The 117,935-nt window shown below is 34.0% G+C and overlaps 19 protein-coding genes, 1 non-coding gene and 1 pseudogene across 29 annotated transcripts; 11 read left to right on the top strand and 10 right to left on the bottom strand.

Annotated features, from left to right (window-relative positions):
• The first annotated feature begins 96 nt into the window (after positions 1-96).
• On the top strand, positions 97-6,381 carry LOC108480671 (peroxisome biogenesis protein 5-like). The gene is made up of 3 exons (XM_053025333.1): positions 97-252; positions 334-558; positions 6,037-6,381. Exons 2-3 carry the CDS (start codon positions 382-384, stop codon positions 6,145-6,147), a joined length of 288 nt encoding a protein of 95 aa, XP_052881293.1. The 5' UTR covers positions 97-252; positions 334-381; the 3' UTR covers positions 6,148-6,381.
• Positions 6,382-10,755: 4,374 nt separating this feature from the next.
• Positions 10,756-13,978, bottom strand: LOC108480265 (uncharacterized). Of its 2 annotated transcripts, none has more exons than XM_017783192.2 (2): positions 13,795-13,978; positions 10,756-12,918 (listed from the first exon to the last, which is right to left on the bottom strand). In XM_017783192.2, exon 2 carries the CDS (start codon positions 12,737-12,739, stop codon positions 10,955-10,957), a length of 1,785 nt encoding a protein of 594 aa, XP_017638681.1. In that variant the 5' UTR covers positions 12,740-12,918; positions 13,795-13,978; the 3' UTR covers positions 10,756-10,954. The 2 variants fall into 2 exon arrangements, with proteins under 2 accessions (XP_017638681.1, XP_017638682.1); XM_017783193.2 differs by having other exon boundaries at positions 10,756-12,905.
• Positions 13,979-16,679: 2,701 nt separating this feature from the next.
• LOC108482120 (uncharacterized) lies at positions 16,680-17,792 on the bottom strand. Its single transcript, XM_017785227.2, has 3 exons — positions 17,276-17,792; positions 17,070-17,174; positions 16,680-16,983 (listed from the first exon to the last, which is right to left on the bottom strand). Exons 1-3 carry the CDS (start codon positions 17,318-17,320, stop codon positions 16,888-16,890), a joined length of 246 nt encoding a protein of 81 aa, XP_017640716.1. The 5' UTR covers positions 17,321-17,792; the 3' UTR covers positions 16,680-16,887.
• Positions 17,793-21,252: 3,460 nt separating this feature from the next.
• On the bottom strand, positions 21,253-22,178 carry LOC108481974 (uncharacterized). The gene has a single exon (XM_017785075.2). It carries the CDS (start codon positions 21,839-21,841, stop codon positions 21,398-21,400), a length of 444 nt encoding a protein of 147 aa, XP_017640564.1. The 5' UTR covers positions 21,842-22,178; the 3' UTR covers positions 21,253-21,397.
• A 15,822-nt stretch (positions 22,179-38,000) lies between these two features.
• On the top strand, positions 38,001-39,214 carry LOC108481019 (uncharacterized). The gene has a single exon (XM_017784180.2). The coding sequence runs from the start codon at positions 38,170-38,172 to the stop codon at positions 39,025-39,027; it is 858 nt and encodes a 285-aa protein (XP_017639669.1). The 5' UTR covers positions 38,001-38,169; the 3' UTR covers positions 39,028-39,214.
• A 3,924-nt stretch (positions 39,215-43,138) lies between these two features.
• Positions 43,139-44,545, top strand: LOC108481020 (uncharacterized; annotated as a pseudogene). The gene has a single exon (XR_008279802.1). The product of XR_008279802.1 is annotated as an uncharacterized LOC108481020 (transcript).
• A 2,503-nt stretch (positions 44,546-47,048) lies between these two features.
• On the top strand, positions 47,049-51,105 carry LOC108480691 (uncharacterized). Of its 2 annotated transcripts, XM_053018080.1 has the most exons (8): positions 47,049-47,128; positions 47,408-47,760; positions 48,233-48,376; positions 48,988-49,060; positions 49,555-49,660; positions 49,739-49,835; positions 50,414-50,509; positions 50,588-51,105. In XM_053018080.1, exons 2-8 carry the CDS (start codon positions 47,587-47,589, stop codon positions 50,741-50,743), a joined length of 846 nt encoding a protein of 281 aa, XP_052874040.1. In that variant the 5' UTR covers positions 47,049-47,128; positions 47,408-47,586; the 3' UTR covers positions 50,744-51,105. The 2 variants fall into 2 exon arrangements, with proteins under 2 accessions (XP_052874040.1, XP_017639255.1); XM_017783766.2 differs by having other exon boundaries at positions 47,053-47,760.
• Positions 51,106-52,753: 1,648 nt separating this feature from the next.
• Positions 52,754-56,284, top strand: LOC108483810 (uncharacterized). The gene is made up of 10 exons (XM_017787401.2): positions 52,754-52,955; positions 53,057-53,167; positions 53,254-53,319; positions 53,438-53,596; positions 53,694-53,807; positions 54,266-54,337; positions 54,586-54,669; positions 54,764-54,864; positions 55,190-55,274; positions 55,668-56,284. Exons 1-10 carry the CDS (start codon positions 52,878-52,880, stop codon positions 56,061-56,063), a joined length of 1,266 nt encoding a protein of 421 aa, XP_017642890.1. The 5' UTR covers positions 52,754-52,877; the 3' UTR covers positions 56,064-56,284.
• LOC128281786 (small nucleolar RNA snoR135) lies at positions 55,433-55,582 on the top strand. Its single transcript, XR_008272055.1, has one exon. It is a non-coding gene; the product is annotated as a small nucleolar RNA snoR135 (small nucleolar RNA).
• A 132-nt stretch (positions 56,285-56,416) lies between the features above and the next one.
• On the top strand, positions 56,417-59,558 carry LOC108480784 (uncharacterized). The gene is made up of 2 exons (XM_017783884.2): positions 56,417-57,584; positions 58,873-59,558. Exons 1-2 carry the CDS (start codon positions 56,928-56,930, stop codon positions 58,957-58,959), a joined length of 744 nt encoding a protein of 247 aa, XP_017639373.1. The 5' UTR covers positions 56,417-56,927; the 3' UTR covers positions 58,960-59,558.
• Positions 59,559-59,774: 216 nt separating this feature from the next.
• Positions 59,775-62,256, bottom strand: LOC108483278 (actin-7-like). 4 transcript variants are annotated; one of them, XM_017786570.2, is made up of 6 exons: positions 61,980-62,256; positions 61,787-61,859; positions 61,445-61,512; positions 60,945-61,338; positions 60,249-60,862; positions 59,775-60,133 (listed from the first exon to the last, which is right to left on the bottom strand). In XM_017786570.2, exons 3-6 carry the CDS (start codon positions 61,499-61,501, stop codon positions 60,068-60,070), a joined length of 1,131 nt encoding a protein of 376 aa, XP_017642059.1. In that variant the 5' UTR covers positions 61,502-61,512; positions 61,787-61,859; positions 61,980-62,256; the 3' UTR covers positions 59,775-60,067. The 4 variants fall into 4 exon arrangements, with proteins under 4 accessions (XP_017642059.1, XP_017642058.1, XP_017642060.1 ...); XM_017786569.2 differs by having other exon boundaries at positions 62,062-62,256; XM_017786571.2 differs by lacking the exon at positions 61,787-61,859 and having other exon boundaries at positions 62,062-62,256.
• Positions 62,257-63,617: 1,361 nt separating this feature from the next.
• LOC108483212 (cytochrome b-c1 complex subunit 6-1, mitochondrial) lies at positions 63,618-65,416 on the top strand. 2 transcript variants are annotated; one of them, XM_017786484.2, is made up of 5 exons: positions 63,618-63,714; positions 64,040-64,093; positions 64,251-64,335; positions 64,969-65,058; positions 65,142-65,416. In XM_017786484.2, coding segments are annotated over exons 2-5 (210 nt in total). In that variant the 5' UTR covers positions 63,618-63,714; positions 64,040-64,091; the 3' UTR covers positions 65,175-65,416. The 2 variants fall into 2 exon arrangements, with proteins under 2 accessions (XP_017641973.1, XP_052874021.1); XM_053018061.1 differs by having other exon boundaries at positions 63,620-63,714; positions 64,044-64,093.
• Positions 65,165-71,347, bottom strand: LOC108483210 (protein LAZ1-like). 2 transcript variants are annotated; one of them, XM_017786480.2, is made up of 11 exons: positions 70,932-71,335; positions 70,790-70,846; positions 69,932-70,040; positions 68,946-69,130; positions 68,766-68,854; positions 68,204-68,465; positions 67,862-68,062; positions 66,622-67,581; positions 66,517-66,545; positions 66,187-66,367; positions 65,165-65,685 (listed from the first exon to the last, which is right to left on the bottom strand). In XM_017786480.2, the coding sequence occupies exons 1-8, from the start codon at positions 71,067-71,069 to the stop codon at positions 67,222-67,224; spliced, it is 1,401 nt and encodes a 466-aa protein (XP_017641969.1). In that variant the 5' UTR covers positions 71,070-71,335; the 3' UTR covers positions 65,165-65,685; positions 66,187-66,367; positions 66,517-66,545; positions 66,622-67,221. The 2 variants fall into 2 exon arrangements, with proteins under 2 accessions (XP_017641969.1, XP_017641971.1); XM_017786482.2 differs by lacking the exons at positions 65,165-65,685; positions 66,187-66,367; positions 66,517-66,545; positions 66,622-67,581 and having other exon boundaries at positions 67,862-68,067; positions 70,932-71,347.
• An 843-nt stretch (positions 71,348-72,190) lies between these two features.
• Positions 72,191-73,114, top strand: LOC108481326 (uncharacterized). Its single transcript, XM_017784473.1, has one exon. It carries the CDS (start codon positions 72,191-72,193, stop codon positions 73,112-73,114), a length of 924 nt encoding a protein of 307 aa, XP_017639962.1.
• Positions 73,115-75,283: 2,169 nt separating this feature from the next.
• Positions 75,284-76,612, bottom strand: LOC108483211 (NAC domain-containing protein 6-like). The gene is made up of 3 exons (XM_017786483.2): positions 76,258-76,612; positions 75,914-76,179; positions 75,284-75,755 (listed from the first exon to the last, which is right to left on the bottom strand). Exons 1-3 carry the CDS (start codon positions 76,424-76,426, stop codon positions 75,351-75,353), a joined length of 840 nt encoding a protein of 279 aa, XP_017641972.1. The 5' UTR covers positions 76,427-76,612; the 3' UTR covers positions 75,284-75,350.
• A 2,491-nt stretch (positions 76,613-79,103) lies between these two features.
• LOC108482489 (cytokinin riboside 5'-monophosphate phosphoribohydrolase LOG5-like) lies at positions 79,104-80,982 on the bottom strand. Its single transcript, XM_017785625.2, has 7 exons — positions 80,692-80,982; positions 80,481-80,578; positions 80,347-80,377; positions 80,137-80,236; positions 79,973-80,043; positions 79,734-79,877; positions 79,104-79,603 (listed from the first exon to the last, which is right to left on the bottom strand). The coding sequence occupies exons 1-7, from the start codon at positions 80,803-80,805 to the stop codon at positions 79,487-79,489; spliced, it is 675 nt and encodes a 224-aa protein (XP_017641114.1). The 5' UTR covers positions 80,806-80,982; the 3' UTR covers positions 79,104-79,486.
• Positions 80,983-89,181: 8,199 nt separating this feature from the next.
• On the top strand, positions 89,182-95,211 carry LOC108483584 (serine/threonine-protein kinase STY46-like). Its single transcript, XM_017787061.2, has 16 exons — positions 89,182-89,618; positions 90,073-90,187; positions 90,337-90,413; positions 90,621-90,719; positions 91,104-91,158; positions 91,514-91,624; positions 91,975-92,025; positions 92,591-92,763; positions 92,846-92,953; positions 93,269-93,342; positions 93,455-93,630; positions 93,719-93,814; positions 94,121-94,201; positions 94,332-94,385; positions 94,705-94,839; positions 94,930-95,211. Exons 1-16 carry the CDS (start codon positions 89,425-89,427, stop codon positions 94,990-94,992), a joined length of 1,662 nt encoding a protein of 553 aa, XP_017642550.1. The 5' UTR covers positions 89,182-89,424; the 3' UTR covers positions 94,993-95,211.
• Positions 95,212-95,465: 254 nt separating this feature from the next.
• LOC108483582 (transportin-1-like) lies at positions 95,466-105,389 on the bottom strand. 2 transcript variants are annotated; one of them, XM_017787058.2, is made up of 29 exons: positions 104,933-105,389; positions 104,446-104,733; positions 103,783-103,872; positions 103,613-103,690; positions 103,453-103,533; positions 103,029-103,079; positions 102,852-102,937; positions 102,380-102,446; positions 102,213-102,269; positions 102,096-102,125; positions 101,926-101,985; positions 101,702-101,815; positions 100,703-100,816; positions 100,446-100,544; positions 100,219-100,344; positions 99,982-100,056; positions 99,742-99,813; positions 99,460-99,570; positions 99,014-99,097; positions 98,143-98,250; positions 97,922-98,023; positions 97,759-97,821; positions 97,610-97,684; positions 97,447-97,518; positions 96,811-96,938; positions 96,654-96,705; positions 96,507-96,575; positions 96,362-96,421; positions 95,466-96,056 (listed from the first exon to the last, which is right to left on the bottom strand). In XM_017787058.2, exons 1-29 carry the CDS (start codon positions 105,119-105,121, stop codon positions 95,973-95,975), a joined length of 2,685 nt encoding a protein of 894 aa, XP_017642547.1. In that variant the 5' UTR covers positions 105,122-105,389; the 3' UTR covers positions 95,466-95,972. The 2 variants fall into 2 exon arrangements, with proteins under 2 accessions (XP_017642547.1, XP_017642548.1); XM_017787059.2 differs by having other exon boundaries at positions 103,465-103,533.
• A 1,792-nt stretch (positions 105,390-107,181) lies between these two features.
• Positions 107,182-114,422, top strand: LOC108482896 (uncharacterized). Its single transcript, XM_017785994.2, has 14 exons — positions 107,182-107,336; positions 107,654-108,215; positions 109,704-109,785; positions 109,886-109,942; positions 110,379-110,434; positions 110,638-110,863; positions 111,712-111,795; positions 112,019-112,093; positions 112,371-112,460; positions 112,726-112,790; positions 112,867-113,113; positions 113,192-113,280; positions 113,608-113,722; positions 114,154-114,422. The coding sequence occupies exons 2-14, from the start codon at positions 107,671-107,673 to the stop codon at positions 114,196-114,198; spliced, it is 1,776 nt and encodes a 591-aa protein (XP_017641483.1). The 5' UTR covers positions 107,182-107,336; positions 107,654-107,670; the 3' UTR covers positions 114,199-114,422.
• Positions 114,423-114,653: 231 nt separating this feature from the next.
• Positions 114,654-115,385, bottom strand: LOC108482898 (uncharacterized). Its single transcript, XM_017785997.2, has one exon. The coding sequence runs from the start codon at positions 115,193-115,195 to the stop codon at positions 114,788-114,790; it is 408 nt and encodes a 135-aa protein (XP_017641486.1). The 5' UTR covers positions 115,196-115,385; the 3' UTR covers positions 114,654-114,787.
• A 1,090-nt stretch (positions 115,386-116,475) lies between these two features.
• Positions 116,476-117,709, bottom strand: LOC108482897 (probable aquaporin PIP2-8). Its single transcript, XM_017785996.2, has 3 exons — positions 117,331-117,709; positions 116,808-117,244; positions 116,476-116,723 (listed from the first exon to the last, which is right to left on the bottom strand). Exons 1-3 carry the CDS (start codon positions 117,608-117,610, stop codon positions 116,604-116,606), a joined length of 837 nt encoding a protein of 278 aa, XP_017641485.1. The 5' UTR covers positions 117,611-117,709; the 3' UTR covers positions 116,476-116,603.
• Positions 117,710-117,935: the final 226 nt, after the last annotated feature.

Below are 117,935 nucleotides of genomic sequence, written 5' to 3'. Positions count from 1 at the left end.
AGAAATCATATATAATTATTTTACTAGTTAACCATTATTTATAAAAATGTTAAGTATTATTTCAACAAATAAAAATATTATATTTTTGAAGGAAAAAAAACACTACTTAAATTATATTGAGTATTAAAATATGCTAAAGATAATTTGACATTAAATAAAACTTTTAATTATATTTATATAATTTGGTCGTCAAGTTGGTGAGGGGGCTTTGGGAGATAGTTCGTCTGATAACTGGGCAAATTCATATGATGAGTAAGTCTGGTAGCCTTGAAGAAGTTCACTTTATAACCTCCCTTAATTCTACATGAATGTTTTGGATGTGAAAACTTGTAGGTTCCTCAGCGGTCGGACGCTTCCAGGGGTGTCTTTGTATTTTCTGATATGAATCCATATGTTGGTCATCAAAATCCTTTAAAAGAAGGTCAAGAGCTATTGAGGAAAGGACTTTTGAGTGAAGCAGTGCTTGCCCTAGAGGCTGAAGTTATGAAAAATCCTGAGAATGCTGAAGGTTGGAGATTGCTAGGAATAACCCATGCTGAAAATGATGATGACCAGCAGGTAATCCACTTTGCTCTAGTTTGTCAGAGTTGGATAGTTCGTGTGTATTCTTACACCAAAAGACATTGTTTTTGTGTTCTTTAATACTACAAGAATTTCTATTAAGAGATGTGACTGCTTGTCTAGCTCAGCCATCTGTTCAGCATCTTTGGTTATGATTCTTTGCCTGGCATGGTTGACCATTTACCTTTCTATTCCACCTAAATCTAAATCATTTTTAATCTTGTCTAATGCCCTGTGAATACCATCATATTTTAGGAAACAGAACAACCTATTGATTAAGCAAGCAAAAAAACCTTTTGAACACAAAGGATCTATTTTCTTGTACCGCTACATTTTGTTTTTTTTTTTTTGCTGGCTTGATATAGCCATGTTGGTGTACCATGCAATGTTCATTTCTTATATATGAAAACTTCTACTGGAAAGGGATAGAAGGAGCTATTTTTCGTTTAAACATTGAAATTTGCAATATGATTGAAATTTGCAACATTGAAATTAGCCTACTCTCTGTTTACTGGTAAGTTTAATCTTGAGTGTTAAATGAGGTTGATATTCTTTAATCTACAGTTTATATAAATTTAAGGTCAGGGAATAGCTGTTTCCAATTTCTTGAACACTTGGCTGTTTTCATTTAATTACGGTGAATAAATATTTAAGGCCACTTTCCTTATACAAGTGCTGTTTGATTTCCTTTTTCAAGGAAAAATGTTGTTTGTATGGCATTATTGTGTGTTTTCTAATAGAATCGAAAGTAAGAAACTTTGGGATCATTAACATCAATTTTAACTAGAAGAACATGGTCATATTTGGAGTGAAAAGTCTTGCATTTTATCTGGTGCTAAGGTGGTGCATATTAGTCTGTCCATGGATCAATGCATATTTAGTTTTCTTTTCACATTGCTAGGTGCTTGCACTCGTCAGTAAGGATCGGGGTAGATTTTCTTTAAAATAGTTGAGTGGAGCTTATCGATGAACTTAGTTGGAATTGTTTGTGTGCTGGTAGATTTTCACATTGCAGGCTTGTTTGAGCTCACTTATTCTAATGAGCTTACAGCTTTGCATGTTGAGTTCGCCATTGCATGAATGGTCATTTCGGAACAGTAAGTGACTATTGATTTCAACATATTCATGTATCCTAGTTAAATACATGCATGACTACTAGATACATCTTCTCCAAGTACATTCATTAAACTAGATATATCTACCCTAATACATACATTAAATATAAATACTTGCAAGTAATGAGTATATATATTCTAGAATGTTACAAATTATATCCAACATGTTCTTCCTAGCATTCATTGGATTGTCATCATGGATGCATTGTTATGCCCTTTTGTTTTTGTTTTTCTGTTTAAGGGGCATATTCCAATAAATTTCTTTTTCTTGATGATTATCCTCCATTACTCCTTTCTTGTCATCTTTGTATAGTTCTTTTGTGCATGTGATCAACTTTAGGGGAATAACCAGTTACCACTACAATTATGAACTCTTGACAAAGAAATGGAGAATTGAAGATAGTATTTTACAAATCTTTCCTTAGATAAGGAAAGCAGTAGGTTCTAGGCTAATTTAAACAAACATATAGTCGTTATCCTAAGTCAGGAAATAGGTTGGTTGGTATTTGTTGGTACATAACCATCTGTGGTCGAATGGTATTAGGGTACAAAGGAAAACATGAACAGACCGATCCTAGAAGTCTAAGGTGAAGCAAAACCATAAGAAAAACATGATTAGACATAGCTAGAGGTGTGCAAGGGCGGGCGGGCGGGCCTGAACAAAATTTTAGGCTGTTTTTAGGGCCAGCCCACTGACCAAATATGGGCCTAAAAATTTGTCTAAGCCCTGCCCGAAATAAAATTGTTAAGCCCGAACTCAGCCCGGCCCATATTAAAATTTTTTTTAGCTTATTTCATTAAATAAAAAATTTTAAAATATAATAAATCAAATACATTTAAAAACATAAAAATAAATATTAAAACAAGAAATAAATAAAAAAATGAAACTAAAACAATTCTTAAAACAATACACAAATTGAAAATATAATAAAAAAGTTGTTATATTAAAATTGAAAATAAAATGTAAATATGATTAAAAATAAAAAATATATATTTTTAGTATATAATTTGGGCTGGGCCAGGCCCGGGCAAAATAAGTTTTACTCGAGGCTCATCTCATTTTTTAAACGGGCCTCATTTTTTGCCCAAACTCATATTTCTGGCTTATATTTTTATCCTAACCCTCTCATTTTTCTAAGGGCCTTGGGCCGAGTCAGTAGTTCGGCCCATGCACACCTCTAGTCATAGCTGGTCGACTTGTCACGTGCGGTGCAGATGACCCTAAAGTGACCCTAGTCCAAAGCGGTTTGGGACCGCTAAACCGAGTCACCAAATTATTTGGATGTGATATTTATGGTCTAAAATATGTGAATATGAATGTGTGAAAATTTCAAGCTTCGATTTAGTCAATTGCATGTGAATTCAGTTATTAGGACTTATGTGACACTTTTGAAATGTGATAGGCTAATCTATAAGGACCTAATAGTGCATGTAAGCACAAGGGGGGACTTGCATGTCAAATTTCCCCCCTAATAGCTAGTGGCCGGCCATGACAAGGGATTATGGGTAAAAACATGTCATAAAACATGTTGGGACAATGGTGTATGTAAGAAAAAAATAAAATAATGAGCATGGAAATTTAATAATGAAAGGGAACAAAAAAAAAAAGAAAAGAGAATGGTGAGTGTTCCCCCCCTTTGCCGTGAGTTGAAGGAAAGAGAAGAAAAAAATTTGTTGTTCATCTTTTTTTTCATTTCTTTGAGCTGAAATTCTAAGGAAGAAGGAAGGGGTTCTTGCTTCATGCTTGGTTTGGAAGAGGATTAGGAAGAGGTTTGGCCATACTTGTGTCTAGATTAAGGTATGTTTGAGGTTGTGCCATGAGATTCATGCATGTTCTTAGTTGCTAGCTTGAGTTCTAATTAGTCCATGGTTCAAAACTTTACTATATCATGGGGATGATATTCGGCCAAGGTAGATTTTGTGTTAATGTCATTGCATGCTAAATATGAAGTTTGTTAATGATACATATGATGGTGGATTGATGACTCTTGGATTTTCTTTTTAGCATTTTTGAGTAAGACATTAAGTTTTGGAATTGATGGAATGGAGAGTATGCTTAAGTTGTGTTATGAACAACTATGTGTTAAATCGAGGTTTGCTAAGCTAGCTATTAAGATGAATGTGTTATGGAAAGAAATCGGTCTTCCTAAGAATATGATTTGTGAATGTTTATATTAGTAATAGCCGAAATTAAAGAGGTTTGATGTCTTGAACAAATGTTGATTATATGATTCAAAATGAGATATGTTAATGATGAAGTATAATCGGCCATGGAGGTAGCTCATTTTGGAAGTGTGATTGTGGTATATTTTTCTTTGTGATTGATTATAAAATTTGGCTTAAGTGAGGTAATTGGTAAAAGATGTGTTTATGATGTAATACATATGTTCTTGTAAGCTAAGTTATGTATATGTGATATCTTGCATATTGGTTGTTATGGTAAGGTTTGAGATATTGACGTATGAATATGTTTTGTTTGTGGTTCGGCAACTAATGGTTAAGTTGTTAAGTTACATGCTTGAGTAGTAAATATGTTAAGAATGGTTCTAAAATGTATATGGATGCCGTGTGATTGTGTTTGATTGGGAAGTAAATTGTTTGATTTAGTTCAAGAGCCTAGAGGATCAAAGTCGGATAAAGGAAAAGAGAAAGTAAATGAATAGCCGTGGGTATCTAGTCGTCAACCACTTCCGAGGTAAGTTTTAAGCGATTAATCGTTGAGTAAATTCAATCATAATAGGACATAATGAGTTCATTTAATAAGATATGATGTGGTCATGATATGTCTTAAACCCAAATGGTAAGTTCATAAGTGTTTGGACTTAGAAATTTAAGAGCAAATTGTGATAATTTCACAATTTGCTTGGACAGCAGCAGTAATGTGATTTTAGAAAATCACTATAAATTGTTGGTGTGGAATTATAGGCTGAATAAAATATGTAATCAAAGCTTAGTTGGTCTAATTTCTTATAAAAGAGACCGTGGAAGCAAAGAAATTTCCTATAAAGAGATATTTAAAGTTGTGTGGGACGGTGTCAGAATGACTCCGAAATCCTCTGTTCTGTTTTTGGAAAATCATTATAATTTGTACAAAAATGGTTATAAGATAAGATTTATATACTTAGACTCCTTAATGAGTCTAGTTTTAAATGAAATCAAATAGAACACATTTTGAATTCTGTACAATGAGAAATTTGATTTGTAGTGAAGAGTGGTCAGATTAGTCAAACAGTGAAACAGGGGAAACTTTAAGAAAAATCTGGTATTGATTGGCCACACCTAAAATTCTGAAAATTTTATGGATGAAAGATACGTGAGTCTACATTCGAGGAAAATTAACGGCAATTGATTTTGAGTTTTGTAGCTCCAGTTATAAACAATTTAGTGACTGTTGCTCAGGAAAACTGCATGTAGTGAATATGTGATTTTGTTGTAAACTTTGATAAAACTATTTGAGTTGCTTATAAGCTATTGCTGAAATTGATGTACAAGAAAAATATGAAATATGTATGAGATATATATATGTGATAAGGCCTAATGGCCAATGTGATGAATGTGAAAGTGTGTATATATGTGATAAGGCCTAATGGCCGATGTGATGAATGTGAAAGTGTGTATATATGTTATATATGTGATAAGGCCTAATGGCCGATGTGATGAATGAAAAAGTGTGTATATATGTGATAAGGCCTAATGGCCGATGTGATGAATGTGAAAGTGTATATATATGTGATAAGGCCTAATGGCCAATGTGATAAATGTGAAAGTGTATATATGTGATAAGGCCTAATGGCCGATGTGATGAATGTGAAATATATGTGTGATATGTATATATGGTAAAGCCGAATGGCTAATGTGAATGTTGTAACATGTGATTAAATGTACATAAAACTTGAAATATGTTAGGGTGAGACCCGATGACTACGTGTGGAGATTATGTCCGGTAAGACCCGATGACTACGTGTGGAGATTATGTCGGGTAAGACTTCGTAATAAGAATTGCTTATAAATATACGCAATGCGAAAGGTTAAACAGTATGTACTCCAAGTTTATATATGATGCACACGAGAGCAATCTATGGGACTATTCCTATGATTATGTGACATCGGTTTAGTGTGAGAGGTTATGTGAAATCATATGATATATCTATGTCACATGAGCTCACTTTTATGTGAGAGTTTATCCGCCTATTGTATATGATGAGATGTGCATATTCGGAAAAGGGATAGTATGCCGAAAGAAGAGTGAAATAAAAAACGAACAACTATGTTATAATTTGGTTGTTATCTGTTGACACCGCTTAAAACTTACTAAGTATTGTAATGCTTACTCGTTTACTTTGTTTCCTCTGTTTTATAGATCTCATTGGAAGCTACTGTGCTCGGGGATCGTCAAGAACTAGTCACACTATCACTACCCATTGTTTGGTATCGCTACGTTTTGGAATATCTTATGGCATGTATAGAATAGACTAGTAGCGGAGGATATTTTGGTTAATGTATATAAGCCATGCGAAAATAGCTTTAAGTATACTTTGATCATAGCATTGTAATCATTTTGTATGTCGTCCATCGAGAGGTATGGAAATGTTGGTAACAGTTAGTCATGGGAATGGTTATTCATGATCACTTTTGGTATATGTATGACAAACTCTAGTTGATCCATGGAGGATCATGAAATAGGTAAAGTTTACCTTAAAATAAATCTTGGCAAAGAAGAAGTGATGTGGATGTGAAAAATCTCTAAAAATAGTAGGAATGGAATTAAATAGCGAATAAATTTGTAATCGAACCTTGATGAATCTATTTTCATAGGAAAGTAACAAACGTTCATATAAACATTATATTATGAGATGTTAAAGTTTTAGTGAGACAGGGCGTAACGGTTTCGGATCCCCGATCCGACTTTAGAAATTCATTATAAATTAACTAGAGACATTTAGAAGTCATGCCATATATGTATAGATTCCTTTTGAGTCTAGTTTCTATAGAAACAAACAAGATCGAGATTGAATCCTCTGCGGGGAGATATCCGATTCGTAATGCATGAAGGTCGGTGTAGTCAAACCACGGAATAGGGAGACTTTAACTAATAAACTGTACTAATTGGCCCGACCAAAATTCTAAGAAAAATATGCAGATGGACATATGAGTCTAGTTTCGGGAAAAATCACGAATCTGATTTTCGAGTTGTGGAACTCAAGTTATGATTTTTAAGGTGACAGTGATGCAGTTAGCCAATCGTCTGGAAAATTTTTAATTGGACTGTGAGAGTAAATGAATTAGTCGGTTAGCACCTCGTGTTCGACTCTGGTAACGGCCTCGGGTACGGGGTGTTACACCGGTAAATCAAGGTGCTTTGATTGGGAAACAAGCAGGTAGTTTGACAAGCAAGCACATCGAGGAAACACTGATTCCATGGCTCGAAGGCCTTTCGAGCAAACAAGGTTCCAGACATTCCTAAGGCATGTGCAAGTTACAAGGGTCAAGGGATGAGTTTGGAAAGCCAAGGGAATAGCTAGGCAGCTTACACGATCTTCTAAATCAATTAGGTGCAAGAAAGCCTAGGACAAGGTGGCAAAGGGGCATGCCTGATACATGGCCACCAGACAGCATGTCAACAATAGCTTGCCACCCCGGACAAGTGACAAGTGGTACCAAAGCTTCGGTTGCAAAGTCATTGAGATGATAACGAAAACTCTAGAAGAAACAACGAGCATGGAGGTCAAGAAGATGGTTGAGACCCTAAGTACTGTGAGCAAAGGCAAGGAAGTGGTTCTGAAGGGCAAGCCAATGGTGAGTCGGTTAAAGGCAATCGAGAGCCATATGGATGGCGTTGTTGCAACCATAGAAGTGCCTTGGTGGCCTTGGTGGAGGCCCTATGCAGCGAAATCGTGGAACTCAAGGGAAAGCTTTTGAGGGTTAAAGCTACGTTGACTTGCTCACCTTGGGGAATACGCGAGTATGTGAGAGAGTTTCTAAGCTCATTTTACGTAATTCTAAACCTAGAGTAAATGAGTGCCTTCTTTTGTTTCAAGGATAAACTCACAACTTCGGTGAAACTTGAGTTGGAGATTCATAACGTCAAGGACGTGGCTGATGTATAACACCCAAAATGCCTAGTGTTGAACTTCGTGTCATCTCGATGACCGAGTGAATTAAAATTATAATACGAGTGTCATTTTAGATGTCATTTAATTATTTCTTAATTATGATACGGAGTAAACATCAAAGCCGGATTGTATTCTGAATTATGAAAGTGACATAAAGACTTATTTGAAGGGGAATTAATGATGAAGGACTTGTTGAATAATTAATCGAGGCTTTGAATATAACTATGCCATACTAAATTTAAGTTAGTGGACAATGCCACACTTAACCGTGGACTTCAAGTTTTTTATTTTTCTTTTTTTAATCATAGAAGAAGAATCGCATAAATTAAATAGATACATTTATTAGGTTTCCTCCAACTAATCAACTTCACACTCCTCGAGCGAATGCTTATGATACTATTATTAACATTGCCTATCACACTAATACATTGTTGTTGCAGCCGCAAACTCCTTTCTAATATTCAAGCTCTACGCTTCCATAGGTTCCAACATAATACTCCAAAGAGAATCTCCCACCTAGTACTATCTCAAGCAAAGTAAGGATTAGAAAGAATCTAGTTAGTCCATTTTGGAATCTACATAATCATGAATTCAACAAATTTATCCTCCCAAACTAACCGCTTCCAAATGACCGACACTACGATACATCTACAAAGCACATGGTCCAAAGTTTCATCCTCAACTCCGCATACTTCAAACCTTGGACCAATGGTCATATGTCTTCTCTTCCTTTCATTGTTTGTTAATAATTTACCCAAACACATTAACCATAGGAAAACTTAAATTTTTTTGGGTCCTCTAAAACGCCATAGTGGTTTCCACCATTCTTGAACCTCTCCATTTAAATTATTTGATGCCACTGAATAGGCCGATTTGACAGTGAATCTCCTATTAGCATCCTATCTCCAAGCCAAAGAATCCACATTGCCCTCTTTGCTCGGCGGAAGCATTGCTGCCAATTTAAGCAAAATATTGTATGGTAAAACATCTTCCAATAAACTCTAATTCCAATCACCATTTGGTGTAAACATTCAAGCAATCGACCCATATATGATTTTGTCACTATTCCTCTAATTCCAATCTTCCAATCAGTGATCCAATGTCAGACAGCCACACATCTCTCCAAAAATCAACATTTCCACTATTTCCAATATTCCAAACCATTCCTTGACGAATCTCCCATACTTGGCATACTCCTTTCTAAAGTCTCGAGCAATTATTTCACTTGTTAGAAAGAGGCAGCATCTCATTCCATCTATATTTCGTACGCAGGACTTGCACTCATAGTTTTTTCACATGTATCGCCATTTGGAACCCAATTTTCATAATAAAAAAAATTCATTTTGTTTTTGGGTACATTTTATGCCAAGCCCCCTTTCCAATGTAGGCTTGCAAACCTGCTCTCAAATACAAAATACTAGTATCGAAATTCATGGCATCTCGGTGACTAAGCAAATTAAATTTTTGAATACTAGAGTTGTATTAGGTGTATACTTTAATATGAGAAATTAGGTTCTTTTCTATACTTATATAGCTTGTAATCAGACATTTTTATGTTATTTTAGTCATTTTACGAATTATATATTAGTTATCTATGATTGAATAAAATGATTCTTTTTATGATGTTCCTTAACCAATTAGGCCAATTCCAACCTAATGAAATCTAATGAGTTGATGCAGTGCGCAAGAAATGACTTGAACCGAATCAGCTAAAGAGCTAGTGGATTGGCCAGCAAGTCGGGACATTGATGCTGCACCCTGGTCTATAATCTTTCCTCAAAATGTTCATCTACAACACCACACTTGAAATGTGTGGCCCCTAAATATTGGATTCTCTCACTGTAGCTTTTCCGGTTTTTCGAAGTTGAATAGCTGATTGACTGATTCACAGGTCTGCACATCATTCCTCTAAATTCACTATACAATTTGGGCATAGAATATACCATAACAAAGACGGTCATGGCATGGGGTTTGAGCTTTGGGTTTTGCTCTAGTGGGATGTCTGAATCCCTCTTCCTCAAAAATCCTGTAATTTTGACTGTGGATCCATTTATTATGAAAATCATTATGAGTGGATGGACAGATGGATACGAATTAAAAAAAAGAAAGAAAAAAAGGTAGAAGTGGGAGGTAATTGACCTCTAGAAGAATTTAAGACCCAGTTCACCAGCATTTTTCTTCATGGAATTCCATCATTTGACGACCAAAGCTTGTTGTTCTTCATTTGAATTCTCCATGTCTCTTCACGCCTTTTCGTATAGAAAGATAGCAATATATACAAAATTATGGAGGGCTAGTATTTTGGCAAATAAGTATCCTTATGAGTGATTTTGGAGCTCCTGCTCTGCAAACAAGATCCATCAATGACCCAGGACAACTCCCGTGATTGATGATGCAAACAACAAAATTTGGAGCCATGACCCGCGGTTCAGTGCAAGTGATGACTAGGATGAACAAACTTTGTAATGAAACAAGGGAAGAGTAAAGCATGGGAATAGCTCTTGAAGCAGGGGATTCATATTCATATCTGTCAATTAAGGTTTAAACCCACCACCTCTTCTTCACCTCCATCTCCATCTGCAACTTCTTAAAATATAGGATTAGGTGGCTGTACAGTACAAGGAAATACAAACTTGACCTACAACTCAACAAAAAGTTTCAAGAGCTACTCCCATGCTTTACTCTTCCAGCCACTGCCTACTTCACGTAATGAAACGTAGCAATTTTTGGTGACTTTTTCAGTTAATTGACAGTTTTGGTTAAAAAAAAAAGTCATTTGGTTGTATTTTTTTTCATAAAAACTCAATTGACTTTTTGCTAAAAGCATTTTTAACCTTTAAGTTCATATTTTTATTTTTAACTTTTTATCTTTAAATATGCAGTGGTGATAGTTCAAAATATATAAAAGTTTTAAATTTTGTTAATAAATTCAACAAGGATCCAGAAGACACCTTCTACTGGATGTATTTGAGTGCAATAAAAGGCCCAACTGAATTTCTCATCAAGAGCAAAAGTTGCAAAACTAAAGCCAGAGCCATACGAACTTGAATCCAGTTATACATACATACATACATACATACTGAGAGATACAATGGAGATTTCCTATTTCACATTGGGTGCAGAATTAAATATGGCCACCCTAGTACCATATTCATAATCTACAACCTACTTAAGTACAAAATTAGATCCTACAAGGCTAGAATCAATAACCTTCATAATATCTGCTTTGCAAGTTGTTTTATAGTGACCGGTCTGGTTACATCTGCTACAATGCACCGTGTGTTTCTCACGATTAAGCTCCCCTACGCATATCCGTTTCTTTTCAGGGCGTCCTGGAGGCCGACGAAACTTGGGCGGTCGCACGACTTGAGCATCCTCATTCAAAGTACTAGGCGCCTCATCGAACTTGTTCCAGTCAATCTTCTGAGGAATGGGGTATATCTCTTCTGAATATGCCTCATGATAACTGGCAACTGTAAAGCATTTCTCTGCGAAAGCATATACATCTTTTCGACATGACATGATTGCTGCCGCAGCATGTGCACAAGGTATTCCATAAAGTTGCCAATCACGACATGAACAAGAGTGTTTCCCAATATTCACAATGTCTGATCGTTCAGCTGATATAACCTCAAATTCTACTTCATCTGACCGCAGAACTTGATATGTTGATGCACGGCTGATAACTTCTTGCATGCGTGTCTCAGCACTAGGGGCTAGTACAGAAAACCAAGAATGACTTCTAGTTCGACGGTCCTCAAACTCAGACATCAATTTGTTGTGAATTTGCTCAACCACCTGTATTATGGGTAACTCTAAAGCATCAAGAATCCAACGATTAAATTCCTCAATGTTTGATGAGAGGTGCCCATAACGTGTCCCTTCGAAATACAACAATGCCCAGCGGGAAGGAGGAAATTGCTGTATCCACTTTGCAGCTTCAGGAGAAGCCTCCTCTATTTCAGCCATTTTCTCTTTAAAAACAGTCGTAGTTGTAGCATATGCAGCTTTCCAGAGAAGATGGAAAAGCCTTGAGTTCTTGAACTCTTTGCTAATGCTTTCACTAAGATAGCTCATGCAAAAGGCATGACAAGAATTTGGGAACTTTCTCCTTATTGCATCTAAAGTGCCTTTTTGACCATCTGATAGAAAAGTGAGCTGTGGCATTTTCTCAGAATTCATCTCCAAAGCCTTATGCAACTCTGATAAGAACCAGATCCAGCTATCATCATTTTCTGTATCAACAACGCCAAATGCAAGAGGAAATAAACCACCATCAGCATCAAAAGCAGTTGCTGAAAGCAAAGTACCGAGGTATTTGCTTTTAAGCTGGATTCCACCAAGCCCAACAATAGGCAAGCATCCACTCAAGAATCCACATATGGATGCATGAAAGGAAACAAATAGCCGCTGGAAACGGTTATCTGCACCAGTGGTGAATAACTCTGCAATACTTCCAGGGTTTGTTTTCTTTATTTCCTCACAAAATGTGGGAAGCATGCAGTATCCTTCTTCTGAAGAGCCATAAATAGCAGCAAGTCCCCGTTCCTTTGCACGCCAAGCTTGCTTGTATGGTATGATGATCCCATATTGTTTATGAATGTCATGCAATATATCCTTTGGTTTGTAATTGATGTTATCCCGTAGTCGTTCCTCTATAAAACTCACAATCCAATCCACAGAAGCTTGATGGTGCCCATTTTGTGCATTTTTCCCACAAGTATGTGTTCCTTCAAGACTTCTAATTGTGAAAGTTGGAGAATTGGGAAGCTTAACTGCACGAATACGCCATGGACATCCTTCTGTGGCGCACTTGGCAAAGTAACGGACAAGGTCACTCTTTATAACACGCAGCTCAAAGTGCTGTGCAATGGCAGCTTCCTTAATAGCATTACGGAAGGCCTTGACATCAGGGAACTCCTGACCAACAACAAAAGTGTGGTCTTCCATGGGGCAACCAATACAAATTATGACTTCATTCCATGCAATGACCAACTTACCATTGTCTTACCCAAGAAGGCAAGAGAGCTAACTTTTTTCAGTCAGGTAAAGAAGTTAAGAGGGCCAACAATTTTGAAGCCAATGAACAAACCATTCAGGGAGCTCCAAATGAGCACTGTGAAGAATAACTATAACAAAATGAACATTTGACATTAACAGAAGTAAACTAATACCGTCAACTGCTTAAAGTGAAATTTCATGAATAGTGAAAATTGAGAAGATATGATTCAAATGGTTCACATCTGACCATATGTACAAACAACCAAAGCATGAAATAAGCAATACCTAATTCATTGGAAACATACATAACAGTATAACTGTATTGCTAGGAGACAAAGGAGTATCCTAGATATACTTCAAATTATTATCTTAACTGAATAAACGAAACTATGCCATCCTTCCTAAAGATAAGCTAATTGCTAAACACCCAATCTTCATATTTGCAAGCAGCAATTTACTTCTAAACAAGAAACAAGTACTAGTAATAATCTATTAAAACCAGGTTCTAAACTCATCTACCAAAATAAAATGCTTATATAATGTAAAAATTCAAACTTTTGAACAGCTTACATTTTACTACAGTGATCACAATGGAAATTGTCCTCATAATTTCAAATAATAATTTTTATTTTATTTTATTTCGCATGTATCCTTTTGAGCTCAAATTCACTCTACGAAAGTTTATAAGAGGAAAATCCAGAAAGAAAATAAGAGAAAAAAACTACCAGGCCACTTTGATAGCTACTTTCAAGCACCAAGAAAAAATAAGAACTTTTGAAAATGTAAAGAAAAATTGAAATAAGGAAATCATTCTAACCTTTTCCCGTTATTAAGACTCCCATGCCAATAACAACAAAACCAAAACAAAATTACGTCCAAAGAAAGGAACTTTCAACCAAAAAGAAAAAACAGGGGAAATAAAGATGAAAAAGATAAAGCTAATGACCAATCATTTAGCAACAAGAATATCAAAATCTTTTCTCATAGAATGATTTTTAACTGACCTTAAATAGATTTGAAGAAGGTTAGTGGAAAGGTCCAAAGAGAAGAAAGTAATCTTCTTCAATTCGTTTTGGGGAAAGATTTGGGGGTAAAAGTTTAGTAATCGGGAGAAGATTAGGGTTGATAAGGTCACGTTAAGGATATTATTGTCTTTTTCAAATCTATACATGAGTGTGTTCCGGTTATACCGTTATTTATTTTGTACTTGTATCTTTTACCTTTTTAAGTTGGACGGAATTTTTCTAATTTTCTTTTTGATTGAATTTAGTATTTGAGTTTTTCTTTTATCTCAATGTCAAATATTTATTAGACCACATAATATTTAATTTAGATATTAAATTAGTTGAAATTACCATAAAATAGAAGAAAAAACAATGCAAAATACATCTAGAAGAAATACTAAATAAAATAAAACATCTACCTTAACTTTGTTAAGAGTTTTATTAATTTTATAAACAGTTGATTTTATATTAGATATCAATTTTTTTCGTTTGTTTAGAAAGGGGAAGTCAACAATTACCATCCTGTAGAAACATTACAGTCATTGAACAACAAAGTAAGAAGGCTCCTATATAACTAATTCTATTTATATAAATTAATGGTGCACATAAAAACCTTATAACTTACAAAAGCACAGTGAACTTTGTGTTGGGCAAAACCAGGGGCTATGGGTTAGATAATCCTTATTTTTGTTTTGTAGTATAATTATGCGTTAACAATAAATTAATTTAATTGATAAAATTTAGTCACTCTCATGACTTATATATTTGTAGCAAAGAGAAGGAAATATTCTTGCTTCTTTTGAAGAGGTGTTATATTTTACAAGAATTATTACTCATATTTTTAATTTTTATTTTAAAATTTTACTAATTATTCTTTATTTTATGTCTAACTATTGTAATACATATATAATAAATAAGTTTTTCCCTCGAGGCATTAGGATGTATTCATTTGCATTGGTATAATATAATTGCTCGCAAAACTTATCTTAAATCTTAAATTATGAAATCTTAAATTATGACATTTGGTAATGGTAAAATTGAGTATGTAGTTGAATCACAAAGTCTGGGGGTGAAAAGAGATGAGGGGTTGTTGAAGGTGGCATTTCTTTCTTCAGACAGAGTTGGCTTGATAATACCAACAAATCATCAAGGTAAGAGAGATTGGTCCATTTGAAACTCAAAACATGCATTTCCTTGTATTTCATCAACAATGCATTTGTATCTTTCCTTCCAAAATTCAAAACTTAGTACAACAATATGAAACAGTGCACGCTTCCAATCCAGTTAAAGGATACTAACACTGCTTCTTATGATCCCCTTATCCATTGCACGGTGTACAGTCGCATAGCAAAATCAGTCAAAACAATCTTAATTGAAATTAATAAACCGGTTGGGGAATGGATGGCAGAGTCCATTGTTCTAATTGGAGTGGCTCTTCAAGTAAAATTGAATTGATTGATCAAGTAGAGTTGGGTAAGATTTGGGAACATCCCATCTTTTGCTCTCCAATTGACTTATGTTATAGGATAAGTTGGTTTTTGCTCCCATAAACTTTTCTTTAAATCCTTCAGTCCTTCGCTCCACCCAATACCCAGTTCAAATTCATTTTCCTTTTTCCTCTCTTTAGTACCAAAAGTTCAAATCTTAGAATTGATATAACATACACTTTTTTTCCATGCACTTCATTTTAAGCATCAGTCATGGTCTTCCAAACTCTATTAATGGTATGATCCAATCCCTTTTCATACTAATGTGTAAAAGACATGAAGATTCTTCATTTTCTGCTTTCTGGTAACCATTACTTCACATATAATCTTAGAGCAGCAACTGACTAACTAAAAACCAGTTTCTGTATGTTTTTCTATGAAATTTATTCAAAATAATCCATAATATTGGTTTTCATTCAATTATGTTTGTTTCTGACCGTGTTTTATCGATGTTTACACACTCATCTTTTCTTGGGTAGTCCGCAAGCCTTAAGCAATAAAAGAACCAGGGGGACTATTGAAACAGTGTAATAAAGGATCAAACCATGCCAGAAGCAATCAAATGCCTTTTTCATGAACATCTGGATTCAGTTTTTGATTCTGAGAAGAAAATGAGGCACTTTATCAAAGATTTCAACAGCAGAAAAAGCCTTACAACATATCACAGCAGCCTCAAGTACAAAGAAGAATATAGCACCTATGTTAAGGACTTTAAGAATCAGAAGCAAACATAAATTGACAGAAAAAGGAAAAAGCTTGAATTAATGGAGTTCATACTTGTATTTAGTACTTAGAAACACAGAACTAGCTCTGCTATTGGGATCGAACTTCAAGCTTTTCTTAGTTATACTTTTTCGGTTTTGCTATTAAATTATTTTGATTTTTAAGAGAATTTGCAGATAAGAAGACTGTAGCTACTGAGGAAAACTTGCTGTTAAATACTAGATAAAGCTAATTCAAACACATTGATTCCATCACTGTTAAACAAAGCCCTATTGCTTGGGACACTCACATCAAACTAGCAGGATCAGAGTTTTATATACAGAAAACTAGCAAGATTTGGTCATATTTCTTCCTCTTTTTTGTTTCATTAATAAACCCTTTCTTCTATCACTAATGATAAAAATCATTGTTTTGGCAACCTAGTCGTCCTCCATTTGCTTGATCGCCCATTACCTCGTGCAGAAAACAAGTGGTTCTAGCTTTTGAGGTGTGAACCTAGATGAGAGGAGACTAGTAAGGGAAGTATTTAGAGAAAACTTAATATTAGCAAAGATTTCAGTTTAAACACAACGGCGACTACCTTAAAGGTTTTTATTGTCATCTAAGAGGATCACCATTAGAGGTCAAACATTTAAAAAACTTCAGGTTATGATAATTGAGCTCGATGCGGAAAAATAAAGTTAAGGGAATTGTTATTTAAGATTTTCAGCAGTCCAAGTACATAGGTATATAATCAAAGTTTCTTTATGTAAAATCAAGAAGGAACCACAATCTTTGTTCATCATATATCATTCTCAAGTAGGCAACGGAAACAATTAAACAATTTTTTGTAGCACCAAGCAAATAACTGTGGCCCAACCAACCACAGCATCGTAAAACAGATTCATGAATCGCTTTCAGCAGTTTCCTTCCTTAACGCCTGAAGTCTTTCTTTCAGTTTCTTACTCTGTTCAAAATTGGCCTTCCTCTTCAAAGCTTTCTGCCAAATAAAAACATCGTGTTTCAAACAGAGTCACGGCAATGATATTAGAAACTGAATTCCACCTAGAGCTGAGAATAACTCACTTCCTGTCGGAAACAGCGATCGAGCTTTATCTTTAATTCTGTACATTCACCGAAGAATTTAGCTATTGGATGCTCTAAATGACACTTTTGGAACTCCTCGATGATCTGCCAAAAGATAAAGTCATATGATTAATTTAACAAGAACCAAACTTTCCTTCCAATCCAACAGCTAAAAATATTAGATTCAACACCAAGTTCGTACTTACTTCAGCACACATTGGATGCCTGTGTAAAGTAAGAGGAGGGTGCATTTTTCCAGCAGAATATATTCAACGATCTGTATTATGAAATTTAAACAATCAACAGATTTCAAATGAACCGATTAATAAATTTGCAGAAACCTCAGGGTGTGAGACGGAGGCGACGAGCTTGCTGCTTGCGAGCTGCGCAATTGACTACCGATCGCACTGCTTGCGAGCTGCGCGACTGACTACCGATTGCACTGCTTGCGAGTTGCGCGACTGACTACCGATTGCAAGGGCTGAGTTGAGCGACGGAAAGAGGCTGTGAGGGGTGGGTTGTAGAGGCTGCCGGCTGTGAATCGAGTGGAGAGAGTGAGTTCTGCCTGAACGGCGCCGGTTGAGGTCAGAGATAAGATGAACCGACAGTGAAGGGTGATCTGTCTAGGAGGAGGGTGAGGGACCGACTAAGCGTGTTTTCATTTTAGGAATTTAGGGATTAAGAATAGGCTTAATTTAATTTTTTTTAATTTGTATCGTTAAATGTTTTTGGTTTAACTACAAAAATAATTACTTAATCATGTCTTTTGGTCACTCAATTTTTCTTTTAATTTTTCAAATTAAATATTTTAGTTACTCTCCCATTAATAATTACATATTCTATTAATTTAATTTTTAATTTAAAATTCAATAAATTTTGTCATTTATATTTACAAAATTTATCATTTTAGTTTGAATTCTAAATTCAATAATTTAACTCTCAAATTTACAAATTTTACCACTTTAATTCTATTTCTAAGAAAAGTTAAAAATTTAATTTTTATTTAAATATTCCTTAACATACCTCTAAAACCCACTAAACAAAAAATAGTATTTAACACCATTCGTATTTTGCTCATTTGAACTAATGTCACCTTCGTGATGATGATAAAAAAATTAAGTTGACATAAATTCAACTAAGTGTTGTAATTTAAATTAATATAATATTTTCATTTAAATTTCTCTCAAAATTAATATTTTTAAACTATTACTTGAATAATTATTTTAAATTTTTTATTTTAAAATATATAGAAACTTAATCTTGAATAGAGAAAATAATATAATGTGAAATTTTGATAGAATGAAAAATCTTGAAAAACTTTTTTTTCGCTTTTTTTTCTTGACTTGAACATGACATCAATAATTTCCTAACATAGGTGGCCTAAGTATATCAATCAAATGACCAAAGTCCTAGGAAGTTTAGTCCAAGAATTGAATACAATCTATTGTCGATTTTATGTCTCATGGAGATGTTTAACTTTATCTCTCTCTAATACTTTTAAAATCTTGAGAATACTTTAAATTTTGTCTCATAAAATGCACCCATATCATACTACCTAAATCATCAATGAATAAACACCTATTTTGAGCATGAGAAAAAGTTTTCTTAGGACCACACACATCAGTGTAAGCCAATTCTAGCACTTCTTTGCCTCTCCTTGCTCCTTCCTTTGGAAGTGGTTGATGGTGTTGTTTGCTAAGCATATAACCTTCAAACACCTGATTTTTCTTTAACTGTTGGCAGCCCGTGCACAGTATTCTTTTGAGCAAGTAACTTGAGACCTTTGTAGTTCAAGTGCCCAAGTCTCTTGTGCCACAAACAAGAGTCATTTTCTTCTTTGACTATCAAGTTGATACTTTTCTGGTATTGAAAAAAAATAAGTGAAAGCTTTTATTATTGGTCATTTTGATTATAACAACAATTTTTCCTTTTGAAACAAGGATTTTGCACTCTTGATTCTCAAAGGATAGAGAATAATCATGCTCCAAAAGTTGCCCAATGCTCAACAAATTTTCATCTAATGCTGGCACATAAAGTGTATTATGGATTACCTTGCTTCATTGCCTCGTTTCGACCCCAATGTTGTCTTTGCCTTGAACTTCAACATATTTACCATTGTCCAATTTGACTTTTGAGCGAAATGTGGAGTTTATGTCGAGAAAAACTTCTTTATCTCTTGTCATATTGTTGCTACAACCACTTTCCAAATACCATATGTTCTTTTGCTCTTCAAATGCCTTATGGCAAGCAAAGAACAGATTCTTATCATTCTTTCCTTCTTCGGTAAATGTTGCTGTTGATTACTAAGACAAACGGTCTTTTTGCACATGTCCGAACTTCTTGCAATAGTAGCATTGTGGTTTGCCTCTATTCCAATAATCCTTCTCTTCATGGCTATTTTTTTTTTTATAAATTCCACATCATTTACTGGATCCACTATCATTGTCTCGTCCACCATTATTATTGTTTCTACCTCGTCCACGTGAATTTCTTCCTTTGTCTCAACCTCTTCCAAATCTACCACCTCTAGAAGGTTCGCCTTTGTTTTATATTAAAGATTTCTCACCATTCTTGAATTCAATAGTAAGCTTAGATTGAAACATGCTCTCAAGAGATTTATCTAAATGACGTAACAATCTTTGCTCATAGGATCTTAGTAAACCGTACCTATCAACCCTTAAATAGTCATGATTGACAAATCCCTAGTTTCTTCATTAACTACCACCATAGGATCAATTTTTTGTCAAGCTGATTAGATTTTTATCAACAACTCTACTATCATCAATAATGTCTTCATGTGCCTTCATTTGATTCACCAACTTGGACAATCTATTATGATACTTATTTATGCTTTCATGCTCTTTCATTTTTTCATTGAGATTTTGAGATATTGAAGTTTAACTGCTCTCATTTTTATGTCTCCTTTGAATTATTGTTGTAGAATATTTCATGCTTCTTTAGTTTTCTTTTTTCTTTCATAATTGTGAGAAATATGACATCCGTTACTCCTCTTTAGATCATCCTAAGAACTCTGACATTTGTAATCTTCTCATTCTTTAATTCTTCAAGTTGTTCTTCATCTTCTGGATCGTGATAGCCCTCCTTGACTATTCCAAGACATTCAAGGAAGTGAATAATGCCTCTATTTTGACTGTTCAAAAATCATAATTTTCGCCGTCGATGATAGGAATTTGAACATTATTGGAGATTGTGCTTGTAGAAGTCATGATTAATTTTATTTTCACTCACACTCACGTTGTAAGGACCTCTAGCTATTGATACTTCTTAGTTGGAGAGGATTCTAGAGTTGGTGAAAGGAAGAAACACTAAACATGGAATGGATACTTTTCTCATGTCATAATTTTTTTCTCTCTTACATTTGTACTTTCTTGTAATGGCTTCATCTCTTACAACCTTTATATATATAGTTGTTGTGTGTGATTATTAGTTTTAATATATGCATCTAATAATTAATGTGTATCTAGTACATACATGCATATTACATAAATACTTTCATGCATGATTATTAGATCCCTTAGCTTCATCCATTCTTAACACAATTGATTACATGACAGCAAATTATCCAACAATTTCTTCAAAAAAAGACCATTAATTTATTTCTATACATATATTTTCTTTCAGCTGTATAGTGTGTATAGGGGGTGTGCGTATAAAGCATAAAGTTTAGGAAGAAATGGAAGTAATCCCTGAAAACTATCGTTTAATTAATGAAGAAATGGAAGTAATCCCTGCAAACTATCATTTAATTAATGAGCAAAATAAAAGCATCCAAATAGTTGGAAAAGCCAAAAAAAAAGTATCCTCAATTGTGTTGCTTAAAGGATATGAGAATGGGTTCAATCAACTCTTAATCGGACATTGGGTTAGTGTTTGGATTTCAATGGAGGATTACTGGTTCTGCAAAAGCATTCCATAATCATAGAGTAACAACCATTAGGATATAATCAATTCAAAAGATCTAATCTGAATACTGAAGAAACAGTATGTAGTAGTAATTAAGCACAGGGGAATATAGATACAGTACTGTATCCAAACCCCCTTTTTGCTGCTTTTAATTAAGACATTGGAAGAATCTGTGAGTGACATTAGCCTAGTTCATCAAGTAATTCAAGTCAAAAAACAATGAAGGAAATAGCTTTCTAAGCCTCATGTTGCCTGCCAGTTTTCTTATTCCTGGAGAAATCCAGATCCAGTTCATGGATTTTAATTACTTTTTATGAAAAACATACAGTGACATGAAAGAAAGAAAACCCAGAACAAGGGGTATTTCAATTATATTATATGTAAGATACAACAAGAGCTTCATTTCATGAAGGATGAACCTTTTTAGAAGAAAGTCCTTTCCAAGCAGATTTCATAGAAGCAGTAGCAGAATTAAGTGCAGCCTCAACGTACTTTTTGGAGGCGATAGCGGCAGCTTTTTCCATCAGGTTTCCCATTTTTCTAGCCTTGTCTGCTGTGTCTTCCAGGTCCTTCAGTTCAGCCTTTGCCATGCGTTCCATTTCCTCCTCCAACCGCCTAAACTCATCCATCGCAGCTTCCATGACTGAGTCAAGATAACCCTCAGCTTGCTGCATGCTTGTTTCAGCTTCTTTCACTTCCTCTTCTTGTTCAAGCTCCATAGCTGCCCATGCCTTGTATGATTCAATCTCAAACAGCTTCATTAGGTCTTCTATGGTGGATGGATCAAAGTTCTTGTCTTGTAATGCTTGATCTGAGAGGAAGGTGAATTCAGAGAGTAGAGCTTCCATATTTTTTTTTTTTGGAGGGGATCTTGGTGTGAACACAAGCACAGATCTAGCTGCCAAATAATGTTAGAATGAGAAACAAAACCAGTTAGTGGAATAAAAGATGTCTACTTTACTCCTATATGCCATGTCTGCTCAAAATTACAATTAAAATTAATTGTAAAACCCCAAATTTAACTAGGTTAAGATAATAAAAGTAAATGGTTTGTTTATAAATTCGTATTTTAGAAATGATATTGTTGAAGGATAATTATGAACTTTAAATATAGATAATATAATATACATGGAAAATATTAAAAATATATAGAGAGAATATTTTAGATAGAGTTTAAGAATCATGGATGAATTTTAAATTTTATTTTATTTTAAATAATAATCCATGATTAAAATTTATCTTTAAAATGTTGCCTTCTCACAAGGATTAAAATAAAAAATATATATTTATTTCTTTTTTCCCAACCAAATTAGCTAAGGGTTGCGGATAGTGTAGGGATTGGATGGCTTTCCTCATCTGAAAATCAACGGAGGATAGGAGGACTCTTAAGATAGTGAAAAGTAGGGCCATGCGCTTTTCATATAGTCAAGCCTCAACACTGTTGCCTTTATAAAAAATTCCATGGCCAATAGTAAAGCTTTCGATGGTTATGAATAATTTAAACTTTTAGGTGTATGATTTTGGAAAAAGGTTGATCAGCACATTGGACTTTATTTGGGTGACCGTTGTAACACCCAAATCAAACGAAGAGGTACGTACAGATCTGGCTATTTTCGATCAAAGACCACCCATGATTTTTTGCCTAAGTTTAAAGCCCCGAAACAAATGAAGATTGAGGTTTCAGTTGTTGGGCTTGCTTTCTAATTCATGTCCCGGCCCCCGTCTAAAACATTGACATTTCACAGACGCATCCATCCGCTATATCTTCATTTGAACAGTCGTTATTATCCAATAATTCTAAGCTGAAGTTGCTTGAGGTGATGAAATAGGCAGGAAGCAATGGAGTAGTATATAGTAAACAACAAGCAGCTCCTCTTGTCTACAGTACTTGTGTCGGCGGCTGGTATTGAAATTAGAGACTTGTATGACAAGACAATAACTCAATGTCTTCACTGCAAAAGTGAAAGTTGGATGTCGATCGACAACGTAAAAAGGATTAGCATTGCATCCAAATACACTGTTTGTTGTTGGGTTTGAAATTGTCCGACTCTCAATTTCTAATTTTATGTTACAAGCCAGTGCAATTAATGTTGACATTTAGCAAATTGAATGAAGTTAGTTGATATGCCATGCAAGGCGATTAGATATAATTACGTGAGCATTAATTGAGTAATTCCTAAGTTTGTAGGGATATGATTAAGTGCAACAATCACAATGGACGGTGCAGATCAAATAAGCGAAAACTTGGTGCAGATTTTATATCGCTCATAGATGGGTATCTGAAAAACTTACATGGGAGAATGATATTGTATTTTAAATTAGGGTAGACTAATCGGTGGATTGGAAGCATTAGCTGTTTATCATCTTATGAATCTCCCCATTCACCTCCAAGCATCTCATTATAATTATAAATTACAGAGTGGCTGGGGATCCACCACCATTAGGCATTATTTTCAGTGACTTTCAGCAGGCCAGGGTATGGACAGTAGGGAAGGGCCAGTTCTGCTCCACTTGCGCATGCAGTCTTTATATAGCATTTAATTTTATATTTGTGAATGGTGGTTAGTTTCGACGTCGATATACCATGTTTTTGAATCTTCTTCGTTTTCCATTTAATTAATATATAGCTGCTAGTTGAAAGGTGCGGACGTTGTTTTTGCGGATCACCTGCAAATGTATCATTCTCCAAGAGGCAAAGCAAGCAACGTAGTATAGAGATGGAAGGAACATGAAGTGGTGTGGTCAAAGGCAGCTATATAGTTGGCACTTGAAGGCAATGGCATCTTAATTACTTGTGTGTTTTTCAGCAACTATAAATGTAATGTCGTATATTAGTAGATAATGTAGGGTAAAGGGCCACATGCTCTTCGCTGCATGCTATCCTTCCCTTGGCCGACATCATTCAGAATTTCTTCATTGGTTGGAATATGTGCAGACGGAGACGGAGGCTGAGCTTCTCTTCCTCCCTCATCTTTAAACTAATTATTTAAAACCTAACTTAACAACACTGTTGGGGGCAAGAACTGTCCCTCCTTTCTCTTTTCATTCATACTACACCTAACATTTTATATATTTTATTAAAGTACCATTATAATATAACAAACATATTACATATTGGACCTATATTTCCCGTCTGTTAACTCAATCTTCCTATTTATGTATATTTTTTTAAGATCTTAAACCATTTGATAAATTTCACTACGTTTTTTTTTTTAATGAGAGTGGAGCAATTACATCACTATGAGTTATGACAAAGGGCAAGCGAAACATTCATTTTTTTTCAGCTTTTTCCCGACAAAGTATTTATTTTACGGTTTCAAGTCCCAACTGTTTGATAGCTTCTCTATATATACCAATATTATTATTACGTTGCCAGTTCCGGACTTCCTTTTTTGTTTTGGGTTTTTTTTTTAATTTATGTTTGATTAGAAAAAGAACAAGTTGAAATTGCGTGTGAAATGCACGTTTGATTAAAAAAGTAAAATAGGTATGCATAAAGAAATTCGTGATTGTTATGCAGTTGGGGACATTATTTAAAGTGTAGGGTAGAATTTAAACTCAACTTATTATTTTTATACATTAACTAAATTACTTTTTTTTTAAATATGCTTCAAATCTTCAAATCTTCAAACAATAAATTTCTATACACATAATGTGTGTTTGATTGATATTCAACATTACCTAATCTTCTCAACTGCTATTTAAAATCCTCAAAATAATGTAAGAACTAATCCAAAATTTTTTGGACAAAACGATTCTAGCATGTATGACAAATACACAGCAATGATGTTCCATATTGTAAAGGATTCTTTTGGTTAATGGAGGAAACATTACATATAATGGAAGATTGGATCAAACTCTGGAAAACAGTTAATGTTGGAACATTTTAAAATATTTATAGTGTTCTAATAATTATAAATAAGATACTATAAATAATTAAAAGTTATGTCACTTAGTTATTAATCAAATGTTGTCATTATTTATAGTGATTAGTTATGTTTCCTAAATTCAATAATTACGTTACTTGATTATTAACACATACTATCTAGTTGAATAATTATATTCATTGCTAAATATATGACCATCCATTTAGGTAATTTTATTCCTATGAAGAGACATGAGATCTCCTATAAATAGGAGTAGAATTTCATTGGTACGAAACACCCAAAAGCATTGAAACAATTTTTTTTTCTATTTTTCCACCATCTTTTATATTTCTAGATTGCTATATAAAGAATTACTGTAAAAATCCTTTATAAAAATTGATTATCCTTCCCATATTCTGCTCAATGCTCAATGGACTATTTCTATTACTGCAAAACGTAGACAATTATTGTACTTCATTGTATCCTCGAGTTTTATTTACTAATATCTCTTTTGCACACCAAAATATAGGTAGCGGCGAATAGAACCTTAAAGATAACGGCATTATTACACGCCTTGAAGCCTTTGTTAATTTCTCATAAACTTATTTTTATCTCCACATTCTAACAAACAAGTGTAGTAGCAGGTAGTGGTGATGGAAACAATTAGGGGCTGAAAAAGATGAGAGCTACGGTAGTTATCATGATTGTAGAAAGAAAGTTATAAAGAGAATTTTTAAAGCACTCAAGTTTGCCATACGATTCAAAAGTCCCCTCAAATGAAACAAGTGGCATATTTGATAGGATGTGGGAGAGATATAGGTTAATTCACAAGAATGTTTTAAGAATAATGGGTAAAGTGAATGAAATCAAGTTTATGTTACTTATAGTGAGTAATGGGGGAGAAGTTATGAAGATAGTGAATATAATAATAGTTTTTGAAACTCATTTTAGAAAGAAAAGTACTACTTGCAAACTTAAGTGCAAGTGCACAATTTAATCAACAAGAGAGAGAAAAACCATTAGTACTAAAAAAAAAAAAGTAAAAAGGAGAACTCTTAATATATTTTACCCTCCAAATCATACTTTTCAAAATATCCTAGTAGTAAAGCGAAATTAAGAACACTGTAAACCCTTTTAAACTTAACTCTACAACCTTTGCGTTTAATAATATAGATGTATGGTTAGGCTTTCAATCGGACATATCTTTTATTTTGATAATGAAATGAAAGAAAAAAACATTAAATGTGGCAGGGATATCTAACCGATTAAAATAGTGATATATATTCTGTAATTTTGATTTTATACCTTGACTGATTGAGAAGTGTCAAAATCATGAATAACCCATTTATAAAAACACTGTTACTCCAAATATATTTGATGTAATTAATAGTGGTTTGAATCGTAACAAAATTCTAAATTTTTAATTTTTAATTGTGTATTTAAATTATGTATTAAATATCAAATTCAATTTTATGTCGAATTTTTTTGTGGATCAAATAAAAAATATATGTCACGACCTGTCAATCGTTAAGGTACTATGATCACTTACTTAAGCTGCGCCACACTAGTGACATAATGTAACATTCCGAAATAGGGCCTAAACGGAACAGTGGTTGCGAAACCACAAATTCAGGGTAAAATAAAAATAAAAATAAAATAAAAAATATTTTATTATTATTTTGAGGTTCATGGTATGATTACATGATTGTGTGAAAATTTCGTGATAAAATTCTATGCATAAAGTGCTTAAATTGAGGTTAGGGACTAAATCGAATAATTTGCAAAACTTGTATTCTAGAAGTTTTAGTATGAAATTATTTTGGAATATTAATTAGGAGATCTTAAATGGTAATTTGACCAATTTTAAGTTCATGGACAAAATTAGGACATGGAAGGAATTTTTGAAAGTTTAGTAAGGAGGGCATTTTGGTCATTTGGTTATTAACATTAATAAAAAGGTAAAACAGATGATAAAATTGTATCATCTTCTTCAAGTTACCAGCAGAACCTTACCTCTCTCCATAGCTGGGGTTTCTTCAACTTTCAAGCTTCATAGTAAGTGATTCCAAGCCTGCTTTTAATGATCTTTACGTTTTGAAGTCCCTAGCTCGATAAAGCTTATGCTAGCAATAATTTAAGTTAGGAATCAAATTTGGAAAAATACCCATAGGTGAAATTTGTGTATTTTGATGTTTTATGATGGAATATGAGGTTTTAAATTATGTTAGACAACTTGTGCTACTTGGTTTTAAGTGAAAACGAGTAAAAGGCTTAATCGGTAAAAATACCTAATAGTCATAAGTACATGTTAGTGTGTGAATTTGATGTTGCCATAGAAGGAAAAATGATCAGCATGTCATAAACATAAGAAAATAGGATGAAGTTTAATTTACGAGCCTTGGGGCAAAAGTGCAAATATGTGAAAGTTTAGGGCAAAATGTAATTTTTCCAAAGTTTGAGTAAAGGGTTGTTTTGATAAATGTTGATATTAAATAAGCTAAATTTGCTATTATAGATCAAGAAGAGCGAAATTCGAGAGTAGATCGGGAAAAGAAAAGTAAAGGACTAAATTGTAAAGTTTAGTCACATTTTGTATCGAGGTAAGTTTACAATAAATAAATGCAATATTCTTTTATTTTACATTATTATTGTCAATTTCAGCATTTATATATTATGTTATGAAAATATTTAAAGTCGAATTTAAGGTGAAGTGACAGGAGAAAAGTGTTAGAAAGCCCCAGTTGAACCCTAGGAATGTTAGGATATTAGGGTTGATGAGACGTAATGAAATGAGCCATGTAAGTCCATATTAGAAATATGGCTTTGGAGACGAGATTGAGCCATGTAAGTCCATATTATATATGGCATTGGAGACAGAATAATTCATGTAAGTCCATGTCAAAGACATGGCATTGGCGAGATATTGATAGACAGAGAGCGACCCTAGTATCCTTAGTATTCCGAGTGGTTCAACGGGTAAGGATACGAGTTAAATTACAGTGAATTAACAGCAAAGGAAAAGTAGATTATACTTATGAAAAGGAAAGGTCGTAAGAAAGAAGGTAAGGGAATAAAGAAGAAGATAGAAATTGAGAAGTAAAGAAATTTATGATGTTAGATGATATTATGCATAATTATTCATTATGTTGAATGTTATGATTTATTTGCTTGTAAGCTTACTAAGCCTAGTGCTTAATCTCTTTATTTTCTTCTTCTTATAGTACTTATCTAGTCACTCGGGGATTGAAGGAAATGTCGGAGGCTGATCACACTATCAAGAAATAACTCGGTATAACTAGACGTTTTGTTTTGGGTATGGCATGTATAGAAACTTAGCTACTTTTGGTATAATATGAATAATGAATGATGTGTAAATACTTGCTAGTGATTAGCTAAGAAAATAGCTGATGATATACATGTTTATTAATATGTATGATTGAATGATGATTATCACATGAAAATTATGAAAATGTGAAAGTAACCTAAAACAGATTCAAGTAACAGAAATGATGTAACTTTGAAAAATCACTAAAATTGTAGAAACATAGTTTGAAGATGAATAATATATGAAATTAAAGCTTATTATGTATATTTTCTTATGAAATAAGCAAAACAGGTAAAAGTATTATATTTTATGATATATCTGAGTTTTAGTGAAATAGGGTCAGAGCGATTTCTGGATCCCCTGTTTCAACTTTGGAAATTCACCATAAATTGTACAAAACTAATTAGAAGGTATAATTCATATGGTTAGAATGCTTGTTGAATCTAGTTTTGAGAGAAACAAACAACTTAGTCATATGAATTTTTTTACAGGAAGAAAAATGGTTCGTAGTAAGAAGAGGTCAGTGCAGTCGAGTTTTGAAATAGGGGAAACTTTAACTAATAAACTGTACTAATTGGCTAATTCAAAAATTCTAGAAAAAAATTAGTAGATATATATATGAGTCTAGTTTCATGAAAAATTTACGGATCTTAATTTCGAGTTTTGAAACTCGAGAAATGAATTTTTAAGTAACCATGACGCAGAAAAACAGTTTATTCCGAAAATTAAAATAAGTGATTTAGAGTTGTTTAAAAGGTAAGATAAGTTTAGTAACACCTCAAGCTTGACTCCGGTGATGGTTTCGGGCGTGGGGGCGTTACATTTATTGGTATCAGAGCAGGTTTAGTCGGTTCTCGGAACAGCTAGTGTGAGAAAAAGTCTAGCTATACATGCCATACTTGTATTTTGATAGTGTGACGACTCCTGACGATTTTTAAATATTTTGTTTTATTGTAATGGATCCCGAGTGAGCTAGTGATGATGATGTAGAAAGTAATGCTTTGCTCCGTAGAAGGGTAGCGCCATCCGAGAATAGGCGAATGATTAATCGGGGAGGAGTGACTGAGAAGCTCTCTTCCAAGCTTTGAATGATTTGTTTGCCGAGTTCGTTCGCACGAATCCGCAGCTAGACCTCCACCCCTCATGACTCTCAGGCTACCCATGTAGCTCAAGCTCCCCAATCACAAGTACAGTTGATAAGAGAAAAGCCACCGTTGATAGAATCAGAAACAAAGGCGAAGAGTTCCGAGCAACAAAAGATGATGATGCAGAAAGAGCAGAATTTTGGTTAGAAAATACTATCAAAGTCTTTGATGAGTTATCTTGTACACCCGAGGAATGTATGGAATGTGTAGTATCACTTCTTAGAGACTCACCTACTACTTGGTGGAAGACACTTGTATCGGTTGTACCAAAGGAGAGGGTCACTTGGGATTTCTTTCAGGAGGAATTTCGTAAAAAGTACATCAGTCAGAGGTTTATTGACCAGAAGAGAAAGGAATTCCTGGAATTGAAACAAGGTAATATGACGGATCGATGAGATTCTGCTTAAATTATCGGCAACTTAACAAGGTAACAAGAAAGAACAAGTATCCATTGCCTAGAATTGATGATCTGTTTGATCAATTGAAGGGAGCTCTTGTGTTTTCAAGATAGATTTGAGATCCGGATATTATCGGTTGTGAGTTAAAGAGTCGATGTCTTGAAGACGGCTTTCCGGACTAGGTATGGTCATTATGAGTTCCTTGTGATGCCATTTGACTTGACTAATGCTCCCGCCATTTTCATGGACTTAATGAACCGAATTTTCGGACGTACTTGGATAAGTTTGTAGTTTTGTTTATTGATGATATCTTGATTTATTCTCATGATGAGACCGAGCATGCGAGCATTTGAGAACAGCTTTTCTGATTCGAAAGATAATCGGTTGTATGTCAAGTTCAGCAAAAGTGAGTTCGTTACGAGAAGTTGGTTTTCTTGGACATATTGTTTCAGGTGAAGGTATTAAGGTTGATCCGAGCAAGATTTCAGCCATTGTTGATTGGAAGCCTCCTAGAAATGTATCAAAAGTTAGAAGTTTTCTTGGTCTTGCCGGATATTTTAGGCGATTTGTAGAGGGATTTTCCATGATAGCTACCCCGCTGACAAGATTGCTTGAAAGCAGCCTCAGACAGACAAAATTCGTATGCAGATTTGAAGAAAAAAAAGAGATTGAGTATTAAGTTGGTGACAAAGTTTTTTTTTAAAGTATCCTTGTGGAAGAAAGTTCTCAGATTTGGCAAGAAAGGCAAACTAAGTCCACGTTTTATTGGACCGTTTGAAGAGATTGAGAGAGTCGGACCATTAGCATATCGGTTAACTTTGCCGATTGAGTTAGAGAAGATTCAAAATGTATTGCATGTGTCTATGCTACGTCGTTATCATTCAGATCCGTCACATGTGATTTCTTAGAAAAAGGTTGAGATTCAACCAGACATGACTTACGGTGAAGAACCGGTAAAGATTCTAGCTCGAGAGGTAAAGCAATCAAGGAACAAAAGTATTGCACTTGTGAAAATACTATGGAATAGACATGGGGTAGACGAGGCTACATGGGAACCCGAAGAGGCTATACAAAAATAGTACCAAAATCTCTTCACAGGTAAGATTTTCAGGACGAAAATCCCTAAAGGGGGGGAGAAATGTAACATTCCGAAATAGGGCCTAAACGGAACAGTGGTTGCGAAACCACAAATTCAGGGTAAAAAAAATAAAATAAAAAATATTTTATTATTATTTTGAGGTTCATGGTATGATTACATGATTGTGTGAAAATTTCGTGATAAAATTCTATGCATAAAGTGCTTAAATTGAGGTAAGGGACTAAATCGAATAATTTGCAAAACTTGCATTCTAGAAGTTTTTAGTATGAAATTATTTTGGAATATTAATTAAGAGATCTTAAATGGTAATTTGACCAATTTTAAGTTCATGGACAAAATTAGGACATGGAAGGAATTTTTAAAAGTTTAGTAAGGAGGGGCATTTTGGTCATTTGGTTATTAACATTAATAAAAAGGTAAAAAAGATGATAAAATTGTATCATCTTCTTCAAGTTACCAGCAGAACCTTACCTCTCTCCATAGCTGGGGTTTCTTCAACTTTCAAGCTTCATAGTAAGTGATTCCAAGCCCCGTTTTTAATGATCTTTACGTTTTTAAAGTCCCGGTAGCTCGATAAAGCTTATGCTAGCAATAATTTAAGTTAGGAATCAAATTTGGAAAAATACCCATAGGTGAAATGTAACGCCCCCTTTACCCGAGACCGTCGCCGGAGTCGAGCACGAGGCATTACTAAACTTATTTGAGCACTTAAATAAATTCAAACAATTTATATCACACTTTCCAGACAAGCTGTCCAACTGTGTCATAGTTGCTAAATAATTCATATATCGAGTTATAAAACTCGAAATCCAAATCCGTAAATTTTCTCTGAATTTATACTCATATATCTACTTACCAATTTTTTTTCTAGAATTTTTGGTCAAGCCAATTAGTACAGTTTATTATTTAAAATCTCCCCTATTTCAGGGTTTGACTACTCTGACCTTTGTGTATTACGAATCAGATATCTCTCTGTACAGAGCTTCAATGACTATGTCGTTTGTCTCTAATAAAACTAGACTCAATAAGGAATCTGTACATATAAAGTATGACTTCTAATTATCTTTGTAAAATTTATGGTGAATTTCCAAAGTCAGAACAGGGGATCCAGAAATCGCTCTGGCCCTGTTTCACAAAAATTTAAACATCTCATAAAATATAGCTCATATACCTGTTTTGCTTCTTCCATATGAAAATAGACTCATCGAGATTCGATTCCATAATTTATTCATTATTTAATTCCATTTCTACTATTTTTAGTGATTTTCAAAGTCAAACTACTGCTACTTACGAAAACTGTTTTAGTACAAATATTGTTAACTAGTTTATAACATCTTTACTTCAATTCATTCAAACTCTATACATGCCATATAAATCTTCAAACTTAAAACAAAAGCTACCAGAATTGATCTGGATAGTGTGCTTTGTTGTGTTGATCCGATCTACCCACTTCATTTCAAGTCAATCTACATAAAATATTAAACACACACAAGTAAGCTTATTGAAGCTTAGTAAGTTCATAGGTTAAAAGTAATGCTTACCAAACATAATATTTCCAAACAATACCAAAACACTTACTAAAGTTTCCTGCGATTCACAACCATTGTTATAATAATTCACATAGTTGAGCTCAACAAGAATAACTACTCAATCTCTTCCATTTGGATCACTTCTCTTTATTTCTTATAATCAAATTAGGAAACGGCTTATTTAAATTGAGTACGTCGTTGCTCAATGCCACGATTCACAACTCAGTATGGTTTTCCTCATTGAAATACCATACCTACATTTTTCAACTCGGTATGGGAAATGCCATACCTACATTTTTTAACTCAAGATGGATTTGATAATACCATACCTACATTTCACATTTCAAGATGGATAATACCATACCTACATTTCACAACTCAGTATGGATGATACCATACCTACATTTCACACTTTGCCATGGAACAACCATGGTCTTATCCGTCAATTCATCACACGTCACGATACTAACGTACTCAATCTTGCGTTTTCCTAATTTGCATTTCCACATTTATTCTTTCATTAACAAAATCTACACAATCCCACAACAAATTCGTATATAATAACACATTATAAACTTCAATCATTCACAAATAAACATCTAAATTCAACCATATGAACTTACCCGCTAATTTGTAGAAGATATTGAAATTTAGGGACTATTCGCAACTTTTCTTTTCCTCGTTCTTCTTTGGATTCTTGATCTATAATATAAAATATTTCTACTAATTAGCATTTATTTGATTTCTATTTCACTTCACAATTTATGCTGTTCAAATTTCGAAATTGCACTTTTACCCCAAAATTTACAGTTTTCACAATTTAGTCCCTACTCAATTCACCCATCAATTGAACTAATTTTTCTCAATTAACACTTTATTTTATCATTATAAACTATTTCAAAATCTTTTATATTCTGAATTTCAACAGCAACCTTCAATTCACAACTTTTTCACAATTAGGTCCTAAATATCATTTCCTATCAAAATCACTTAATAAAACCACCTTAATATGAAATTAGAACTTAAATTTCATAATAATTCATCATAAAATTCCTTATCCATCCAGGGTAACTTCCAATTTCACCCATAAAATCAAAAACTAATGAATTCTACAAGTGGACCTAATTGTAAAAGTCATAAAAACATAAAATTATTAAGAAAAAGCAAGAATTAGACTCACATGATGTAAAAATATGAAAACCAGCTTTCTCCAGACCTTCTATGGCGTTTTGGCTGAGAAATTATGAAGAAAATGTCTAGATTTTTCAATTACATCATTATTTAACTATTAACTTTTATCTATTTCCAATTTTGCCCTTGTTCACATTGTTTTCTTGCTTATTTCATACCCAAACCGTCCAGCCATTAACCTTTGGGTCTAATTGCTCTTTAAATCCATCTTTTAAATACTTAAGCTATTTACTCACAATTTAACAAATTTTGTGCTATTTTCAATTTAATCCTTTTCAATTAATTAGCCTCCAAACGTTAAAATTTTCTAACTGAAACTTTAATACTAACTCAATGACACTCCATAAATATTTATAAAAATATTTATAGCTCGATTTTCAACTTTGAGGTCTCGATACCCCATTTTTGACCCGTTTGACCTAATAAATTCTTTTAATTCACTAATTTCACCATTTCACAAATTCTTCTAAATTCTTACTTGACTCATAAATATTAAATTACTATCTTGTTCAATCTTATTTGTCGAATTTAGTGATCTCAAATCACCATTTCCGACACCACTGAAAATTAGGCCGTTACATGAAATTTGTGTATTTTGATGTTTTATGATGGAATATGAGGTTTTAAATTATGTTAGACAACTTGTGCTACTTGGTTTTAAGTGAAAACGAGTAAAAAGGCTTAATCGGTAAAAATACCTAATAGTCATAAGTACATGTTAGTGTGTGAATTTGATGTTGCCATAGAAGGGAAAAATGATCAGCATGTCATAAACATAAGAAAATAGGATGAAGTTTAATTTACGAGCCTTGGGGCAAAAGTGCAAATATGTGAAAGTTTAGGGCAAAATGTAATTTTTCCAAAGTTTGAGTAAAGGGTTGTTTTGATAAATGTTGATATTAAATAAGCTAAATTTGCTATTATAGATCAAGAAGAGCGAAATTCGAGAGTAGATCGGGAAAAGAAAAAGTAAAGGACTAAATTGTAAAGTTTAGTCACATTTTGTATCGAGGTAAGTTTACAGTAAATAAATGCAATATTCTTTTATTTTACATTATTATTGTCAATTTCAGCATTTATATATTATGTTATGAAAATATTTAAAGTCGAATTTAAGGTGAAGTGACAGAGAAAAGTGTTAGAAAGCCCGGTTGAACCCTAGGAATGTTAGGATATTAGGGTTGATGAGTGACGTAATGAAATGAGCCATGTAAGTCCATATTAGAAATATGGCTTTGGAGACAGGATTGAGCCATGTAAGTCCATATTATATATGGCATTGGAGACAGAATAATTCATGTAAGTCCATGTCAAAGACATGGCATTGGGTGATATTGATAGACAGAACGACCCTAGTATCCTTAGTATTCCGAGTGGTTCAACGGGTCAGGATACGAGTTAAATTACAGTGAATTAACAGCAAAGGAAAAGTAGATTATACTTATGAAAAGGAAAGGTCGTAAGAAAGAAGGTAAGGAATAAAGAAGAAGATAGAAATTGAGAAGTAAAGAAATTTATGATGTTAGATGATATTATGCATAATTATTCATTATGTTGAATGTTGTGATTTATTTGCTTGTAAGCTTACTAAGCCTAGTGCTTAATCTCTTTATTTTCTTCTTCTTATAGTACTTATCTAGTCACTCGGGATCGAAGGAAATGTCGGAGGCCGATCACACTATCAAAGAAATAACTCAGTATAACTAGACGTTTTGTTTTGGGTATGGCATGTATAGAAACTTAGCTACTTTTGGTATAATATGAATAATGAATGATGTGTAAATACTTGCTAGTGATTAGCTAAGAAAATAGCTGATGATATACATGTTTATTAATATGTATGATTGAATGATGATTATCACATGAAAATTATGAAAATGTGAAAGTAACCTAAAAACAGATTCAAGTAATGAAATGATGTAACTTTGAAAAATCACTAAAATTGTAGAAACATAGTTTGAAGATGAATAATATATGAAATTAAAGCTTATTATGTATATTTTCTTATGGAATAAGCAAAACAGGTAAAAGTATTATATTTTATGATATATCTGAGTTTTAGTGAAACAGGGTGAGAGCGATTTCTGGATCCCCTGTTTCAACTTTGGAAATTCACCATAAATTGTACAAAACTAATTAGAAGGTATAATTCATATGGTTAGAATGCTTGTTGAATCTAGTTTTGAGAGAAACAAACGACTTAGTCATATGAATTTTTTTACAGGAAGAAAAATGGTTCGTAGTAAGAAGAGGTCAGTGCAGTTGAGTTTTGAAACAGGGGAAACTTTAACTAATAAACTGTACTAATTGGCTAAGTCAAAAATTCTAGAAAAAAATTAGTAGATATATATATGAGTCTAGTTTCATGAAAAATTTACGGATCTTAATTTCGAGTTTTGAAACTCGAGAAATGAATTTTTAAGTAACCATGACGCAGAAAAATAGTTTATTCTGAAAATTAAAATAAGTGATTTAGAGTTGTTTAAAAGGTAAGATAAGTTTAGTAACACCTCAAGCTTGACTCCGGTGATGGTTTCGGGCGTGGGGGCGTTACACATAATACCAATATTATTATCCTATTTGGGTGCCTATCAACAAAGTTTTGTCACCCGAAGATGCGCCTCCTAAGTTTGAAACAAAGACCTCCTACTTATGAGTGTTTTCCATAACCTAGGTTAGATCAAATGGTGCCATAATTGAGAACATGACTCGAAAGTTCTAATTTCAAATCCGAAGTGGCATACCTTCGGGTGAGCTATTCTTGGAGGATCGGCGGACACTTGAAGAGGACAGCAGCATTTGTATTATGCCATGACGCTAGAGTAATACGACGCAATGAAGTATTAGTACATGTTGGTCGACGGATCAAGACATAAAAAGGCGCATTTTAAAGCCAGATCAATGGGACATGCCATGGTTGCAAAAAGGTCTCCTACATAGAGAGATCGTGAGTTTAAACTTAAAGAGATGCATCTTAAAGTTACAAAATCTTAACATGTTAGTGATGCCTAAAGAGGACGATATTGGTATTATGCTCACAACGCTAATGGAGCACAACCAAGAGAAGTGGTGGTACCTTGCTGATTGGTAGGTTCTAAGTACACTTGTGTACCTATCATATGGATAGCTTGGATCTAGTTTGTTAAAACAACAAACAATGTTAGAAGGAGTATTTTTTTATTAACATGTCTTCAAATTATTCATGTAATAGGTACACATATTTATAGTTTCACTTACGTATTTTAAATAAATTCATATTAGATTTGAAATAACATTTAACTCTCAAACAAATGACAAGAGTAATGAAAATTTTAATTTATACAACATTGATACGTTTTAGATTGTTTGATGCAATTACAGTGTATAAGTTGAAGACATTTAGATGTATAAGTTGAGCTATAGTGTATTTGTATGTATAAATATATATATTCTAATATTCAACTTTATAATTAATTATTAATGCTTAATTCGAATTTTTAGAGGGATTTTAAATTTTAAAACACATAAAATACTTAAATTAATTATTAAGAAACTAAATTTGACAATAATCTAACCAAGTTGAGTTGTTTTGACCGAACGAACTCAATTGTGTAAAATTGTCTCTACTAGCTGAGACTTACGGTAGGTGTTAATGAATAAAAAATCTAGCTAAACTACACTAGCAATGGCTTGGAATATATTTTTGTTACTCAATAATTATAAAATGTTTAGTCAAATATTAGTATATTTTTAGTTGCTCAATGAAATAGTTACTCAACTATTTTTTTACCATCTAACTAATAGTGAAAACTTTAAATTTTATATAATTAATAATAACTTTAATCATCAACATTTATAAAATATGTCAATTTAGTCTTGATTCTAAAATGAATTTAACCTCAACAAATCCACATTATGTAATTAGGTCTTTTTTTTTTGCACTTTATTTTCTTTGCGACATTTAGTGTTATTTTTAAAATAACAAGAAAAGTTTAAAATTATTATTTTAGATTTTTGGGTGTTTTTTTTCTGTTTGTATATTTTCAATCAAATTTACTTGATAAATGTGTTTTCTTAACATTTTAGTTGAAAGGGACATAAAGAAGAGCAAAATTATAAGACTAAATTACACAATGTGTAAATTTTAAGAGTTAAATTTTCTAAAGTTAAGATAAAATTGACATAATGAATAAATCATGAGAGTTAAAATTGCTATTATATAAATTTTAAAAGTTGCCACAGTTACCTTGTTGGTAATAAAAAAAAAAGATAAAATTAAATAGTTGAGAGACCATTTTATAACTTTTCATTAATAGGTGACAAAATAAAAATAACTTACTAATAATTGAGTTACTGTTAATTTAGTTTATACAAAAATCTATATACTTACGAGTTACAAGAGGGACTAATTACCCCCCCTATAGGCAGTAATGAAATCATTACTGGCGGACCTTTATCCATAAATGAAAACAATCATAAACATGAATGCAGTGGCAAGTTGATGGATCAATGATATCTAGTACCAGTAGGCAGTTGAGGTAGAGAAAAAATTGGATCATAAGTAACTTTTCAGTGCTTAAAAAGGCAATCCCCACTCCTTTTTCCTGCAGCTTTATTGATTGACGTAGTACAGGCAGCAGCAAGATGGAAGTCCCCTTTTTCCCAACCCTTTTCTCCTGTATCAAAGACTTGGTGGTGCAACAAGCCTTGTTCTCAACCTTGGAGGATTGGCTAGTGAAGCATCCCAAAATCCTCCAGTTTTCATGGGAAAGTGGCCAAACACCAGCCTCCTCTCACCGCTTCCTCACCCTCACTGTCTTGTCTTACATCTCTTTCACCTTCGTTCTCTCCCAACTATCTCGCCCATCACTTTCACGTCCACTCCTCAAATCAATCGCAGCCGTCCACAACATCTTCCTCCTTACCCTTTCTTTCATCATGGCCCTGGGTTGCCTCGTTTCCATCTTCTCCCAGGTGCCTAACTTCAACACCCTCGTTTGCTTCCCCAGGGGTACATCCCCATCGGGCCCTCTCTTTTTCTGGGCATACATCTTCTACCTCTCCAAGATTGTTGAATTCATGGACACCCTTTTGATCATCCTCAGCGGATCCATGAAGAGGCTATCCTTCCTTCACGTTTACCATCACTCCATGGTGGTCATCATGTGTTATATTTGCTTAGACAGTGCTCAGTCCTCCGTACCCATGGTGCTGGTCACCAACTGCGTGGTGCATGTCGTAATGTACACCTATTACCTGTTGTGCACCCTGGGGATGCACCCTAAGTGGAAAAAAATGGTGACGGATTTTCAACTAGTGCAGTTCTGGTTAAGCTTTTTGATCATGGCCATGCTTGTGTTCTACCACTTCACAGCTTCTGGCTGCTCTGGGATTCTGAGTTGGTGTTTCAATGCAGCCTTCATCGCCTCTCTTCTCTACTTGTTCTCAGACTTTCATGCCAAGAGTTACTCCACCAATGCCAAGGTCTTCAAGGGTAACTAATAATTAATTAAACTACCTTTTCTTTTCATTTCGTTTTCATTTTTATATGTAGTTATTGTTTCAGAGTGATTGATCAGTTGAAGAAAAAAATGAACATAATTGTCATAAATTCCTTTTACGATTCCAATTCTTCGGTGTGCATATGTATCTTAATATCAATTAATTGAAGAGATTCATTGTTAATTTATATTTTATGTTTTTACTGTAAATGCATGATTAAACAGTTCCTGCTGCATGCAATTATATTGTATTATCGTTTCTGACGATGAAGAAAATGGAACGACCGTGAAGTGAAAAAAAAAAAAAAGTTGATGAGATAAATAAATGAAGGCTGACATAGAAATTGTTGTCGCAGTCAACATTAAATATGGTAAGCAGGTGAGTTAATAAGTTTGGCAGGACCTCATCAAAAATTAACTTGTCCCTTTTATCGTCATATATATTATTTAAGATATTGCATGCTTTTGTCGTTTTCATTACACCATTATTTTATGTCTGGTAAGATTTGGAACAAACACCTCATGATTCATTCATTAAATTCCAATTTAACGTCATATCTAAGTTTTTTTTTTCTTAGAGAATATTAAGAAAATCCAGTGTCATATATATACACAACATAAAATAAATTTGGTAACAAAAAAATTTTGAGAGTAGGGCATCAAATGACAGTCCAATATTTCAATCAATTATGCAAATGATGTAAACCTAAGACACTACTTTATCACATGTATTGTTTCTACGGATTAGTTTTAATCAATTGAAGTTAATTGGGAATAAAATAAAGTAATTGACTAAGAAATTGATAGAGACAATAGTTCAACCAAATGAATTATTTTTCTTCATATTAAATTATAAAACATTCAAAATGTAATTATGACACACGAAAAAGATTTATATAAAATATATATTTATTAAAATTTTACATGAAAATCAAATCAAATGAAATTGAAGTTTTAAAATTATAATGCTTATGGTGAAATCAAGTACCATCTAAAAAATTATTAAAAAAAGTGGAGATTAATAAGTTAGAATTGTTTGAAGAGATATTACTGAAAATGAAATTTACTTTGACTACAATCATATTATTATTTTTTAATATGAAAGCTTTAAACTTATCAGATTTATAATATTACATTGTTATTTTTAATTAATATTGTAATTATAATTTATAATGATAATTATTTATTATTTATTATTATTATTTTAAAATTTCATAAACTTCATTACTTAGGGTTTGTTTAGGGTTGCACACAAAATTAATAAAAATTATAACCTCTTTGCTTGGGGTTTACTTAAGGTTACACACAAAATTAATGAAAAATTATAGCCTCCATCAATTATGATTTGTATTATAAAAGTAAAAATCAAGATAAATTAATTCATCGTGTTTTCTTCATCAAATCCGATAGACAACTTCAATTCAACATTAGATAAATCCTATTAATTTTAGTTTGCATAATATGAAGGACTTGAATTTTTAAATTTGATCCAATTTGAATTTAAATTTTATTTAATAAAATTTCTATATGATTTTAAATTAGAAAATATATTTAAAAGGTAAAAAAAAAAGAGAGACAGATTTAATATTAAAATAAAAATTAATGTTTTAACTTAATTAAATTTAAATATTAATCTCTAATTTGGTAATTTTAATATATTAAAATCCCAAATAATTTTAATATTTATATGAATTATAAAAATAGAATTGTTCTAACTTTTATTCAAAATCAAAGTGTTAAAATAGGATGCCTTTCTTATATTAATATTTTATTTTCATATTAAAATAATAAAATGTAAATTAAAATGAGTTGAAATTTAATAAATATTAATTAACTTCAATTGCATATTGATTGTCATTAGGATTATTTAGTTTTATCTTATTTTTATAATTAAAATATGAGAAAATATTTGATATACGCTATCGTGATGTTTTTAATCTTAATTCACAGGTAAAGTTAGAGGGCTAACAAGTTATAAAGATAGAGTAAAATATTTAAAAAAAAGCCACATAACAAAATTTTAAAGTTGCTTGTGAAATAAAAAAATACACTACCAATGTATTACTTTTGTTTTCTTCTAAATTTAAATTGGTTAGTTTATTTAGTTTTATTAAATATATTATTATAAAAAAGTTAATAAATTTTCAATTCAACTTTAATTTCAGTTACACATTTTGTACATGGTAATATTTGTTATTAAGAATATTTGATATATTAATTAGCTTTTCAGTTACAAGTTTTTTGTATAAATAATTTGTTTTGTTACATCTTATTATTTTGTCCTAATTCTCGTTTGATTGTAATTTTATCTTAATTTTTAATTTTTTTCTCTCCTAAGAGGTTAGTTTTTAAATGGATACACGTGTTTACATGCTATTTTTGAATAAATTATTAGTTTTATTTATTTATTTCTTTGTTTTTTAATGTCAAGCTCGAGTCTAAAACTTTTTATTTTATTTTTAATGGTTTAAATTTGAATTGAGAGTATAATTTTTTTCTAGTCCTCATCGTATTCTAACATAAAAAAAAAACTATTTACTAATATTATACAAATATATATCCATAATTCCATGCAAGGAAAAGTCAGGATTTTATTGTTTGAAGTTTAGACTTTAGATAAAGCATTTATCTTTCCAATTTTCTTGCTCTTTTGTTATTCTCAATATTTATTGTTGCACGTGAAAAATTTATTGGTGCTCATTCTATATTTAAATTGGGCATGAATTATTATAGGTATATTTCATTTATATGATTTGACATGTTTCATGCCATATTTTTATAAAATCATAACAACTTTCTATAACGTAAAATTGTATTTTATCTTTTCTTTTTTTTTGTAATCAGGATATATCTATTATTAGTAGTAGTGATTAATCTTTTCGTCACGAGGGCTTTTCGAATAGGTAAATTATTAGCCATGAAATATGCTTTATTCTTAATAAAAGAGCAGTGAAAGAAGATTGTGTTTGAGTTATAGTTAAAATTCAAGAATGACTTGAAAAGAAGAAACCAAACATATTTAAAAATAATAATAAAGAAAAAATTAAGAACAAAGAATAAAGATTTAAAACAATAAATAAATAAAACGAAAATTAAAAGGTGGAAGGTTGATTGAAAAATCAATTGATATAATGCCTAGATGGATAAGTGTACAATTGAACCCTTTGAGACATAAATCACAATAAATTCAATTAATAATCTAATGGAACTCTAATTAATCTAAACAAAATAAAGAATTATATGATAAACAAATTCTTATAAAATTTCCTATTACATAGTGAGATGACAAGTAAAGGATTTTGATAACAAATTTTGTTAAACGGTAAGTGATAATGAAGTAAGTGATAATGTAGTGAATTAATTTGGTAAAAGCTTTGTTCCTACCAATCCATGAAAATATAAAAGTAGTGAATTATGGTAAATTTTTATATATAGAATTTAAGGTAAAAAAAAATTGAAACTTGGATTCTTGGGTACTTTCTAAGTTTTTACAAGCATAATGTGTGTTTTAAACACATAGATGGAAGATCGAATTGAAGCTCTAGATTCGGGTTGGGATTTCCACGCATCTCATCTCATCACCAAGGCTTGAAGAGAGTACGAATTTGATATTTTGGTTATAGAATATGACATGTACACTAGTTATTGCAAGTGTTTTGATATAATTTGAGTTTTATAATGATTAATTGACATGAAATCATCAAAGTTGCTTTGACAATGAATGTAACATTCCAGTACTTTGACTCGATATTCAGGTCGAGTATGAAGGTGTTACATTGAAATTTAATAGTTGAGTGACCATTTTATAACTTTTTATAATTAGGTGACAAAAAATTTCAGTAATAATTAGGTATTAATTTTGTAACAAATTTACTAATAATTGGATAATTAAGCAACAGTTTAATTTACCCAAAAATCTATTTACTTACAAGTTACAAGAGGGGTAGGCTAATTACCCCCTATCCATAAATGATTTCATTACTGGCGGACCATTATCCATAAATGAATAACCATAAACAGGAATGCAGTGGATGGATCAATGATATCCAGTACCAGTAGGCAGTTGAGGTTGATAAAAAATTGGATCATGAGTAACTTTTCAGTGCTTATAAAGGCAATCCCCCCCTTCTCCTTTTTGCTGCAGCTTTTTTAACTGAGTAGTGCTAGAGTAGTAAAGGCAGCAGCAAGATGGAAGTGCCCTTTTTCCCAACCCTTTTCTCCTGTATCAAAGACTTGGTGGTGCAACAAGCCTTGTTCTCAACCTTGGAGGATTGGCTAGTGAAGCATCCCAAAATCCTCCAGTTTTCATGGGAAAATGGCCAAACACCAGCTTCTCTTATCGCTTCCTCACCCTCACTGTCTTGTCTTACATCTCTTTCACCTTCGTTCTCTCCCAACTATCTCGCCCTTCACTTTCACGTCCACTCTTCAAATCAATCACAGCCGTCGACAACATCTTCCTCCTTACCCTTTCTTTCACCATGGCCCTGGGTTGCCTCGCTTCCAACTTCTCCCAGGTGCCTAACTTCAAGAACCTCGTTTGCTTCCCTAGGGGTACATCCCCATCGGGCCCTCTCTTTTTCTGGGCATACATCTTCTACCTCTCCAAGATTGTTGAATTCATAGACACCCTTTTGATCATCCTCAGTGGATCCATGAAGAGGCTATCCTTCATTCATGTCTACCATCACTCCATGGTGGTCATCATGTGTTATATTTGCTTAGAAAGTGCTCAGTCCTCCGTACCCATGGTGCTGGTCACCAACTGCGTGGTGCATGTCGTAATGTACACATATTACCTGTTGTGCACCCTGGGGATGCACCCCAAGTGGAAGAAAATAGTGACGGATTTTCAACTAGTGCAGTTCCGGTTAAGCTTTTTGATCATGGCCGTGGTTGTGTTCTACCACTTCACTGCTTCTGGCTGCTCTGGGATTCTGAGTTGGTGTTTCAATGGAGCCTTCATTGTCTCTCTTCTCTACTTGTTCTCAACTTTCATGCCAAGAGTTACTCCACCAATGCCAACGTCTTCAAGGGTAACTAATAATTAATTAAACCGCATCTTTTTTCTTTTTTTTTTCCATTTCTTTTCCTTTGTTATATATAGTAATTGTTTCAGAGTGATTCAGTTCAAGCTCATGAATCTGGTATAGAATCTTAATTGTGAAAGCTGGTATTGTCTAATCAAGTAGGATGGAGTTCATGTTCCATTTATTTTATTGATTGAATGAAGTAGGATAAAACATTTGTATACCTCTTTCCATGGGTTTTGTGAGTTGAGCCTTATTGCTTGATAGCTGAAATTCGAGGGAGGGTTTTATTTGGTGAATGCTTCGGAGTTTCCGATATTCTATGGTCGAGTTTTATTATCACTTTAGCTGGTATTTCAAGTTAACTTTGTGTTTGATTTATAAGGATGATCTCTTAAGTCTTCGACTTTGCTTGTATTTTCATCTTTGGAAGGGCAGATTTGAGCTGCTATCCTTTTATCAATAAATTCACTATAACTTATTCAAAAACTTTATTAACAAAAAGTCGTTACTTTATTATACATCTATTTCATTGGTTACCTAAGATAGAAACAAGATTACCAACAAGATTTCCTGTGTCAGAGGAAGGTAGTGATAAGTCTGCCGTCATCCATAAACAAAAAAAATGTCTGTACTGGCTTTTTGACGAAAATAATATACTCTAACTATTTATTATAATTTATTGTCGACAAGGCCAACAGGCCAAACCCGTAAGTGGTATAGACTAAAAAAAAAAATTAGACAAAAAATAACATTTTTTTAGTTCGGGCTCGGCTCAACCCAAGTTTGAATAAGTCTAAACTTTTTACATGTTTTATTACTATTATATCATTGTTTTACTGTTGTTATATTGTTGTTTTTGTTATCATTTCACTATTATATTATTATTATTTTGTTGTAATTGTTTAAATATTATATAACCCTTATTTTATTATTAATTTTGTTATTATTTTATATGCATTTACTTGCTAAGTTACAAATATCTCAAGTGTTATTTAAATATAAAGTCTTTTTTAATACATTTCAATTTGTTGAAAAATATTTATTTTAATATTTTAGTGTATTATATTTTTAATTTATTTTTATATAAAATAATATAAAAAATTAATACAAAGCGATTAGGTCGGGATAAGGTTTAACATTTTTAATTTAGACCAACTTTAAGAATAATTTTAAGTCCACTTTTCAAGCTCAAATTTGGGCCTAAATTTGCGACTTAAACTAACTTGACTCAACTTATCTGTACTATTTAAATTTTCAAACATAAACAGTTATACATTTTTTAGCTATTAAATATTATATATTTAAATTAAATAATATATAAAACAATACATCAAAGTAAAAGTTTAATGATGGAGTTTTTTTTTTTCATATAATGGTTCTATTTTTTTCAAATAAAATCTTTGTTTTCTCGGTTGTCGACCTTTGGACTAGTTGTTGGTCACGATTTCTTCAAAGTTTTTTTTTGTTTTTAATTTCAATTCACAATTTCTTCGTTTTATTTTGTCCATAATTTAGTGGTTTTATTTCTCCATATTTTTTTCGGTTTTTTATTTTGTCAATTATGTTTTCTTTAAAAGCAGATGTAGTTTTACTTTTACTTTTTTTATTATGTTTTGGTGTATACGTGAGATTTATCAATATAAAGGTGTCGCCAGACTTATTAGGAACGTTCTCGAAATGTTTTATCATGATAGATCATAATGATGATGATAGATATGAGGTGATGATGAGGAGGAAATGTCATTTGAGACTTGGCCTTTTGTGCATCACTAATGCATGGGTTGTTTTGTATTTTTGGTAGTTTTTTCTTGGTTGATTGGTATTTATCGTCAGATTAATTTGATGATGGCGAGGCTAGGATGCAAATTTTACTAATTTAATCGAGTTGATACATCTTTGGTTTGTTTCTGAATAATTCTAGTGTTGCAAATTTTAACACCCCATACCTAACTCAATCGTTGAATTCGAATTATAAGATATCATATTTATTATCGAAACAACTACGAACAATTAAATTCGATATTTGACAATAAACATCCATATGTGAGCCTCTCGTGCATAAAACATGTTATATAAACATTTTCGGGTTAATTTGAGCTCTCATCCAGCTGTGCTTTTAACTGTCCTTTCACTATTAGGTAGAAGTTAAAAGCATTGATTTTGTATTATTTATTTAAATTTAATTGCACATGAAATAAATAAATAAATAAATAAATTTAGAAACATGTAATAATATTAAAAAATTAAAATAAAAATAAATATTATTAACTCACCTCGCAATAGTCCTAGTTACTCCATGTTTCGAAGGGTGCTCGAGTTTAGAGGAATAGTCTAGCTTTTTAACTATGATTTTACTGTTGTTGTTGACAATTGTTGTCTTCAAAATTTTGTCGCTCAACAACTATACATTAATTACAATCATGGGCTGGGTTGCATCATGATCCAAAATTTTTTATTTTCTCCATTTAGATTTATTGTTGTTTGTTTGTCTTAATTTACTATTCATTTTTATTTTAAAAAATATTTTAAAGAATATTTCATATTTAAATTTGAATAAAATAAATTTATTTAATAAATAATAATTTTAAGAGTTTATATTAGGTTTGAATCACATCTAAATTCATTATATAATTTACATATCAAAATTGAAGCCAATATATTTCGTACATTAAAAGGCCATTTTGATGCATCGTGAACTTCGTGCTGAGTTTTAAGAAGGCTTTTTGGTGCAATCCCCAATAAAAAGAAAAGTCAGTGGAGACCAATTTCTTTTTGTCTTTCTCTTATCTTTTGTTTTATGTTCTTATTATTTAAAAACATAATTTCATTTATATTTCACTATTTAAATTTTAAAAATAGATTATTTATATATTTATTAGCCTTTCAAATAATATTTTATAACCTAATAATTATTTTATTTTGTATCAATAAAAATCTCACCGAATATATTAGTGTGAAGGAGTTTATGTTTGGAGTTTTGTATTTAACTTTGGGGGTAACAACATGTTGACATTTTGTGCGAGCCGAAGAGTGATGTTAAAAAACAAAAACAAAGGAACCAAAACTGTGGTATGCGTTCGGCCAAAAACAACATATTAAACGTTTCCAAACTATTAAACCAAATATAACATGAAAAACAGAAATGAGATTGAAGAACCAAGCAACCATTAGTTTGTTTGTTTCATCCTTTTTCTTTTCTTCCTTTAATGGCTCCTTCTATTTCTTCTATTTTCATTTCCCACACTTTCAATGCTTTCGCTTCCTTCACTAACTGCTCTAAAAACAACAAAAACCACACTACTCCACCTTCACAACATAAAAATCATCAACTTTTTTCTTCTTCTCCAGGAAAAGTGTCTTTCGCCGCTGCAACAGGGGAGCTTTTCTTGGGAATTGCATCAAGATTTATTAAAAGCAGTTCCAATTATGAAGATTCAGGCTCTACAATCCCTGTTTTCAGCAGACCCAGAAAGAGAATCAATGGGAGTGAGGCTGGAAACAATGATAAGGACAGAATTGGGTTAGTGATGGAGGATGAAATTGAGCCAGAGGTGATATGGGAACAACGAGTCAAGGATATTGAAGCTGAAAAAGAAAGAAGAGTGGTTACTAGCCCTGGGTTTAGCTTCTCTGCTGCTGGCCTCTTGTTTCCTTATCATCTTGGAGTTGCCCAGTTCCTCATTGAAAAGGGTTACATAAAGGTTTGATCTTTTGCTTTTCCCCCCCTCATTTTACAGAAGTAGATTGTATGATTGTTCATCAATTCAGTTTGATTTCTGTTAACTGGCAGGTTCATGTTTATTGGTAGGGAAATTCATTTAGAAATCTCTTCTTTTGAGAGAAGCTAGAATTGAAGAATCTTGGCTTTCTTGAGCTTTAATTTTATGCTATAAGCAAGCATATGAAGTTAACTGATGGTGCCTATTTTAAAGTAGATACCGTAGTCGGTATATTTTCTAGAAAGTAACAATTTGAAAACATAATTAAACTTGATCACTATTCTGTTAACCTTGGTTTTTTTCTTAACGAATGGACATGGTCCAGTTTGGATATTGAGTGCTCTTTGAGTTCTAGAGAACACTGACAAACTCTTTATATGACTCTGTGCTGTAATATTTCATCCTGAACCACTCTGGCCGTACCTGATATTTCTTTTTTTCCACTCTGATGCAGGAAACCACACCATTGGCTGGTTCATCTGCTGGTGCCATAATATGTGCAGTGATTGCTTCTGGAGCTAGCATGGATGAAGCCTTAAAAGCTACTAAGGACCTGGCTGATGATTGCCGGCTTAAAGGGACTGCATTTCGTCTTGGGGTATGCCTAGGCCTAGCACAGTGACTTATTTGTGGCTTAATGCGCTTAGAGTTAGCAATAAACTAATTTCAATTGGTAACTTTTAGCCACTCACATGACTTGTTTGTGGCAAAGAGAAAGAAAATATTTGCTTATTTTGATTAGCTCTTGTTTTTTGCAATAGTTTTTACTCATCTTTCTAATATCAAGTTTAAATTTATACTAATTATTCTTTATTTTAAGTCTAACGATTTTAACACATGTATTAAATAAACATTTTCCTCATGTTATTGCACTAATAACCACACGTGTCATTATTATTTTGTTTTATAAATTTTAGTTTCTTTATGTTTTTATAGTGTGTATGATTGATGGTCATTAATTGCTAATAATCATGTATCTTTGCAATCTAATTGCTCAACACAAACGGATGCAAAGATTAACATTTGAATTTAATCATGAATGATTTTAAAGGATCTTGATTTCATCAGCTTTGATATTTTAGTGGCTTAATATCTCATTTACTTTTTTTGGCCATTTGCTTATTATCTCACTAAAGAACTCATATTTCTGCATCAGCGTTTGATAAGTTTTCACTTTTATGTTAACTTATGCTTTTTTAAAACCGACAGGCTGTTCTCCGAGATATTCTTGACAAGTTTCTGCCTGATGATATTCATACTAGGTCCAATGGGAGGGTTCGTGGTGAGTATGATAATTTGAAAACAAACTAGAAACTGTATGCATATTCTTTTATACTGGGAGTACATAGAGCTGATAATTAAATTTTCTTTGAAGCATATGAGAAAATAATATTATCATCCTACAATTCTAATCTTTGAATGACACATTTAGATCATGATGACATTGAGATAGATAGGCGTTGGGATAGTAACATGCAAAGCATTGGTCAAATCATAATGTTAGAGAGATGCTAGCTGAGGTCGAGATTGTTTTTTAAAATATGGAAGTAGCTACAAACACATTATGAAGATGGTGGAGGGTGTTACTATAACTTCAGTTGTTTTTACACTAGATTCACTAATCTACCTTTCTCTGTGCCAAGATAAATTCTCTCTTTTTAGTGTATGACATTCTTTATAAAGCAATTTGCATAACATTGATGTCTGATTTTGACTTGCGAATCTCCACCACTTTCAGCAATTAACATTTCTTTTATTGTGCAACTATAATGTCAGTTGCTGTAACTCAGATTCTTTGGAGGCCTAGGGGTTTACTGGTAGATCAATTTGATTCTAAAGAAGATTTGATCAATGCAGTCATTACATCTTCCTTCATTCCTGGGTAATTGGTTAAGGCATAGTTCTGCATTGAAATGCTTGCTACGAAGTTACGAGAATCTGATACAAAACATCTTTGCAGGTATCTTGCTCCTCGCCCAGCAACAATGTTCCGAAATCGTCTATGCATTGATGGGGGTTTGACATTATTTATGCCCCCAACATCTGCTTCTAAAACGGTATTTTCTTGAGATCGTTTAAAACTGAACCTGCCTCCAAAAATTCCGGGAAACTATTTGTCCCAAGACATTCTATTTTACTGAAATTTGCAATCTGATATAGGTTTGAAACAAGAATATCTAATCATAATGGTTTTGAATTGAATTGCTAGCTGTTGAGTGTCATTTTGATATTCTGATTAGCACTACAATAATATATGTGGTCTCAAAAGTTACTGAAGTGTTTTGTTGCTGTCGAATACAAAGCTTGGATTCAGTCAAATCTGTTTTAAGATCCACATATCATTTTACATGTGATTATTGTTAAGACTTGAAATAGCCTTGTATAGTAATTCACCATAGTTTATTAATCACTGGTCAAGATTTACAAGGACGAGATTGGCCTACGTTTATATGTAGTGTTATTACTCTTGTTTATCCGATGTTTTACAGTTGCAGTGAACTATGGAATTGAAGTCTTTTGACTTTGAGATAGGTAAAAAGTGGTAGTATCCTATTCCACTGGACCTAATACCAAGCAATGATGATTACACAAACTTACTCCTGATGGTGATATGATGGCTGATTTGTCTTTGCAGGTCCGAGTCTGTGCTTTCCCAGCCAGTCAGTTGGGGTTGCAAGGAATTGGGATTAGTCCGGACTGCAATCCTGAGAATAGGGCTAGTGGAAGAGAGGTAATCCCATAGGTCTGCAAATGTTGATTGTTTCCCTCAAGTATAAACCTCTGAACTCTTGTTGCCAACTCCTCACAGCTTTTCAATTGGGCATTGGAGCCAGCAGATGATGAAATTCTTGATAGGCTCTTTGAGTTTGGATATCTAGATGCAGCCGTATGGGGAGAGCAGAACCCTGTCAAGGACATTGTTGCAGATAACAGTCCCCTTGTTGGGAATGGTTCTGCCAAGTAAATACTTAGATGGTCGGATAGCATTTCAGGGTAACTCTTAAGTCTCAACCCTGGCAAGTAGGAGACTCGAATTTCATTTGGAGTGCTAGACCATGGCTAAAATATAGATATAGTAGCCAATATTATATAAAGTTTATATGGTATGAAATTGTCAGACGACCATGAGGTGTCATAGGTATAGTAAGTGAGGAAGAAAGGAATTGAAATGTAGAATTTAGGATAAGGATATAATATTTTACTCTGGGATGATGTCAAAATCCATTCATTCTTATCCATCTCATGTTCTCCATTGCCTTGTAATCTGAGGATTTCTTTGTATAATACCAGTAAAACTACAGTTGCTCACTCTTGGATCATATTAAACATCATCTCGTTTTTATGGATGATCCAAGTAGTAATCTTGGAAAGCACTAATCATTTACCAAAAAACAAACTTAATTACAGATTTGAAAGAGTTTGAACTGAGGAGTGAGTTGTGACAGACAATTAGAGGGTGAGTGGCAGACAGAAACAATCCCACATTTTTGTATCCTTCTTTTGCAGCAAGTCAAAAGGTATTGAAGAGACGCATGAAGCCCCCGCATATAGCGTGGTCAACGACATATCTCATAGCTTTGCTTTGTTGAGGTTGCGGTCTTTAAGACTGTTGCGTTGTCAATTCATTCTGACTTTGCAAGGGACAATTATGACAGGCAGAGAATATTTTTTTTGTTTGGTGGATAGCAACAAACACGACATGATCGAAAATGGCTTCTTATTTCAAACCAGATATTTCTCTTCTTTGCAGTAGAAGGAACAAATCTATCCTTTAATCCTGTCAAGTTCCAGCAACTGAACAAAACCCTTTCTGACATATTTGTAACAGATCTATGGGGGATTCTGAGAGGCGCAGTTGCAGAGCCAATTTGGCATTCTGTCCACCTCCACCAATAATTCTTGGTAGTGGAGGTGGCCAGTATGTCAAACAGGCAGTGTAAATTTGTCACTGAGAAACCCCAAGAGAAATTAATGAAATACCCCTTTACCATCATGTCTTCATCTGTTGAGGTACAACTATATCATGTAGTCTTGGAAATGCCAATTCCAACGCCCTAATATCTATCTTTTCTTGCATATATATGTATTATCTTCTTCTTCTTCTTCAATATGTTATTGAATCCAGTTTGCTGGCAATGCTTTAAACTTGCTTTGGTCATCTCTTCAGCATTTTTTTTCTCAGGTGGAAAACTAAAGTTACCTGATATCCTCATCCAGATTTTGCCATGGGTTGGAGTTTTCTGATCCATGAATTTGTTCACAAATTTGATCTGTACGTTTCTTTAACACACACATATATATATATATATATATATGTTTTTTTTTTCTGATCCATGAACTCTCTTGCATGCTGTATACTTCTATCCTCTCATATACTGGCTCTCAACATCTCATCACCATGCGAACTGCACTCTGTCTCCGCCCTCTTCTTGGTCATTGACACATACAAGCGTTTGTATATATTTCTTCTGCTCTGCTGCATGGCATGCAGTACGTGCATTTGGTAATTTGGAGGTCAAATATAGATCAAAATTAGACTATAACTATAGCCATGGGAATTTCTTATGTTAATCAAACTCCATGTGGGATGATCATTGCGAAGAGAATAACAACTCGTTTAACTTTAAGCTGCGATTAAATAACCATTCGTTATTCGATTATTTCTTGAATTTTTTTTATCCAACACATTCATTCTACGTTTGAGTTTTCAATTACTCTATTGTAGAAGAAGCGAATGCATTAGTTATAAGTATCATGCCCAATTATCTTTTGTTCCACAGCCTAAATACAAATGTTTATTTATATTTGAAAATATTAAATTTTGTAGCAGGAATAAGAAAATAACAAATAAAAACTTTGGGCTGTGATTTGAATGGGGTTTTGATTTCAATGGGCTTTTCCGGAACAGAAATCTCATCAGTCCAAATATCGACCATTTTATGTACGTTGATAATTCTAAAATAAATTTAAAACACTTTATAAAAATTAAACCAAAAAGAAAAAAAAAAAGAAAGAAATTCGACCAAAACATATCCATCGCGAGGGTTTTCGAGTTAACCTTGGTCGTCTTTTCTATCAAATTAACAAGTAAATTCCAAATGGGAAGCACCGCCGTCGAGAAGACAGCAGAAGAGCTTCAGCGAGAGATTGATGAGCTTCATCGCCAGCAACGCGAGGTTCCTATTTCTTTCTCTCTTTCTTTTTCTTGTAAATACGACTCTACGAATACTGTTAAGCTACATTCTTTTCTTTATTAATTTGTGTATGCTTTATATAGATTACAGAGAGGCTGAGAGATCCTCGAGGACTCCGAAGAGGAGGACCGTCAGGCATCGGTCCTCGTAACTTCGCCGCCAATGGTTCTCGTCAGCGTGGCTTTCTTCGACCTGTATGCTTCTGTTTCTCTTTAATTCTCGCTTTTGCTGTTTTTCGCCTTTTTTAGGGTTTAAGTTTTCTTCTTTTTGTTTCTTGTAGGCGGATAGGATTGATGGAGAAGATCAACCTCCGGCTAAGAGGCGATTGTCATCAGCTGTTGTCAAGGTAAACCATTTCTTGCTCGATTTTCGTTAACAATTAGTGACTATTAAAAGTCTATTGATTCAACGAGCTTTTCTTATGCTCTTTTTTATATTGCTAATTTGTTAATTTTGGACTGAAGGTTGAAGATGGAGAGATTGTTGATGATGAAGTAGCAAAGGATGCCAGTGACATGGCTGTCGAAGGATCTGGTGCAGTACATGAGAGTGATAGAAAGCTTTCGACTCAGCAGCAAAGTGGTTGGTCTAGAAGGGATGTAAATCAAAGACCACTGAAGAAGGTTTTTCTGCATTCTAAATTTAAATTTTTATTGAGCTGTGGGATTATTTATGTCCATGCATTGTGACATTCTTTTTATCCTTGTTTTTTGTTGTTAGGATGCTGAAGTTCCGGTTGCTGAGCATGTTCCAAGGATTTTGCCCAAGGATGACGACCCAAGCTTGATTAATAGGAATAAAAGAATGTTGGGTCAACTTTTAGGGACTTTGGAGGTATTTATGTCGTAGTTTCTATCTTAGTGAAATGTTAATCATTGAAATTCCTACTTTGGATTGAAATAGAACCACACCAGCTTACTAAGTACAGCAAGGATCTAAAGAAACTGCTTTAACAGAAACTATAAGCTGCAAAGTTTAGCAATAGTTGCGATATAGAGCTCCTTCTCGTGGATAATTTCTATTTCAGCCTCCCATCTCCAGTTTTGATGGTTTTATTTAAATAAATAGATTCTTTGTCCGGAACTAGGAAAATCAATCATTTAGAACCCCTACAAGCTATTTATTTTGGTATTTGTGTTGTAAAGCCCCCATTTGTGCCCCCTCACCAGCACACACAAAAAAAAAGGAAAAAAAGATCATTTCCTTGTACTTAATGCTGGTATTACTTATTTCTGCCTGCTGGCTTTTGTAGATTCATAACAGCATATCTTTTTTTGTTTTCATTTCTGCAGAGATTCAGGAAAGAAGATAAGCAACTTTCAGGGACAGAGGCATATATGAGACGGTCAAATTCCTTGCAAAGAGTAAGCTTCTGCTTTTTCATATTATGAATTTCTGGTTTCATTTGTAAACCGAGTAACTTCTTATTGTTAGTTTCTTATCATTAGCTAGCAATTCTTAGGGAATACAAAATGAGCAACATTGGATGACTTTGTTCCCATGAGACCTAATTTTCTGTGTCTAAAGTTTAAAGAAATAATCATTGTACGGTTTGGGGTTTTGCTATGATAAAGTATTTTGCTGGTTGATAAATGTTTGGATTTCTTCATAGGCTGAGCAAAGAGCTCGCGAAGAAAGTGAGAAGCTGAGGCAACAAGAGCGTGAACAAATAGCAGAAAAGAGGAGGAGAGATCTGGTTTGTCATTGATCATTATTGCTGTTAGTTGACGTTAAAAGTTGTTAGATGCAGAAGTAAATGATCATTATTGCTTTCCCCTTCTGTTTTTCAGACTCTCAGGGCTCGTGTAGCTGCCAAGGCTGAAGAAAAGAAGCTGGAGTTGTTGTTTCTTCAGTGGAGTGAGCACCACAAAAAGCTTAGCAATTTTATAAGGTATATATGTAATATCAATTTTAGTATGATATGGTGTCAGCACCTTTCAGGCATAAAACATTTTCTGCTTTAATGTTGCTTTTGCTATGAATGGCTCTAGTATTAACACCCTTTCCGCCTGTTGCAGGTTAATTTTAACTTTGGTCCAGTAGTGTCCATATTCACAATTTTATTGAGACAAAGATAAGTTTCTGTTCAAGTGCATAGTAGTGTTGAAGCATCTGAAGACTTCAATGTTCCTGCTTTCTAGGATCTAGGTAGACTGCAACAATTATTTTTTGGATAATTTTGTACTCATCTTGATTGCTCTTGGAATGTATTTCAGGACGAAAACTGAGCCTCCAATATATTATTTACCAACTAAACCATTGCATGAAGATGCAGCCATATATGAGCAGCAGAAAGAACAAGTAAGTTGTCTAAGTCTCATGCTATTAACAAGAAGACCAATTTTCTTCCCTAGTTTGTTGTCAAAAGCTAGAATTCCTGAAAAAGGTGCCATTTTTTCATGGACTTTCCAACTATCTTGTGGATGCTATTTCAATTTTTCAAATTTCAGTCTTTTAGAGTGGCAGGGATAGTTTGTATCGGCATTGTGCTACAATTAATGCACTCTGTTTCCGAAAGAGTTCCCTGCAAAATCAATTATAAGAGGAAGATGGGCAGTTGTATTTCATCCTAATAATTAGAAATATCAACAATCATCTGCCTGACATCACTTTCTTTCTAATATTAACAATCTGACTTATTATTGTGTGATGCTAATTACTCTTGATATCTATATATTTGCAATTGCATGACAGGAGTATTTGGAATGGAAGACAGCAAGGAGGGAGGAACTGTCTGAATATCAGAAACAGATAGGAGAAGAATATGTAGGGAACGTGGAAAAGGAGTTGGAGAGGTGGCAAAATGCTCGGAAAGCTAGGAAAGTAAACAATGACATGAACCTACAAGAAACAATGGACAAAGAATTGGATAGCCATAGACTGGAGCATGGTCCAAAGAAGAGAAAGATACCAGGTGGAAACAACAATGAAGATGAGGAAGATGTGGAAGATATCAATGTTGGGGAAGATGATATGATGGATGATGTGTTGGATGTTGATGATAATAATGGTAGGAGGGGAGATGAAACAGCGAAAGCAGAGCCCGATAACACTAGTCCAGTTCCTGATAATAATGTTGATCAGCTTTGAACCTTAGGCCGTAGGTCAGGTCAATCTTTACTAGTAGGTCTTTTTTTTTTTTTTTTTGGTTGTTTTAGCATTCATTTTGGCTGTGGCATGGCATGATTCCTCTTTTTGTTTCTCCTTTAACCCGTTACTAGATTAGATTTTAGATGCGTTTTCCTATATAATGCCCAAATACTTTTAACATTATTATCTAAATAACAATAGCCGATATCAGAAATTAGAAATTTGTGTTGGAGTCATTTTTGCAGTCAGGTAAAAAGAAGGCAGGCAAATAATTAAGAAGAAAAAAAGTGAATAAAAGCTTGTATTTCCTCGAAAGTGAAGTTGGCGTGAAAGTTAAAATTTACTTGCTTAGTTACCAAGTATTTACCATTTATTAGAGCGCCATGATCAAGTAGCAGTGGTAAGGAGGAAAGAGAGCGTGGGTTAAAAACTTACCTCACCGAATCAAAGCTAAGTAAAAATTTCTGTTTTATAGCTTTATCTTATTTTTACAATTTATTACAAAAATCTATATTCTTGAAAAAGATTATAATAGAAGTTTCTATTTTATCAGTGTTACAAAAATCTACATTCAAACTAGCTTTTCCATTTGATTTACATTCAAATAAGTATGAAATTGAAATTAATGATTTAGTTAAAAAATACCATATATTCGTATCCCTTCAAGTTTCACTCCCTTATTAAATTCACCCTCGGAAAAGCACACTCCCCTCTCTGAGTCGTTTCCCACTCTCAGTCCCCTCTTCATATCTATCCATCTCTTTTGGAAGCTTAGAAGCAAGTGTAGTTCCAAAATCAATCTAGGAAAGCAGAGAGTTAGTGAGAGAGGAGGAGCTTCTTCTTTGAAAACTTAAAAAGAGTAAAATGCAAATGCCACCCCACGCCAGAGAAATGCGTCCAACCCCCAATGGCGACCACCACCGCCGTCACGGCCTCTCCGCCGCACCACCTCTCGCTTACTACCCTCGCTCTTCCTCTTCTTCTGCCTCTTTCAAAGGCTGCTGTTGCTGCCTCTTCCTTCTCTCTTCCTTCTTACTCCTTCTCGTCCTAGCTGTTTTTCTCATAATATTCCTGGCTGTTAAACCCGAGAAACCCCAGTTCGATCTCCAACAAGTAGGGGTTCAATACATGGGTATCTCCACTTCTAATCCTTCCTCCTTCGATGGCACTGGCACCGCTGTCTCGCCTTCCCCAACAACCGCTTCTTTGTCCTTAACTATCCACTTGCTTTTCACTGCGGTGAATCCCAATAAGGTCGGCATCAAATACGGCGAGTCTAGGTTCACCGTTATGTACCGTGGGATTCCTTTGGGAAAAGCTTCCGTCCCTGGGTTTTACCAAGAAGCTCACAGCACCCGGAATGTGGAAGCTACCATCGCCGTGGATCGAGCTAACTTAATGCAAGCTGATGCAGCTGATTTAATCAGAGATGCTTCACTTAGTGACCGTGTTCAGCTTAGAGTTTTGGGTGATGTTGGCGCTAAGATCCGCGTCTTGGACTTCGATTCTCCTGGCGTTCAGGTCTCTTCTTCCCCTTTCCCTTCTATTTTAAACTTTCTAATTGCAGCATTATCCTCATTCCCCCCCCCCATCTCTCTTAGAATCTTTAGTTTCAGACTCTTTTTCCTTCGGGAGCGGCGTAAGTGGTGGTGTCCACACTGGCTGCCTTAGCCACCCCACCCCCCAATTAGTCGCTGTCCACTCCACTTTATTCTCGTTTGTTTTTACTAACTGGCACCACTCTTTGGATACTTAGAATTGTTAGTAGGCAAGGGCAAGCGTGTTTATTTTTCCCCTCTTGGATGCTTTCTTTTGTCAATTAATTGCAATCATTTGACCTCTGAAAATTCGTGAGCATATTCATTTTTCACTGTGAATTTGGCGATGCCATGGTTTGGATTTTACCTACTCGATCCAATGACTTTTGGGTACTTATTTATCATTTTGGATTGAGCATTATTATTATTCTTTGTTTTTGGAAATTTTTGTGTGGGATGATTTGAGACAGAAAGCAGTAGTTGATAACTTGATATGTGTTGTAGCATGGTGGTATTGTGGTAAAGACAGAAGTGAATAAATGTCATAATTTTGGGTTTTGATTATTATTATTTATTTGATATCCCAAAATATGTCTTTTATTTCGTTTCTCACCCCTGGACTATCACTCTGACCCGACCATCTTTAGTGTTTTTTTTTTTTTTTTCTTTTCAATATTTCAATCAAGGGTTGAGATTTGAACCCAATTTAATGGATTTCACTTCTTAAAAGAGAATGATTGCATGTTGAGATTTATTTTTTTTCATTTATATATATTAGAACCTTTGGGTTGTTTGTTTGATGTCTTTTTTTCAAAGGCTGACTGCATATGGAGTTACACTTTTTTTTTGTTCTTCTTTACAGTGTAGGATCCACGGCATTTACCTATAGATTGTCTTGTGTGATCCATAAGTTCTAACTCCAATCCTCTCTTGTATGGATTGTATTTTGTAATGCTTTAGGGTCTCTTTTAAGGAAAGTGGGGGTAAAATTGTTTTTCCCTATTAGCTGTCAGGGTAGATAATGAGAACATACATTATTGTGGCTTCTTCTTGCCATGATGCCATAGTATAGCATTTCTTAGCCATGAAGCAGTTTTGATAATGTGCAATAAATTGCGGCATGATGCTTTAAGAAAACTTTGATGATCATTCCCCTTTCTCTGGTGTTTATGACCAATTTTGACAATTCACTCACATCAGTGCAAGATATATGTTGGGGTGCATAGATTAGCTAGTGTTTTGTTGTGTTGAAATGGGGTTGGCAATGGCAGGTATCGGTGGATTGTGCAATAGTGATTAGTCCAAGGAAGCAGTCTATCACCGACAAGCAATGTGGATTCGATGGATTGAGTGTTTAAAGTTCAAACTCACATTGCCTAATAAAATCTTATTGGTGAAAGGTATTCTCCTCCTTTTTGCTTATTCTCTCTATTATTCTGTGTCCCCAAATGGGATCGTGAAAGAATTTGAAAAAAAAAAAAAGGGGAATGAAAAGGCAAAAGAGGGGGGTAAAATTCAGGGGAAGGAAGAAAGAGAAGCGGATGGATGGAGTGTATTATTATTATCATTACTATTATATAAAAAGTAAAGCGTTGGGAAAAGACAAGACGATGATGAGAAGATTGTAAATTGTTGGTCGGTTTCTCCCAAGCCCAAGATTCAATTTTTTGAGTGGCATTGTAAAAGTAGTAGCATGTGCAATGCTGCCAAATTATCGTTGTGCTTGTGCAGTGGATAGTGCCTCTCAGCCATAATGGCAGATGGGCCTTGTTGTAAACCACGCGCGATTTTGTTTGTGCCTTCGCCCCCTTGGATCTAAAAATCCATCTCTGCCCAATCAATGTGTTGTTCTGCTTTTTACTTCATTGCTAAAATAATTGTTGTTTTTTTCCACTTGTCATATTCACACCTGATCTTTTATTTATCCATATATAAGAAAGGAATTTAGAAAATAAAATTTGTAATTAATAATTAAATAAACTTATCCATATTTATTTATAAGTCTTCAAATATTTTATTATTTTGCTCATTGATACGCATCATGAATGTTATGCATTGGTACTGCATCAAATATTACCAATGCATCAAATATTATTGGCATGTAAATATTTTGTGAATAACTTTGATTTTACAGCACACTCGGAAAAGATATAAAACATTTTTAAAATTAAAATTTAATCAAACAAAAAACGTACTTCTGATTCTTATTATATATCTTGCAATCAATCTTTTTAATAAAAAAAAATCATTCAATGATCTAACGGAAAATTCCCAAAATGAAGACTTTGTGGCCTAAACGAAAGATAGACCAAAGCATTACAATTTACAAGCCACTCAATGCCAACAATAATATAATATATATATACCAGATTGATTAAAGAAAAAAAAGCTTTCCGGAGACAACCAAACTGAACTCGCAACGACACGGACCGATTAATGTAGACTTGATAATTCATATTATCCAAATCAGAAACACTTCCGGTGAACGATAGCAGGACCTGATTCATCGTACTCAGCCTTGGAAATCCACATCTGCGCATACCAAAAATAAAAAATCAATGTAAGTTGTTACAGACATACGTGTATGACGGGAATATGTTGAATATTTAGAGGGGAGGAATTTGAAAAAATGAAATCGGAAAGTTACCTGCTGGAAGGTGCTAAGAGAAGCTAAAATGGAGCCTCCAATCCAAACACTGTATTTTCTCTCAGGAGGTGCAACCACCTTGATCTTCATGCTGCTAGGTGCAAGTGCAGTGATTTCCTTGCTCATCCTATCAGCAATACCAGGGAACATGGTTGTTCCACCACTCAGCACTATGTTTCCATACAGGTCTTTTCTGATATCAACATCACACTTCATAATGGAGTTGTATGTAGTTTCGTGGATTCCGGCTGCTTCCATTCCGATCAGAGATGGTTGGAACAATACTTCGGGGCAACGGAACCTCTCTGCTCCGATTGTAATCACTTGACCATCGGGCAATTCGTAACTCTTTTCAATGGTAGAGCTACTCTTGGCAGTCTCCAATTCTTGCTCGTAATCAAGAGCTACGTATGCAAGCTTCTCTTTCATGTCACGAACAATTTCCCGTTCTGCAGTCGTCGTAAAAGAGTACCCTCTCTCGGTTAAGATCTTCATCAAGGAATCCGTAAGATCACGACCGGCAAGATCTAACCGGAGAATGGCATGGGGAAGAGCATAGCCTTCATAAATTGGCACAGTGTGGCTCACACCATCACCAGAATCCAACACAATACCTATATTCAAACAAAACAAAATCATCATCATGCCAATTTCCATAGCATCACACTAATTAAAATACAAGCAAAACCAGTTTACCTGTTGTACGACCACTGGCATAAAGTGAAAGAACTGCCTGAATAGCAACATACATAGCAGGCACATCAAATGTTTCAAACATTATCTGAGTCATCTTCTCCCTATTAGCCTTGGGGTTAAGCGGTGCTTCTGTAAGAAGTACCGGATGTTCTTCAGGGGCGACACGAAGCTCGTTGTAGAAAGTATGGTGCCAAATCTTTTCCATGTCATCCCAATTGCTGACAATGCCATGTTCGATAGGGTACTTCAAGGTAAGGATACCTCTCTTTGATTGAGCTTCATCTCCTACATAAGCATCCTTTTGACCCATTCCCACCATCACGCCTGTATGACGTGGTCGACCGACGATACTAGGAAACACTGCCCTTGGGGCATCATCACCAGCAAAACCAGCCTGCAATTACAAGGGACAAAACAGGCTTCAACACTGGTGTGTATGTGTATATTTGCATTAAAATCATTGTCTATTTTTCATTGTAATATATAAATGATTAACTAACCTTGACCATTCCAGTTCCATTGTCACAAACAAGAGGTTGAATATCCTCATCAGCCATCTCTGATTAGCCTTAAAAAGGAAATGGATTGTTTAAGTTAAATCTTGGATCAAAATTTGAACTAGGAATCAAATAAGAAATCAGTTTCTAACAAAATGAATCATTGAAGAAAACATACAACTGAAACAGCTCTAGGATTAAAACACATATTACAACATAATCTACAGAATCTTGATGTTCTCAAGCAAACACCAAGCAGAATGAATTGTAAATAGATGTCAACCCAGAAATATTTACCCATGGATAAGCAATAACAACAATAAAAAAGATTAAAATAACCAATACCTTGTTTAAGCAAAAAAACACTGAGCTTCTCTGAAAATGAAAAAAAATAACAGAGAAACTGAAGGTATATAGCCTAAGGAGGAGAAAAGAAATGTTATTAGATCGTTAATAATATAGCATAAGACTCTTGATTTATATATATATATGTATATATAGCAGAAATGAGAGAGATGCAAATGGAATTCAACCCAACTTGAGTTAAGCCTTGTTTGGCAGCTGAGAAAAATAAAAATAATATAAGGTTTGCTTCATATGGGGAAAAGGGAATCTCTTACACAGAGCGTGCCAGAGGATGTTTGCTGGACTTATGTCGGAATCCAAACAAAAGCCGTCCAAGATCCAAATGGTGGAGTTAAGTCAGGTATGATGTGGACATTAAGACCTAAAATGTAATTAATGAGACATCAACAAAAGGGCGGCTAAAGTTAGGGTGGGCGGTGGTGTCTCTTGCCGACCATGTCTATCTATGCTTGCTTCTACATTGGTTGGCACTTGGCATCGGCATTGGCAATGGGCCCCACTCACCTCCTTTCCATTTCCCTCTATAATTAAAATTACAACTACACTAGATTAGTATTTTCTTTATTTCTCTTCTTCTTTTTCCTATTCGATTGGTTTTTTTTGACAAAAGTTTTTTTTTTTTAAAGAAAGGAAAACTATTCAAAGTTAGAATTCTAAGAAAAATATTGAAAATTCATGGTTATGCAACTTGTTATTTTTAAATAATTTAATTGTAGTAAAAATTGTTATTTTTTAAAAAATATGCATTTTATAGTTAAAAATAAAAATTTAAGACCATATTTTTAACAAGTCGAACACCCTCTAGTAGTTTTGAAGTTTTCCAAATTCCTCGCATCCTTTGAGTGCTAAACTATTTTTGTTTTTTTAAATAAATAAATATAAAATTTATATTTAAATATATGCGTTTAAGGAAATTAATATATAACATTTATTTTATATTGAATTAATATGATTGTTTATGTATGTAATTAATATATCAACCTAAAATTATGTTGATTAGATAATATTGTAGAGATTTTTAAAATCGAATCTAATCAATATTTTATGTATAAAATTAATAATATATTAATAAAGAAATTTGGAATTATCATTTTTAAATATTTTTTGTTGTTTATATTAATTGATAGTGGGGAAGTTGATGTTTAATTACGTTTAAGCAACCCAAAGAAGACCAAGCAGCTCACCAAATTTGATTTGGAAAATAACTAATCAATATTCCAAATTGTTTCTATCAATCAATTTAATACTTTAAAAAGTCAAATATAATATTAATCAGAACGGAAACGAATTTGTATTTAAGTCTAATCAAAGGAAAGCCACAACTATTCATTTCAAGGAATAATTATTATAATTAACTAACAACATTTTCGCCCAATTAAGATAATATTAAATTTATTCATATATGAAAATAATATTAATAAAAGTTAAAATAGTAAAGCTAATTTATAATTTAACCCTTAAATGATATATCAGATCTTACGTGACATAATTTAAAATAAAAATTTAAATAAAAATGGATGTTATAAAAATATTGATTTTGAGATTTACTTGATAGTTTGAGGATGTAATTAAAATATTTTGAAGTTTTGGAACCAATTTAAAAGGAGGGTTATAGTTTGAGGATGTCTAGTACAATTAACTCTTATTATACGAACACAGTCTCTTTTTGCCCTTTCCCGAAAACGGTGCCGGATGACTTTTAACATATTAGTTTTCAGCCCAATTGCACACTAGTACTAAGGGCCATATGCTTAGGAAAGCCCATAAAATTGGATCCAAAAATACAGGTAAGCCCATAATTTCTGGCGGCAGTTGTGCGCACTTTAAGCTCACTCTTATACCCGGCATTTTCCGCAAATAAGGATTCGCCAATCGCCATAGCTGAGATCGCGTCTTCCTGTCTCAAGGTACTCTGTTTTTTTTTTTCTTTTCTTTTTTGGTCAAATGTATTATGTGAAGGTGATATCATATTCCTTAAGGAATAGTATTCTATTTTTAATAATAGCTGATAATGAATTCTTCATTCAATTGTTTTTCTTGATCTGTAAATCTAGGGTTTTAGGGTTTAGTAGATTTCATCTTTTCCTTGTTTTTATTCAAAACCAGAAACTTTATCTCTCTTTTTTTTTTAATTTCAATATTTCGTTTTTCAGTTTTTTTTTTTTTTGAGAATTTACTTGATTGCTAATCTTCAGCTTTAGATTTTGTTGACTCTAATTATTTGTGTGATAGTTAGCTGATATCCAAAGCTCTGTATTTTGCTGAGTTCTCGACTTCATTTGCAATGTAAGTTTATCTTTTTTCTCATGTATAAATATATCTCTTATTGCTTGTTCCTACTTGGATTTTTTTTTTGTTCGATCTGTAAAATATAGTGATTAATTGACTGCCTTCCAATACCATGTCTATATTTCACTTAATTATCTTTAAATAATTATTTTAGGGCGGACGAGGAACCTGTTGATCAGAAAAAATATTTTGAAGATGGTTGCAAGCCTAAATGTGTGAAACAGCTTCGTTCATATGAGGTTGGTAATAAACCAGTTGTCTATGAATTAGAAGCAAGATTTTCTGAATGTTCTTACCGTTCTTTCAATTATATGACTTTGATAATTGCTGATATAACTATATGCTATTGGGGTGGTTTTTACTAGTTATTGTATGTTTGTTAGAGGAGCACTTAGCATTTTTAGTCACTTTTTCGAAGAAGTGCTACCCCAATTTTTAGTTTGGAGACTAAAGTCATATTTTCTTTGATGCTGACGGACTGGTCATCCTAATATTTAAAGCAATAATAAGCTTATTGAGGATATATGTGAATTTTTTTGTAATGCAAGTTGTTTTCTTCTTTTGAACCAGACCTAACTGTCTATTTCACTAAAATCCAATATTAAAGTAAAATCTGACAACATAAATTCCTTGATAAAACTGCTAGGCCTCACATGCATATATATATTTACTCTCAAAGTGGTATGCCAGTGTTTGACTAAACTGGTCATTTACTTATCTTTTCTTGTTAATCCTTAAATTTTATATTTAGACATGGTGTCCTCTTGAGAAATTCTGTTTCTTGTCTTAAATAATTGTTAATTCTTGTTTGGAACATTGCCTGTTATGATGAATAATTGTGCAGCAACTTATAAATTACTGCTTTCCGTCAGGCATGTGTTAAGAGAATCCAAGGTGATGAAAGTGGTAACAAGCATTGCACTGGTCAATATTTTGACTATTGGTCTTGTGTTGATAAATGTGTAAGTAGGTTTATTTGCTTAGAGCCTCAGTTTGGCTAATGTTGTTATGTAACTTGTCCTGATATCAATTTTGTGGAATGTAGGTTGCACCATCGCTATTCACAAAACTGAAATAACCAGGGCCAGAGTTGTACAACGGTAGCATCATGTCATGCTGTTGAATGATTGTTTCAGATAATTTGGTTCCATAAACTTGACAAGTGTTAAAATTTTTGTTATTTTGGAAACATTTAAATAAATTTGGATCCTGGGATACATCCCTCTTGGGAATAGGATCACAAGTGTTGTGACAAGTTTGAGTGCAAAAATATTGACTATAAATTGTGTTGATGTGCACAGAAAATTGAGTTTTAGAAAATGTGTATTTCTATTTTTCAACACCCTCGAATCAGAGACGTAAAAGCTGGAGAATAATGTGAAGAAGATAGATGAATCACTGAATTGTTGAACAGGGGCTGAGCCCTTTCTCCAATGGCACCTCTTATGCGCACTTTAGGCTTGAATCTACTGCAAGTGTTGCACCATCAGCTTTACTGTCTTCTAGTAATCTTAGCATTCCAACCAAAATTTCATCTTTTTTGAACCCTAGGTTGACACCGCATTGGGTCTTATGGCAGGACCATTAACCTGTATCAACAAGGATCGTCATCAAGGCTGGAGTCGCTCCGGGTGACATTCATGTGCTGAACAGTGTTTTAATTCTAGTTTGAACAAATTATAATTCCTTATTATTATACTCATCAATAATAAGACATAGATGTAATATTTCTTATTAATGCCAAAATAACATAATAAACACGACACCTTATTGGTTAAACGTGATCAATGCCACACATTTAAACAGCTGCTAGTTTTGTTCAACAGGAATAGAAAACGAGATTCGCAATGGCAGCAAGATTTACAGTTTTTTAGATTTGAGAAGTGAAGGAAAACAAAAATACAATGCAGGCCAGAAGCGTCCTCTCGACCTGTTAAAATTGAAAAGTAAAAAAAAAAAAAAAAGAAACAATAATTCTAAGCGTATGTACGTAAAGGAGCGCAAGTATGCATGATCCTGAACTAATCTTTTACGTGCTCTAACTGAGATCTGTTGGTCAAATTCAAAAGCATCAAGTTCTGAGGACATACTGCCTGGAATTTCCCACAAGTCGCAGCATGGACATTTCCAGCAATAACACGTAGTTCTCTGATATTCTCTTGTGTGTCATAGAAACCCATTTCTTGGAGTTGTGATAATTGTGTGGCATACAATTCTTCCACATGGAGCTTACCATCAGACCAGCAGTATCAGGTGCTCCTGAAACTGCAACTAAACAAAAAATAAGGGTAAAAACATGAAAGATAGAGGAAGGTCCTAAAGCAAGTTCGAGAGAGCCATTGATTGTTCGAGCAACTACTCTTCATGCCCTTTGTAGAGAAAGTTCAAAACTACAAATTGTACTCATTTTTATCATGTACCTGTAGTAACACCACCCTGGTCTGGAGCCCTGTAAGAAAGCCTAATGGTGAACAAAAAAACAATGAATCATAAAGCCATTTTAATAGAAAGATACAATCGCTTACTGGGTTGATTGCTGTTGGTTGAGCTGAAACACAAGTAACTGCTGTAAAAGCTAGCAATTGCTGCAAGAAATAAATAAATAAAAAAAAAGGAAAAAGAGAGGTGACTTCACCCTTGAACATATCAAACAATCTGATATTGTATCCACTGAGAAGTAGCCTTAACATGCCTATAACACCATAATAGCTGAGGATGAGCTTATACAGAATAAAAGACAGATCCCATACCATAAAATCATCTAAGCATTTAGCATTTATTAGGAGAGAATTCAGAGATGCATACTGCATCAAATTTAGCTGCATTGAAAATCACAGTTTTGCATATATAACCAATCATAAAATGTTTAACTGAGCTTCATATTACAAATAAATTGGTTCTTTTTTCTTTTCAAAACATGTAGACTTTTTACACTGCAATGTGAGTGTCAAAATATATATTCATAACAAGAAAAGAAACAGCCATTATACGTTGAAAACTTGTGGGCAATGATTTCATTTATGCCCTTGAGCATGTCAATTGTCAACCAAGCTTGGTACTGGAGAAGTCTCTTTGTATCTCTCACACCAGCATGTCTTATTTTCATTGATTTAGCCACCCACAAATTAATATTTCATCTCGACTTTAACCTTTCTATGGCCCCTAATCAGATATCTACTGCTCTGATCACCACTGCTGATTTCTCCTACAGTTTCCGCGCTGCTATATCCTGATATTCTATCCCGTTTCTTTCTCCTTGCAATCCCACTATCGCTCATGCACCCTTCTAAGAGTGGATCATCGATATCATGAGTTACCCTCTGTGCAGCTGTTGGAATACAACTATCATCCCTTGTCTTCCTTTTGTGTCTGCGACGCCTCTTTATGTTTTCAGAGATCTTATGTAGTTTCTTGTTGAACTTCGTGATCCCCTTCTCAACAGGCACAACTGCTTGGTTTACTGTAAATTTTACATCATTTACGATCTGCACCAGGAAAGGTAGATTCATTCAACAATACTAATGTCACCATACTAAAGAAAAAGTAAAAGAATGTGGTCTTAAAAAGATTTATCTGCATACAATAAAAAAGGCCCCCAACAAAAATAGTGGAAGAATGTGCATCATTGATTGCACTTTTCAGTTTTTATCGATAGATGGTGGATGTTAATTAGCAACTTAATCAATTCTACCCACTTGAACTCCTGAAGAGATGCTATCATGGAGGACCAACAACAAAGATTATCAGTATAATCTGAAGACTTACATATTCACCACCACCAATAAATACGTCTTTCACACTTTCTTTGATGGTCATTCCACTTCGGGCCTTCATTTCGGGATCCAGAGGGCAATCAACCGATGCATAGTCTCCAAGGATTGGAACACTTTCAGGAATGGGATCTCCCATTAACTCATAAGGTGTGGAAGGGAAAACATATAGGTGAACTATAGAAGCAAGGCCCATCTGTACTGGAGGAATATCACAACATTCCAAACTTTCATATTAGTAAAAGACCCATTTTTCGGTCAATATTCCAGTTTACATAGACATAGATAAATAGGAGTACTACCAAGAAGAAATTTGTTAGTGATTGAAGACAACTACCTCTATACAAATGATGAAGTTTTGGACACTTGACTTAAACTGCAAGCCTTCAGCAATTGGACTTCTGAACAGACCAAGAGCATAAAAAAGGGCAATTGCCACACCTTGCCACCAAGTTAAAAATACTATAGATTTAAATGTCAAAAACTTGGCCAATGGATTTATGCGTGCCAGTTCATCCTTTGTGACAGCATAAAATTGAATTAAACAGTATAAAGCCCATGATTGACTGAAATTGAGAATCACTGCCATATAAGGATACCTGAAAATCAGGAAACGGTGCCAAGATAATGAAAATTTTCTTAAGAGGGCCCATTTGCAAAAATCCGTTTTCAGTATTTAATGTTCACTTTAAATGAAACAACGAAGTCCCTGAATATTTTCAACAAACACTTGTGCTGGCAAGTAAAACAACAACATATATTCTGATTTTAGGAGGTTTGTTACTTAGCAGGTGAAGCACTAAAGGAGGCATCAGTATGAATCACAATCATTGAAGATTACTTTTTCTATATAACTCACACAATCCTTGCTATTATAAGCAACATTAAGATCATCTTACCCACATCCCCATTTGAATTCTCCTTCACAATATACACCAAAAGCTTCAAGAAATACTGCTAAAAGAGCAGTTAATGACTTGATTATCATCTGCCACCAAAGCATAAAACTTTGTTAAAACTGGGAACAATAATGGAAACAAAAGTAATACTTCATTTTTTTTAAGCTAAAAAAAACTTACATATTGGACAATGGCGAACTTGACAACTTGGTAAAACCATTGACCAAGTTTCCAGGGTCTAAGGATATAATTCATAGGAAAAGGGTGCTTAATAGTCCCCTTTTCATAATCAAGTTCCAATAGTGGAGTTTTAGAACTTGCATGCCCTAATCTTTTCATGAATTCAATAGTCCTATCTTCACCACCTTAAAAGCAGAATTGCATTAAAGAACAGAAATTTTCTCAACATTAGCCATAAAAATAAACAGTTGGTTTACTCTGAAAAATGAAGACCGTTAAAAATGCAAGGGAGAAGAAAATTGCCAAATCAATAATTTAACAAATAGCCTATGTTTTCAAACCTCAAAAACTAGTGTTGCACTTTGACATTTATGCTATCTGGACCTTTGAAAGTCCATAAGCCAAAAATGCATGCTATGCAAAGGTGTTAATTTTCTAAATATTTTGATAGAAATTATCATAGAATTTTAGGTCTGTAATATCAAATGCATAAAACTAGCGCATATACTCAGTTTGACAGAACTTTTCAACACCCCTTAAAGGAAATATATGATGTGTGAAATACCTTTTTCCTTAGTGTGTGTGCATGTCTGTGTGGTTTATTTCATATGGATGTCATATCATCAATAGCTCCATGCATGACATTCTTAGCCCCAAATAACTTTACAATAAAACTACGAGTTGGTAGGCAATTGGAAATAGCCTACAACCCCCATGAAGAATGTGGACTGTTGAGCCTTTAGATTTTCTCAACAGTGCTAAAGGTAAGGCCTGCAAATAATTACATCCTGGACCTTGCTTGAGTAAAATCAACAGAGTAGAGCATATTCTCCTTTAGAATATAACTAGAATGAATCCGGGGCATTGTATATTAGACATCAGAAGAATTTATATAAAAACAAATGAGATGGCACTCCAGAAACACTAAACCGGAATTACAAAATAAAATTTTTAGTTGAACTTTAAGGCTCTAGAAATAGACATACCCAAGCAAGCAACAAGGTATCTTTCAAAGCAATACATGGCAAATGATTCGTAGCAATCTCGTAGTATCGAAAAATCAACACTAATTGATGGATCCACCAATGATACAAACTGTTAAAAGTAATTGGGTAAGCAAGATAGAAGATAACATACCATTGAATCAGATACCTGTTGCCAAAATATCATGTTGAAGTACTCTGCCAAAGCTATACCTTAAAAGTTTCGCATACTAAAGACATACCAAACTCAAAATTTTAACCTAAGCTGAATATAAGTCAAACTTCATCCAAACACACCACTTGAAATTAAGTGAAAAACCCACATAAAACACCTTCAATGCAAGCCAGTTAGCAATACCACAGCACACAATTAAAGATTTGTGCCAATGATTTTACACAATTTCTTAAGGCATGTTCAGTAATCTCAAACACCAAGTTTTTGCTTCAAATTTTCAAAAGTCAAGCATGATATTTAAAATTCAGGAATCTAGGAACTGAAATTTCCTACAGAAAGCATCTTCAACAAAAAGGTAAAATATTTATGCTAGTGATTTCACAGTTGTACATTCCATAATCGCCAAAAGACCAAATTCCACCCAACAGGACAGAACTTTGAGCAATAATAGACAAAAACTTCGAGCATTGTTACAAGAAATTTATCTGAGCTCCAGGCATGGTAATGATTTTAATCTTAGAGTATCAAAAAACAATTATTTTGATCAAACACGTTAAAAAATGGTGCAAGACAGTAGGATTTGCACGATTTGAACCACATGAAAACAACTGGCAAAAGTTTTCGGATTGAAAACTCCCTATGAACTGAAAAAACAAGTAAACAAAAAACCAGATCAAAGAACTCACCGATTCTACAGCATACAAAGGAACCATAAGAATGACTCCGATCAAAAACTTTTGCTCCTGCCGGTCCAAAAGCTCAAGCAAAGTCAGAAAATAGTACAGATTATGGGGAAAGAGCCTACAATGTCTAAAAAGAAAACCTTACCTCAGGATTCTTGTAAGAATAGAGATGTTCGAGGACAAGATACATTGAAAGCGAAAGCGTGACGACTACAAACACTCCAGCTATCAAAGTCGCCCAAATAGGTGGCGAATAGCCCAATAGATAATCTGTAATCTTCATCAGCGATTAGCGACTACACTTTTGGCGGTAAATCGGTATAACTGAATTCCCACTTTCCGGGAAAAAGAAGTTAAAAGTCAACTGATGATCATCGTTAATCCATGATTCAAAATCAGAAAGAATTTTAATTGAACATAAACCAAAAAAAAAAGAATTGGAATCCCTAGGAAAAGATATGGAGGCAAAAGCCAAAGCCACAGAAGGTGACTCGAGTGGAACATGAAACTGAGGCATGCACGGACGCTGCACGTGGATCCGTTTTATCTGTTATCCCTTAGATTATTACTATAATACCCTTTTTAGAGTTTTATTAAATACAGCCCCTGTTCTAACCCAACCCATTATGCATTTTTAACCTGCTTAGATTTAGGTTCTCTTCAATGTTGTAACAATAACGATATGGTAATACCATTGAATTGTTTTTTTTTTTTTTGAATTAATGCACTTTTAAGCAAGTGAATTAGAAATGTAAAGAGCATAAAATTCAAATTTGTTTCTAATGGATCTTAAATTTATTTATTAATTTACTGGTAGTTTAATTTATTAATATGAGAATAAAATTATCGTAAATTGTGACCTATTCTATTGGATATTCATATATTTTAGATATATTTTTAGAAATAGAATCATAATTATATTAAAAAAATTTGATGAATAGATAAGAGAACATTGACACGGAAAAGTCTTCATCAAAATCAAGGTGTGGTTAATTAATTCAGTCCAAATTATCATTAAAACACTGCTAAATTGTGAACGAGGTTTACATGTTTAATTCAAATAGAAAAGATGATGAAATGGGCTGGCAGGTTAGTTTGTCGGGAGCAATACAATATAGATCCAGATTAAGTCAATTTTGGCAGCTTTCACCCGTTGCAAAATCTTTGGTAGTTAAGCCAAAATAGTACAATTTAATCTGCACGTTCAAATCATAATCCTATAATACTAACAAGTTTTGTCTTTTATTGCAGAACAAGACAAGCCATTCGTGCACATAATTTCATGTCCAATCTTTTTAACTTCAAAATATATGTGTCGTGAGTTGTAAGGAGACACTGCATCTACAATGCAGATATTGCATTTAAACCCCAAATCCAGAAAATTTATTCGATGTTTTATGAGAAATGAAGATTCCTCATACCTCACCTGATATATATAATATCCATATGGCAAAGACAGCCATTACAGCTTTGAACCCAATAATGGCTACTTCACATGCTCGGTCTATCAGCTTGCCTTCTCGATCAAACCCCAAAATTCTTCAAATACAAGAGCTTCTTTTCAGGTTAAAGCCTGTTGAAATTGTCTCTCTGTCAATGTCCGAAATGAGCAACAAACTCGGTGGTGTTCGAGATCTGCTCGAAATTTTCAACGAGTTATTGTTATTGTCACAGACACAACAAGCTTTACTCCGAGGATGTAATGAAAAATGGGCTGATGACTTGCTTGACGGACTTGTTTTGCTACTGGACGTATGCGGCATTGCTAAGGATGTGTTTTTGCAATCCAAAGAACACATTCGAGGACTCCGATCGATGTTTCGAAGAAGAAAAGCCGACGAATTCGACCTCACAAAGGAGATCAGTCACTACTTGGCTTCCAGGAAGAAATCAAACAAGTTGATTCATAAAGTCTCAAAAGATTTAAACACTAAACGTAGCTGTTCCACCTCGTACAGCAAAGCCGGCAACGATAACACCATGGCCACGGCAGACATGTCGAGACAGATCCAACATGTCGTTCTCACAACACTCAAATCTCTGCTATTGTACATAACAGGATTCAAGACACAGACAAAGGTTGGCAGGTGGAGTTTGGTTTCTAATCTGATACGGTCGAAACATGTGGATCGAAACGAATTCGAGAAAGTGGATGATGCATTGAACGTGTTGCTAGATCATAAAGCAGAGAAACATAGTAACCAGAATCTACAAACCGAATTGGGAAAACTGGAGTTGAGCTTTGAAGATGTTGAACAACAACTGGAACGCTTGCACAGAGATTTGATTAAAACCAGAGTCACCCTTCTTAATATCCTTAGTCATTAGATCAAACAATGCCCTCGAAATCAAATCCTTGTATATGAATGAATGTACAAATTTTCCTTGATATAGAATTTTTTGAAGATTTTGATGTTGTTTAGGAATCTGATTTCTTCATTTTTTCTTTCTCGGGCTGTAATTTTAGAACCAAAGCAACCTGTTTTCAGATTGAAATTTCAGTCATAAAAATGGTAAAAACTACTGCGAATTAATTCTTTTCAATTTCAAAAGCAACTGTACATAAGTTTGATTGATATAATAACAACTTTAGTCCTTGAAGTTTGTATATTCTATGTAAACGTTGAATGCGTAATTAGTACAGGTTAAATTTGTTAAATTAGGACTAAATTGACAAAAATGTGTAAATATTACGGGTAAATTTATTAAATCAATACCAAATTAATAGAACATATAAATTATTAGGGCTGAATTTATTATTAGACCGATAAAAAATGTATAATCTATGAAAATATTAACATTAATTAATTGCCTTTAAGTACTCACTTTCAACATTGACAATGATTAAATTACTCAGTTACAAACCAAATACAAAAAGTTAGTTAAAACAAAATAAAAACAAAATTGTAATAAATTAGCTTTGCTTAACTCATACATCGAGACATAAAATTGCATTATTATAAACTCGGTTAATTCATGCAATTATGTTTTTAAGAAGTGGACACCCAACAAGTTTAAGATTTGAATTTAATAACGTATGGGACTCAATTGAGAAAAATGCGTGGCCGCAGCAGGAGACAGCCCAAGCTGGCTTGCATTGTTCTCAGTCAAGGCCACTCGTGCAGCTGCAGAAACAAATCTCAAGAAAAATTATCAGCGATGACCAACACCCACAGATTTTGAGATTTTGGATCAAAGCAGACAAATCCCATACCATTAGCATGAAAGATTCAGTATTTTGTATAAAAATCAAACACGTTTTACAGTGTTAAGGAGCTGCATTTTGGTTAGGGGACACGTTTCTATACCATAGAAAGATGTTGGAAACCCAAACATGGCAGATCTTTGCCTCCCTCCTGCACAACAAATTAAGAAACATAGAGAAAATGAGTGTTCCCTTCACACAACCACCTTTGTGGCATATAATAGGCCTTTTTCTGTATCTTCAACATATATGCAAGGCCTTGAAAGAATCCGAAACAAATGGAAACCATATTTAACATCTCTCCTTTCAACAATGGTTTTTTTTTTTTTTTTAATCAAAGCTTGGATCACTGCTCTCAAGTACTGACATGAATAAAAGGGTATATACACATTTTGATACCTAAACTTGACCTCAATGTTCAAATTGATACCTAAGGTTTTTTTTGTCAAATTAAGTATCTAAACTTGTTTTTTTTTTTTTTCAAAATAGTACTTGAACTTGGTTCCATAGTTGAAATTGGTCAAGTAAGTCATTTATCGTAGCTACTAATTCAGACTAAAAAGCTAAGTTCAAATACCTATTTGAATCAAGAAATTAAGTTTAATTACCTAATTAGGCCAAGATAAATTTTAGGTACTAAATTGAATCTTAAAATTAAGTTTCAGGTATCAAAATGTATATTTATCTTAAATAAAAATTTCATGGTCTTTTTTCCCACAAATTTCCTTTCTTTTCTTACTTTTGGGGATAGATTTTAATCATCTTCACAGAGAATTTTTGGTGCTTATTTTTGCATTCATAGGCTTATTTTTGCATGTTGACTGTCTTAGCATCATTATCCATGGTATAAGAGTGAATATATTTGAGAGGTCCCTTTATTATAGGGTTTGATTAAATTAGTCCTTTTATTATTAAATAAATTAATATAATCTTTATACTATTAAATAATAATAAGATTAAATTTGAATAGATTTAATATTTATTGTTTAAACAATATTATTTAGTGTAAACAATAATATTTTTAAAGTTTTTATGATTTTGTAAATGAAATATTTTGTTCAGAATTGAACTACAATTGAAAAAAATTAAAGATATTTTTAATAAATTAAATGTCAACTCAATTACAATTTGAACTTATTTAATTTTTTTAATAGTATAGGAACTAAATTGATCTATTTAATGATAGAAGGACTAATTTAATTTAGTTACTATAATAGAGATCTCCTAAGTACTTTAACTTGAGTATAAATTTTCATGATGAGAGATTTATGAAAAAAAGAAAAAAGAAAAAAAGAAGAAATGGAACCTCATTGACAAAACTTGAGTAAGAGTAATACAAGCTTATGTACAACATTAGATTTAAAAGTTGAGGATATTAGCAACGTAGGGTGTAAGATTTTGGAACCAAGGGCTATTTAACTGAGCCCAAAACTGATCTTGGGTCCAATCAGTCAACATTTTGGGTATTTGAAGTTGTCCCATATTTTCATTGCCTAATGGTAATTGCAAAGATGCTGAAGAAATTTTCTTCTGTTTCTTTGCTATTCCATCTGATCTTTTCTCTTTCACCATTGCTTCCTCTTCTTCTTCTTTCTTGAAGACCACCAAATCTTGTTTTGGTGTGCAGAAAGAGATGGTGTCCATGGATGAGAATGAAGATGATGAAGGAAGAGATGTGTTCTTCAACTCTTCCTCCATTGCTGCCCTTTGCTCCAACACTTTCAAGGATGTTGCTTTCCTATATATTTTGCACATCACTATGTCCTGTAAACACCAACCATGCAGATATAAATCAGACCATGAAAATAGAAAATTTAACTAGGTGTTTTCATTTTAGTCAGCTAATTTTAATAAATTTTCATTTTGTTAATTGGGTGAAGGGTGGGTGATTTTTCTAACTTGAAGAAAGTGTGCATATATACCTTGGGCAAAGTAGCATCAGGGAGACGATACTCATTCATAACCCAATCAGTCTTACATCCTCGTTGAGCTCTCCCTTTATAGAAAACAAGTGTCTTTTTGAATCCAATCATCTTTTTCTGATCCGATAAGCTCACAATTTTCCGATCAGAACCGGTGGCTTTCCAGAACCCATTTTTAGTAGTCCTGTTAGGCCTCCCTCCTTTCCCATGTTTCCTGTCTATTGGCACAAAAAAATACCATTCTCTCTCTCCAATCTTTGACAACCCTATCAAAACATTATCAATCAACAACACATATAAATAATCATTATCAATCCAGCAAATGAAAAATCATATATATATACCAGGCAGGTCCCAAGGATCATGGTGATAGATGTTGAGAAATCCAATTACATCAGAACTCAACATCTTGCCATAAACGATGTTTCTGAGGTAAAATTCTAGCAATTCTTCCTCCGTTGGGTGGAATCTAAAGCCAGGAAGTTCAATCTCTGGGTTTGATTGGTAGCTCATTGTGGTTAGCTTTAGTGTCACTAAACACTTGTCTTGCTTACTTTCAGCTTGAATCAAAGCTATATTTATATGTGCATGCAAAATACTGAGCCTTGGGAGATTGATATTTTGTAAGGATGGTAGATAAGCATTGCTGGGTTTATAAATGTTTGGACAGTGACCACTTTAAAGACCAAGTCATCAACAAAAGCAAGTCCTTGATCTTGTGTTTGAAAATAATTTGCAAGAAAAGGAGTATGGTCTTTCAATGGAACCCACACGCTTTTAGATAACTGACCAATGACTGTTTGAGTATACACCCACTTCATTTTCTGGCTTCTTGCTTCAGCTAAGCTTCACTTACTTTTTATTTTTGGTTAACTACTGCTAGTAGTCCCTCTACTTTACAAAAGTTGTAGATTTAATCCTGTTATTTTCAAATTTTAAAATTTCAGTCCTCACCAAGCAATAGCAAACAATAGCAGTTAAATTCATTAAGTAAAATCTGATGCACCATATAGATATTTTCATATGTGTGATTACTCACTAAAATTTCTATTAATGGATTAATGACAGGCATTTATGTCCATACTGAAATTTTAAATTTTGAAAAAGTATAGGAATTTAGAATGATCTAATTAGAAAATATAGACACAAGACTAGTAATTAGATTTAACCAAATGAATTTAACTGTTATGGTTTGGGTGAGACTAAAATTTCAAATTTTAAAAAATACAAAATTAAATTCAAAAATATAAAACTAAAATGATTAAATAAAATTTAAAGATTAAATTCGTATTTTTTTGGACATTATTTACTTGGAAATTCAAGAGCAGTAGGGGTTTTTCTTTTCCAAGTAAATTTGTGCCATATAATTTGATTTTTAAAACAAATGAGCTAAGATTGATGCAGATGCAAGCCAGAATCTTGAATTGGTCATAATAACTAAATTCTCTGGAAAGTTGTATGTATGTTCCAGGATATTATTTTCTAAATGATAACAACTTTCAGGAAACTGGCAAAGACTTGACTTCTGTTTTTCTTTTCATTTGTTTTCTAATATCTTTTGGCAAAGACTTGACTTATAACCCATTTTTACTGTTGAAAATATGTTCTTTTATAATTAAACTTAATGAAAAAAATTATAGATCGGTTTAATTAGGAAGAAATAAAGAAATTTCGTGGTTTTGAAGAATGCTTTCAACTTGAAAGATGAGTTGTTTATGGCTGAATTGATCGGGTCAAAGCCTAGGATTGCATTTTATCTTTTATATTAAAAAAAAAAATATACATTAGATAACAAAAATAATCTAATTTTAAAAATTCTATTCATTTTATCTAATATATAAGGTTTAATTTATTTATTTTTAGTAAAAAGACAAAATGCTATATAACTCTTAATATATCCATAACACTTTTATTCTAATACAACTTATAAATTTATTTTCTCTTTAAAATATTAATGAAAATTAAAAAAAATCTCTGTCCTCCCCTCTCTATTATACTTAAATATAAAAAAAAAATTAAGGACCTCATGAAAGGGGTTTGATTTTAATGAATTGTAATATAGGTGTATTTGCTCTATTAGTTCTAGCACTCTTTTAATCTTTTTTTTTAAAGATTTAATTACTTTAGTATTTGAATTTAATAATTTAAGTTTAATGTTATCAATGGAATTTCATTAAATTAGATTATAAAGTAATTAAAAAAGATTTACAAGATCATATTAACATTTTATTTTATCTTCTACATGTGCAACGTTGACCATTTGTACAATTTGTTTTTTAATTGCAATATAATCTAGTTTAATGAAATATTTCAATTATGTTGCTAATTGAACTTTTAAGGACTAAATTCTTGGAATAAACACTAATGCTAAAACTTAAAGAAAACTATTAAAAATGCATAATAATACATTTTATAAATATAAAAATATAAACATGAGACACATGACAATAAATATCTCAAACTTGCGAAATTAAATATTCTGGGTTGTGTTTCACTAGTAATACGAATCAAAGAGGTGGTTCATGTTGATGAGCAGCAGCTGGCGGCCACCACACCACCGTTATGCCTTTGCTTAGGGAAGGACCGGAGCAGCACAAAAGCAGACAAAAACTGAGAACAAAAAAACAAAAGTAAAAGCCGGACGGCAACAGTTGTCAGATTCTCCGGCCCCATGACCTGAACCTGATGATAACATGCTTCTTCTAGGCAACCAATGGCCGTATACCTTTGTACTATATTGTTCCTTGCTATAGGAGTAGGACCAGACAGCCATGAAATGATGGTATTATACTTGGTTAAATTTACAACTAATTCTCATTTTTAAGTTACAATTTTTTTAACCATTTATTCAGAACTCAAAAATCATCAAATAAATGAGTTCCAAGGGATGAATGACTGATTTCTTGAAGCTGTTCATTGAAATGCATGTACACGGTTGAAACAATCACATCATGAAGCTTTCCATTTATGTTCAAGCAAAAGTCCCCCCGATCCCCAAAGGCTAACAAAACTCTTATTAATATCATATAATGCAAATAACATATCAATATCACGGGAAAATGGCTAGTGATTTCACCTCACCACTTGAACTAGTCAAAGACTAGCTTAGCAATTATATCATAATCAGCGGTTATAGTTCAAAAATACCACTGTTCCTGCAAATGAGCTGGAGAATGTAGCAATGGTAGTATTGTAGTCTGAAATTCAGATCCCAACCCAACTAAGAACAAAATATGTAAAACTTTCATCAAAAGTAATGCAAGCCTACCTATTCTTTCTACATATATGATATTTTACATCATCATAGATAACCAAAATACAACTTAAATGCCCAAGTAAATGAGCTTTACCTCTTTTAATACCAAAACAAGACCACTTCTGTCAACTTTCTTTATCTCTTGTCATTAATCAAACCTTACCATATTGTTAATGGCATGGTTGGTATATATATATATATATATATATATATATATGACCCAACAATCAAAGTAAAAAGCTAAGACTAAGAGCCTAAAACACTACCCTCTCTTTTTTTGCTTCTTTTCTATGTTATTCCATTTTCATGTCTCTCCCTTATAGAGTGATCTCAGTCTGTAAAGTAGTAGTAGTAGCAGTGAAAGCCAGCTGTTGCTGCTTCTCAGCTTCCCAACTTGCTTTAGCAATGACACCATCATGCACAGGCACGTACTCCTAATCAAAAATAAAAAACACTGTCATCTTTTTACAAACAAAACAAGACACAATAAAACATGCCACCAATGTAGTAAAGATTGCTTTTTTAAACCTCCATATTGTCTATTTCTATATATGAATAACTCACCTCAAGCTTTTGAACCAGTTCTTTAGAATTTGGTGCAGAGACAAAGATATGGCGTTGGGAAGGTTTGATAAAGCCATCATCCACGGCTTTGTCGATGAAAGTAAGTAAATAGTTATAATAGCCATCAACATTAAGCAAACCTACCTGTTGGAAACCCAAAAAAGGTTTCAACTTTTTAAAGACATAAGCTTGAAAAGTATGTTCCTTTTAAAAAAAATAAAAAGCAAAGTTTTTCTTACGGGTTTGTCATGGATTCCCAACTGAGCCCACGTTATGACTTCTAATAACTCTTCTAAAGTTCCATAGCCACCTGAAATGAAACAAGAAAGCAAAACTAGCACTATGTGGGCATGTTTTGGGACAGAAATTACTTGTAATAATATTTAAGAGTGAAATGGGGGACCTGGTAGGGCAATGAAACAATCAGAGTGATTGGCCATTTCTGCCTTTCTTTGGTGCATGTCAGCTACTGCCCTTACTTCCCCAATAGTTTCACCACTTATCTACGGCTCCACAACCCAATGAGACATTCTCAAAACATCATTGGAAAGCTAAAGATTAAATATTTAAAAAGAATGGTTAAAAAATGGAAACAAAAGCATCTGATTTGCACCTCTTTACTCATTAGAGTTCTAGGAATGATCCTGTTAACAACAAACATAAAAAAATTTGATGGTCCATACATTGAAATCACATAACACCCAGAAAATGAAAAACATTAAATGAGCACTAGAGTGGTGAGTGTACCCAAGAACATTGCCTCCACCATGGTGAACAGCTTGTGAAACCAAACCCATTAACCCAGTACTCCCTCCTCCATAAACAAGGTCCAATTTTCTTGCCACCTTTCAAAAACAACCCAAAACCCCATTAAACTAACATTAACAAAACAAGTAAAGAACAACAACAAAGTGATCAAAAGAGAAAAGGGTTATGCTTTAGTGTTTTGAGTGTATACCAACTCTTGGGCTAATTCAACTGCAGCATCTCTGTAACATTTCCTCTTGCCAGTACTGCTCCCACAAAACACACATACCCTCTTGAATCTTGATTTCAAAACTTCCCCTTTCATGTCCAAATCTCCACAGATATTTCCCTCGTTTGCTTACTCTTATACCAAAAGTGGGCTTTAGAGAGAGGAAAAAAGGGACAAGCAAGCTCCTTTACTTCACTTTGGACAAAGTAAGAATGAAACAGGCTACGGGCCTCTATTTTATAAGCAAAGAAAATTGACTCTTCTTCTCAAAAATCATATTTAAAAATATATATATATTAATTTAACGTACCATATTTTACAATTTATTCCCATGCAAAAAAAAATGAAAAAGAAAACCCATATTAATAACTAAAAATAATGGACTAATAGATATCATACAAGAAACATGAAGTTTTGGAACAATATGTATTTAATATCATACATATTAACTCAGAAGATTCATTTTCCATTTTCAATCATAAAATTCAAGAACCAATGTTTAGGGAATAGGCATGAGGTTATAACCTATTTGATGATTGGTTTTCTGATTATTCTGATAAGTTCATCATAAAGCATTCACCAAAGAAGAGGTGTTAGCTATATTTGCTGTGCTTTTGCAGCTATGGGTTCCTTTTGTTCTCATTACAAAAGAGCCAAAAAGCCGATCTTGCTGCTAAAACAGCATTTATTTGTTTGTTTTCCACTGACTAAAGCAAAATGCATATTGCTGTTTCAGGTTAAAAGTTTGAGAGCTTCAGGTATTCCCTTCAAAGCTGTATTATCAAAAGCAGCTTCCATTACCCAAATAATGCAAATGGCAGCTTGCAATATGAAAAATCCTTCTTGTCACAGAAATGAAACCCCAATGCAAAAAAGAAAAAAAGAAAAAAGCATAAATTATGTTCATTTGTGCATTAAATAGGGTGGTGAGTGTTACATCATATCCTTAATCATCATAATGATTTACTACACAACTTTTTATATTGCATAAACTGGAAGGGAAGGTCTCGTTGCTCTCTTATCAATTGTTGGGTTTTTACAGGCGGTTAATAAAGTTCACTTCTACCTTGTGTTTTAATGGCCATTAAAGTAATGGCAAATCAAAGACCCATTTCATTATGTTCATTTGTCAGCTGAAGGTAGAAAATTGCAGCAAGGTCATTGCTGTTGTTGAACCTTCCATTGCATTAGCCATTAGCTCTTTAGCCCTGTTTCCTTTCTCTTCTCATCTACTACTTACTATTTGATGCTCGTCACATTTTCCTGCAACCTTAATGACATTATATTGAATGTAATTTTCTTTTTCCCTCTTCTTCCTGTTAGAACAACAAAATTTTTAATTGTTAATGTCAAAGGAAGGTTTTTTCTATGTCTCAAGGACTTGCTTACAATATTATTCATTGTTAACATTATGATTAATGGTAGACAATTTTAATGACAAACAATCCAAAGTGGTGCAAGTTTAGCACCCTAAAGTTGACTTTGAAAAAGTGGCATGGGATAATTTTTTTTGGTCCTTGAGATAATGGGCTATTTATTGTTTGGTCCTTGAACCTCAACTATAAATAGGCCTTCTCATTCTCATTTCAAATTATCCCAACCAATCTTTCTCTCTTAGTTTCTCTCTTCTCCCATTTGAGAATTCTTAAGGAATTCTATTTGTTTGTAATATTTTGGAGATAGTAAAGTTATCATCTGGTGTTAGTGCCGAGGGCGTAGGTATAATTTACGAACCTCGTTAAAACTCTTGTGTTCTTTCTTGTCCTATTTTTCTTTCAATATTTGAGGTATAATAGTAGTATTTATTGTGCTATTAAATTACTATAAAAGGGATATTCTAACTAAGGAAAGACTTGATATTTAAGAGATCCTTGTGATCCACTCTCTTCCACAGGAATTGAACTTTGTGTGATTTTTTAGTACAATAATTTACGCTTTCGACCCTATTGGAACAACAAGTGGTATCGAGCGAAGGTTAATCGTAGTATGCTCTGTGGTTGCGTTTAGTGATCTTCCACATTAGAAAAGATTTCCTTAGGTATATTGAAAGATTATGGAGAAAGCGGTCGGTGTAGGAGCTTCAACATCGTCCATGTGGACAAGACCGACAATTGCAAATGCAAGATTGGTAGTGGAGATCTTTGATGGCACGGGCCATTTTGGTATGTGGCAAAGTGAGGTTCTAGATGCCCTTTTCAGCGAGGTCTAGACATTGCCATTGATGAAGAGAAACCAGATGATGTACGGGAGAAAGATTGGAAGGCGATCAATCGGTTGGCATGTGGCACAATTCGATCATGCCTTTCTCGAGAAGAGGTATGCTTTTTCAAAGGAGACATCTGCAAAGAAGTTGTGGGTGGCACTTGAAGAAAATTTTTGAAGAAAAGCAGTCAAAATAAGCTCCACTTGAAGAAAAGACATTTCGCTTCACTTACGTCCCAAGTACCACAATGAATGATCACATCACCAAATTTAATCGTTAGTCACCGATTTCTTTGAATATGGATGCGACATTCAAAGATGAAGATTTGGCTTTGATCTTTGTTGGGGTCACTTCACGAGGAGTTTGAGTTCCTAGAAACTACTCTACTTCATAGCAGAGTGATATATCTCGAGCGAAGTCATGCGGCCTTATCTGATTATGAGCAGAGAAAGAAGGACAAACAGAAAAACTCAATCAGAGATACAGAAGCTTTAGTAGTCCGAGGTCGTTCATACACTCGGAAGAAAACTCAAAAGGGGAGATCAAAGTCAAAGTCCAGACTCGGAAAGATGAATGTGCCTTTTGTCATGAGAAAGGCCACTGGAAGAAAAATTGTCCAAAGCTGAAGAATAAGGGAAAAGCTGCTGTAGATGCTTGTGTTGCAAAGCATGATACCAGTGACTCTGAATTATCACTGGTTGCATCATCATCGTCGTTCCATTCAGATGAGTGGATATTGGATTGGGTTGTACCTATCATATGTCCCCTAACCGGAAGTGGTTCTCTGATAGTAGAGAACTATGGAGGAGTTGTTTATATGGGCAATGACAATGCCTGTAAAACTGTTGGGATAGGTTCAATCCAATTAAAGAATCAAGATGGATCAACCAGAGTTCTAACTGATGTTCGGTACGTGCCCAGTTTGAAGAAAAATCTCATCTCATTGGGAGCCTTGGAATCAATGGTTCAGTTGTTAATATGAGAGATGGGGTTTTGAAAGTGACATCTGGCGCACTTGTGATATTGAAGGGCATCAGGAAAAATAACTTGTATTACTACCAAGGTAGTACAGTTATTGGAGCGATCATTGCAGACTTCCAAGCAACAAAGAATTGGACTCAATGCGGTTGTGGCATATGAAGTTGGGACATGCAGTGAAAAATCCTTGCAAATTCAGCAAAGCAAGGATTGTTGAAAGGTGCAAAGGCTTGCAAATTAAAATTTTGCGAGCATTGTGTTCGGGAAAGCAAAAGAGAGTGAAATTGACCTGCTATCCATAATACAAAAGGTATTTTGGAATATATTCACTCGAGATGTTTGGGAGCCTTCAAAACATCTTCGTTGGGAGGAAAACACTACTTTGTTACTTTTGTTGATGACTTTTCCGAAGAGTTTGGGTGTATACCATGAAAACTAAAGATGAAGTGCTTGGAGTTTTTCTTAAATGGAAAACTTTGATCGAAAACCGATGGCAAGAAAATCAAGCGGCTTAGGACGGACAATGGAGGAATATAGAAGTGATCCGTTCTTGATGTGTGCCAAGAGTATGGTATTGTTCGACACTTCACGATTAGGGATACACCAATGAGAATGGAGTGGCAGAGCGTATGAATCGAACATTCTTGGAGAAAGTTCGATGTATGTTGTCCAATCTTTGGGTTGGGTAAGCAATTTTGGGTGAATTTGTGACATCTGTTGGCCATCTTGTTAATCGTTTGCCATCATCGCATTAGAAAGAAAAACTCCTATGGAGGTATGGTGCGGAAAACCGGCTCTGATTATGATTCCTTACATGTGTTTGGATCCACTTGCATATTACCATGTGAAGGAGTCAAAGTTAGATCCGAGGGCAAAGAAAGCTCTCTTTATGGGAATCACTTCTGGAGTGAAGGGATTTCGTCTTTGGTGCTTAGACACAAAGAAAATGATCTGTAGCAGAGATGTTACCTTTGATGAATTTGCCACATTGAAAAAGGTAGTAGATGAAAATATTCAGACAAGCGATACTCCACAGCAGGTGGAGTGTACTCCAAAACAGGTGGAGTTTGAGCAGATGGGGATTTGCCCAGTTAATAAGTCTAACTCTCCAGCCACAATGGAGGAACTAGAGGTTGAAGAGGTTCTGACCCAAGAATCATTAAGTACACCAGAACCAGTTGCAGTTGCAAGGCCAATGAGAGAAATTCGTAAACCTGCTCGATTTACTGATATGGTGGCCTATGCCCTTCCCGTTGTTGATGATGATATTCCTATCACTTATCAAGAAGCAATGCAAAGCTTAGAAAGTGATAAATGGAAAAGCGCCATGGATGAAGAAATGCAATCTCTCCTGAAGAACAATACTTGGGAGTTGGCGCAATTACCGAAAGGTAAAAGAGCAATCGGATGCAAGTGGGTATTCGCAAAGAAAGATGGATCTCCTAGCAAGAAAGATGTTAGCTACAAGGCAAGGTTGGTAGCTAAAGGCTACGCTCAGAAGGAGGGAATTGACTACAATGATGTATTTTCCCCTGTTGTGAAGCATTCCTCCATTAGAATTTTGTTGGCCTTGGTAGCACAGTTGAATTTGGAGCTAGCTCAACTTGATGTTAAGACGGCTTTCTTGCATTGTGAGTTAGAAGAGAGATCTATATGACTCGGCCGAAGGATACAAAGATCTTGGTGGTAGAAATTGGGTTTGTAAGTTGAACAAATCGCTATATGGATTGAAGCAATCCCGAGGCGATGGTACAAGCGATTTGATAGCTTTATGAAAAGCGAAGTACACAAGAAGCAAATATGACAATTGTGTGTATTTGCAAAAGCTACATGACGGATCTTTCATTTATCTACTCTTGTATGTTGATGATATGTTAATCGCTTCGAAGAGCCAAAAAGAGATAGATAAGCTGAAGGCTCAGTTGAATCAAAAGTTCGAGATGAAAGATCTAGGTGAGGCCAAGAAGATTCTCGGCATGGAGATAAGTAGAGATAGACAGAGAGGCAAGCCTTGCTTGAATCAGAAGCAATATCTGAAAAAGGTATTACAATGTTTTGGTGTAAATGAAAACACAAAACATGTATGTACCCCACTTGCTTCTCATTTGAAACTTAGTGCTCAATTATCTCCGAAAACTGAAGAAGAAAGAGAATATATGGCAAAAGTCCCATATACAAATGCAGTTGGGAGTTTGATGTATGCGATGGTGTGTACGCGGCCTGACATTTCACAAGCTGTTGGAGTTGTGAGCAGGTATATGCATGATCCTGGAAAAGGACATTGGCAAGCTGTGAAATGGATTCTACGGTATCTTGAAAACCGTAGATGTTGGTTTAGTTTTTGAGCGGGATGAAGCACTTGGTCGGTTTGTAGTTGGATATGTTGATTCCGACTTTCTTTGGTGATTTAGATAAACGTCGTTCAACTACGGGTATCTGTTTACTCTTGCTAAAGCCCAGTGAGTTGGAAGTCTACCTTACGATCTCTGATGGTGTGTCTACTACAGAGGCGAATATATGGCGATTCTGAAGTCGCTAAGGAGGCTATTTGGCTTAATGGATTGTTGAAAGACTTGGGAGTTGTTCAAAGTCACATTAGTCTATATTGTGACATCGAGGCGCTATTCATTTAGCGAAAAATCAAGTCTATCATTCAAGAACCAAGCATATCGACGTAAGATATCACTTTGTGCGGGAAGTCTTTGAAAAAGGAAAAATTCTACTTCAGAAGATTCCGACAGCAGATAATCCCGCAGATATGATGACCAAGGTGGTAACAACAATCAAGTTTAATCATTGTTTGAACTTGATTAACATCCTGAGAATTTGAGCACCTTCAGGTGTATGGCGCTCGAGAGCGCATTTGGAGGCACTACAAAAGATAGCTTTATCGAATTTGGAGAGTTGAAGGAAGTGTGTGAAGATGTGATTATCCTAATCAAATCTTCAAGGTGGAAATTGTTAACATTATGATTAATGGTAGACAATTTTAATGGCAAACAATCCAAAGTGGTGCAAGTTTAGCACCCTAAAGTTGACTTTGAAAAAGTGGCATGGGATAATTTTTTTTGGTCCTTGAGATAATGGGCTATTTATTGTTTGGTCCTTGAACCTCAACTATAAATAGGCCTTCTCATTTCTCATTTCAAATTATCCCAACCAATCTTTCTCTCTTAGTTTTCTCTCTTCTCCCATTTGAGAATTCTTAAGGAATTCTATTTGTTTGTAATATTTTGGAGATAGTAAAGTTATCATCGGTGTTAGTGCAGAGGGCGTGGGTATAATTTACGAACCTCGTTAAAACTCTTGTGTTCTTTCTTGTCCTATTTTTCTTTCAATATTTGAGGGTATAATAGTAGTATTTATTGTGCTATTAAATTACTATAAAAGGGATATTCTAACTAAGGAAAGACTTGGTATTTAAGAGATCCTTGTGATCCACCTCTCTTCCCTGGGAATTGAACTTTGTGTGATTTTTTAGTACAATAATTTACACGCTTTCGACCCTATTGGAACAACATTCATGTCATATGTCGATATCCTTATGAAATGAGCAAAGGCTTAATTAGTAATTATAGTGTTGTAGTAGGTTCTTTAATGCAATAAAATTTCAATTTACCGGTAGGTAGTTGTTTACTAATTAGTCTTCTAAAACCTTTATTATTACACTTTCAAGCCCCTGTAAAATCTGTTTAGCTAAAGCTAATGAATGTAATGGTGTGACTCAAACCCCTGTCATCTTCCACATTAGGATCTAACAAAAGCTTGGCTTTACATACCCTGCCGCCAAAGAAAGCCTTGCCGTCAGCCGCTGTCCTCCATGGGTCTCTTGGCTAGCTATAAAATCCATGAAGAGGCTGCATCACCGTCTTTCCATTCTATCAAATATTCCATGCCTTCCCCGCCCGGCAGAGCTCTGCTGCCGATGCTTTTGCTGACTTCATTGCTAATGCTTGCCTCTACTGTGTTCCCTACTTCTTGGGTTCCAAGTGATCGTGGTTGTGGTAAGAAGATTGGAGACGAGTTGCTTTCATTGGCACTGGCTGGCTCCATGTTGTCCCCGAAATTTATTAGTGTCAATTACACTTAAGGTCACCAAACTCTTACTAAATCTACATTTTGGTTACGAAATTTATTAAAACTCAATAACCTAACTTTTATAATAAAAAAACTTAACATCTCAATTATTTAAATAAAAACTTATGAATAGTTTATGACTTGAATGAAAATTTTAAATAATTTAATGACTATTTTATAATTTTTAAAAATAAATAACTAAAATATAAATTTACTAAGAATTTAATCACTTTAGTGTAATTTAATCAATTTGTTGTTACCGCCATTTTCCGAACATTGTTCACCCATGAGTTGCCCAAATGCTGCAAATTGCGCTAAACTATAGTGTCGCTGGCCTGCTCGGATTTTCCTATGGTCTTCATTCTTTTGAATATTTATTTTTAAGTACATTTATTAATTTTATACTTAAAATTACTTTCGCTCAATAATTAAATTTAGAATTAATAATATATTAAATTAAATATAATAATATGATATAATAATAAAAATATCAAAATAAAAAATTCAATAAGATTTATAGATGGTTCAAGTCAATTATTACCAAATTTAGATTTGGATCAAATAATTATCAAATCAAAACGAGTATTTATGAAGTTTTAAAAGGAGGAGAATATATATTGATTCCGTATAAAACCTTGATCCAATTAATTAGCATGTTTTACGTTTTCCAAATTGTGATCATAAAAATTATAAAGAGGGTGGGTGAGGTCCAAATGCCAAATTGCCACGTCAAGTAATTCATCAGACTGGAATTATCCTTAATCAAATGCGTCCTTGAGGGTCAACTGAGTTGACTCAACTCCCCTCTCCTCCAACCACGCGTCCTTGCATAATTTAATATTTTAAACAGTCAGCTATCCAAAATAACAAGTGATTAATTAGCGTCTTTATTGATTAAGAATGTAGTTGGCACACAAAAATATGTGGACTATTGCATTAATTTTATTATATTAAGTATTTAAATTAATTAATAAAATTATAAAATGAAAATACAAAAAAGGAAATTAATCCATTATATTTCACACGGAATTAATGGGGGATGGATTTGAGTATAAGATAGAAATTAAAAAGATATTGATAATCTTATATTAATTACTGATTACTCTAAAAAACAATGTTAATCCTCCAGAAATGAGATACGTGGGCGTTACCCACAGTAATCTCAAATCTTATCCATTAAATATCCCCAAGCAAATATAAAATAGAATATCTAAAAAAGGATCAGGTTTATGGTATTATCCCACCTCAGCAGCTTGTTTTGTTAATACAGTTTACCCGCGGAACTAAAATAAAACTATTAGGAAACAAAACCAAAAAAAGTAAAATCTCTCTTTTTTTTTTCTTTTTCTTTAAATATGCGTCTCCATGTATGATACAAACTCAACGTAAATCACAATCACAAACACATTCACGCTTTTCTTTATCGCTTTCGCTTTTTTTTTTTTTTTCTCAAGCCAATGGTGATGGAGGATACCGAGAGTTGCGGGAGCAAAGCTAACGATACGCCGCCGTTGCAAAGCCAGAAACAGCGGCTAAAGTTTGACGTCTACAATGAGGTGCTCAGACGGCTTCGACGATCCGATAAAGAAGAGGCTGATTGGCCCGGCTTTGACCACCAACTCTGGACTCACTTCGATCGCCTTCCTACTCGGTATAATAGCATTTTTTTTTTCCTTCATAATTTACTACATGCATAAAATACGACCTGAAATAAGGCAACGTATTCAGTCTTTTTTATTTTTATATAATTTTTTGTAGTTATGATTTTTTTTAATCGAGATACTGAATCTCAGATGCGTTTTATTTTCCTGTTTGCGTTTCGTGCTTAGAATTATAGATAGCGTTGGAGTTAAGGAACCGTTTGGATTAAAATTATGGTTAAAATTCTCTAGCGGTTAATAGGAAAATTTATAGGTTAAGGTTTTGTTGTTAGTTTCGATCAGTGGATTAATATCGTCTTTTTTTCTTTGCTTTGATGATATCAGAATCAAGTAATAACTGAAGCAGATTTGATAGTTTGCTTTTCTTTTCATTCATCAGAAAATCCATTTTTTTGAACAAATAAATAGCTGTTTGAACTAAGCTGAGCTGATTATACATCGCAGCTATGCATTGGATGTGAATGTGGAAAGAGCAGAAGATGTTCTTATGCACCAAAGATTACTGCATTTGGCTCATGATCATGCCAATAGACTCGCAATGGAAGTTCGTCTCGTGCAGGTGACTTGTTTTTCCTCTTCTTTCTTCTTTAGTTACATTTCATAACTAAGAACTAAGATTTTCTCTACGTTCTTAGTATAGTTGAAAAAATTGGTATTCCTAGACATTAGTATAATCAAATGTACCATGATGATTACCTTCTTGTGTAGGTGCAATCTACCTCTGATGGGAACTCTCCGAGTGAGGAATCCGCTCAAAGTTCTAGGAAATTGTCTAACAGACAAATGTATGCTTTAGAAAAACTTTTACGATCCATACCATAATTTACATGCATTAATTTCTTAGAAACAGCTCTCATATGTCTACTTGTCTTTAAGGCTTGTATAATCTATTTGCCTCTTGATATTTTTCTTTCGATATTTTGCTTGTTCATTTTATACATTGGCTGGTGTTAACGATGATAACAACTCTCGACTGGCTTTTCAATTGTCAGCATACATCCACCACCTGCCTTTGGTTCCTCACCTAATCTCGGATCCCTTGCTGATCAAGATGGAGATAATTCTGAACATGGCAATTCACATTTTTCCAGGTATTTATTTATGTCTTAAAATGTCCTTATGCAAGGGATGATGGGTTAAGTTAATGTCTTAGTGGTAGCTTTGTTTTTGTACTTGATTAACTTACCATTTTTGAATATCAGGTATTGGTTCTTTTAAATATTCAGGAGCACATTAATGAACAGACTCTTGTATAGGACCAAGTTTTCTTACCTCAGAGCTGTGCTTCACACGTGCTATCTTTTATTGACTTAAGTTTGAGTTGTTTATGCACATTTGTGATGACATGTTCAGCTTCTGTCCCTCTGGCTTATTTTTCTACTGATATTTGGATAATTTTTGGGTGAATCTTGTAAATACTTTCTATCATTTTGGATGGTGAAAATTGCATTCTTTTCCAATTGTTGGAGATGCAGGCCGATGCATGAAATTACATTTTCGACAGAAGACAAACCAAAACTTCTCAGTCAGGTAAAGTATATGTTTATTCGTGGAATTACAGAATATACTTGTTATTTTGAAGTTGATGCTTCAAGAAATCGAGATGGTTAGACTTTTATATTATTTAGGAATGAAGTTGTTGATAAAAAAGTACGCCTTAGGGTCTGTCTGGGTCCTTGGTACAAGTAACTGGAAGCTTATTGTTCTCTGGCTACTGGTTAGTCTTTTTTCATGTCAAAACTACAATCATTATATTGTTACCCATGCTTGAATTACTCCTCTAGAGAGTCTATGAGCTTACATGTGAAGTGCAAATAGTTTTAGATTTTTAACTATGTAATATTACTTCTAATTCCATTGGGGCATAACCATGCAATATTTGCAGTTGACAGCATTGCTGGCTGAGATTGGGCTGAACATCCAGGAAGCACATGCATTTTCTACAGTTGATGGTTATTCCTTAGATGTTTTTGTTGTTGATGGTTGGCCATATGAGGTACTTTTCATTTTAATATCTTACTTCAGTAGCTAAGGACATAATTATTTTTTACAATGACCCTTTAACTAAAAAAGAAAGAATAACAGCTCTGGAGATTGGTTTTTGTATATTTTATTTTAGATGTCTACAAAGTATCCTTATTATAGCTCAAAATTCCCAATTTATGAATTCTGTCATTTGTTAGTTTAGATGGTAATTGTTTATTTTCTTGGGAGTCGTTGAAACTCCGTTGGGGAACCATATGATTGCTGATTGCTGCGCAATTAGAAGGATTAAGCTTAAACATTGACCTATCAGAATATTATAAGTTTTTTAGACTTACTTGACTTATGATATTAAATTGTCAGGAAACGGAGCAGCTTAAAGATGCTTTGGAAAAGGATCTCTTAAAAATTGAGGTAATTCATTACGGCAGTTTTAAAGTGTGTTAAATTACGTGTGAGACTTTTGAGTGAAAGATCTCTCCTTTTGCTAAGGTGTTTCTTCCCACAATTAAAGTGATTATGGAATGTCATGGTGTTAGTTCTATCTGCAAAGCTTACAGTTCACTTGCATTGAATGTACTCATCATTTTGTCATGCCCTATTATGCTAAAGTACTGGTTAATAGGACTAATTTCATGAAACATTTTTGTTCCTGGCCTTTGTTCGTCTTGTCTATCTTTTCATGTAAGCACTAGATGATGATGCCTATAAAATTGATCAGCTTTAAAAGGCCCCCTCTGCATGATAATTCTTTCTAATTTGTGAATCCAATGCTAAACAAAGGTTTAACTAATTTTATGATTGGCAGGTTTGGTGACAAAATAACTCTTACTACAATCCTAACAGTATGCTTAAATGCAAAATGTTTATAAAGAAACGGAAATGTTGATGTGAGAGTCAGAATTTATTAACTGAAAGTTTGGGCTTTATATTATGAGCAACTCTAATCAGACTTTACTTTCAACTGGTTTTTATGCAGAAGCAATCTTGGCTGAAACAACTTCCCACTTCTCCTACAAAGGGCGAGGAGACTAGGACCAAAGGTGATCAGAATTATGTTGCAATTCCTAATGATGGGAGTGATGTTTGGGAAATTGATCCTAGACACTTGAAGTTTGAGAACAAAGTTGCATCTGGGTCATATGGGGATCTGTAAGTGAATTAATTAATTTCTAATTGATCCTTTTTCTCCCTTTTGAGCATTAATAACATTGTCCTTGTTACCCTGTTTCAGGTATAAAGGTACTTACTGTAGTCAGGATGTGGCTATTAAGGTCCTCAAGCCAGAGCGTGTAGATGCTGATATACAGAAAGACTTTGCCCAGGAAGTCTTTATTATGAGGTTTGTATTAGCTGATATGATTGGCTTCTCTAATTGCTGTTCTTTATGTTTATAGATGCATATCAGTGTCCATTTAGGAAGCAGTTACTTGCCTGACATCCTTGCTCAGTTTTCAAATATTTTACCTTTCTTTCATCATGAAATCCACTGCTTTTTAATACTTGATCAAAATAGAATCCTTCTTTTGGATGACTGCATTGATCAAAATAGAATCCTTCTTTTGGATGACTGCATTGATCAAAATAGAATCCTTCTTTTGGATGACTGCATTATTAATTTGCTCCTTTAATCAACAAATTCCTTCAAATTTTGCAGGAAAGTTCGGCATAAAAATGTAGTACAATTTATTGGTACATGTACCAAGCCTCCAACCTTGTGTATTGTAACAGGTATTCTGATGATTCTTTATTGGCTAGATGAAAGTGAATTTTAAGACTATTGTTCTTTCATCCTTGGATATACTGTTTTCTAAATGTTCTTTCATTTTCTTTCTCTCTGCAGAATTTATGTGTGGTGGAAGTGTGTATGACTATCTTCATAAACAGAAGGGTGTTTTCAAGCTTCCATCATTGCTTAAAGTTGCAATAGATGTTTCCAAAGGAATGAGCTACTTGCACCAAAATGATATAATCCACAGGGATTTGAAGGCTGCAAATCTTCTGATGGATGAAAATGAAGTCAGTCCCTAGAATTTACTTAAGTTTATCCTCAGCTTTTTCCAAGTTCCTCTCATTGTGATTCTACGGCATGCTTTGCATATTACAGGTGGTTAAGGTTGCTGATTTTGGGGTTGCTAGAGTGAAAGTTCAATCTGGAGTTATGACAGCTGAAACTGGAACATATAGATGGATGGCTCCAGAGGTGTGCTCTTAACCCTACTTTTTGTTCTTCAAGATAAAAATGATTATAAAAATGTTATTTATATTTGTTCATTTATCTTGATAAACAAACAGAAATTTGGATTATTTATCAAACGCCATGTTCATTTACAACCCTACACTAAACATACATTAGGGAACCGGTTTACTTGCATCTTGGATATCTCTGTATTCATTGTTGCTTTTATTTTCATCTTTAGATAATTAATTGGTAGTAGCTAGTAGCGACCATTTGAATTGAGATTGTTGTCATCTTGGATATCCTACAACACTTTGTTTTGCATTGAAGGTCATTGAACATAAGCCATATGATCACAAGGCCGATGTTTTCAGTTTCGGAATCATGTTATGGGAGTTGTTAACTGGAAAGGTATTGCTGGATTAATTATCTTTTCTTTTGATTATATGTTTATGGTATGCATGCATTAAGATATGTGTTTTTGTTTGTTTTGGGTTGTTGAATCCCATGGTCACCTTGCTGCTTTTGTTTCCATTGTCAGCTTCCATATGAATACTTAACCCCATTACAAGCAGCTGTAGGAGTGGTTCAAAAGGTTCGTCAACTTTTTTCTCAATGCAATGTTGATAATTATTTTTCATAGCATAGGTTGAGAACAAAATTATTATCACGTAAAAGTGGTAAAAGTATTATGGACTATAGAGGAATTGTATTAGAAGTTAAATTGTATTTTATTCTTTTTATTCAAAAAAATGACAAATTAGTCTTTATATGTTAGATAAAAGAGTAGGTAAATTTTTAACAATAAAAATTGATAGAAATTTTTAACAAAAGGATCAATTTACTTTTTAATTTAATGTATAAGAACTGATTTACCTATAAAAGTAATGATTTGTCATTGATATTGATTCCAGGGATTACGTCCGACAATCCCAAAGAACACTAACCCGAAGCTCACTCAACTGCTAGAGAGATGCTGGCAACAAGATCCAACACTAAGACCTGATTTTTCTGAAATCATAGGCATTTTACAGCAGATTTCCAAGGAGGTTTGTTTTCATTCTGTGCACATGTTATAGTTTATATACTTGCAATAACTCGAACAACATGAACATTGATATCGAATTTTAAAAAAACAGGTAGGAGATGAAGGGAAATCTTCTGGAGGATTTTTCTCAGCTCTTAGAAAGGCAGCAAAGTAGATAAATAGAAACATAGGCTTTTCAACTATGTTGGCGATTCCCTCCCAGCATTTTCATCACTTCTGTACAGCATTATTGTCCATTATTTAACCCAATTTTTGCTGGTATAAAATGAGCTTTTGTGACATGATTATTTCTACAGTTAGTAGTTTTCTTTCTTTTCCTGAACCAATTTTGTTTTCTTTATTTCGAATAACAACGGGTCATGTTTTTGATGAATTTATCTACATCTACTGATAAAGTATTGGATCTGCTTTAACCCAATAATTTGGGAGCTTGAATTGTTATTTTGCTGTGAGAGTTTTTATTTATATATTAAGTTAGTATGTGTCTACCATCCTACTTATTAACACATTATTTAATATTTTGTAAGATTTAACACATATATTTTAAAATAGTTAAACATAAAATAAAAATAATTAATACAATTTTAAACATATAATTAGAAAAATGAGTACCTAAGAAAACAAGGCTTTTTTCAAAACACCTAATATTTATTTATTATGGAACCCAATCTCAGTGCTGCAAAAAAGAAAAGGACCCCAGAACTTCTAATAATATCAACTTCAAAGCCCATGTACAAAAAAAGCCTGTAAGAATTCACAGATCAAAACCCTATCTAACTAAAACACCAACATTTCATCAATCGAAAACAATGATGCAATGCTTGAATATGATGCTTTTAAAAAAAATTCAATCCTTCAATTACAAAAAAAATACCAAACAAATGACGCTTTGGGGGCTGCCTGCCTGCCTACCTTAAAAGCTGAAACCAGGCTCCACGTGTAAATTTCTTAATGAGTTTGCTTCAATGAATTAATGCGAAGAGCAGTGATGTTTTTTGCCTAGGGAAAAACATCTTTTTTTCCAGTACCACCGTGTGAAGGCATGAAATATACCAACAGAGACCGTACAACACTGACAAGTATGGATGATAATCGAGATCTTATACTTGATACTTTGATAGTTTTATCGAGATCTTATACTTGATACTTTGATAGTTTGTCTTTCTCAGGTGGCTCCAATGCAGACATACATTGGTCCCATGCCCCATTCCTTAGCATCTGCAACAATTCAGTGAATGAACTTAGTCTAATGCATAATATAATTTGTTTCTATAAATAAACCAAAATATAGATCATCCTCGAATGAATAGTAATTACTGCAATTAAGATATCCTATCAAATTATAGAAAAAGACAACTTTTGCTAAATATGTGTGTGTTTGCACTTACCCCAAATGAAGTAATACATGCAATCAGAAATATTTAAAGGATTTTTAGCATTTTAACATATATATATATATATATATATATATATATATATATATAAAGATAAAAATAATCAGGAAATTACAAGGAACCCCCCACCTGTTTATAACCGTGCAAGACCTGGCAAACTTCATTATGTAGTTCTCCATTCCTTATTTCCTACAGGCATACAACAATGTCAAAAAGCTCCAACTTTAGTTTAACATAGACAACCCTCTAAAATATTTATTAACAGCATCCTTACATCCCAACTTGCAAAAGCTTTGCACATCAAAACAAGTGAACTCAGAGCAGCTGATGGGTTCGCTCGGACCTGAAAACGTTGGGTGTCATCCAGGTAAAATTAGATTATTTTGAGTTAATGATGATGATTAGAACAAGAGATGCATACCACTGCACATAGACCTCGGAAGGCATCTTCTTTCTCGATATCATCACGTATCCTGCCACAAATTATTTGATATAAAGACAATGCTAAACCGCACCACGACAGTAGCTTAACAGTACATCAAGAAAAGAAATCATAAGGGAAATGAATCGATACTTACATAGACAAAGAAATACACCATGGTTGCATGAAATGCTCCATGTGTGGTGATACAAGGTCTGGACACACCCATGCAAGTCTCCCTAGAGTAATTGCAGTATTTTCAACAACTGACTTGTTTACCCCTTGCTGATCATACACATATGAGATAATGGCATCAACATGATCGTCAAGGCACTAATGCACAAACAGGTAATTATGTGGTAGAAGTACCATGGAGACCCCTATCCTAGGTGTCACGTTAGATTTTGCCTCCTCTACTTAAATAATGAGAAAATTAGCCCCTATGCATTAGATCAAAGGGCAAACTGATCCTTTTTGTTAAAAAATTCATCTATTTCTACTGTTAAAAATTGGCATGGATGACCCAATAACTAAACAATGACATATGGCATGCCACATGTACCTCATGCTGACACAGAGAGCAGTTTTTAGAAGTAGAAATGGATGAGATTTTTACAAAATGACCAATTTACTCTTTGATCTATTGTACAGGGACTAATTAACCCATTTTTTGAGTAGATGGGTAAAATGCAATCCGGTTCCTATTACAAGAGCCTCCATGATACTTTTACCATAGTTATGTTTATATGGGCATGCAAGCCAACAAAATTCACCAACAAAAAGGGAAGATTACCTCTGCATGCTGAAGGATAGGAACCAAACATGAGATCACTGTCATGACAACCGGAGAAATTTCTTGACGAACCTGAAATTAAAGTCGAATAGTCAGTGACGATAAATGAGGGAAAACAAGACATCAAAGAAACCAAAGGGGGGTGAATGAAGAGCACACATACCTTAATTGCTAGCTCTCCAATGGCCCAACATGCATTGTTTGCCACTGCAATGGTCTCATTTAACTTGGGAGTGGTCTGCATGGGGCATATACTATGTAAAACTATAAAGATGGTAAACTGAGATATGGAATTCCAATATGAAACTTTACCAATTGGTTAGTTGCAACATCAAGAAATTCAGACAAACGAGGACGCAAATGAACAGGGCAAACCTAATCAAATTCAACATATGAATAAAGTGGATCAGCTTCAACCACACCAAAAGGGAGGAGGGGGGATTATGAAAAAAGGGAGGTTTCGATTTGAACTTACTTTTGCAAGGTCCCCAACAAGTGCAAAGGCACTTTGTCGCACATCGGTATCATCATCCATACAACATTGCAAAAGCAGGTCCCTTAAATTGCTCTGTGCAACCTGCATATAAGGTCCATGTGAACAACACAAAACATACCAGTTCACATTGTAATATAACATATTTACCAATATCTGGACCACATGTTTTTTTCATCAAGAGCAAAGGAGAAAGCAAGTACCAGACTCTCTATTCCACCTTGAAGGCCCTCTGTAAGTCCAGAGAGCAAATCAAGTGAGCACACAATGAACTCCTTATCATACTGAACTCCAGCTGAAATAGGATCAACCTGCAATAGAAATTTCTATCAATGTCTTCAAAAAACTATGTCGGAAAAAATATCTTTACTGTTAATGCTAATAAGATGGAAGTAGCACAAGTTGAAAGAAGGGTTCTATGCTTAGGTAAAAGTACCATGGAGGCCCATATACTAAGAGTCAGATTGCATTTTGCCCATTTACTCAAAAAATGGGCAAATTAGCCCCCGTATGTTGGATTTAAGAGTAAATTAGTCCTTTTTGTTAAAAATTTCATCCAATTCTACTGTTAAAAACTGATGTGGTTGACGAAATAACCAAACAGTTACACATGGTATGCCACGTGCACCTCATGCTGACGTACATGGACCAGTTTTTTAACAGTAAAAATAGAAAGAATTTTTAATAGAATGTCCAATTTGCTCTTGATCTAACGTGTATAAGGACTAATTTGCCCATTTTTTTCGTAGAGGGGCCCTCCATGGTACTTTTACCACTGTACTTAATATATATACTACAAAATGTAATTTCACATGTATTGGCTAAACATATATACATCAAAAGCTAACACATGCTACCGTTATATCATCAATAAAATTAACCAGGTAATGGAACAGAAAACAAGCCACTCCGCAAGGCACTAGTCAATATACTGCTTAATGGAAGAGATCAATCACATTTGAGTAAAAAATATATAGGAAATCATTGGCCAACCATGAAGGGCAGAGAGCACAAATGAAAAACTAATTCAACATGATTGTCGATTAGTAGAAATTAACAGTCGATTTATAAAACCTTGGCCAGTTGTTGAGTCTGGATGATATTTATGCACCTCTGGAATACAGGCTGATCAAATTGAGAGAATCCAGTACCCAATGCCTGAAAAAGTAAAATACATTAATCCTAATGGTAACTCTACTAAAAATTTGTACAGACATCATATTGTTGAAAAATATAGCAAATTTCTTAAACAAGGGATTAGATTACAAGAACAAGGAGGACAAGATATATCTGCTAATATCAGTATATCGATGAATATAGCTTACAAATGCATAAAACCGGAGTGATATATACTAATAATAAATTGTTCTAAAAAGTTATGGTGATTAGGTGATTGCAGATTAAAAGAAATTACGTACACTGATTGTTTGTACTCACTTCTATGTTTAGTTGCCCATCTAGGCAATAACTACTTATAAAAGAAATAAATAAATGAAAAGGTGAAAGAACAGTTAACCGACCTGTACTATGGACGTGAAGCACTCCAGCAGTCGAAAGAGATCTTTGTCAGAATTTGAAACCTGCTGCCACTTCGCAATGAGTGGTGGCATCAGAATTTCAAGATAAACTGGCTGCAAATGATAAAGCCAGTCAATGGGAGAGAATCATCTTACCGCAAACAAATAAAACCCACCAAAAAATGAAATAACTTTTGAGCATAACAAGGCTAATATAGATTAGAAGGAAGAGACAAAAGTTTGAGGAACATGATTATCATCTTTAGCAGTAGCATACTGAAATACCTGATTCAATTTCTCTCCAACAGCATCTGCTAGAGTTCCAATAGCATCATAAACAATTCTGATATTCCGTCTCTGTAAATGTTTATACACACATAAGTAAGCAAGAAGTTTTATCCGATGGTGATGATGAAGCAGCATATGGTATTAAAGGAAGGCAACAACTGACAGTGCCGGGTCTCATGTAAGTCATAATTGCAACACTAAAAACAGCTTATTATAATGTAGTGGCCATCAAACAACCTGATACTTGCCAAAAGCGCACATAAGATGCTGTAAAATCACTTCCAACCTCGGTGCCAACTCTTCAGCAGCCTCCTGAAAATAAATAAAACAATGTTGATATTATTGAAGTAATGGGGGGATTATGAAATGACTCCACTTGATTTATTGATATAAACCTCTATAAACTACATTATTAGATATCAATAAGAATTTAAATCCTAAAACCAACAATTCATGCAGCAGATTCATAACAACCTCTTCAAGTGTTGCAAAAGCCGAACAAGCAGCCTCTTGCACCCGCTTGTTAGTATCCAATATTCTTCGCAGGAGACCCGTAAGAACTGAATCGAATTGCTCATACCCCTTTTTATTACCACTATCCTGAGATAAATGAAACATTAGAGTCACAACCACAGAATTCTGTGAAGTGATATGTACCAAGAACAATAGATGAATAATAGCCAGAAAGATTTCATCTGTACCTGAACAATGTATTTGCTGAATCGAGAAAGTGTCCAACAAGAAATACTCCTTATGAGGGCAAACTTATCATCTAAAAGGGGAATTAGAAATGCTACAATCTGCACATATAAATATGTTTTTCTATCAATGCAACAAGCTGCATGACAAATAGGAGTAAAATAAAACCATTGCTAAATGCGGTGATTATAAATTTATGAGCACAAATTTATTTAATGAAAACAGATGAATCAAAAACGTAGACAAAAACAATAATTACCTCAGACAAATGAGGATAAAGACCATTAATGCAACCTTCAGCAATTGCACCGAGAGTCAACACGGCAGCTTCCCTATCTTTCCAAGCTTCATCACCACTAGCAGATAACTTGGCCTGCAGATTCAACAGTTAAGACCATGTAAATAAATAGCTCAACACCAAAAGAATAGATTTTGATGCAAACTCCTATTAAAAGTTGTTGACGGGGTCAACTCTCTTTCAGAAGAAGTCTTTGAAGTGTTGTCCGTCGAGCAACCAATCGAACTCTCAAACAATGGAGGTATTGTGCCCGAGGTGTCTATGCTCGGTTTTATCCCCGAGTTTTTTCTCCCAATTCCGACAAGAGCCCAACAGGTTAACGGAGTTTAGGGAGCACCTCGCCACCATCTAGCCAAGTGGTAGTGTTCTTACCCACCAATGCCATATAAGGGAATGGGTTTAAACCTCACCAAGGCCAAACACTAAACATTTCCTTGGTGGACCAGGCGCTCCCACTAAAGTAAACCCGTCAAAGGCTCTCCGCAAAGTCGGGAGACAAACACTCGGGGATAAAACTGAGTATAGTTATCCTAGGCACAATACTTCCACTGTTCGAGGGTCCGGTCGGTTGTTCAACAGATAACACTTAAAAGACTTCTCACAAAAAGAGAGCCGACCCCCTCAACAAAAGTCAACTGACTTTCAAATATCACTATTTTCCATAATTAATTTCCATGCACACATATAAGAAAAGTTTGTTGTTAACAGCAATAACATTGTGATTCAAGCTAGCATATCCATATCATAGCAAATTACTCAAGTTTGTAGATTCTTCTGAAAGAAACAAGCTGATCTTCTGAAATGTTCATGCAACGAACTGACCTAAAATCTTTTCGCCAAGATGAACATATAATGCAACATGCCAATTGGTGATGATGGATGGCCAATAACATAAATGGAAACGTTAAAACAGTTACAATTTTCATGATCATACTTTGACATCCCCAATAGGTAAGTTACCTCAATAATAGGCATCAAAGTAGGAAGAGTTTCATCTCCAAACACATTTGACAGAACATCAAGAGCCGCTGCACTGCATTTCCGTAAGTTCCATATGCCATAGGAATCATCATCCTGTACCGAATTATCCAGGAAACAGTTTCATTAAGGAACCGATTTTTCTAAAACTAACAGACATATAGAACTTAGCTATGTTAGTTGCTGAAAGGAAAAAAAATGCTTACATCGTCGTCTGCATCATCAGAACCATGAAATCGTGGTGTATGAAATCGAGGTTTTAGATCCTGAAGAGGAAATGCTATGAGAGGATATATTAGGAACCAACTTCAGCAAGACAGAATGCAGATATCTGACAAATTCTAGAAAACTGAGAGCTGAAATAAATTATATTAACCTGATCTCTGTCTGGAAGAGACTCATCTTCCTACAACAATGAACGATTCCCAAGTAAATTATCAAATTATAATTGCCAAGTCAAATAATCTGAAAGCAGAAGCTAACAAGACATAACCTCAGCATCAACAAGTGATTCATCATCATCAGCATAAACCATGTTTGACAATAAAATCTACAAAAAAAAAAAATAACAGATACATGAAAACCAATCATAAGGACATTGTATGGATCTGCAAAGAGAAAAAGAATCAAAATATGAAAGACAGCAAAGTATTAGCATACCGGAATTAGACGTGGCAAATATTCTCTCAAATTCTCATACGGTAACTGTGCATCACAATATGCAGACCTGCCAATCACGATCAATGTTGAATCATAAACACTTAGCAGGGAAGGGGGGCTTCAAGCTAGTAAAATTAAATCCAATTATCCATGGCCTTCGTTCCTGTCCCTGTGCAGATTCAAGAAAATGAATCTATATTTCTAACAGAAAGGATTAAGAATATGATGGATAATGGCTATGATATTCAAAATCTTGGAAACTACAGTTCAATTTACAACATAAATGGCACATAGAGGCAGACATGCAGGGATAAGCACACGCCCAAGATCTCCGACATATTTAACTCACATTATGGCACTATTAAGTAGAAGTTGTCAATATGCCAAAGCAATCAAAATTATATGGTTTTAGAATACCTCCTAGTCTATATATCAGAGATTTGCACATGGAATGCATAAAGTAGAAATTTACCAAAATTCACATGCTTCTAGTGCTACTTCATCATCAGTGTCCTTACTGACTTGCAGCATATATTCAATTACGTTCTTCAAATGTGGCTGAGAAATAGTGAAAATCACATCAGTGAATTGGCAAAAGAAGACAAGACAGTGGCATATAGACTAAAATATATCAACAAAATATACCGACCTCCAGAAAGGATGGATGGATTTCAATTAGCTGGACAAATGCTGCACAAACCTGACCATTTGGCAAAAAAAACATTGATCTAAATATGCTTAATCTTAGAAAAACAAGATTGCATTTTGTAGTCATCACTGACTCAAAATATTAAAAATAGCCAATTTTATACAGAAGAAAATTTAGTAGGAGACAAACAGTTCTTGGTGTAGTATCCCATTTAATACATGTATTAGCAGAATCCAGCAAGATTATAGTCTCATGGCAGGAAAAAGAAATAGGACCATTAACATCAAAGACTAGTTTTAAAACATGTCTAACTCTAATACTGCATTCTATATATCAATGCTAACAACAGATTTAAGAGTTCCATGCAAAAGACTTAATTATAACTATAAAAAAGAATACAAGAGGAGAAAGAAAAATGATTCACTAATTTCCGCACTTCTGCAGCAGGGTCATTAGCAAGGACAAATAAACCCTGAAGGAATTTATCCATGGATGTATATAAAGCCTGCAAGATATTAATGTATAGTATCAAGTACTGCCCCAAAAGTATCAGTAAGAATACAAAATTTCAAGTTAAAACTTACGGAAGGCATCAACATAATGTATTGGTTTACAGAATCCAATGAAAGCTTTCTCAGAGAAGTATGTGGAGATTGAAAAAACTGCTCATAGAAAATAATAATAATAATTAGCAACAAAAATAGAGTATTGACAAATGCATGATGGAATTTTAATACAAGGAACTACATTTAACCTGAAATAAACGAGGAAGGAATATTTTGATAGGCCTTTCAGCTAACCCAGGCACATCTGAATCTAGCACTTGTGGTATATCCTCACAAATCTGTCTTACAAAACAATGGTTGATGAATTAAGTGTAATTAGTATGGTACATACTTAGTATTGAAACATGTCTTTGCTGTAGGAGTTTTTCTCAGCTAGATTAAAAGTTTGATCATCGGAAAGCAGTAACCAGGGTTCGTAGCTTCTTGTATTTGAGTGACAAAAGAACCTTAGTACTTGAAACAGGTTTCCAATATTTAGAATATCATGGATTTTCATAAGGAAACTTTGTGTATAAGCTATAAGCATCTTAAGAAGAGAAGACCGGAACTAGGAAAATAAATAAGTAGAACTTGTAGGCATCAAGAATCTTGTTCCACTGACAATACATGTTTATATGTAAGTGAATCTAGTTCTAAAAGGTCAAAGCATCATCTGCTACATTGCTAGATGCTGAATATTTTCAAATAGCTTATAGACTAAATTACTGTGACATACTGAATATTTTCAAATAGCTTATAGACTAAATTACAGTGACATACTTTTATTGATTTAACTTAAGGTTCTCAACAATTACCAATATGACGACTTCCATCCAATGATGATAGAAATTAGAAGATTACTCATTGCATACCTTTGACAATGCATCCATTGCACCTTCCATGTGATTTAAGTCACTGCTATCCAAGCAATTGACAAGAGCTTGCAACAGCTCAGGCCACCCAAGAATTCCCCCTTGTTGAACAACCACGGTTACAATAGTCCCAACTGTGGACCTAATATGTTTATCAGCTGCTCCTAAACAAGGTAATAATTCAGACTTTATATATTGCTGGTGTGCAGGCGACATTAACTTGTATGCTGTCCTGAGATTATTTTTCAACAACAAGCCAGCTGCTTGTCGAATCTCTCCCGATTGTCCCTGCATATAGAAAGTAAACAAGTGTTGGTAATATGCTAGTGTATTAAACACCTAATATATCAGCAAAACTACATCACAGTAGACATGTTTGACCAAAGAACATAGAAATCCAGTCAATACCCACAATCCAGTTCCTCAAGAAACACATAAATTCAAATAGAAATAAGAGAAAATTTCTACTAAACTAGCTGAAACAAACCTCAGCTCGTGCAAGGATAAAAACGAGATAGTTGTTAAAATCAGGGAACTGAGAGTAGTGCTGAAGCTGTTGCCAAATCTGAGACTTATCAGCTGAAGAATAAGGCGAAATCTGCTGTTCTAGTAATCCACAGATCTCCTTTAACCCCTCTTCTTGTGGCTGCCACGAAGCACTCCCAGCCGCCGCCATTCTATTAACCAGAATATAATTCTACTAGAATCCAAGTTCTTTGATCTCAGTTCCAATGGATTAATTTGCAAAGATAACAGAGTTTATGGTCTTTTGCTGTTTATTTTTTTCTAATTTCAGTTAAGGCAGCACTACTTCAAGGAAATTCCCAAGTATTTTGGACAAGAGGACAAAAAGAGAAGAAAAGAGACATAAGACAGGGGAATTTGCTTCGAAGTGTAAAGCAAAACAATAAATAAAGTAGTAGTAATATTATATAAAGGTAAAAAGCAATATTCGAAAGCCATTATACTTTTGCAAAATAACAAAGAGTTTGGGTTTCTTCGAGTTTCCCTTTTCAGCCATTTTAGTTTCTCCATTAAAGTTGGGTCAAAAATATAATAGAAAACCCAAAGCAAGCATTATTATTAGCATTCAAAGCTAAGGCATAATTGGGCTAAAATATAAAAAAACCCAAACTATGTATAAAGTAGATGAGATCAGTGGATTGTTTAAAAGGAATCCATTTGCACCACAAATTCTTACGGAAACTTGGTTTTTTGCTGTCCTCCATTGCAAAATTTTTCATCTTTTATTAAAATATTTGTCTTTGAATGAAGCCTGCATGGTCCATGCAAAGAATTATTATGTGTGTGGGTAGTAAGCTATACCCTTTGTACGTGGAACAAGGTACTCAGTGAAAACCAGTGCAAGAATTATTATGTACTGAGCCAGCCCAGGTTCAGGCATTAATTTGCTGGGCATCATTTCAGTAATTTAATCGGTACTCGTGCCCTTCAACATGGAATATATAATGACCAAATCCTGGTACATATATACGTGTCCCAATTTCTATCATTACACAACATTTCACTGAAACGCAACAAAAGGCCATTGCTGTCTTTGGAGTCTACTGATGGTGGTAATTTCCCCTAAAAAAATGTAGTCAAATTATTTAATCTCACAACAGTTGTTGCGATCAGATGATTTTTGTCTAAAAAATTTGATGAATTATAATATTTGTTATATTCATAATCCAAATAAATTACAACTTATAAATATTCATAATTGCAAATTAAATCCTCCACCAAACTAAAACATCCTTTTTCACTTTTTATATCAATGGAACATCTATGCCCACAATTGCTTGCAACTATCTTAGAATACGAGATAGAGTCCAAAAGTTGTAATATTATATACATTGTAGCATTAGCATATTACACCTTTAAATATATTTAAATCAGCGAATTTTTAATTTTTTAATAATAACAGTACCAATCGAATTAAAATTTAGTCGATTAAAATTATATTTAACGAATTATATTTATATTTGAAATTATTACGAAACATAATTTTACTCTAGAATAGAGTATGTGTAACAATGGAAAGCATGAAATTGAGAAATAATTTAATTTAATTTCGATCCACATTTTAAAATAAAACAAACAAGGATTTAAAAAGTAAATTAAAGGTATGATGTCAAATTTAGTTTTCCATGTTTACATCTTTTGTCAATTTGGCTTAAATTTCTTTTTGGCACTCAAGCTTTCAAAGAAGAGTCAAATCACATTTTTTAATGAAAATGCTTACTAAAACATTAAATTATTAACTATGTTGGTGTGCCAATCCTCATGTACTTTATACAGACATGACAATATTTATCTTGGCTTACGTCAACAAATAATTTTAAAATTATAAATATTTAGATAAAAATAAAAAATCAAGGGAAAAGTATAAAAAAGTTCACGAATTTTTTTAAAGAATGCATGAGTTACATGTGGATTGCCATGCGAGCTACTATATCTAAATTTTTAACATCTTAGTCAACATTTCTATTGAAAACAGCAATTAAGTTATTTTTGAAAGGTTGATGATCAAATTTGATTTTCTTTTTTAAAGATTGAAGGTCAAAATTAGCTAAAAGAAAAGAGCAAGGGTCAAATTGATAAAATATGTAAATATTGAAGGCTAAATTTAAAATTATGCCTACATTAAAATACATGTTAGGCCCAATAAAAAAAGTTGAATGGGCCGTGGAATTTTTTTAACTCAGATCCATAGACAACTAAAATTAGATCCGAGATAAAAAAGACACCCGCTAATTCGAGTAACTATAAATTACCGTACGCCAAAATTTCACTGCAGTCAGCCCTAGTATTGGCGGTACATTCCAACATCTGAAAAATCTCTCTAGCTACTCGCCTTGAATATTTTGAATTTGCTTTCTTCTCCACAGGTATTTTCACAGATTCCCTTTTCACTATCGTTTCCATTTCCCACTGCTTCATTACGACGGCCGAGAAATTAAATCTTCAATTTCAATTTTGATGGGCTTTTTTTTTTCTGAAAAATTTAGCGTTTTTGTTAATTTCTCTTGACGTCCTGTTTTTCGATTTTAAAAAAAAAATTCAGCAGTTTCAAATTATAGCAACATTTTGGTTAATTCAGTGCAACTAGTGGTTTTTCCTTGTTTGATTAATGTTTTATTTTCGTATCTGAGCTGAGTTTAGTTTTTTTGATTTATTTGTTTGATTCATTAATGTTTGATTGCAGATTAGTAGGGATTCAATATGGATTTTGATGAATATGAGTATTTAGAGAACACAGTTGAGAATCCTGAGCCTCAAAAAGCAAAGAAAGAAAATGGAAATGGCAGCGTTGATACTGTCAAATCTGAGGAGAGAAATCGAAGTCGGAGTTCGAAGCATAAGAGGGACGAGAGAGCTGATGGTTCTGATGATTATCATCATCCTTCCAAACACTCGAAGTCGAGAGAGGAGTCATCACGTGATCATGACCAGCGCAAGGAACTAGGCTTATCTCAGCTGTCACGGTCTAGAGATGGAGAGAAGGATAGGCAACGAAGCAGTCGAGAGCACAGGTCCAAGGACAGGGATAGGGAGGATAGGAATGGGAGGGAAAGAGAGAAGGAACGTGATCGAGACAGGAAAGAGCGTGATCGTGAAAGTGAGAGGGATAGAGAAAGGGAAAGGGAGAGAGAGCGGTCAAGGAGAAGCAGGAGCCGATCAGAAAGAGAACCAGACAAGAGTCGTGACATGGAGTTCAGAGAAAGAGAAAAGGAGAGAGAGCCAAGGGAACGAGACAGAGGAAGCAGGTACCCCTGCATATTATTTTCACTTCGGGTTGTTTAGCTTTTGGCTTCTCGGTGCATGTTGTTCTTGTCATATTTGCCTTGAGGATTACTTGGATGCGTAGTTGCAATTATTAATTTGAGGCAGTATTATGGTGCTGGTAAATTTTCACATTTTATACGTAATTCTAACACGCAGTTTTTCTATTTCTTTGCAAGCGTGAACACAATATGATGAGTGTTATCGTAATGTTTCTCATACAGTACTGGTTTGGATGTAATATGGATTCACTTTTAGACTGTAATTTTATTGTTGATGGCAAGTTTCAGCCTAGAGTTGTAATTTCGATGGTGATTTTTTTTTTTTTTTTTTGCGATGTGAATCAATAATTTCTTAGCTCATTTTCTGCAATCTGTGTCGTTCTAGTGGTCAATTTGGATGTAGGTTTTTCTCCCTGTACTTGGTATCCTGTTTCCCAAAAGCTTTCCAAAGATTGGCCCTGCTATATGTCAAGCTCGTTCAACATAGCTCCTGCCTTCCACAAGTAACCACATAGAATATCTAGATAATCAACCCTTTTTCCTGCCATAGCTAGGCTCTATCAATTTTTTCCTCCTAGTGTAATTCTTGCTTGCTTAATGGGTTTTATACAGCTACCTAAATACGTTTTTTTCTCCCGCTCTTAAGTTTCATATGGTTGTTCAATTTATTCAGTCTCCTCAATTCTGAATATTAAACATTAGATTCTGGAAACTCGCAGATTTGCTAGAGCAATCTTCAGATGGTCTTTCTGGCAATTGGGCCAGGCACTGGATCTCAGGTCATGGGTTTTAAATATTTCTTCCTAGACTATATATGAAAGCTTGCATTGCAAGAATGGAGTTTCGATCTTGGAGGTTTTGACCTGAGTGGTGATATCATGGTTATGATTTCCGTTATCCTCCAACTTTAAAAGATGAGTTGCTTAATCGTATCTATTCTGTTGCAGAAATGCTAGAGGGTGATATGGGCTTTGCTTAAGCTTCCAGTTCATCTTTGTTTCAATGGATGCCAGATTGGCCACACTTTTTTCTTTTTGCAGGATATAATCATTAAAATGTTGTCTTGAAGTTTTAGGTTTTAGGTAACCATAGTACTTCCTTCCATTGTCTTATGTTTGATTTCACTGTTATAGAGTCTATGTTTGATTCGCTTTATAGACTCAAGGTCTTATGTTGACTTTGTTTAGTTCCCTGCAGGACCATGTAACAGGGGTTTGACATTTTTATGCATGTCGGAGAGAAACTTTAATGCTGGATTTTGCTCTTTTCCTTTTTTGTTTGTGTTTTGCAGTGATTGCATGAAGCATACATTTGAGAGATTTCTTCACTTTCCAGAAGCAAATATATATTTTCTACTTACCTTTCCCTTCTTTTTCCCAGATATTTTTATACTTCTGAGCGGTTCCATTTAACTTATCATCTTTCAAATGATATAAATGGTTATTTTTATGTGCTTCCTCTTTTTCGCAGGAGGTATAAAGACAAAAAGGAAGATGCGGCAGAGGCTGAGGTTGATCCAGAAAGGGATCAGAGAACCGTATTTGCTTATCAGGTAAGGATGCATTTAGAATGCTTGTTCTATCATGTTTTTGCGGCCCTCACTTTTCTCCTCATGGTTGCTGGTGTGAAATATTTTGCAAAATTTTCAACAGATATCCTTGAAGGCTAGTGAAAGAGACGTTTATGAATTCTTCTCTAGGGCTGGCAAGGTGAGCTCTACTTTTATTTCATGGTGCCATCTCAAAATTTCTTCTATACAGATTACATTAGGAAAAGACTCATTTAGTTCTTAAATGTCATCTATATGATGCTTAAGATTTCATTTTATGTTATGGAACTCATTTTCATTTAGTTACTTTTTTATTCATGCTTATGGATTTTTTAGCATTTGTAATCTGTATGAAAATATATAAATTGAGGTAAACTTCCAGAAGGTTGTGCTCTAGTTCTCTACTGTTATTAGTTTCCATAGGGCTGGAGTTGTTTGCTTTAGTAATAATACAAGTCATGCATTCTAATTGCTTTTGATCCCTTATTTAATCTGGTTTTATGCAAATCATCATGGACGCAGGCAAATACAGATTGACACTCACATGATTTTTGTGTGTGTTTGGGTCCTGAATAACTATTGATCAAAATTTTCAGGTACGAGATGTTCGCCTCATTATGGATCGAAACTCAAGACGTTCTAAAGGGGTTGGGTGAGTGCTAAAACTTATGACTATAACTTGTTTCTTAGGTGTTATTTGGTTGTGTTTTTTCCTGGTGAAGTTAAAAACATCACGCAAAATTGTTAAAATTTTAAATTCTTGTTTGGACAAAGAGGTGCAAGGCTGGTTTGGTTATTATGCCTGCATCTTTCTTTCTGAGTCCTTATGGATCTTATTATAACTTTTTAATGCAGGTATATTGAGTTCTATGATGTTATGTCTGTCCCTATGGCAATAGCACTCTCCGGACAGCCTCTTCTTGGTCAACCAGTGATGGTGAAACCATCTGAAGCTGAGAAGAATCTAGTTCAATCAACTACATCTGCATCAGCTGGACAGACTGGTCCATATGCTGCTGGCGGTAGAAAGTTGTATGTTGGTAACCTACATTTCAACATTACAGAAGACCAACTGCGTCAGGTAAAATTGTAGGGACTGCTGAACATTCTATGTTTGAGTTGGGTCTTGATTATTGGTTTTGAATGTTGTTAACTTTTAATCACTCAGGGATAGGATTTAATCTGAAAGCTTTATTTAAGGAATCAAATAACACTTAATCCAATTTAAGTGTAGTTAAATTAAATATTTAAGGAGCGAACCATTCAATAATATGAGAGGGCAAAACTTAGAGACAGCATTCATGCGATTTTGAACTTCCAATCTAGGTATTGCATTAGATGCCTTGCAATAACATGTGGGCTTCGAAGGATTTTCTTAAATAGTTTTGAGAAACACACTTAGACATGGTAATGCCTTAGCTGCAAATTGGACTTGGAGAGAAATTGCTCACCACAAGGACACTTCACATAAACTGAATTACTGCTCCTTTTCTTGTTTCTTTACCAAGTTCGTCTTGGCAATTTTTCTGATGACAAGGTTTTAGCTCTTCAACTCAAAGTTTTCCCCATTTCTAGAGAGATAAGGGGGATTCCATTTATTTGTATCAGTTTGAAAAAATGCATCAATGATTATTCACTGGGATTGGAGTGATCAGATAATTTTGTAAGCAATATGAAATAAGCTCTTGAATGTGCTTTTCTTAGTTGATGATTTTCATGCAATATTTGCTAGTCCACTTACCCTGGAGATATTTTTATTACATAGTTGCTCTTGGTCATCTTTTATGAGTATTATATGTCCCTCATTCTTTCCTTTCTTTCTCTGTCTGGTCCTCTTAATTGGGATAATATCTCTTTATCGAATTTCCTTGGGATCCTTGTACTTTTTGCTGGATTCATATTTCTCATTTACTTGTTTAAAATGCTCAGGTTTTTGAACCTTTTGGTTCTGTGGAGCTCGTTCAGTTGCCTCTTGATGAAACTGGTCATTCTAAAGGTTTTGGTTTTGTCCAGGTAATACCTGAGAAACTACTGTGATTATTCTTTGGCAAATCCTTAATCCATATTCTATAGAATGTTCTGCTTTGGAATTTGATCACTCTGTTTATCCTACATGTTGATTAACTATAATCAACTGTTTGTGATCAAGTAGGCCTTTTAGTTAGTATAATCCTTCAATTATTCTTGACAGCCAGGATTCTGTTTTGAAAAGATACTGAACTAACTGTTTTTGCAGTTTGCCCGTCTGGAAGATGCAAAGAATGCATTGAATTTGAACGGACAGCTGGAGATTGGGGGTCGAGTAATCAAGGTGCTAATGGGTGTTGCTGTCTTAGTTTTGTATCAGCGTATGCCTATTTCATTGATTTCTGATTTAGGGTTCCTACTGCATTTGACCCTTCAACTACTGAAGTAAATTAATTGACTGCAATTCTTTAAGCATGTGACCTTTATATTCTTTTGCCACCAACTTCTCTTTTAGCTCCCGATCGATTGACCATGTATCTATCAATTTTCTAGCTGCCAAGCAGCCTTAACAAAGAGTGTTCATATATACACATATTATTTTCTTTTTCCTATCTGTTTAGGTATCGACTGTTACTGATCAAGGTGTATCGCAAGATTTTGGAACTAATGCTACTGCTGCTGATCTTGATGATGATGATGGTGGTGGCTTGGTGAGTATCATCCATGGCCCTTTTTTCTGTTATGATCCAAACTTCTTTTATGCTTCTAAAAGATGCATCATTTTGGTAAAAGAATGGCTTCTGTTGTTTGACATTGCATTTGAAGAGTGCTGTAAACTTTCTCATCTGCTTAAGTTTCACATTTGTCTTTTGTTTTGCTTAGCTTTATCAGTATTTGATGAAATATGCTTTAGTTTTGGCATTTGTATTTTTTTGACGTTTTAGTGAGCTGATAACACATTCTTGTGAATTCCAGTCTCTGAATTCATCATCTCGAGCACTTCTTATGGCAAAGCTGGATCGCAGTGGCACTGCATCAAGGTTTGCCTCATCAATCTTGTAATGTTTTAATTTATAAGTTTTCTGACTGAAACTGCATTTGCCTCCATTATTGCAGTATTGCTGGCAGTGTAGGCATGCCTGCTAATAATAGCACTGGCCTTACTGCTTCAACAGCACCAATTCTTGGAGTTGCACCTTCATTGCCATCCCTTGTTCCTCCTACGATACCGACCTCTATTTCTACCATTCCTGGACTTCCAGGTGGTCTTCAACTCCCTACGAATGGCATCCCTGTTATTGACACAATTGGAAGTCCAAGCGAATGCCTGTTGTTAAAGAATATGTTTGATCCAACCCTGGAGGTTGGTGCTTGCACACAAATTTTAGTGTTTTCTTTCCTTTTCATGTCTTTGTCTAATTGTATCATATTCTTGTGACAGACGGAACCAGAATTTGATTTGGATATCAAAGAGGATGTTCAGGAAGAATGTAGCAAGTTTGGAAAATTGAAGCATATACACGTGGACAGGTAAATTACTAGTTAGACCAGCTACTGCTATGTCTTTGTTAGTTCTGGCAGCAGCCTTGTCTGATTTTGTGGATATCAATGTCATTTATTTTTGTTATCATACTTCTGTTCTACGTTGCTCAGACTGAGTGCAAGTGTCAAATATGGACATGCATCTGGAAAAAAAACAGCTTAACCTTCGTAACATATGTCCAAATTGTATTTGATAGAAATTCCAAATTCAAATATTATAGAATGATCCCATTGCCTAGTTTTTTTTCTTCATAATTTCATTATTATTGTCTTGGATGACTGTGATAGCGTGGCTGATTTATTTGGTTAAAACAGGGACAGTGCTGGTTTTGTGTACTTACGATTTGAAGATGCACAAGGTGCAATCAATGCACAACGGAACCTACATGGGAGATGGTTCGCTGGAAAAATGATCACCGCAACATACATGGTAAAATATCATTTCCTTTTAGTTTAATCCTTTATATATGTATATGGTAAAAGTACCGTGGAAGCCCATGTACTAGGAGTTATATTGTATTTTACCCCATTTATTCAAGTCTTTGTACATTAGATCAAAGAGCAAATTGGTCCTTCAGTGTAAAAACTTCCGTCATTTTATATTGTTAAAAATTGGCGTGGTTGATGGAACAGGTTGACAGTGACCAATTTTTAACGGTAGAAATAGATGAAATTTTAACAAAATGATTAATTTGCTCTTTGATCTAATATATATGGACTAATTTACATATTTCTTGAGTATAGGGGGCAAAAAGTAATCCAACTCTTAATACAAGGCCTTCATTGTACTTTTATTGAAATTGCCCTAAATAATTTTCTTCTTGTAACTTTCAAATTAAAAATAAAAAATCGGGTTCACAGGTGCCACAAACTTACGAGGCAAAGTTTCCAAGCAGCAAGAGATAGTTGGATGATGTTTTGTTCAACCTTAAAATCAAAATCTCCTCGCAACTTTAAACATCTATAGTTAAAATTAGATGGCATTATTGCTACTAGTTTTAGATTTATTTTGCCATGTTTGATACACCACTTATGTACCCTTTTTTTTTCTTGTATAACTTGGAATACATGCCATGACAATGTAATACCTATAAGGTCTTTGGATGTTTTAATTTAAGGTGATTCTCTCATTTTCTTTTTGAGTATTTGGCTTTACAATAGTGCCAAGTTTATTTTCTAAAAATAACGAGTAAACAACAATAATTGGGGTAGTTAGGAGGATGGGCATCATTGTTTTTTTCCAATTTGTTAGTAAGCCTAAGGCAGTCAATCTAATTTCACAGACATCTTTAGGTTGCGACAAAAAATTCGTGTTAAAATCAGCACCAAACCAGATCTTAGAAGGATGCTAATTACCAACGTTTGTCCAATCTCAGTTTCTCAATCATTATTATTTCCATTTTAAGTACAAGAAAGTGTAGGCTCTGTATCCATTTCTCAAGTAGTCAAAGAGAAAAATAGATGATTTAAAACTAGAAGAAATGGAAATCATACACTACTTAACGATCCTCCTCCGAGCTAAAAACCTAGCAAGCGGAGGCGTAAGCGCGATGGTAATCGGAACACGGACAGGAAACAATGCCTTGTTACAAATCACAGCCAATGCAAGAGCTCCGCCGGTAGAAGCAGCAAGCTCAGCCGTTCGATTTCTTCGCGTCTCCTCCACCGTCGATTCATCGATCGAAAACCCATCTGGGTTCGTCAATTCTGGAGGTGGGTTTTGGCCTTTGGAAAAGCCAGGGAGATGGAACTTGTCGAACAACGATTCGACGTCCACGTTGTTCTTGATGGCTACGTAAAGACCGGTTATGGAAGCGGCGGAAACTGAGAAGTGGACACCCAGTGCTACTTTGCCGTATTTCTTGACAAATTCCTTGAATCGGTTTCCACTGAAAATAGCCATTTTTGAGGTGGGTGGAGGCGTTTAGGGTTGGACTTTCACTTGCTTTTGCCTTTGGCTTCGCTTGCTGTTATCAAGTTTCTGGTTTTAGCTATGGAGACTGGAGAACATTTGGGCGGGCTTTACTTGCTATGCTTTGATGGATCCATTTCATCTTTGTCTTCCTTTTGCCCTATCATTGTTTATTTGGAATTTTCAAAATTATTCAATTAGATTTCACCTTATTAATGATATTTAATTACATACAACATATCTTATATTTTAGATTAGTTTGTTAAATGTGTCCGAATTTTTAATTTAACATTAATAATTTAAAAAAATATATTAAGCAGAATGTGAATGTTCCATAACTTCGTGAATCATATTGAAAAAGTTTAAGTGAATGTTATAAAATATCATATTAACTGTTATATTCATTTCGTTTATAGAAATTAAATGTTATATTTAATATTCGCTTGGGTTGTCAATGAAAAAATTGCATTCACATAAATTTCAAACGTAATAAAATTAAATTTCTTATATTATTGATATTTGTTTACACACTATATTATTAAATCATAAATATATTGATATAATTTCAAAGAGTTCAAATAGTTAAATTTCATAACTTAACGATACTTAATTTCTCTATCATTTTAAAAATAGTTCAGTAATTCAAGTTTTATATTATTTCATATTTTTTATTTTTAATATATATTGATTATAATATAAATTAGCATAATTTATAAAATAAATATTTATATTATATTATTTTTACTTTTTAATCATAGTATTATTAGAAAATAAAGTTATGATAAAATCAAATATAAAGTTAGGTAAATTACAAAAATAGTTACTTTTTTTTTTTTGCTTCATATTACATTTTAATCACTTATATTTAAAATGTTATATTTTAGTCACTTACGTTGTCGTTTTCTTACAAAATGGTCACTCTGTTGTTATCTTCCTAACTGCAATCTTACGTGGCAGTCCAAATGAGTTTTAAATGCCAACTTAGATGTCTAAGTGGGACGAGAATAAGTTTTTAATTAAATTAAAATTTTTAATTTATTTACGCCTTAAATTAGAAAACAAAATGAAAATGCGACTAAAATGTAATCTGTAATTGTTTTTGCTATTTACCCTTTAAAAGTTAAAAAAGAGATAATAGCCTTAAAATTGAGATTCTTTCTAATATTTTTTTGGCCCAAAGATTGTGTTTTAAATACTTAAAAAGTGAACGGCAAGGAAAGAAAGAAAGAAAGAATCCTAAAGACTTGAAATAATAATGTTAAAATAAAGAATTATAAATAAAAAGGCCTGAATTAATAATCATCAATCATAATACAATACACACACAGGAACCAACAATGAAGAAACATTATAAACACAATGAGACAAACATATTGTGGTTTTCTTCTCTTTTTAGCTTTTAATTGCTGGGGTTGCTCCGGAAAGATCCCAAAGCCTTAATAGCCGCCGCTCTAAGGATGTACTGATGATATGCCGCCGCCGCAAGTGCTCCCACCATTGGTCCAACCCAGAATATCCACTGTTCATTGTCGCCATTTTTGTTAGTTTCACAAACTAAATGAACAAAAAAACACTGAAATTTTTTTTAGAAAAAGAAGCTTACGTGGTCATCCCAAGCCTTGTCGTTGTTGTAAATAACGGCGGCGCCGAAGCTTCTAGCAGGGTTAATACCAGTTCCGGTGATAGGAATAGTAGCCAAATGAACCATGAACACTGCAAATCCTATAGGAAGTGGAGCCAACACGGGTACATGTGAATCACGGGCACTTCTTTTAGGGTCAGTAGCTGAAAAAACAGTGTAAACAAGCACGAATGTCCCAATAATCTCAGCTCCCAAAGCAGTCCCTTTGTTATAACCAGTCGCCACCGTGTTAGCACCGCCGCCAAGGGAGTTGTATTCACTCTTCATGAATGCCTTAACTAACCCAACACCACAAATAGCACCCAAACATTGAGCTACCATGTAAGCCACCGCCCTTATTAACGACACCTTCCTAGCCAAAAACAACCCAAATGTCACCGCCGGGTTAATGTGACCACCTGCGTCGTAAAACAACCAAAATTCAACAAAAATGGCTAATTGGCTATATTAATGAAGTCACTGTTTTTTTTTTTTTGGGGAGTACCTGAGATACCGGCGGTGCAGTAAACAAGAATGAAAATCATGCCACCAAAAGCCCAAGCAATGCCCAAAAGACCAACACCATCGCATGCATCGTGTTGTTTCTTGTGGCCGATGACGGTGGCTATGGTGACGTATAGGAAAAGGAGAGTAGCGATGAATTCGGCGATCAGAGCTCTGTAAAAAGACCAAAGCTTGATCTCAGCCACGTCGATGAGCGGTGCCGGTGGAGGATCCACATAGTCCTTTCGGCTCACCCCTTCTTCACTCACTTCCTTCGACATGTTTGATTCTTTGTTTCTTCAAAATGTTGGAAGCTTTTTTGAGCTGTTCTGAGTTGATCGTACTGCCGTCTATTTGGGATATGCTCACTTCCCTTTTATAAACTGGTTTCAATGCCACCATAGTTGTGCATTTTTGGATAAGATAAAGGGTACTTTTGGAACAAATATTATCATTTTTTAAGTATTATAAACCATTTTCAATTTTATAGATAAAAATAATAATAACTTTATATTTTTCTATAAAAAATTTATATCTGAACAGCTGATTTTAGACAAATAAATCAATAAATAGTAACTGTAATGATATTTTTATAGAAGGAATTTA

The sequence above is a fragment of the Gossypium arboreum genome, chromosome 1 (assembly GCF_025698485.1).
Source record: "Gossypium arboreum isolate Shixiya-1 chromosome 1, ASM2569848v2, whole genome shotgun sequence".
In the NCBI taxonomy this organism is placed as follows: Eukaryota; Viridiplantae; Streptophyta; class Magnoliopsida; order Malvales; family Malvaceae; genus Gossypium; species Gossypium arboreum.
This window is presented reverse-complemented; position numbering and strand designations above follow the sequence as displayed.

Bases quoted from the DNA above. Each gene is read 5' to 3' on its own strand.
- LOC108480671 (XM_053025333.1), top strand. From the start codon at position 382: ATGAATCCATATGTTGGTCATCAAAATCCTTTAAAAGAAGGTCAAGAG. The intron at 559-6,036 runs GTAATCCACTTT...TCTGTTTTATAG, and splicing joins AAAATGATGATGACCAGCAG to ATCTCATTGGAAGCTACTGT.
- LOC108482897 (XM_017785996.2), bottom strand. From the start codon at position 117,610: ATGTCGAAGGAAGTGAGTGAAGAAGGGGTGAGCCGAAAGGACTATGTG. The intron at 117,245-117,330 runs GTACTCCCCAAA...TTTACGACGCAG, and splicing joins CTGCACCGCCGGTATCTCAG to GTGGTCACATTAACCCGGCG. The intron at 116,724-116,807 runs GTAAGCTTCTTT...GACAATGAACAG, and splicing joins ACAAGGCTTGGGATGACCAC to TGGATATTCTGGGTTGGACC.
- LOC108483584 (XM_017787061.2), top strand. From the start codon at position 89,425: ATGGTGATGGAGGATACCGAGAGTTGCGGGAGCAAAGCTAACGATACG. The intron at 90,720-91,103 runs GTATTTATTTAT...TTGGAGATGCAG, and splicing joins GGCAATTCACATTTTTCCAG to GCCGATGCATGAAATTACAT. The intron at 94,202-94,331 runs GTATTGCTGGAT...TTCCATTGTCAG, and splicing joins GGGAGTTGTTAACTGGAAAG to CTTCCATATGAATACTTAAC.
- LOC108481974 (XM_017785075.2), bottom strand. From the start codon at position 21,841: ATGGAAGCTCTACTCTCTGAATTCACCTTCCTCTCAGATCAAGCATTA.
- LOC108481326 (XM_017784473.1), top strand. From the start codon at position 72,191: ATGAAGATTCCTCATACCTCACCTGATATATATAATATCCATATGGCA.
- LOC108483582 (XM_017787058.2), bottom strand. From the start codon at position 105,121: ATGGCGGCGGCTGGGAGTGCTTCGTGGCAGCCACAAGAAGAGGGGTTA. The intron at 103,080-103,452 runs GTGAATCATTTT...CCAAATGGTCAG, and splicing joins CTGCAGAAGTGCGGAAATTA to GTTTGTGCAGCATTTGTCCA. The intron at 97,685-97,758 runs GTAAAGTTTCAT...TGCCCCATGCAG, and splicing joins ATGTTGCAACTAACCAATTG to ACCACTCCCAAGTTAAATGA.
- LOC108482898 (XM_017785997.2), bottom strand. From the start codon at position 115,195: ATGGCTATTTTCAGTGGAAACCGATTCAAGGAATTTGTCAAGAAATAC.
- LOC108480265 (XM_017783192.2), bottom strand. From the start codon at position 12,739: ATGGAAGACCACACTTTTGTTGTTGGTCAGGAGTTCCCTGATGTCAAG.
- LOC108483211 (XM_017786483.2), bottom strand. From the start codon at position 76,426: ATGAGCTACCAATCAAACCCAGAGATTGAACTTCCTGGCTTTAGATTC. The intron at 76,180-76,257 runs GTATATATATAT...ATGTTTTGATAG, and splicing joins TGATCCTTGGGACCTGCCTG to GGTTGTCAAAGATTGGAGAG. The intron at 75,756-75,913 runs GTATATATGCAC...TGGTGTTTACAG, and splicing joins CTGATGCTACTTTGCCCAAG to GACATAGTGATGTGCAAAAT.
- LOC108483810 (XM_017787401.2), top strand. From the start codon at position 52,878: ATGGGAAGCACCGCCGTCGAGAAGACAGCAGAAGAGCTTCAGCGAGAG. The intron at 52,956-53,056 runs GTTCCTATTTCT...TGCTTTATATAG, and splicing joins TTCATCGCCAGCAACGCGAG to ATTACAGAGAGGCTGAGAGA. The intron at 53,597-53,693 runs GTTTTTCTGCAT...TTTTGTTGTTAG, and splicing joins ATCAAAGACCACTGAAGAAG to GATGCTGAAGTTCCGGTTGC.
- LOC108483212 (XM_017786484.2), top strand. The intron at 64,336-64,968 runs GTTGGTAATAAA...GCTTTCCGTCAG, and splicing joins AACAGCTTCGTTCATATGAG to GCATGTGTTAAGAGAATCCA. The intron at 65,059-65,141 runs GTAAGTAGGTTT...TGTGGAATGTAG, and splicing joins GGTCTTGTGTTGATAAATGT to GTTGCACCATCGCTATTCAC.
- LOC108480784 (XM_017783884.2), top strand. From the start codon at position 56,928: ATGCAAATGCCACCCCACGCCAGAGAAATGCGTCCAACCCCCAATGGC. The intron at 57,585-58,872 runs GTCTCTTCTTCC...TGGCAATGGCAG, and splicing joins TCGATTCTCCTGGCGTTCAG to GTATCGGTGGATTGTGCAAT.
- LOC108482896 (XM_017785994.2), top strand. From the start codon at position 107,671: ATGGATTTTGATGAATATGAGTATTTAGAGAACACAGTTGAGAATCCT. The intron at 111,796-112,018 runs GTAATACCTGAG...CTGTTTTTGCAG, and splicing joins AAGGTTTTGGTTTTGTCCAG to TTTGCCCGTCTGGAAGATGC. The intron at 112,461-112,725 runs GTGAGTATCATC...TGTGAATTCCAG, and splicing joins ATGATGATGGTGGTGGCTTG to TCTCTGAATTCATCATCTCG.
- LOC108483210 (XM_017786480.2), bottom strand. From the start codon at position 71,069: ATGAAGATTACAGATTATCTATTGGGCTATTCGCCACCTATTTGGGCG. The intron at 70,847-70,931 runs GTAAGGTTTTCT...TTGGACCGGCAG, and splicing joins ATTCTTACAAGAATCCTGAG to GAGCAAAAGTTTTTGATCGG. The intron at 68,466-68,765 runs GTAAGATGATCT...CCTGATTTTCAG, and splicing joins GAATTCAAATGGGGATGTGG to GTATCCTTATATGGCAGTGA.
- LOC108480691 (XM_017783766.2), top strand. From the start codon at position 47,266: ATGGCTCCTTCTATTTCTTCTATTTTCATTTCCCACACTTTCAATGCT. The intron at 47,761-48,232 runs GTTTGATCTTTT...ACTCTGATGCAG, and splicing joins TTGAAAAGGGTTACATAAAG to GAAACCACACCATTGGCTGG. The intron at 50,510-50,587 runs GTAATCCCATAG...AACTCCTCACAG, and splicing joins ATAGGGCTAGTGGAAGAGAG to CTTTTCAATTGGGCATTGGA.
- LOC108482489 (XM_017785625.2), bottom strand. From the start codon at position 80,805: ATGAAAGGGGAAGTTTTGAAATCAAGATTCAAGAGGGTATGTGTGTTT. The intron at 80,579-80,691 runs GTATACACTCAA...TGTTTTTGAAAG, and splicing joins TTGAATTAGCCCAAGAGTTG to GTGGCAAGAAAATTGGACCT. The intron at 80,044-80,136 runs GTCCCCCATTTC...GTTTCATTTCAG, and splicing joins TTGTTTCATTGCCCTACCAG to GTGGCTATGGAACTTTAGAA.
- LOC108481019 (XM_017784180.2), top strand. From the start codon at position 38,170: ATGGAAGTCCCCTTTTTCCCAACCCTTTTCTCCTGTATCAAAGACTTG.
- LOC108483278 (XM_017786570.2), bottom strand. From the start codon at position 61,501: ATGGCTGATGAGGATATTCAACCTCTTGTTTGTGACAATGGAACTGGA. The intron at 61,339-61,444 runs GTTAGTTAATCA...TTGTAATTGCAG, and splicing joins ATGGAACTGGAATGGTCAAG to GCTGGTTTTGCTGGTGATGA. The intron at 60,863-60,944 runs GTAAACTGGTTT...GTTTGAATATAG, and splicing joins TGCCAGTGGTCGTACAACAG to GTATTGTGTTGGATTCTGGT.
- LOC108482120 (XM_017785227.2), bottom strand. From the start codon at position 17,320: ATGCACCCTCCTCTTACTTTACACAGGCATCCAATGTGTGCTGAA. The intron at 17,175-17,275 runs GTAAGTACGAAC...ATCTTTTGGCAG, and splicing joins GGCATCCAATGTGTGCTGAA to ATCATCGAGGAGTTCCAAAA. The intron at 16,984-17,069 runs GTGAGTTATTCT...TTTATTTGGCAG, and splicing joins ATCGCTGTTTCCGACAGGAA to AAAGCTTTGAAGAGGAAGGC.